The sequence below is a fragment of the Oncorhynchus nerka genome, linkage group LG6 (genome assembly GCF_034236695.1).
Source record: "Oncorhynchus nerka isolate Pitt River linkage group LG6, Oner_Uvic_2.0, whole genome shotgun sequence".
In the NCBI taxonomy this organism is placed as follows: domain Eukaryota; kingdom Metazoa; phylum Chordata; class Actinopteri; order Salmoniformes; family Salmonidae; genus Oncorhynchus; species Oncorhynchus nerka.
In genome coordinates this window covers 29,161,929-29,306,107 of record NC_088401.1, presented here as the reverse complement: position 1 = coordinate 29,306,107, position 144,179 = coordinate 29,161,929, and the positions used below count along the sequence as shown (strand labels likewise).

General features: G+C 42.7%; 8 protein-coding genes across 14 annotated transcripts; 6 read left to right on the top strand and 2 right to left on the bottom strand.

Annotated features, from left to right (window-relative positions):
* The first annotated feature begins 25,614 nt into the window (after positions 1–25,614).
* penkb (proenkephalin b) lies at positions 25,615–28,840 on the top strand. Its single transcript, XM_029662709.2, has 3 exons — positions 25,615–25,808; positions 26,124–26,264; positions 27,748–28,840. Exons 2-3 carry the CDS (start codon positions 26,127–26,129, stop codon positions 28,381–28,383), a joined length of 774 nt encoding a protein of 257 aa, XP_029518569.1. The 5' UTR covers positions 25,615–25,808; positions 26,124–26,126; the 3' UTR covers positions 28,384–28,840.
* Positions 28,841–33,615: 4,775 nt separating this feature from the next.
* sdr16c5b (short chain dehydrogenase/reductase family 16C, member 5b) lies at positions 33,616–43,278 on the top strand. 2 transcript variants are annotated; one of them, XM_029661304.2, is made up of 7 exons: positions 33,616–33,723; positions 34,416–34,756; positions 37,065–37,196; positions 38,357–38,456; positions 38,587–38,731; positions 39,723–39,848; positions 42,328–43,278. In XM_029661304.2, exons 2-7 carry the CDS (start codon positions 34,436–34,438, stop codon positions 42,419–42,421), a joined length of 918 nt encoding a protein of 305 aa, XP_029517164.1. In that variant the 5' UTR covers positions 33,616–33,723; positions 34,416–34,435; the 3' UTR covers positions 42,422–43,278. The 2 variants fall into 2 exon arrangements, with proteins under 2 accessions (XP_029517164.1, XP_029517163.1); XM_029661303.2 differs by lacking the exon at positions 33,616–33,723 and adding an exon at positions 33,898–34,044.
* Positions 43,279–44,596: 1,318 nt separating this feature from the next.
* Positions 44,597–48,245, bottom strand: chchd7 (coiled-coil-helix-coiled-coil-helix domain containing 7). 3 transcript variants are annotated; one of them, XM_029661305.2, is made up of 4 exons: positions 48,123–48,245; positions 47,095–47,162; positions 46,871–46,969; positions 44,597–45,631 (listed from the first exon to the last, which is right to left on the bottom strand). In XM_029661305.2, exons 2-4 carry the CDS (start codon positions 47,146–47,148, stop codon positions 45,527–45,529), a joined length of 258 nt encoding a protein of 85 aa, XP_029517165.1. In that variant the 5' UTR covers positions 47,149–47,162; positions 48,123–48,245; the 3' UTR covers positions 44,597–45,526. The 3 variants fall into 3 exon arrangements, with proteins under 3 accessions (XP_029517165.1, XP_029517168.1, XP_029517167.1); XM_029661308.2 differs by lacking the exon at positions 48,123–48,245 and adding an exon at positions 47,935–48,116; XM_029661307.2 differs by lacking the exon at positions 48,123–48,245 and adding an exon at positions 47,343–47,912.
* Positions 48,246–48,573: 328 nt separating this feature from the next.
* Positions 48,574–61,538, top strand: plag1 (pleiomorphic adenoma gene 1). The gene is given in 4 exon segments (XM_029661302.2): positions 48,574–48,701; positions 53,148–53,510; positions 53,738–54,382; positions 54,384–61,538. Coding segments are annotated over 3 exon segments (1,467 nt in total). The 5' UTR covers positions 48,574–48,701; positions 53,148–53,259; the 3' UTR covers positions 54,955–61,538.
* Positions 61,539–62,011: 473 nt separating this feature from the next.
* Positions 62,012–63,617, top strand: mos (v-mos Moloney murine sarcoma viral oncogene homolog). Its single transcript, XM_029662708.2, has one exon. The coding sequence runs from the start codon at positions 62,107–62,109 to the stop codon at positions 63,112–63,114; it is 1,008 nt and encodes a 335-aa protein (XP_029518568.1). The 5' UTR covers positions 62,012–62,106; the 3' UTR covers positions 63,115–63,617.
* A 753-nt stretch (positions 63,618–64,370) lies between these two features.
* On the top strand, positions 64,371–66,312 carry rps20 (ribosomal protein S20). The gene is made up of 4 exons (XM_029661301.2): positions 64,371–64,479; positions 65,363–65,462; positions 65,656–65,729; positions 66,091–66,312. The coding sequence occupies exons 1-4, from the start codon at positions 64,477–64,479 to the stop codon at positions 66,271–66,273; spliced, it is 360 nt and encodes a 119-aa protein (XP_029517161.1). The 5' UTR covers positions 64,371–64,476; the 3' UTR covers positions 66,274–66,312.
* Positions 66,313–67,467: 1,155 nt separating this feature from the next.
* Positions 67,468–75,006, top strand: zgc:56231 (uncharacterized protein LOC406257 homolog). 4 transcript variants are annotated; one of them, XM_029661299.2, is made up of 19 exons: positions 67,469–67,678; positions 67,756–67,889; positions 68,276–68,386; positions 68,623–68,742; positions 68,885–69,023; positions 69,752–69,936; positions 70,043–70,130; positions 70,240–70,413; positions 70,558–70,669; positions 70,760–70,822; positions 71,592–71,738; positions 71,927–72,092; positions 72,436–72,612; positions 72,752–72,891; positions 73,160–73,325; positions 73,553–73,766; positions 73,888–73,988; positions 74,298–74,417; positions 74,514–75,006. In XM_029661299.2, the coding sequence occupies exons 1-19, from the start codon at positions 67,513–67,515 to the stop codon at positions 74,745–74,747; spliced, it is 2,757 nt and encodes a 918-aa protein (XP_029517159.1). In that variant the 5' UTR covers positions 67,469–67,512; the 3' UTR covers positions 74,748–75,006. The 4 variants fall into 4 exon arrangements, with proteins under 4 accessions (XP_064875550.1, XP_029517159.1, XP_029517157.1 ...); XM_029661297.2 differs by having other exon boundaries at positions 73,885–73,988; XM_065019478.1 differs by lacking the exon at positions 74,514–75,006 and having other exon boundaries at positions 67,468–67,678; positions 73,885–73,988; positions 74,321–74,417.
* Positions 75,007–76,993: 1,987 nt separating this feature from the next.
* Positions 76,994–139,885, bottom strand: LOC115130298 (rho GTPase-activating protein 21). The gene is given in 26 exon segments (XM_029661293.2): positions 76,994–79,854; positions 80,523–80,554; positions 82,752–82,857; positions 82,980–83,021; positions 83,148–83,273; positions 83,396–83,485; positions 83,566–83,639; positions 85,150–85,228; positions 85,401–85,559; positions 85,740–85,882; positions 86,067–86,215; positions 86,337–86,401; positions 86,955–87,254; positions 87,715–87,837; positions 88,734–88,767; positions 90,986–91,079; positions 91,299–91,445; positions 94,739–95,886; positions 95,888–96,753; positions 98,687–98,710; positions 102,721–102,775; positions 103,353–103,431; positions 110,505–110,597; positions 131,246–131,267; positions 134,979–135,170; positions 139,362–139,885. Coding segments are annotated over 26 exon segments (6,225 nt in total). The 5' UTR covers positions 139,671–139,885; the 3' UTR covers positions 76,994–78,180.
* Between the last annotated feature and the right edge of the window lie 4,294 nt (positions 139,886–144,179).

Genomic DNA, 144,179 nt, shown 5'->3' with positions numbered 1-144,179 from the left:
AGTTCATAGACAAATAACAGATTGTTTTCAGGTTACATCTCCCTTCCATTAGGCTCGTCTAATTAGGCCCCTCACTCAGACCACTCCCAGACAGTACTAGCAAAATTCCTACTTGAGAAATTACTCTTTTGTAACAGTACGGTACTTAATTGTTACTCGGAAATTATTTGATATTGAGATTAAAACGGCTGCTTTGGGCCTTTAAAGCATGCTAAACACAGTATTAGATCAGTGTTTCCTAAGCCTTGGTACAAGTACTAACAGAGGGTATATACGCTTTCTCCAGGGGGTACTTAAAGAGCAATCCACAAATTCCCAAATTCAATTCCCTTTCCCATAAAATGCAGTTCCATCCTGTCATTCCCTATATATGGCATTTGCTTCAACTAACACCTCATTTCTCTTCTTTTTCAGTCCATCATCAGTGACTGTCCCACGTTAGGGGGACATGAAGAGAAGAAGATTATAGGATGCCAATGACGTGTATTTTGGAACGATTCGAAGATTTCAAGGGAACAGCATTGTGCCTCTGATAGCTGGGACTGTCTTTCATTATCTGTCATTTGACATTTTATGATTCTAATCATCATTACTGATGTCACTCTTATCAAAAACAGCTCTAGGTTAAAAGAGCTCACCTACGGAGTAATCAGCTCTCATCAGTGTGGGAGGCTGACGGAGAGAGGAAAGAGGAGGGAGAAGGGACACCTGCAGCGCTCCACTGTGGGATCCATATCTACGGGAAATGCATTTCAGCAACCAGAGCGATAGATAAAAAATATATTGGTTGGATAAATGTTGATTTTGGAAAATGTCATGTATCTTTAATCCTTTTTGGCTTATTCTACATGGGTGTTTTCATGTATTTCAACAAAAATTATGAATACCTCTTTTGATATTGGAAACATTGGACAATACAGAGACAAGGCATCATAAGAATATTGAGCAGTTGAGAATGATAGTACCTTTTTTTGTCTAGACTGAAGAATATTCCAAGAAAGCGATGGCTCATCTTTTGCTGGGCAAAGATGAGCTCCATCTCTGATTTAATGTATTTCTGTCTGAGAGGTAGTCTCCATCAGCAGTCAAGGGCATGAGGTAACTGCCTGAGTTCTGTGCTGAGCTCAAAGTTTTAATCAGTTGTAAACTTTGTTGAAACTTAGTCACTGTGGACACAGAGAATTCCAGAATGCACAGTATGCTTTTACAAGATTCTTTCTTTTAAAAATAAATATCTATACACAATATCTATACTTTTCATTGTTATATTGGGGTCAACGCATATGCTAATAGTGTAAAGCAAGTCTACAACTGTCATTTAAGTTTTGTGATAAACACAGCTGTGTTTGAAATGACCAAAATATAATAGTCATGGTCTAACATGTAATGGAAAATGCCTTCCTATCTCTGTCATCTAAAATCGTTGGCATTGATCCAACTATAGAGATGGAAGTAAGGCCTTGGGGGTAGAGTCATTGATCACTATCGGTTAGAGTCATTGATAACTATTATAGCACCACTCACTTTAGCTGACAAATAAAAGTCTTGAGGCATATTAGAACATTTAAAAGGGAGTAAAAGTATTTCATTAGCCATTGGAAAGCCAATCTCAATTTACATTACAGCAAAAATTCTTGCCATTCTCCTTCAACCTTACATCAACGAGCTGTTTTCACCCACAGGACTGCTGCTGACTGGATGTTTTTGGTTTGTTGCACCATTCTCTGTAAACCTCAGGTACTGTTGTGTATGAAAAGCCCAGGAGGCCAGAGGTTTCTGAGATACTGGAACTGGTGTGCCTGGCATCGATGATCGTACTATGCGCAAAGTCGCTTAGGTCATTCGTTTTGCCTATTCTAACATTCAATCGAACAGTAACTGAATGGCTCGATGCCTGATTTATATAGCAACCCACGGCCACGTGACCCATTGTCTGTAGGAGAAACCATTTTTGTGAAAGGGTACCTAATAAACTGGCCACTGAGTGTATATTTCCAAACTTTGAGGTTTGCGGAAGATCTGCAATAAAATGTCAAGGGAATTTTCGATTACATTTACATTTACATTTAAGTCATTTAGCAGACGCTCTTATCCAGAGCGACTTACAAATTGGTGCGTTCACCTTAAGACATCCAGTGGAACAGCCACTTTACAATAGTGCATCGAAATCTTTTAAGGGGGTGAGAAGGATTACTTTATCCTATCCTAGGTATTCCTGAAAGAGGTGGGGTTTCAGGTGTCTCCGGAAGGTGGTGATTGACTCCGCTGTCCTGGCGTCGTGAGGGAGTTTGTTCCACCATTGGGGGGCCAGAGCAGCGAACAGTTTTGACTGGGCTGCGCGGGAACTGTACTTCCTCAGTGGTAGGGAGGCGAGCAGGCCAGAGGTGGATGAACGCAGTGCCCTTGTTTGGGTGTAGGGCCTGATCAGAGCCTGGAGGTACTGAGGTGCCGTTCCCCTCACAGCTCCGTAGGCAAGCACCATGGTCTTGTAGCAGATGCGAGCTTCAACTGGAAGCCAGTGGAGAGAGCGGAGGAGCGGGGTGACGTGAGAGAACTTGGGAAGGTTGAACACCAGACGGGCTGCGGCGTTCTGGATGAGTTGTAGGGGTTTAATGGCACAGGCAGGGAGCCCAGCCAACAGCGAGTTGCAGTAATCCAGACGGGAGATGACAAGTGCCTGGATTAGGACCTGCGCTGCTTCCTGTGTGAGGCAGGGTCGTACTCTGCGGATGTTGTAGAGCATGAACCTACAAGAACGGGCCACCGCCTTGATGTTAGTTGAGAACGACAGGGTGTTGTCCAGGATCATGCCAAGGTTCTTAGCGCTCTGGGAGGAGGACACAATGGAGTTGTCAACCGTGATGGCGATTAACCCGACATATTTAGCATTTACCGTGAATGCAGTCTCGACAAACGCGGGAACATTGCCTTTAAATTTCAATCAAATCAAATCAAATCAAATCAAATTTATTTATATAGCCCTTCGTACATCAGCTGATATCTCAAAGTGCTGTACAGAAACCCAGCCTAAAACCCCAAACAGCAAACAATGCAGGTGTAAAAGCACGGTGGCTAGGAAAAACTCCCTAGAAAGGCCAAAACCTAGGAAGAAACCTAGAGAGGAACCAGGCTATGTGGGGTGGCCAGTCCTCTTCTGGCTGTGCCGGGTAGAGATTATAACAGAACATGACCAAGATGTTCAAATGTTCATAAATGACCAGCATGGTCGAATAATAATAAGGCAGAACAGTTGAAACTGGAGCAGCAGCACAGTCAGGTGGACTGGGGACAGCAAGGAGTCATCATGTCAGGTAGTCCTGGGGCACGGTCCTAGGGCTCAGGTCCTCCGAGAGAGAGAAAGAAAGAGAGAATTAGAGAGAGCATATGTGGGGTGGCCAGTCCTCTTCTGGCTGTGCCGGGTGGAGATTATAACAGAACGTGGCCAAGATGTTCAAATGTTCATAAATGACCAGCATGGTTGAATAATAGTAAGGCAGAACAGTTGAAACTGGAGCAGCAGCATGGCCAGGTGGACTGGGGACTGCAAGGAGTCATCATGTCAGGTAGTCCTGGGACATGGTCCTAGGGCCCAGGCCAGTTGAAACTGGAGCAGCAGCATGGCCAGGTGGACTGGGGACAGCAAGGAGTCATCATGTCAGGTAGTCCTGGGGCATGGTCCTAGGGCTCAGGTCCTCCGAGAGAGAGAAAGAAAGAGAGAAGGAGAGAATTAGAGAACGCACACTTAGATTCACACAGGACACCGAATAGGACAGGAGAAGTACTCCAGATATAACAAACTGACCCTAGCCCCCGACACATAAACTAATGCAGCATAAATACTGGAGGCTGAGACAGGAGGGGTCAGGAGACACTGTGGCCCCATCCGAGGACACCCCGGACAGGGCCAAACAGGAAGGATATAACCCCACCCACTTTGCCAAAGCACAGCCCCCACACCACTAGAGGGATATCTTCAACCACCAACTTACCATCCTGAGACAAGGCCGAGTATAGCCCACAAAGATCTCCGCCACGGCACAACCCAAGGGGGGGCGCCAACCCAGACAGGCCGACCACAACAGTGAATCAACCCACCCAGGTGACGCACCCCCAGGGACGGCATGAGAGAGCCCCAGTAAGCCAGTGACTCAGCCCCGTAACAGGGTAGAGGCAGAGAATCCCAGTGGAAAGAGGGGAATCGGCCAGGCAGAGACAGCAAGGGTGGTTCGTTGCTCCAGAGCCTTTCCGTTCACCTTCCCACTCCTGGGCCAGACTACACTCAATCATATGACCCACTGAAGAGATGAGTCTTCAGTAAAGACTTAAAGGTTGAGACCGAGTTTGCGTCTCTGACATGGGTAGGCAGACCGTTCCATAAAAATGGAGCTCTATAGGAGAAAGCCCTGCCTCCAGCTGTTTGCTTAGAAATTCTAGGGACAATTAGGAGGCCTGCGTCTTGTGACCGTAGCGTACGTGTAGGTATGTACGGCAGGACCAAATCAGAGAGATAGGTAGGAGCAAGCCCATGTAATGCTTTGTAGGTTAGCAGTAAAACCTTGAAATCAGCCCTTGCTTTGACAGGAAGCCAGTGTAGAGAGGCTAGCACTGGAGTAATATGATCAAATTTTTTGGTTCTAGTCAGGATTCTAGCAGCCGTATTCAGCACTAACTGAAGTTTATTTAGTGCTTTATCCGGGTAGCCGGAAAATAGAGCATTGCAGTAGTCTAACCTAGAAGTGACAAACGCATGGATTAATTTTTCTGCATCATTTTTGGACAGAAAGTTTCTGATTTTTGCAATGTTACGTAGATGGAAAAAAGCTGTCCTCGAAATGGTCTTGATATGTTCTTCAAAAGAGAGATCAGGGTCCAGAGTAACGCCGAGGTCCTTCACAGTTTTATTTGAGACGACTGTACACCCATTAAGATTAATTGTCAGATTCAACAGAAGATCTCTTTGTTTCTTGGGACCTAGAACAAGCATCTCTGTTTTGTCCGAGTTTAATAGTAGAAAGTTTGCAGCCATCCACTTCCTTATGTCTGAAACACATGCTTCTAGCGAGGGCAATTTTGGGGCTTCACCATGTTTCATTGAAATGTACAGCTGTGTGTCATCCGCATAGCAGTGAAAGTTAACATTATGTTTTCGAATAACATCCCCAAGAGGTAAAATATATAGTGAAAACAATAGTGGTCCTAAAACAGAACCTTGAGGAACACCGAAATTTACAGTTGATTTGTCAGAGGACAAACCATTCACAGAGACAAACTGATATCTTTCCGACAGATAAGATCTAAACCAGGCCAGAACATGTCCGTGTAGACCAATTTGGGTTTCCAATCTCTCCAAAAGAATGTGGTGATCGATGGTATCAAAAGCAGCACTAAGGTCTAGGAGCACGAGGACAGATGCAGAGCCTCGGTCCGTTGCCATTAAAATGTCATTTACCACCTTCACAAGTGCCGTCTCAGTGCTATGATGGGGTCTAAAACCAGACTGAAGCATTTCGTATACATTGTTTGTCTTCAGGAAGGCAGTGAGTTGCTGCGCAACAGCCTTCTCTAAAATTTTGAGAGGAATGGAAGATTCGATATAGGCCGATAGTTTTTATATTTTCTGGGTCAAGGTTTGGCTTTTTCAAGAGAGGCTTTATTACTGCCACTTTTAGTGAGTTTGGTACACATCCAGTGGATAGAGAGCCGTTTATTATGTTCAACATAGGAGGGCCAAGCACAGGAAGCAGCTCTTTCAGTAGTTTAGTTGGAATAGGGTCCAGTATGCAGCTTGAAGGTTTAGAGGCCATGATTATTTTCATCATTGTGTCAAGAGATATAGTACTAAAAGACTTGAGCGTCTCTCTTGATCCTAGGTCCTGGCAGAGTTGTGCAGACTCAGGACAACTGAGGTTTGGAGGAATACGCAGGTTTAAAGAGGAGTCCGTAATTTGCTTTCTAATAATCATAATCTTTTCCTCAAAGAAGTTCATGAATTTATCACTGCTAAAGTGAAAGTCATCCTCTCTTGGGGAATGCTGCTTTTTAGTTAGCTTTGCGACAGTATCAAAAAGGAATTTCGGATTGTTCTTATTTTCCTCAATTAAGTTGGAAAAATAGGATGATCGAGCAGCAGTAAGGGCTCTTCGGTACTGCACGGTACCGTCCTTCCAAGCTAGTCGGAAGACTTCCAGTTTGGTGTGGCGCCATTTCCGTTCCAATTTTCTGGAAGCTTGCTTCAGAGCTCGGGTATTTTCTGTGTACCAGGGAGCTAGTTTCTTATGAGACATTTTTTTAGTTTTTAGGGGTGCAACTGCATCTAGGGTATTGCGCAAGGTTAAATTGAGATACTCAGTTAGGTGGTTAACGGATTTTTGTCCTCTGGCGTCCTTGGGTAGGCAGAGGGAGTCTGGAAGGGCATCAAGGAATCTTTGTGTTGTCTGTGAATTTATAGCACGACTTTTGATGTTCCTTGGTTGGGGTCTGAGCAGATTATTTGTTGCAATTGCAAACGTAATAAAATGGTGGTCCGATAGTCCAGGATTATGAGGAAAAACATTAAGATCCACAACATTTATTCCATGGGACAAAACTAGGTCCAGCGTATGACTGTGACAGTGAGTGGGTCCAGAGACATGTTGGACAAAACCCACTGAGTCGATGAGTGGGTTTTGGAGTGGGTCTGTGGACTTTTCCATGTGAATATTAAAGTCACCAAAGATTAGAATATTATCTGCAATGACTACAAGGTCCGATAGGAATTCAGGGAACTCAGTGAGAAATGCTGTATATGGCCCAGGAGGCCTGTAAACAGTAGCTATAAAAAGTGATTGAGTAGGCTGCATAGATTTCATGACTAGAAGCTCAAAAGACGAAAACGTCATTTTTTTTTTTGTAAATTGAAATTTGCTATCGTAAATGTTAGCAACACCTCCGCCTTTGCGGGATGCACGGGGGATATGGTCACTAGTGTAGCCAGGAGGTGAGGCCTCATTTAACACAGTAAATTCATCAGGCTTAAGCCATGTTTCAGTCAGGCCAATCACATCAAGATTATGATCAGTGATTAGTTCATTGACTATAATTGCCTTTGAAGTAAGGGATCTAACATTAAGTAGCCCTATTTTGAGAAGTGAGGTATCATGATCTCTTTCAGTAATGACAGGAATGGAGGTGGTCTTTATCCTAGTGAGATTGCTAAGGCGAACACCGCCATGTTTAGTTTTGCCCAACCTAGGTCGAGGCACAGACACGGTCTCAATGGTGATAGCTCAATCGAGCTTGACATTGGATTAATACTGTGAAATTGTGAAAATTATGGAGAAAAAAATAATTTGTATTGTCTCAAAGACCAATACAAACACAGACTAGTACAACTACAGTGATTGAAAAAGAACGGAGAAATGTTACTGCATTTCTCTAGCTGAGCATGGAAAAATCAATGGTTAGCTACTGGTTTAGAATGAATAGGGCCATTGGCATGACGCCCTTTGTGTCTCCACTCTCACCACCCCAACTCCTCCTTCTGTAAAATCACTGTAATGGGATCACATTGGGCCTAATTGCCTCAAATTACCCCCCTTCATCTCTGCCTGCCTCCTCATTTTCCAAAACAAACACAGTCGGTTTAATTATGAGGCTGGTACACAGGTCTAGTAATGACAGGTGGCTTCCCTTTGTTCTCTCCTGCACCAAGATAACCCGCCTTTTAGACCAGCTTTTAGGATGATGTGACAGTCATTTTGGGGAAAACAGAACTTTGAAAACCAGCATTTTAGGGATATGGTAGGACAGTTTTGAGTGGGTACTGGACCAAGTTTTCATTTCTGTAGCACAATCTCTGTAACAGAGACCTTGCAACTATTCCACACTGAAACTGTTCCACCACCAATTCATTCAAATACCAATATTTCCTTCAAACAACATAGGCACAGCTATGGGGAGCATTATGGCTTCCAATTTTGCCTGGCAGACTCAACACACCAAACTAAAACGAAGTCTTATAAACGATGGCAGATCCTGTATAGTGCAAGTGGAGCGTGTTTTGTAGATTTCATGGCCCACAAAACGTTTCCAAATTAAAATAATAGACATTCAAAACTGGCATAATGCCAAGCTGATACCTATATTTGTATGCTAGAAGCTTGGCAAATGGTAGTGGGTAATTCTGGGTTTTGCAGAGTGGTTACTTCACAGGCTAGACAGAAGACTTGAAACGTATAAGGAAGGCAAGCGCGTTAGTCTAAAACCACCACAGGAAATAATCACACTTCTTAATCACTCCATCAGGAAAAAGTCAAACCCATAAAACCATCTTAAAAAAAGCAATAACACTAAGAAATAGACGAGACCCCATTATTTTACCTATAACATACTGTATATGTTTAGCGGGCCAAATTATAGACTACAGTGACTGAAATGGCTATTGCACTGAATTGTATCAAAATACGTCTGAATCCAATCCTGCGAGAACTGTTGAAAGTCGATTGAGAGTGGATTGAAGTGGATAGCAGCCATATTGATGTTGACAAAGAAAATCTGCCCAATCATCCATACTCGTTCTCCTGATTGTAAGGAGGAGAGAATGTTACAGGCGGCAGGGATTGACACAGTGCACCGGGCACACACTGGTTGAATCAACGTTGTTTCTACGTCATTTCAATGAAATGACGTAGAACCAACGTGGAATGGACATTAACACGTCTGTTCCCAGTGGGAGGTTTCATTCAGCAGCCTGTCTTTATGAGCTAGACCAAATGGATCATGACTATGCTATACTCTGACTATGCTGTGATACAAACACCTTTATGGTACTTGATCTTCTTCTTTCTCAGTGCAGTAGCACTTCGCATCTCACACTCGTTTGCTTTGACTTACATGCTGACCATTACTTAGTCAAAGTACACTGAACCAAAACTACGAACGCAACATGTAAAGTGTTGTTCCCATGTTCCATGAGCCGAAATAAAAGATCCCAGAAATGTTCCATACGCACAAAAAGCTTATTTCTCTCACATTTTGGCCACAAATTAGTTTACATCCCTGTTAGTCAGCATTTCTTCTGTGCCAAGATAATCTATCCCTGACAGGTGTGGCATATCAAGAAGCTGATTAAACAGCATGATCATTACACAGATGTACCTTGTGCCGAGGACAATAAAAGGCCACTCTAAAAATGTGCAGTTTTGTCACACAACACCACAGATGTCTCAAGTTTTGAGGGAGTGTGCAATTGGCATGCTGACTGCAGGAATGTCCACCAGAGCTGTTGCCAGAGAATTGAATGTTAATTTCTCTAACATAAGCTCCAACGTCGTTTTAGAGAATTTGGCAGTATGTCCAACCAGCCTCAAAATCTCAGACCACGTGTATGGCGTCGTGTGGGCTAGCAGTTTGCTGATGTCATCGTTGTGAACAGAGTGCCCCGTGGTGGTGGGGTCATGGTATGGGCAGACAACGAACACAATTGGATTTTATCAATGGCAATTTGATACAGCGATACTGTGACGAGATCCTGAGGCCCATTGTGAGGCACCTTTTTTTATTTTATTTTTTAAAGGTATCTGTGACCAACAGATGCATATCTGTATTCCCAGTCATTTGATATCTATAGATTAGGGCCCACTGAATGTATTTAAATTGACTGATTTCCTTATATGAACTGTAAATCAGTCAAATCTTTGAAATTGTTGCATGCTAAGATGATGCAGAAGAGAATGGCTGATGTTTTACATGCCCAAAACCAATTGTGCTATTTTGTTATTTTTTAAAACTTATTTTGTATATAATGTTGCTGCTACCGTCTCTTATGACCAAAAATAACTTCTCGGCATCAGAAAAGGGATTACTCACCACAAACTGGAAGAAGCTTTTTCCTTTAACGAGTCCAACGAGAAAGATATACTGCTCTCCCGGGAACAGGCCCAGATCCCCTTCATTAGCGTGAAGAAAAGACGGAGGAAAAGAGGACGCAGTTCGGGCTGCCATTGTGAGTCCGTAGGCGAGCGAGTAAACTCCCACTGCCATCAATTATATTTGCTAACATGCAATTATTCGAAATTAAAATGGATGACTTACGATTATCCTACCAACGGGACATTAAGAACTGTAATATCTTATGTTTCACCGAGTCGTGGCTGAACGACGACACAGATAATATAGAGATGGACGGATTTTCAAAGCACCGGCAGAAGCTACTTCTGGTAATACGAGGGGTGGGAGTGTGTGTCTTTTTGTCAATAACAACTGGTGCGCAATGTCTAGCATTAAAGAAGTCTCGAGGTATTGCTTGTGTAACGGATGTGAAATGGCTAGCTAGTTAGTGGTGGTGCGCGCTAATAGCATTTCAATCGGTGACATCACTCACTTTGAGACCTTGAAGTAGTGGTTCCCCTTGCTCTGCAAGGGCCGTGGAGTTATGGGTAACGATGCTTCGAGGGTGACTGTTGACGTGTGCAGAGCGTCCCTGGTTGGTGTCCAGGTCGGGGCGAGGAATTTGTTCCGGGATTCATCCAATGGCATTGAGGAGTATACTACCTCAGTCATCGGCTTCCTCAGTAAGTGCATCGACGACGTCGCCCCCATAGTGACTGTATGTACATATCCCAACCAGAAGCCATGGATTACAGGAAACATCCGCATCAAGCTACAGGCTAGAGCTGCCGCTTTCAAGGAGTGGGACTCTAATCCGGATGCCTATAAGAAATCCCACTGTGCCCTCAGACGAACCATCAAACAAGCAAAGTGTCAATACAGGATTAAGATTGAATCCTACTATACTGGCTCTGATGCTTGTCGGATGTGGCAGGGCTTGAAAAGTATTACGGACTACAAAGGGAAACCCAGATTACCAGGATGTGCACTCAAAGCATGCGCGGACCAACTGGCAAGGGTCTTCACTGACATTTTCAACCTCTCCCTGACTGAGTCTGTAATACCTACATGTTTCAAGCAGACCAGATAGTCCCTATGCCCAAGGAAGCGAAGGTAATCTGCCGAAATGATTACCGCCCCGTAGCACTCACGTCAGTAGCCATGAAGTGCATTGAAATGCTGGTCATGGCTCACATCAACAGCACCCTCCCGGATACCCTAAACCCACTCCAATTCGCATACCGCCCCAACAGATCCACAGATGATGCAATCACAATCGCACTCCACACTGCCCTTTCCCACCTGTACAAAAGGAACACCTATGTGAGAATGCTGTTCATTGACTACACCTCAGTGTTCAACACCATAGTGCCCACGAAGCTCATCACTAAGCTAAGGACCCTGGGACTAAACACCACTCTCTGAAACTGGATCCTGGACTTCCTGACAGGCTTCCCCCAGGTGGTAAGGGTAGGCAACAACATGTCTGCCACGCTGATCCTCAACACTGGGGCCCCTCAGGGGTGTGTACTTAGTCCCCATCTGTACTCCCTGTTCACCTACAACTGCGTGGCCAAACACGACTCCAACACCATTAAGTTTGCTGACGACACAACAGCCTATAGGGAGGAGGTCAGAGAACTAGCAGTGTGGTGCCAGGACAACAACCTCTCCTTCAATGTGAGCAAGACAAAGGTGCTGATCGTGGAATACAGAAAAAGGCGGGGCGAACAGGCCCCCATTAACATCAGCGGGGCTGTAGTGGAGCGGGCCGAGAGATTCAAATTCCTTGGTATCCATATCTCCAAAAATCTATCATGGTCCAAACACACCAGGACAGTCGTGAAGAGGGCACAACAAAACGTTTTCCCCCTCAGGAGACTGAAAAGATTTGGCATGGGTCCCCAGATCCTCAAAAAGTTCTACAGGTGCACCATTGAGAGCATCCTGACCGGTTGCATCACCTCCTGGTATGGTAACTGCTCGGCATCTGACCGTAAGGCGCTAAAGAGGGTAGTGCGTACGGCCCAGTACATCACTGGGGCCAAGCTTCCTGACATCCAGGACCTACTGTATATAATAGGCGGTGTCAGAGGTAAGCCCATAAAATTGTCAGAAACTCCAGTCACCCAAGTCATAGACTGTTCTCTCTGCTACCGCACGGTAAGTGGTACCGGAGCGCCAAGTTTAGGACCAGAAGGTTCCTTAACAGCTTCTACCCCCAAACCATAAGACTGCTGACAATTACTCAAATGAATTATCTAGAATTATCTATGCATAGTCACTTCACCCCTATCTACAATTATCTCTAACCTGTACCCTCGCACACTGTCTCGGTACCGATACCCCCTGTATATAGTCTCGTTATTGTTATGTTATTGTGTTACTTTTTATTATTATTTTTACTTTAGTTTATTTGGTAAATATTTTCTTCACTCTTTTTGAACTGGACTCTTGGTTAAGGGCTTTTCACGGTAAGGTCTACACTTGTTGTATTCGGCGAATGTGACAAATAAAGTTTGATTTGATTCAATGTTGTGTTTATGTTTTTATTCAGTATAATTACTCGGCCACCTCAATAACTTGCCCCTCAATATGACACGGATTCAGATAACTAACTCATGGGTGTGGAGATGTCCTCTAATTTCCCATAGGGGATAAAATGTCTCTTGTAGCAGCTTTTCTTGCCAAGGTTTCCATGAACCTGCAGCCCGAGGGTAGTACTGTAACTCAGAAGATTTGTGGGGTGGGCGGGACTGGTCCTCCAAAACTTGTCTGAGGTCTTGCTGACTGCTGTGAGTCTGTTGTGGTCCTGAGTTGGTTCTGTCTTGTCCTGTTATTTCATTCGGTTGGGTAACAGTCCTTCACAACCTCATGTTTTTGACGAGGTTGTTCAACCAGGAAACCATATTAAAGTTGATGCTCTCAGTTGCTGTAATGATCTAGAATAGTGTGCAAATCTATGTTCTCAAGAGGCTTTGTTGAGCCTTTTAAAAATTAAAAAGTATTGTTTCATCCTCTGCCCCATGATCATCTGATAGTGGGTGTGATGTGCTGTCTGTCTCCTCCCAGGCACATCTCTATGATCTTGGTGAAGTTCAGCTTAAAAGAAAACTGGTGTCCACAGTCAACAAATCTGTTTAAAGGAAATCTATCAGAGGCATCCCACTAAAAGTCACATCATCTGCATATTTTATCAGAGCTAAAGCATCTCCATTTCACATTATTCCATTTGTTTATATGGAAAATACTTACAAGACGAGCCTATTGAAATCGCTACCAATCCTGCTGTGTGGCTGAAATGGTGACTTTGTCATCACATAAGTACGATTTCCTACATTATGAACTCAGTGGGGGCATGCCCTGTATTGTGATCCTGAACTATGCAGTTCAGTTTTATTATGAAATAGATCTATGAATTAGGGTTTTTATTATCAGTCTTTATTCCCAGTTGTTCAATATTTTGCAATAAGTTGGTGGGCTATAAAGTAGTTAATATCATGGTGTTGGTGTATCATATAAACATCCATTCATTTAATGTCAAAGTCAGAGATATTCTTAACACATGCATAACTTGGAGTTTTATTTGCAAGTGTTCACACTCAGTATTCCAATTCTATCCTACACTGTTTACCCCCAGTCGGATGTGGATAAATCATTCTACCAAGTGCAATGGCTCTAACCAAGTGGGTGCTTGAAACCCTCTCAAAGTAATGTTGACGTTATTAAAGGATCAGGTTAGAGATGATCAAGTCGTTAAGAGTGGCTTGTGTATGGATACTACACTACTACTGATGTGATTGCTGCATTGTGAAAGGAACCAATAAAAACTCAAAAATAAAAAAAAGTCATTTAGAAAAAGGTCCTGAAACATGGAAATAAAAGTATACATTTATAACACACTTAAAGGGAAACTTCATATTCATCATCTCCAGCCCCACCCCAACGTCAACATATGTGAAAATGGCTGTTTCTATGTTTGTAGTGAAAAGATAGAGGAAGATAAATGTTTCCAGTGACATCATCTGTGTACACTGTGTGATTTTGACCAATTATGCGTAATAATATTTTTTACTACAAAACATAGAAATGTGTAATTTTCTCATATGTTGATTTTGGGGTGGTGCTGGAGATGATGAATATGAAGTATCATTTTTTCCCACCCTTTCTTTTGAGTTAGGCAACCTCATATATGTAAGCAAACAAACAAACAGACAAAACAAACAAACGTAATGTTTTGACTATAAATACTGTTCCCTGAAGGAGGGAAACGAGGTATAAGCGAACTATAGGGGGAGTCGTACTCTTGCGACTTCGATTGAAGAACCAAAATCACGATTGAAGAAGCAAAATCACGCCTAACAAGGCCAATGCAATACGCACCTCGCTGAGGCTCAGATTCATATATTGTCACGCCCTAGCCATAGAGAGGCTTTTATTCTCTATATTGGTTAGGCCAGGGTGTGACTAGAGTGGGCATTCCATGTTCTTTTTTCTATGTTTTTGTATTTCTTTGTTTTTGGCCGGTTATGGTTCTCAATCAGGGACAGCTGTCTATCGTTGTCTCTGATTGGGAACCATACTTTGGTAGCTCTTACCCACATGGGTTTTGTGGGTAGTTGTTTTCTGTATAGTTAGTTTCCTTACAGAACTGTTCGTTTTCCTCTGTTCGTTTTCCTCTTTGTTATTTTTTGTTCTAGTGTTCTGGTTTTAATACAATATCATGAACACGTATCATGCTGCGCTTTGGTCCAGTCATTCACAGGAAGAGGATCGTTACATTTATTCAATTCAGTACCGCTCTTCAACGAGCCCATAACCAGTTGGGCTCAGAAACAGATGATGTAGCTCGATTCCCTCCTTCAGGGAACAGTAGTTATAGTCATAACGTTCCCTCTCAGTTGGTACTCTCGGTACAACACAACTATGGAATTCTGCCCCAAGTCGACCCCAATGGATACCAAATGAAATGGCTCATTGCAGACCACCCAGATCTCCACCCGGCAAGATGTGGTAGTCTGGGTATTGTGCACATAGAGCGCTGCCTAATGACCCTCTCCTGTCCCAGCTGTAAGCTCAATGTGGGCTACACTGGGAGCAGTGACATCTAAGTGATAAAACTTCACAAAGGTGGGTGGTGATGCCATTCTCACTGCAGCACCACAATCCCCAAAAGTCAACCCTTTAAATAACGCCAAAGACGCTGCCAGACCCCTGGGTGAGTGGGCGAGTAGACCGCTAGGTAACCCTTGCTGCTATATGTCAGGGAGTGGGAGAGACGATGCTTAGAGAAGTCCCTGCCATCAGATGGATTAGTAAAACAGACAAAAAACTGGTCACATAACCGGATGTCCCAGGTCCACTCAATGTACGTGCTTAAAGCTTGAACTGGACACAGGGCATGTAACCGCTGTTGCTTCTCAGAAAGAAATGGAGTAGGCGGAAAGGGAAATAGCTCAAAGCTCGAGACCTGTAGGATGCAACATCACCTTAGAGTTGCAAGGGGCAAACTGAGTTTTAACCGAAGGGTGTACGGAAGGGTGTATGGATAACGCACAGAGATCCCCAACACATTAAGCCAAGGCCAAAGCCATGAGCAAGGAGATTTTGTAGGAGAGGATCTTCAGAGCCACAGACACCAGTGATTGAAAAGGGGGCCTCACACAGAGCATCCAAAACCAAAGCTAAATTCCAAGTTGGCGCAATAGGTTTAGAGACCAGTTTGAGGTGTGCACACCCTTTAGGAACCGCACTGCAAGGGCACAACCCAATAGGCATACAATCTCCAATGTGGAGCCACAAAAAACTGGAGGAAATGGGGCAGGGAATGCATAAAGGAGGGTCTGAGGCCACTGGTTCACCAGTGTGTCCGTTCCCAACGGAGCACTCGGGTCCCTCAGATAAAAACAGACGACAATGCACGTTTTCTCGTGATGCGCAAACATCTATGTCGGCCCTACCGAACATTTCCCATATCTGTGAGACCACCCAGGGGTGAAGCCTCCATATCCGGAAGAGAGGGCGCCACCTGGATAGAAGACAGGTATCCGTTGAAGCAACCAGAGACATGCATGTCGCCCAAAGAGAGAGCATGTGCGCACTGCTCCTCAGCAATAGGGAGCGAGCCGAGGTAAGAAGGGGGATCGCTTCATGGACGCCACCACTGACATACTGTTGGTTCTGACCAGCACAAGCCGGCCCGACAAACATGGATACCCGAAGAGACCGGTTAAAACTTCTTTGTGATAGGGGGCTGTATTTTGACGTCCGGATGAAAGGCGTGCCCAAAGTAAACTGCCTGTTACTCAGGCCCAGAAGCTAGGATATGCATATAATTGGTACATTTGGATAGAAAACACTCAAGTTTCTAAAACTGTTAAAATAATGTCTGTGAATATAACAGAACTGAAATGGCAGGTGAAACCCCGAGGACAAACCCCTCCATCTTAAATTGTATCATTTATTTGCGCATTAGGGTACCTAAGGTTTGATTATAAATGTTGATTGACTTGTTTAGATAAGTTTATTGGTAACGTTTGGGATTCATTTTGTATGCATTTTGAAGGAGGGAAAACGAGTGGATTATTGACTGAAGCACGCCAGCTAAACTGAGTTTTTATGGACATAAAGAAGGAGTTTACCGAACAAAAGGACCATTTGTAATGTAACTGGGACCTTTTGAAGTGCCAACAGAAGAAGATCTTCAAAGGTAAGGCATATATTATATCGCTATTTCTGACTTTCGTGTCGCAACTCCCTTGTTGAAAATGATTTGTTATGCATTTTTGTGCTGGGCGCTGTCCTCAGATAATTGCATGATTTGCTTTCGCCATAAAGCCTTTTGAAATCTGACACGGCGGCTGGATTAACAACAAGTTAAGCTTTATTTTGATATATTGCACTTGTGATTTCATGAAAGTGCAATATTTATAGTAATTTAATTTGACGGTGGCGTCCGACTGATCCGCAAGAAGTTAAGGCTGTGAGATGCGTCCAGATGAGTTGTGAGCCCTCAGTGCTGGAAAGGCTTCATCAAAAATAGCCGCAGGGGAACAACTTCTATCACAGAAGCCATCATCCCCAGTAGGCGTAGGCATGGAGAAAATCCCAGGCGGTTCGATCCCAGGCGGTGCCACAACCGGCCATGACAAGGAGTCCCATGGGACGGCGCACAATTGGCCCACAATTGGCCCACCGTTGTCTGAGTTAGGGTAGGGCCAGGGAGGCTTTACTTGGCTCATCGTGCTCTAGTGACTCCTTGTGGTGGGCTGGGCACCTGCCGGCTGACTTTGGTCCTCAGTTGAATGGTGTTTCTTCCGACACATTGGTGCAGCTGGCTTCCGGGTTAAGTTGGCGGGTCATGTTTCGGAGGACACATGACTCGACCTTTGCCTCTCCCGAGCCCGCTGGGGAGTTGCAGCGATGAGACAATATTTTGTAACCTAGCGGGAATGGGACATACAGCTCTGAACAACGGACCCCTTTGGTGGTAACAGACAGCTCATTATGGGGTTCATATAAACTCCAGACTGTGTGTGGGATAATAGCATGGTTTAGTCCAACTCTGCTCATTCCCTAATCTTCGACTACCAACAACCAATCGCATATAGAGCCCATAACCTGTATCACTAGACTCTTTATAGGGACTGGTGAGCTACAGGCCAGAATCAGCAATGTATAGCCTGCATGAAGCCTGGCCCCCTTACAGAAACAAGGGGCTCTGGCAATGGCTGACGTAGTACCCTGTTTGGCCATAACCAAATGTGGGGACACTGTTGTCACAGTAATGTTTTTGTGGAGGGGCGCATTGGCCACTTAGACCCGTGCTAAGGCTCCTCACTCCGGGGGTTACCTGAGCCAAGTGCTCTCTTCCTCAACTCCCTCCAACTGGAATTGGAAATAGGAATGGGGTTGCATTAACGCTGTGGGAAAGCTAGTCAGCTTAAGTTGCTGGAAGTTATGCAGGGGGGTGTCCCCAACGAACCTGGGTGAACCTGGTTGCACTCTCTCTTTGAGTAGCCTCCTGTAACCGGCGGTGGAGTACACAGGAGCCAGGTTGAGCACCGGCAGCTACTGCTTAAACCAAGCCCAGGCAGACAAGACATTTGCTCCGAACCAAGACCCAATCCATTTCTCCGTCCCGTAACTCAGACGAGGGAAGAGGAAGTCACTATCAGAAACGCCATGCCCCCTCAAGAATTATATACGATTGTTAAGAAAACCTGCGCCATGGAATTGGGGAACAGCGCCAGCCGCGGGCAAGGCACTGCACTGCCACCGTCCCCTAATCCCAAGCACAAACTGATTCAAGCGAGGGCAGCCAGAGCACTGAGCAGAGACATACTTAGGCTTGTTGTGTTGTATCTTTTCATTAATTTGGGCATGGTCGTAAACCCAAACCCAGCTTGTTAGCCTTCGTTGTTTCGGTCACGTTAGCCATCTTGCTCATTGCTACAACCAGGGCAAGCAATCCAAAGAATAACTAAGTGGTTTGTGGTTAGGCAACAAAGAGAACAATTAAGAAACTCCAGCACACAATGTCAAGGGGTGAGCACGCTTTACCACAAATGAACAGTTTAGTCAGTGCAACGTCAGATGTTTGTTTTTGGCGTGAATCATTCCTGCTCACATTGAGGTGAAGAGCGGAAGAATTGAAGGAATGGATCCAAAGCTCACGGTTCCATTGTGGCGCGGATTTCATTGACCTTGTCAGGCGTGATTTTAATTTTTCAAATAGGTTGCGAGAGTGCGACTCCCCTTTAGCTGTGTTGTATGGAGAGTACGGACTTAAAAGGAACCACAACCTCTCCAGGAATATCAAACTGATCTATAATTATGGTCATACAATTGGATTCGCTGTTGCTTTCAACCCTGGTGGTCACTGACTCGTGAATAGAGTAAGCAGAGCTCTACTTGAATATTTTTGTGATTTCTGAGGTTGTTTTATGCAGAAAATGAAAACACCGGCAATTGTATGACATGAGAGAGTTCGAGACACTGTGATCATTCAAAGATAAATACTTAGTTGTGGCATTTGATGTACAATGAGCTTGTTCTTTGCTCCTGTACTGAAATACATATTTATGTCTTACAGCCCTATTGTCCTTGCCTAGAAGGAATTGAAGCATGTAGATTAATCTATCTACTCTCTCGTACCGTCATTCAAAGTGTTAACATTAAGGTTATAGTTTGAGTCACTGGAGCCCACATACAATGGAGTTTACATCAATTGCAGTGCATTGTATTGCACACCTTTTAAAATTGCATCTTAAATCAATATGGCATCTGAGTGGTCTATTATTTTCTCAGTGGTTGCTCTGACTGCAGGCTTTACTTCAGATGAGATTGATTTGGCGACATAAATGACTGCTCTATTACTAGAGGCTGGGCCATGTGGCGATGGCACTATCCACTCCGCGAACCACTATCTACCGTCATTGGTCGTTTCAACTCCATCTACCCAAGCACCAAGAAATCAACAAACTTTTAGGGGACCTCTGTGGGCTGTGACGAGACCTCGAGGCTCAAGATGTGCAGCTCAGATGATCCACAGGGATGATTCTATCTATCTATCCTCAGTCTACGTCCTCGTCTCAGTATTCATAGTAAAAAAAATACAGTTTTCAGCATTGATCTACTGAATATACTTTCTTTATCGAGATAAATTGAAGACATGTTTAATTAAAAGGGGCCTGTTTTAGAATTGGAGATTGTGATTGGATGCTGAGATAATAGCTTTTCCCTACAGGAGTACAGTCACTGACATCTACTTCCTGTCTGAGAGGACAGGTCAATATCCCTTATAGCGAAATGGCATGGATTTACTAATATTCATGCTATTACCCATTTTAAATTAGTCTGTGCATCAGTGCTGTTTTGTCATATGTGTCACATTGGGAGATGCTATCTGGGCTGGGATAAAAAAATATTCTGATATGGTCAGACATTCAAGTGAACATTTACAAATCAAATCAAAAGTATTTATATAGCCCTTCGTACATCATCTGATATCTCAAAGTGCTTTACAGAAACCCATTCTAAAACCCCAAACAGCAAGCAGTGCAGGTGTAGAAGCACGGTGGCTAGGAAAAACTCCCTAGAAAGGCCAAAACCTAGGAAGAAACCTTTAGAGAAGAACCAGGCTATGAGGGGTGACCAGTCCTCTTCTGGCTGTGCCGGGTGGAGATTATAACAGAACATGGCCAAAATGTTCATAAATGACCAGCATGGTCAAATAATAATAATTTACACATTGGTAGTTGTCCTATGGGAGATATACCACAGTATAGTCATAGACATAACTGGTTAGGCAAGTATTAAGCTAGACCGTGTTTGAGATGTGCTGAAGTAAAACTTGGTTGTATTTCAACAAATTGAAGGACACTGACGGGATTACAAATTAACCAATGATTTGTAATTGGATAATTCAGTACATCAATTCATTTTAATAGAACATCAACTCTTAATAAATGTGAGTACATGAACGTGATGCACCTTCTTATGGAGTTTGACATTTTACACATACAGCGAAATTTTGCTCCCTCTTTGGATCGTCAAGTATTTCTGTCCCAAAGGGGCTCTTGTACTGCCTGTTGTGTCTCCTCAACAAACACAATAGCAATCTCCCGCTGAGCCAAACAAACTCTGCATTGCGTGAGCAGAATGAATTTGGAAATAGTTATTTCAATCCACCCCACAGGACTGTCTAGGTGGGATGTTGGAAATGTAGGCTGGACCAGGAGCACCTTACTTAGTTTGAAAGTGTGTGTGTGTGTGTGTGTGTGTGTGTGTGTGTGTGTGTGTGTGTGTGTGTAATAATGTTTTATGACTTTGTAAGGCATCACCTATAGAATGTGTATAGAAAGTATTTGCAAACACAGTGTAGTACATTTCCAACATTGTTAGTCCTGCTATTGTTTTTAACATGCTGCGCGATGCTCCTCGGCGGGTTCCATGTAATTTCAATTCCATTAAGTTGAACCAACGCCACTGGCACTGTTTCCCCCTAATGGCGTTTTTTCCTATTTTGTTGCATTACAACCTGTAATTTCAATGCATTTTTATTTCGATTTCATGTAATGGACATACACAAAATAGTCCAACTTTTTGAAAAAAAACTTGTTTCAAAAAATTTGAAAACTAAAAAACGGAAAAGTGGTGCGTGCATATGTACTCACCCCCTTTGCTATGAAGCCCCTAAATAAGATCTGGTGCAACCAATTATCTTCAGAAGTCACATAATTAGTGAAATAAAGTCCACCTGTGTGCAATCTAAGTGCCACTTTATCTGTCACATGATCTCAGTATATATACCCCTGTTCTGAAAGGCCCCAGAGTCTGCAACACCACTAAGCAAGGGGCACCACCAAGCAAGCGGCACTATGAAGACCAAGGAGCTCTCCAAACAGGTCAGGGACAAAGTTGTGGAGAAGTACAGATCAGGGTTGGTTTCTAAAAAAATATCTGAAACTTTGAACATCCACAGATCACCATTAAATCCATTATTAAAAAATGGAAAGAATATGGCACCACAACAAACCTGCCAAGAGAGGGCGCCCACCAAAAGTCATGGACCAGGCAAAGAGGGCATTGTGTAGAGTGCCTTCAGAAAGTATTTACAGCCCTCGACTTTTTCCACATTTTGTTGTTAGCCTAAATTTAAAATGAATACAACAAAATTGGTCACTGGCCTACACTCAATACCCCATAATGTCAAAGTAGAATTATGTTTATTGACTTTTTTTTTTTTTTTTAAAAAGTATTCAGCACCTTTGTTATGGCAAGCCTAAATAAGTTCAGGAGTAAAACCTTGCTTAATAAGTTGCATGGACTCACTCTGTGTGCAATAACAGTGTTTAACATTGTTTTTAAATGACTACCTCATCTATGTATCCCACACATACAATTATCTGTAAGGTCTCTCAGTTGAGCGGTGAAGTTCAAACACAGATTCAACCACAAAGACCAGGAAGATTTTTCAATGCCTCACAAAATAGGGCACCTGTTGGTAGATGGCAAAAAAAAACTACAAATCAGACACTGAATATCCCTTTGAGCATGGTGAAGTTATTAAATGATTACACAGCACCCTCTAGATTGGGTGTAATAAGCACTGAGACAACCAACCTGTGAGACAACCAACCCCAGTCTCCCTTTACTGTACATGTACAAATACTGTAGCCATAATACCTTGCTTTACAAGTCCTTGTAACATTTCTAAGCAAAATGCCAGGTAGACATGGTGATATCTGAACATTTTTTTTACTTGGAAGGCAAAAGGACTGCATGGGCCCTTTTCATAACCATACAAATCAAGTACTGGTTTCAAATTGACTAAAGTGGGGGTGAGTGCAACTCGACATTTAAAAGCATCCCCCCTCTTCATGTGGTGCTTGTTCCATGGCTGTAAATTCTATAAATTCCAAACAGCAATATTGATTTCTTTGCTCCCCTACAGTACATGCCCTAAAGCATTTAGTAGATTTCATAAATAGCTTTTATATTATATCAGCAGGGAATTCAGCAAGGAAAGGAACCCCCACCCCACCCCACCCCACCCCAACGACTTACAACAAAAAAAAAACTATTCTAAAGCCTACTTTGGTAATGTATCAGTTTGAGCCTTGAGTTCTGTTTGTTCAGAGCATAATGGTGATAAGAATTACAATCTACAGTACAGTACATTTGTTTAGTAAGCAGACCGTTGGTGATGCTTTGCATAGAGTGGTTTTGGAAACACTACTACAGCAATCACGATCTTATGCTTCTAAAGCTGCTTTGAAATTGCTTACAGTAGCTTAACGTATGATCTTTTTGGCATGGTTCAGCACTAGCATGCCGAGGTTGCTATTTCGACATCTAATATTGAGTGACAATGTCGAATAGGGAGTTAATGATAATAATAATCATCATAATTATCATCCACATTGGTATACAGTCCCTTCAGAAACTATTCATACCCATTGACTAATTCACACATTTTGTTGTGTTAAAGCCTGAATTCAAAATGGATTAAATAGATAATTTTGCTCACCCATCTACACACAATAACCCATAATGACAGTGCAAATATGTTTTTAGACATTTTTGTAAATTCATTGAAAATTAAATTAAAATGTTTACACATCCCTGAGACAATTCATGTTAGAATCACCATTGGCAGCGATTACACCTGTGAGTCTTTCTGGGTTAGTGTCTAAGAGCTTTGCATACCTGGATTGTACAATATTTTCACATTATTTTTTACAATTATTCTGTTAAGTTGGTTGTTGATCATGCAAGTTGGTTGCTAGACAGCCATTTTCAAGTATTGTCATAGATTTTGAAGCCGATTTAAGTCAAACTGTAAATTGGCCACTCCGGAGCATTCAATTGCCGTCTTGGTAAGCCAATCCTGTGTATATTTAGTCTTGTGTTTAAGGTTATTGTCCTGCTGAAAAGTGAATTTGCAGACTGGACCATGTTTTCCTCCAGGATTTTGTCTGTGCTTAGCTCTATTAAAAAATAATTTCCCCAAAAAACTCCCTAGTCCTTGCCGATGACAAGCATACCCAAAACAGGATGCAGCCACCACCATGCTTGAAAATGGTGGTTTGTCCCCATAGGAGAACCCTTTTTGGTGCTGTGTAGAACCCTTTGCAGAGAACCCTTTTACTTAGGAGGGTTCTTCCATGAAACCTTTATGACCAGTTCTACCAGCCTTTTTAGCCTTTAAAATCGAATTACTTATGCCAATACATTAAATATATCATAAGGTCTTTATTTGAGGGCCTAATTATACCTTAAACAGTGGTGTTAGGAATCTCTTGGTTTACTGGCCACATCAGGCATGTAAGTCACATTATGCTGCCTTGCAAAGTGATGTGTAATTCCTATTGGAATCCAGCCAGAATTAGGCTGTCCAACAAGTGGAATTGTTTATCACTTCCAACCTGTATTCAGAATGACTGACAGGGTAGGGTGGATTGAACACTGAGACTACCTCGATCAAATAAACTGGAGCAACCATCCCAGTAACAGGTGCAATAAATCCAATTACTAACAGATTGGATTATAGAAAACTGTATGTTATTTATCTTCTGTAGCATAACAATCAACCAATCAATGTACATGCAAAAACACAGTCATTACATTAAAACAAACAATTCTGAAAATCTTCCTGCAATAGAGCATGCTGGGAAATATTATATATGGTTCTATGTAGAACCCTTCTTGCCTTCCAAAGAATCCTTCTTCCCTTTCAAATAACCCTTTCTTCCAAAACGGTTCTTAGGTTGTTAAAGGTTCTAGGTAAAACCCTTTGCGTTACAAAGAACCCTAGGGGTTCTTCTGATCAAAACAGTTATTGGTAGAACCCTATCCCTCCCCAAAGAGCCCTTTTGGAACCCTTTTTTCTAAGAGTCTACCAATAGATGCCCTTTTTTGCAAGGCTTTGGAAAACCTCCCTGGTCTTTGTGGTTGAATCTGTGTTTGAAATTCACTACTCGACTGAGGGACCTTACAGATAATTGTGTGTGTGGGGTACAGAGCTGAGGTAGTCATTCAAAAATCATGTTAAACACTATTGCACACAGAGTGAGTCCATGCAACACATTTTCACTCCTGAACTTATTTAGGCTTGCCATAACAAAGGGGTTGAATACTTACTGACTCAAGCCATTTCAGCTTTTCATTATTTATTAATTTGTAGAAATTTGAAAAAGCATTATTCCACTTTGATATTATGGGGTATCGTGTGTAGGCCAGTGACACAAAATCAAAATGTAATCCATTGTACTTGTTGGCTGTAACGCAGCAAAATGTGGAAAAAGTCAAGGGGTGTGAATACTTTCTGAAGGCACTGTAAGTAAGTAGTATAGTTATGTGGAATTTGCATCGTTCCCTGCTGCTGATAGCTAATCCAGGTAACTCATAGGCCCTGACATTTTAGAAAGAGTTGCTTCTGCTGCTCTGTATTGTAAATCGAATCACTAGGCTATGGTGTGGAGAGGTGATTCAGTGAACTTCGTGTCGTGACTTAGTCACTGGTGGCCGATGGCGCAAAAGTAGGCCTAAACAAAGAAAGCTGAGATTCAGCACCACTGATGCAGACAGCGACTGAATCGGGATTCCAAAGTTCAGCACCACATGACAGTGAACACAGCGACCGTCTCAGGTCACTCCAGTGACTCCACGCTGTGAGAATCGCTGGAAATAAATGATCCAGGGGATTAAAGGCCTAAACCTACTCTATGGATATGATGGATGGTTTACATTGACTGAGGCGTAGATCAGTTAGTGGTTAAATACAAAAACAAGTAACTGCCACTTTTGGAAACTAAACTCATGGACTGTGTTTATAAACACAATTATCCATTGATATGGCAATTAAAAAATATCGCCTACTAAACCTGTAGGCCTACAGCATTGTGTAATCTGGCACAACTACATTACATCTATAAACATACAATGCAATATAAGTGGGAGATCCCACTCACCTTGAAAAATATTAGTTCCAGTACTTATCTCCATAAATGTTACTTACCATTATGCTGAGCACCTCACTTGATGTTGTGTGCGTCATTAATTATACGTCAGGAGGAGCTTTCCCTTGACGATGAGGGATCACTTCACTGTTGTTGGCCGGTCTCCTATAGTGCGGCATTTAAGGGGTGTCTGATCGCTCAAGCACGACAGAGAAGTCCGCGCATTTATAACAAGCCCACATTGAAACGTTTCGATGCTCCTATAGTGACTGAAGTGGCAGGGTGCTTTCCCTGCGTTCTCTTCCAAGATTCGAACTCAGAAATTAAAGTGATAAAGTTTGTTTTAGGGCTAAACTAGCCACGCAGTGACTGACTACATCCAACAGTTTTTTTTCTCGATACAACTGCAACAGAAGAACTTGGAACATCAGTATAATTTTTTGAATTAGTAGGAGGCTACACGATAAAACGAGAAAGGTGAGTTAATAATTGTATTTATTTTATTTTATCTCTGAGCCAGAACAGTCTAATGTTGGACTTGTAAGATACTTCCATTAATGTCTCTAATGTGTCCATTCATTTGTCTAATATGTTCATATGCCTAATTTGTTTAGGCTAGTTCATGTCTAATGTCTAACACAACTAGAAGAAGAAGAACAAAACTGATTTGTGTATCAGGCTAATATATTCTGCATTCAGTTTAAATTCATATAAGCCAACATAGTTTAGACGCGCAAACTTCATGATTTGGAAAGCATCGATCATTTAATTGCTCACTCTCTTGTTTCGCAGTCCATGGCGGTATCAATGCGTTCCTTCTGGACGTTGGCTTTAAGCGCGTGCCTTGTGTTGACGGTGAGTGCAGACTGCGGAGCAGACTGCGCATATTGTATTCACCACCTACAACTTCAACAGACAGACATCAACTCTCTCGTAAGTAGGCCTACAACTAAAACACAATATTTTTTTCATTTTCATAACATAACGTTTGTATTAATAGGGAATTACTGAATGTCCTCTCTATCTGCATGCGGGTTTCTCAGAAGCTTTTTCGTAGAGCTGCTTACATTTCCAAGAATTGGCCACCTACCACACAATATATTTTCAAACCATAGATGAATGTACATTACAATCATTCGCTGGTTTTGTGATTAGGCTATTTCCACTGTATTGATCACTTGGAAATTGAATAAATAGACGTATGATTTAATTATGACACCTACAATCTACATGTTAATTGATTAAATGACATGAATTATGGGAATCAGCTGTAAAATTGATTTTGGGTGCAATACACTAACTAGAGCGAGTCAAAAGCAGTAGGCAAGGACTTGAACCACAAACCACCATTGACTATTATTTTATAGCATACAAAGAAATACATTGTTTTGTAAATGCATATTTATTTGCCAAGGGAATCTTGGCATGCCTATAATTATTTTGGAAACAATGCAAGTCTGTTAAGTTAACATTTAGGAAAATGTTGATTTAAAAACAGTATGGCTACTGTAAGTGTACAGAGCAACCTAAATCATATGCTTCATTTTTGTTCAATTATTTGGATCTAAATTGTGCCAAGTATGACATGCAAACCTGCATGATTTCTCAAGACTAACCCTAACCCATTTGAATGGGAGAGTATGGACAGCCTAGTTTGAAATAGTGTACTTTCTATTTTCCACCACTAGATTGCAGTTAAGTGTCATATTTCACATGAATATGGCTCACTTTGACTGACTCTGTAGAAACTAGCATCTGCATTATGTCATAATGTTGTTTTCAATTCACCAAAGTAGAATTATAGGAGATGGGGAATGCCCTCCCCAATCGCCTCCTAAAGCTTTGCCTGAGGCAAAGGAGGAGGTTGATGGTGGAGAGAAGCAATGTCACAGACCATTAGAGATTGAGCTTAATAGATGCTCAGGATTGATTTGCTTCTGCTAAATGTACTAGGTGGAATGGTGGAACACCCAAGGCACTGTGATGTTTGTGTGGAGCCCCCAGCCCCCCAGCCCCCTAACTCCCCAGCCCCCAACTCCCCAGCCCCCCAGCCCCCAGCCCCCCAACTCCCATGACCAATGACACTGTGCTGGGGGATTTAGAGTGACATTTATCACCCAACAGAGAGCACTTAACGTCTGATTGGCTGTGATCATTGGGTATCTCTCCACCAACCGTACTGTAGTTCTACCGCAAACCCGAGCACTGTGCTTTTCAAGTGGATAATGAGATTTATGGGTTATTGGAAAGGAGAACCACAAAGAGACAAAGATTTCAAGGGTGGACAGTTGAAATATTGGATAGGATGATAAACCAGGTTATTTCTCTATGTGATCAAGTTAAATGTAAAGAAAAGAGTTTCAAAACACTGATCATTCTATTGCCTTATGACTTCTGATCTCGATCTCTCCCCCAGACATGTACGTTAGAGTGTGAAGGAGCTCTCAGCCCCAAGAAGTCCTGGGAACTGTGTGAGGATGTCCTGCAGGCTAGAAATTCCGACAGTCCAACAGAGGGAGACAAGGCTACCACAGAGACCTCCAAGCTGGACAACAACGACCCACATCAACTAGTAAAGAAGTATGGCGGCTTCATGAAACGCTACGGGGGATTCATGAAGAAAACAGCAGAACTGTACGGTCCTGAACCCGACGATGTCGACCACGGCAGGGAGATCCTATTCAAACGTTACGGTGGGTTCATGAAGAAGAGTGGCGAGCCAGAAGACACACTGAGTCTGCTCCGGGAACTGGTGAGGAACGTGGATGGCGGCGATGGCGGAGTGGAGAAACGCTACGGAGGCTTTCTGAGGAGCGCCAGACAAAGCTCTGACTTGGAGAACGGTATCCGAGAGCTGCAGAAGCGCTACGGCGGCTTCATGAGGAGGGTGGGCAGGCCCGAGTGGAGGGAGGAGCAGAAACGCTATGGAGGCTTCCTCAACAAGCGAGCCTGGGGGGAGGAAGAGGAGGACGAGATGGAGAAGGAACGAGTCGAGTTGGAAGATGTTCCTGATGTGGTAGAGAAGAGATATGGAGGATTCCTGGGATACTGACCTTCCTAAATACCTGCCACTGCTCAGTCATGTTCTGTTTTCTCGTCTTGCCTGCATTTTTACAGGTTTCTGTATGTGATTGGCTGTAGTAAACATACTGAAGCCTACATGGTTATTTTAGTGGTGTGACATACTGTAGCATTCACTCTCCATCTCTAAGAGACTTCCCTAAGCACTTCTCTGACCTCTGACCTCTGTGTGCAGTAGGCTTTGTGAGACTCACTATTTTGTCATTGTAGTGACTGATGTGCCCAAAATAAAAGCTTCTCAGACTTATCAAACCGAATAAATAGCCTACAGTCAGAATAAGATATTTGCTAGACTGGAATACTTTTTCACACATCTTGCTTTACTGTGGTTAACGGCTGTCGATTTTCTAGATGTATCTATTTATTTCATTTGATTGAAATCCTTGTAACCGCCTGCTTATCTGTATGTAGAATAAATAAATTGCTCTAACTGCAGAATAATGTGTTTGTCATGAATAAATATGTCTTATTACTCTGAATCGATGTCAATTTTTTTACTTAACAGTAAAGATTTAAGGCCAATTTATGTGCTTGTTCCAAAATTCATTTCAAGTAAACATGTCAAATCTATTTGGTTAAAATTCAAAACAAACAATTCAAACAATAAGTAATCAATCCAACGTATGCTAATCAAATCAAAGGAAAAACAAACAACAAAAAATCAAATGCATTCAATCACAAAACCGGTAGCAATAATCAGTCCATCAATTAGTTAGTCAGGGGCAGCAGGTAGCCTAATGGTTAGAGCGTTGGACTAGTAACCAAAATGTTGCAAGATTGAAACCCCGAGCTGACAAGGTAAAAATCTGTCGTTCTGCCCCTGAACAAGGCAGTTAACCCACCCTGTCATAGAAAATAGGAATTTGTTCTTAACTGACTTGCCTAGTTAAAGGTAAAATAAAAAAAATTCAAAAGTCAGTTGTGGTTGACAGTGGCTTTGTGGTGGGGGCTGACAGTTGCTGGATGGAGGTTGTGGTTGGTTGGTGCTGGTGTTGGGACTGGGAAAACCTGTGTTGGTGTTGGGGCTGTGTTGGAAACCAGGGGTTGATGCTGGGACTGGGGACCTGGGAAAAAACTGAACTGGGGCTGCTGCAGTTGCTGGGTTGGGGTCTGTAGAAGGGAGGGAAGACAACCTGAGGAGCAGGCAGACACACAAGTGAGCCCTAAACCCAGAGGTCAATGGTGGTACTTCCCTGTGGCTTGCTAGATCTTTGGTCCTCCCTTTGCGCCTCTTCTGGTGTGGTGATGAAAAGTTCCTGGTTCTGGTCTGGTTCTGTTAGAGGGATAAGTGCAGGAGGGTGGGTCCATCAGCCTGGGTGGGTGTTGGAGGAGGAGCAATGCAGCAGCAGGGCTGCACGCTGGAGGACAGAGGAAACTAACAGGGCCCAGAACCACTTGGCCATGGCACACTCACAAACAGATGGTAGGTGTGTTCAGTGACAGTGCCTCCTTATGGACAGCTCTCTGTATGTACCTTGTGCCATCCATAGTTGGATTCCCTAGTGGGGAGGCAACCATGAAGAGCCGTCTGAGGAAAGTCCTTCTGTTCGGAGTGTGTTGTCAGGGTCATGACGATGGGTTATTGGTGGGGTCCAGGTCTGATCATTTCGTTGCAGGGATGGGGGATATTTCTGGGACGTCTTGATGGTGGCTGCTGATGGTGGCTGTATCATGTTATGGGTATTCTTGTCATCAGCAAGGACTAGGGAGTTTTTTAAATAAAAATAAATGGAATAGAGCTAAGCACAGGCAAAATATTAGAAGAAAACCTGGTTCAGTCTGTTTTGCAACAGACACTGGGAGACAAATTCACCTTTCAGCAGGACAATAACCTAAAATATAAGGCCTAATATACACTGGAGTTCCTTACCAAGATGACATTGAATGTTCCTGAGTGGCCTAGTTACAGTTTTGGCTTTAAACGGCTTGAAAATCTATGGCAAGGCTTGAAAATGGCTGTCTAGCCATGATCAACAACCGATTTGACAGAGCTAGAAGAATTTGAAAAAGAATCCTGTGCAAATATTGTACAATCCTGTAACGCTCAATGAGTGAATAGGTGTGGAGTCAGGCGCAGAGAGCAAAGGATGCGGGAAAAACACGCTTTAATGTCCAAAAATAATCACAGGAACAAAAATAGTATACCAAACCAGGTATAACTACAGAACAAAAATACCCTAATCGTGAAAATACAAGGACTGCGAGAAACCCAAATGAAAACACTAACCACTCTAACACATACAGATGAACAAGGCCGCACAAACAGAAGCGGTCTGAACAAACTTAAATAACCCCACCCTAACAACCAAACAAGGAACAGGTGAAACCAATTAGACAAAACCAAACGAACACAGAACAAAGGATCGGTGGCAGCTAGTAGACCGGCGAGGACGACCGCCGAGCGCCACCCGAACAAGAAGGGGAGTCACCTTCGGTAATATTCGTGACAAATCCAGGTGTGCAAAGCTTTTAGAGATTTACAGAGAAAGACTCACAGCTGCAATTGCTTCCAAAGGGGATTCTAATGTATTAAATGTGAATACGTATGTACATTTCAGTATTTCATTCTTCAATACATTTGCAAAAATGTTTAAAAAAACTGTTTTCACTTTGTCATTACAGGAGATTGTGTGTAGTTGGGAGAGTCTTTACAAATATTTCATCCATTTTGAATTCAGGCTGTAACACAACAAAAATGTGAAATAAATCAAGAGGTACGAACACTTTCTGAAGGCACTGTATATTTGTATCAGAAAATGTATTCTAATTCAACTGTCATAAAATAGTAGTAGAATTGTATATAGTTCAGGCCAGTGAAATACAAATGACAAAATAGGTATTGAAGTATTGAAATACATATATAAAATACATGTAACAGAAATACTGCCCATCGTTGGCACCAGCTACCTGCACTGTAAACCTGCAACAGTTTACTAACCACTGTACTTCCAGTAATGCACTGTAAATTCTAGAAATACAGTATGTTGCTGTAGTTAGGTGTTCCAGTAATATGCTGTAAAAGAACGAGTGACATCACCGATTGAAACGCTACTAGCATGCATCACTAACTAGCTTGCTATTTCACACTGGTTACACACAAACACACAGACACACACACGCATACACAAAGGGTTAGTCATAGCAAGATTAAAAGACAAAGCCCTACTAGGGATGAATACATTGTGTCAACATTTGATGGCAGAACAGATGGCTTCTTCCTCAAATTAGCTGTTTGAGGGATTTGACATGTTCGACTCATATTGTCAAAATTGTAACAATGGAAGTTGAAAGGCAAATGTTTCTTTATTGTTGAGAACTAAAGAAGCCTATTGTTGAGAACTAAAGAAGACAAAGGAGATGATTGTGGACTACAGAAAAAAGAGGACCGTGCACACCCCCATTCTCATCGACAGGGTTGCAGTGGAGCAGGTTGAGAGCTTCAAGTTCCTTGGTGTCCACATCACCAACAAACTAACATTTTCCAAGCACACCAAGACAGCCTTGAAGCGGGCACAACAAAACCAATTCCCCCTCAGGAAACTGAAATGATTTGGCATGGGTCCTCAGATCCTCAAAAGGTTCTACAGCTGCACCATCGAGAGCATCACTGCCTGGTATGGCAACTGCTTGGCTTCCGACCGCAAGGCATTACAGAGGGTAATGCGAACGGCCCAGTACATCACTGGGACCAAGTTTCCTGCCATCCAGGACCTCTATACCAGGCAGTGTTTCTCCCTTCTTTTACACCACTGCTACTCTCTGTTGTTATCATCTATGCATAGTCACTTTAATAACTCTACCTACATGTACATATTACCTCAACTAACCGGTGCCCCCGCACATTGACTCTGTACTGGTACCCCCCTGTATAAAGTCTCACTATTGTTATTTTACTGCTGCTCTTTAATTACTTGTTACTTTTATTTCTTATTCTTATCCATATTTTTTAAAACTGCATTGTTGGTTAGGGGCTCGTAAGTAAGCACTTCACTGTAAGGTCTACTACACCTGTTGTATGTGACTAATAAAATTTGATTTGATTTAACATGATTTTTCATTCATCCAACTTCCATTGTCCTCCAAGAGTTGTGCAGTAGTGGGAATAAATAGTCACGCAACAATCATCAACAAATATTTCATATTTTAAAAACTTAACTATGCAGTATTAGTTAACAGTTTGTAAACTACTTGTAAACACCTTAATGTAAAGTGTTACCGCGGTCCCCCACAACTCCCAAAACCCACTGACCTTGCATATTACCAGCACAGTTGAGTAACCTAAATATCTAGGGCTTGGGAATACAATAGCAAGGTACGGGGAGGCCAGTCCAGCTCAACATGCAATCAATAAATCAATAGATGTTCTCACAAAGAAACCTCAAACTACACACTAGTAAATATTATTGGATAGATGGAAAATAATAAAAAATAAAAAACGGTCAATCTTTATTGTCCCCAAACATGGTCTGGGCTCCTGCTTTATACTAAAAGGACACACTTTGTTCACGCCACTTCGATACAAAGTGATTTTTGTAGCAGGTTAGGAGAATATTTTTATTAACTCTTTTCTTCCATCAGTCTCCTAACCTGCTATGCTCATCTCCTAACCTGCTGCGTAAATTCTCCTAACCTACTACTTGAAATGGCGTGAAAATAGTGTTTCCCTTATACCGCAGTCATAAATGAGATCATCAGCACAAACATCACATTGCTTCCTGTGTCATGATCATTGTCTTGGTTTTAGGATACAAAATCGATCTTAATTGTCGGGGCAGTGAATATAAAAGTACTTGAATTATTCATGTTAATTGATGTAATTAATAATTCAGTTATATTATTAGCTTTAGATGAAGAAAAAACAACTGAAGCTAAGATAGCATATGAAGTCTATATACATAATACTATTCATGAGATTTGATTGATTTAGGATTATTGTCAAAGTAATTTGAATGGTAAAGTGTGTGTGTGAGAGAGAGGTGGACGGGCGATACAATTTTGCAACATGGACTAACATTGGCTACAAGATTGAGTGGACCACGGATTTGAGGTGGACGGTGGACAGCGGTTCCTTTTGACCGTAGATTTTCTAATGCATGAATTATTGTTTGTCGTCAGCACAGGGCATCATCATGGGTTATTTTTTTACCAATGAGTCGCTTGTAGTAAAATCGTCGTCTCCCCACAATGCCTCTTACTAGGTCAAAGTTAATAGGTAGCCGCGACTGGCTTTGCCGATTTGGATACGTTTAGCGCGCAGAACACAGAAAAAGTGTTTGAAGAAAGGGAACCAATATTTAGCCTATAGATTAAGGTAAGCGTATCTTTATATTAAACTGAATGACAACTGATTAAACGGGCCGTTTCTAATATAGGCTACTTCCATCAACTCATCACATAGAGAATGCTGAGCAAATGGTTCATAGGAGACGCGCCCTGCCTGTGTGCGGTTAAAGCCATAGCCTGCCCTACGATATAGAATTGAACTTTGTCTCGAGGTTAACACGGTGTCGGTCCCTACTACCTCATTGTGCAAAGGTCGGAAAAGTAATCCTATAATAGGATAAGCGCTATTATTTTTGTTTACTTTGATGCTCGATATAGGTTTCTAAGACTTGTTCTCGTAAGGAAAGGGGTAAGTTAAACGCTGTGTAGCCATATTTGAAGATATCAACTGAATTAGAAAACGTAGTATTTTGTCGACATGCTATCATCCTTATTAGTGTTCTTATTCTAAGCCGATTCTGACATTGAAGATCGAGGGAAAGAAAACAATCAACATAGCGGGGAAATAAAGCAATCAATTGTAATGTTTTTTACCTTTATTAATTCAGAATGAGGCCTATGGAAACCCATAGGCTAACAACAGACCTGACAATGCTAAATCGTTTTGGGAAAAGAGAGACAGTTGTTTTTCCATTAACCATAATATCAGAATAGATTCTAGCCTATGTATAACGCATATTTTTATTTTTTAACTCAACTTTAATTCATGCGGTTTGATAGGTACTCTACTAATCTTTAAGATGAACTTCGCTCTGGAGACGCTACAGGTGCTGGCCTTGTCCATATATTATAACATGGAGGCACTTGTAAAACTCTTCATCCCTTCGCGGAAGAAGAGCGTTGCGGGAGAAACTATCCTCATCACAGGGGCGGGTAGCGGCATCGGCAGGCTGATGGCGCTTGAGTTCGCCTCCATGGGCGTAACGCTGGTGCTGTGGGACATTAGCCAGGATGGCAACAAGGAAACGGTTCGACTGGTGAAGCAAAAGGGCGCGGCCAGAGTCCACTCATACATCTGTGACTGCAGCAACAAGGCAGAGGTGTACTCAGTGGCTGACCAGGTGGGTTTTATGCCACCTGGTCAGGTATATGGTCTATATACCTGGCCAGGTATGGATGTTATCACCCATGTTCTACCACTTTCCTACAGCAGGTAATAGTTTGAAGGTCTGTATTATTTTTGACAGGCTACAGTACCGTATTTTTCAAAACATACTGTACACTGATCTTCGAAGTTGTAATTTGAGCTGTTGCAAATACACCGCACTGCAAAGCTCCTTCCGGAAAGCATGCAAATGTATTTGAGAGGGAAGATATTTACATAAATAATTGATGTCAGCCCAATGTCTATTATAAGGTACAACAACTCAAAGGGCCTTCATGCTTTGGGAACAAATGTTGAAAGACTCCCACACATTCCATGTCTGCTCTGTTCAGGTCCACCTCATGATTACAGCTCAGATCCCACAATATTCCCATACTGTGATCCAGTGCATAGGTATTGGTTAGATACTGGAGATCACAGTCATACTCTGCTACACTCTCAGGTTATACCTAGAACCTTTAACATCCTAAGAACCGTTTTTGGAAGAAAGGGATCTTTGATGACTCTTTGACGGGCAAGAAAGTTTATACAGTTGTTGGAAGTTTACATACACTTCAGCCAAATACATTTAAACTCAGTTTTTCACAATTCCTGAAATGTAATCCACGTAAAAATGCCCTGTTTTAGGTCAGTTAGGATCACCACTTTATTTTAAGAATGTGACATGTCAGAATAATAGTAGAGAGAATGATCTATTTCAGCTTTTATTTCTTTCATCACATTTCCAGTGGATCAGAAGTTTACATACACTCAATTAGTATTTGGTAGCATTGCCTTTAAATTGTTTAACTTGGATCAAATTTCGGGTAGCCTTCCATAAGCTTCCCACAATAAGTTGGGTGAATTTTGGCCCATTCCTTCTGACAGAGCTGGTGTAACTGAGTCAGGTTTGTAGGCCTTCTTGCTGGCACGCATTTTTTTCAGTTCTGCCCAGAAATGTTCTATGGGATTGAGGTCAGGGCTTTGTGATGGCCACTCCAATACCTTGACTTTGTTGTCATGCACAAATGACTTGTGTCATGCACAAAGTAGATGTTTTAACCGACTTGCCAAAACTATAGTTTGTTAACAAGAAATTTGTGGAGTGGTTGAAAAACGAGTTTTAATGACTCCAGCCTAAGTGTATGTAAACTTCCGACTTCAACTATACATACAAACATATATCATTTTTCCCAGCATGCTCTATTGCAGGGAGATTTTCAGAATAGTTTGTTTTACTGTAATATCTGTGTTTTTGCATGTACATTACTTGGTTGATAAATGTTATGCTACACAAAGATAAATAACATACAGTTTAATATAATCCAATCTGTTAGTAATTGGATGTATTTCATCCGTTAGTGAGATGGTTGTTCCAGTTTGGATGATTGAGTTAGTCTCAATATTCAATCTTCCCTACCTTGGTAGTCATTCTGAATGCAGGTTGCAGGTGATTAACAATTCCACAATTGGTTATCCTAACTCTGGCTGGATTGCAATAGGAATTACAGATCATTTTGCAAACCAGCATAATGTGATTTGCAGGCTGATGTTTCTAGTAAACCAGGAGATTCCTAACACCACTATGTTAGGGTATAATTAGTCCCTCAAATAAAGGCCTTATGATATATGTAATTTATTGTCATAAATAATTACATTTTAAAGTATAATAAGGCTGGTGGAACCATTCATAGATCATTCTAGGAAGAACCCTCCAAAGATAAAATGTTTCTCGGGAGAACCCTTCACAGACGGTTCTAGGAAGAACCATTAGATTATAAAATGGCTCTAGGTAGAACCATATGCAGGGGGTTCTTTGAAGTACTCTACATAGATAGGGCTCCTGAGTGGCACGGTGCTAGAGGCATCACCACAGACCCTGGTTCGATCCTGGGCTGTATCACAACCGGCTGTGATTGGGAGTCCCATAGGGTGGTGCACAATTGGCCCAGCGTTGTCTGGGTTAGGGGAAGATTTGGCCGGAGTAGGCTGTCATTGTAAAATAAGAATTTGTTCTTAACGCACTTGCCTAGTTAAATAAAGCTTATATTAAAAAATATATATTAAAAAAAGAACCCTCTGCAAAGGGTTCTACCCAGCACCAAAAAGGGTTCCCCTATGGGGACAAACCAAAGAACCCTGTGTGGTTCTACTTAGCACCTTTTATTTCTCAGAGATTAGTGGTAATCTGTGTGATCTCTGTGTGGTAGATTTAGGCTCAGTTCCATTTATGTTCTTATCCTGTTACGTCTATACAGCATGCTATATTATGTGTTGATTGCCAGGTGAAAAGGGAAGTGGGAGACGTGACAATCCTGATAAACAATGCAGGCATTGTCACAGGGACGAAGTTCATGAATGCTCCCGACAGCCTGATTGAGAAGTCTATGGAGGTCAACTCCAATGCTCACTTCTGGGTGAGTTGGAATTTTATCATGAACATTTTGTATTTTTCTGCGACATGTCAAATCAAAATCAAATCAAATCTAATTTTATTTGTCAAATGCCTCGTATACAACAGGTGTAGACTAACAGTGAGATGTTTAAGGGTCCTTTTCCAACCATGCAGAGTTAAAGATAAGATATAAGAAATAGAAAATAGAAATAGTGACACGAGGGATAGATACACAGTGAATAATGAAAAACAATAACATGGCTATATACAGCGAGTACCAGTACCGAGTCGATATGCAGGGATACGAGGCTATTGAGGTAGCTATGTACATATTGGTAGGGGTAAAGTGACATAGATAATAGACTGAGCTGTAGCAACAGCGTATGTGGTTTGTGTGTGTGTGTCTGTGTGTGTGTGTGTGTGTGTGTGTGGCGTCAGTATGCGTGTGTGCGCATTTTATGTGTGTGTTGGGGTGTCAGTGTAAGTGTGTGTGAGTGTGTGTGTGGTTATAGACCAGTGTGTGTGCATAGAGTCAGTGCAAGAGAGTTAGTTAAAAAAGGGCCAATGCAGGTAGTCCGGGTAGGGTTAGGGTTGGGAGGCTTGGGCTTGGGTGTTGAAGCTGTTCAGGGTCCTGTTGGTTCGAGACTTGGTGCACTGGTACCGCTTGCCATGCGGTAGCAGAGAGAACAGTCTATGGCTTGGGTGGCTGGAGTCTTTGAAAATATTTTGGGCCTGACACCGCCTGGTAAAGAGGTCCTGGATGGCACGGCGCTTGGCCCAGCGATGTACTGTGCCGTACTCACCACCCTCTGTAGCACCTTGCGGAATGGGTGCCTTGCAGTTGCCCTACCAAGCGGTGATGCAGCCAGTCAGATGCTCTTGAATGTTTTGCGGATCTGCAGTGCCATCTTTTCAAGTCTAAGAGTAAAACAGTAGCATAGGGAATGATAGATGGCCTAAGCCCGCAGGATGTGCCAGACCAGCCTATGGAAATAACGCTAAACGTAACACAACATGCTCATATCAATATAGGTGTAAGATAAACATAAAATAAAAAAATACTTAGACAAGGAGAGACAAAGAACATGTTCAAATATCAGTGCGCATGGGGTATTTTTTATTATATGCGTAGTATGTCGCCAGCAAAGTAATTCTCAACCATGATCATCTGTTTTCCCCCAGACTTACAAGGCGTTTCTCCCTGCAATGATAGCCAGTAACCATGGTCACCTGGTGAGCATCGCAAGCTCTGCTGGACTGATTGGAGTCAACGGCCTGGCAGGTTAGATATACTCATCTCACTCACTACCCCTCTAAAGTGGGATATAAATATTTTACCCAACATCACATAGTGTGAGTGTGAACACTCAGAGTAATGCATTCCCATTCCTCTAATCTCTGTCTGTGCTCAGATTACTGTGCCAGTAAGTTTGCGGCTGTGGGCTTTGCTGAGTCTGTGGCACTGGAGCTGCTAGCGACAAAGAAAAACGGAGTGAAGACCACTATCGTGTGTCCCTTCTTTATTAACACGGGGATGTTTGACGGCGCTGTCACCAAGTGGGTCCACCGTTTTGACATACACACACATACCCAGAACACATTTTGCTACCATAAGCTCTGTTAGAGGAAGTGCTGCGACTGTAGACACAATATGGAAATATGTACAATGTTGCACTGCGCTATGTGTAGTAGCAGTGTGTAGCTAAGCAATAAAATGCTTGCTCTGCTTCACTTTGCTAGGAGGTGAAATTCTACTTTGTAACTGTCTTGAGCAGTAAATGTATATGATTTAGACCAGGGAGTGGAAATACAATTAATGGCAGTATACCCTGGTGTGTAGATGACCTTCAATTATTGTCTAGGCCGGGGCAACCTCGCCCTACTAGTTATGTGACACCACCATAGATGCCAGCTCTACCTGGAGTGCCTAGGGCCATGTCCTTAGATGTCGCTAGTGATCAAGGCCGTTTGAGTGGCGCGCCCGCATGTGTGCGTGCGTGTGTGCGTGTGTGTGTGTGTGTGTGTGATGTCAGAATGAGTTACAAAATTGGGCCCTTCCATTTTCTCACTTTATTATTCATGCTGTTTGGTTCAGCTTTTTACTGGCCACAGAGCAGAGCAATGCCTACCACATCCTGTTACTCAGACACACACACACACACACTGTCAAATTTCTGAACAAAAATCAGGAACCAATCACGATGAGATTTGAATGAGATTGTGATGTTGAAAGTCCCCACACAAAAGTCCTGTTTTTATCAAGATGCTTCAATGGTTTTTATTTGTTCTCCAAAGTTTATGGGTTTTATGTCTTTTAAGGAACAGACTGAAGGCAGAAACTGATTACAAAGTACAACGTTCATCGTGGCATAACATTTTGAAGGATTTGAAGTGAAATGTAAAAGGGGCTTAGACAATCATTGTTGAAGGCGTCAGTGCATGCAGTGTGTTTTTAGATGTAGATTCACACTAGAGAGTGCCAGCCCATTACTTTGAACTGTTGATCAGTGAGAGAAATGATTTGTTTGGTTTTGGGTGCTTCCTGCAGATGGCCCATTCTCATGCCCATCCTGGAACCTGACTATGTGGCCAAAATGATCGTCCGTGCTATCCAAACTGACCAAGTGTACCTGTATATGCCTCGGATCCTCTACCTCATCCTCGCCCTCAAGAAGTAAGAACTGTACCAAACACTATGCAGGATTTACTAAATGGACCCCCGGGCCCTAGCCGCTACCTCCCCAGTCCCAGTTGTCTCTTAGGTTTAGATGTATTCAAACAGGTTTTTTATATCTTTGTTTATACAACCACAGCAGTCACGTGTCAAAAAATGCAGCATCTACCTGTGGAGGGGGTCTACCTGCTACTAGTACCCAAAAGCATTCTGCATTTTTGTTCGACTACTGGGGTAAAACAGATACATTCCATTCTACTTGAAATATACTAATTGAGGACTCATAAAGAAAAGGGAAGGGAAAGGGGGAATAGCCAGTCAGTTGTACAACTGAATGCATTCAACTGAAATGTGTCTTAAAAGTGTATTTATTTGTATTTATTAAGGCATTATTATGATCCACCCAACACTGACTTTCAAACCTTTGTACTCAGCAATGACCTAGATTGTTGACACAACAAAAATGTATGGAGAGGACGCAACAGATAAAACTGTTGACACTCTGGACTGAGAACAGTGGTGTAGTGAAGGGTAAACTCACGCTAACGCAGTTCACCGCACCTTTTTTATTTTGGCAAGCGGATACCCAACTTTTGCGCCAAAAAATGCATTGAAAGTGTAGGGAGCGTTACTTTACTCACCGGGCTCAATTCAACCAAATCCACATTGCAGTATTTTTTACATCAAAATAAAAACATGGTGGTTAAATAAAACAGCAGAATGGTTTAGGGACCTATGTGTGCGCAGAAGCGGGAGTTGGGTCAATAAAGCCATTGCGTGCATAAACATTGTTGTTTGTCCCTCAACTGGACAGACACCAAGCAGATTGATCCGGTACGAATGCAGATGAGCAAGCCTGCATTGTGTCAAATGGTGTGGGGGATATAAGCAAAAGTGCAAATACTTCCATCACAGGGACTGAGATTGAGAGTGGAGTGAGAGAGACTGAGAGTGGAGTGAGAGAGATTGAGAGCTGGAACACGTTGTTTGTGGTGGTGCTTGTCTAAACACTAGAGATTGCTCTAGAGATCTGAGTGATTAATGCAGGCCTGCCACAGAGGATACTTGACCTGACAGCTGCCTAGGTGGAAAGGTGCATGTGTAAACAAAGAGTGGAGAGAGGAGGTTGCGTGAGAGACTGAGTCGAAGGCGGTTAGCGGGCACAAAACGCACACGCAAACACACAAATAAGTGCACACACGCTTACAGTACACTCGACCGCACGCACATGCAACTTTCTTACATGTACACGAACTCGCATACATCCACCCATGTGTACTTATTTCACACAATCGACATGAACACGCTCGCAGAAACAAGGTGACATACAACACACGGTTACATGTCAAAATAACTGTCTATGTACCTCTAGCCATTATGTCATGTTTATTCAGTGTTTAAGGATGTGCTACGAATGCTTTGGATAGTAGTTCATGCTAATCATTCATATCAAACACTATAAACACAGGCATTGGTTTCAGAGGCGGTAGGGAAAGGTCATAACACGTGAGTGATTACAACACAGCCTAGACAGGAACTGAGAATGTAGACAGACATTTTCTCTACCGCAGACTGCTTCTCTGCTGTTACATTGGGACAGAGTTGAACTTTTTAGTGGGACTATGACCCCATTGCAAGAGGGGAATAATATTTCAACACACACCCCCACACACACTTGCTACTCTGAGCTCACTGTTTTATCTAAGGATTCACTGACATGAATTCTAAACTGCATCTGGGCCCTTCAGTACCTTCACACAGGCGTAAAACTCCCACTCTTAATGGTGAATTTTTAAAGAAATCCTATTGCTAATTACCTACTGCAACTAATTTAATGAAAATGTATTCCTTGAATTTGATTGAAGTGCCAAAAATGCATAAATTGGATAGATGATTAACTCACAAAAGAACCTGGATTCTAAGGTGGACATTTAGTCAGTTGGGCTTTAGCTGGGAAGCCCTCCATGAATGAGAGCACCTCAGAAAGAGAGAGAGGGAGATAGGAGAGAAAGAGAGATAGCAAGATAGGAAAGAGAAGGAGAGAGAGAGAGATATGACTCACCTCCTGTTCCTCATGTATCAATTGTAATCAAGCTCTACTTCCGTATGGAAATCTGTATGGAAATCTGCACACTACCACAAAGCCTTTGATGGTTCCTATTGTAATTTTTTCCAAAAAATGATTGTAAAAGTTAATGTGGTGCATGATCATATGGAGTCACTAGCATTTATGTCAGTCATAAAGGCATTTTATTTTTGATTATTGATGTTTGAAGTGCAGCCGTTCTTCACAGAATGGCTTTACTGCACATATACATGACGTACAGTATATGTACATGACTATTCAATTATTTTGTTCAGTATTTATTGGGTTTTGTGCGTTTGGAGAAGAAAAAAAATAGGTCAATAATTTACAGCTGCTGTGAAGTAGAATAAATAACCCCTGTCTCTTTTTATCACGTGTGTTCTCTTCTCACAGCATTTTGCCCACTAAGTTGGGGCTCCTCTTGGGAGACTACATGGGGGCATTCAATTTCATGGATGCATTCAAAGGCCATGGGAAAAAGGACTGAAGCATTCAATAAGTGCTCAGGAGGGGAGGATCTCAATCCATTTCCTGCATGAAGTGCTGCAGTTTTACAACCCTTTGTGAATCTAGACTACATTTTAATAAGCTTTTCTGACTTTTATAATGGAAGTAATATGCATGTCCTACATATCAGTGCCTAACTGCCTATACATGTACATTCACTGTAGAATTGAATTGTTAGTGCACAAATAATTATCGCCTATGAAGGATGTTTTAAAGAGCCATTGGCAGTATACAGAGATGATGCACTCGTATGAAACTATGGTTACTAATTCTACCATATATGTTGTTACCTCTTGTTTTACTACTGTGTGGGAATACCGTATGAAGTAAATGTCTGTCATTTTACGTCCAATGAGATTTCTCTCCTGAGTCACTTGAAAGGTATTCATTTACAAAAGCTACTGCTTTAAAGTGGTTGTTGAATGATATCTTGCTTTTATGTATTTTAATCGAAGTATATGCATCGTTAGCCTTAATTATATTATAGTCTTATTATGTAGCTTGTTCAAAAGTATCCGCATCAAAAATGTAGTTGGGATATATATTGCCATGGCAATAAAGCTGCTAAGAAACTTTAATAATTTAATAATATGCCAAAGTATACTTTAAAGGTTGCTGATGTTTCAACTCGTTATGTGATAGTATGAAATTATGGACATATAATCATTATTCATTTACAGGTGCAGCCATGGTTATCTTTTCAGATAATCCCAATCGTATATCATGTCTTAATGATTGACCATGTATGCCTAATATATTAATCTTTGCTTGCTGGAAAGTTAAATGTTTGGAAAGCTTTACAACTGTCTGATCGCATAATAAAATACATAACATACATGGTTTATCTTCTTTATGCCATTGACTAAAAGTAGGACATCTGTTCAAAGTAATAGATTGGCACAGAGTAAGAGACGTTCTTTGCTTGATTGCTTGTTTGATAATGAGTGCAACTCTTAATCGGTATTCTGAGAGCCACAATGTTGTAGTGCACATCTGCTGTGTGCAAGGGATTGTTGATTATAGGCATCATCTCAACATTTGCATGGAAAAACACACTCTATGAATCTGCAGATCTGGTGGATCCTCACAGTCTGACCGTGGTCAGTCGCCATTAAAACATTTAACAACCCTACTTATCATTCACCGATTCGAGGGGAAAACAACATTGCTGTAGACCTCAATAGCCAGATTTGAGGAAGCAGGGTAATGTGTGGGTGGCTCCGTCAGTAAAGCAACAGCACCACCTTGTGTAAATGGCTCTGAAACACTAATGCGAAACAATAGCACTGGCATACAACCGACACTACATGACATGATACAAATGTGTCGAAATACAATACAACTGAAGCTTTTCAAATGTGTTTTATTGTATCAAGTCATAGGCTATTACCTTACATAATGCATGCACTTGAAACAAGCAGTACAAAGTGAAGTATTTTCACCAATTAACCTGGTCCCAGATCTGCATGTGCCCTCACGAGTATGTGATTCAAAATACTAGCCAACTGAGATTCCAAGGGGTTTGGCTAACTGCATATACTGTATGTGATGGTGTAAACACTGCGGCAGCATGGATTATTGAATCAGAATATGACCCACTTTACTCCTGGCACTCATGTATTTAAACCTGCCCAACAGAGTCGACCTTTACATTGCAAGACTGTTTAGCATAACAGCGAATCAGATGTTGGCCAAAGCACATTTGGGACTCCCGAGTGGCGTAGCGGTCTAAGGCACTGCATCTCGGTGCTAGAGGCATCACTACAGACCCTGTTTTTAATTCCAGGCTGTATCATAACCGGCTGTGATTGGGAGTCCCATAGGGCGGCGCACAATTGGCCCAGCATCGTACGTATTAGGGTTTAGCTGGGTAGGCCGTTATTGTAAATAATAATTTGTTCTTAACTGACTTGCCTAGTTAAATAAATAAAAAACCATACAGATCTGCGATCAGGCTTGGTGCCAATGTTATGGTTTTTCTCAATCGTGTACAAGCAATTTTTGGATCCGTGTTGAAACGTGTCATTAGTCGGTCAGCAGCGATCAAATGCATGTACTAACTTTATGATCATTTTCTTGTCTTTGTACCTGACTTGCATATCATATACCACCTTTTGCAAAACTTTAAATACAAATGTCATCAGCGAATACAAAATGAATTGTAGTCTTTATTTCAGAATATTAAAACAAAATGTTCACCCGAAGAGAAATACGTTAACTGTTTCCGGCAATGAGTAAATACTACTGCACGGAATTCTAATTCAATCCCATCAGTGTCATACCATGTACAATATCGAGAAATCTCTAAGTAATGGGGACTCGTATGATTTTGTACAATATTGCTGACATTCAGAGTGAAGTTGGGTTCCAAGTAAATCATCTCCAACATGGTCACCTTCCATTATAGAGCTTGTGTGGATTGAGGCTATACGTTCATATCAGTGGTGTTCCGCCATTGTATTCACCTTATTTCCTATTATGTATAGCAATGGAGTCTCCAAAACTATGAGCAACCCAGCCTATGCATTGAATACAAGGACAGATTGTGAACCGATGAATGAATCCTGCACACAATGCTTATTTTAAAAACAAAAAATGCTTTTACGCGATTGTGAAAAAGTACACCAAATAAAATAATTTTACAAACACAGATTCAGTTTATTTTCAGTGATGCTGGCAAGGCTTGCAAATAAAGGTGAGTAAGTCCATAGTCTTTCCAGTTCTTTCTTTAAAGATTATTAAAAACATTTGATTCATGAAGGCAACTTGAAGTGCTTTTCCATATAGCTCCACTCATACTAACCAGCTATGCACATTCATTGCCAGATTACAGCATTAGTCATACTGTAGTGATTTGATCATTGATATCGGTACTTGACAGGTTTCAACGCCACCATCAACCTTTAGTGGCTAGCAGCACACAGTGCCGCAGAGGCACCTCTTGGGGCACGGTCAGCATCATAATGGTGAGGTGTGTGGAGGAGCTCTCAGACCTTCATAAAGAAGGTGTCTGACCAAGAGCTTTACTGGAAAGTATGGTCTACACCCCACTCCAGTGTTTCCTTCTACTGGTCTTGCCACTGCCTCAATAGGGCTTGCCTCCAATGGCAGCTAGAATCTCCTGGCGCTCCTCAGCAGTGGGCATGTCAGGCTTCACGCCGTCTCGTCTCCTATTCACCATGAGGTTGTGCTGAAAAAAAGAACAGAAAACATCCAATTTGTAAGTCGCTCTGGATAAGAGCGTCTGCTAAATGACTTAAATGTAAATTGGAATCACGTCAATTTAAGTCCATAGGCCCTGTGATACGCACTGATTCGGGACTGTTAGGGGCGGCACGCAGCCTAGCGTTTAAGAGTTCAAATCCCAACTGATTAAAAAAATATAAAAAAATGGGTGCCTGATGTTTTGCCCTTGAACAAGTCACCTAACCCCTTACAATTGCTTCAAGGGCGCGGGGGGTGTGAACATAAGAGTATTTCCAATCTCTGAAAGTTAATAGACAATGAAGTACATATTATAATGCAGATGGATAGATGAACAAAACCAGAACATTACCAATAATTTTGTAGGGCAGCTCCGTGCAAATGGCTACATTCCCAAGACTCCAATGTGGGTGTCCTGGAACACAGCCACTGCAAATCCCCATCTCAACCCAGTTGACGTAGACAGAGGCTCGTTAAGGGGTGGGCTCTTGCCTTAGACCGCTGCGCCACTCGGGAGGCATTGCATCACAGTGCTAGAGGAGTCACCACAGATCAGGGTTTGATCCCGGGCTGTATCACAACCGACTGATCAGGAGTCCCATAGGGTAGTGCACAATTGGCCCAGCGTCTTCCGGGTTAGGTGATGGTTTGGCCGGAGGGTCTTTACTTGGCTCATTACGCTCTAGTGACTCCTTGTGGCGGGCCAGGCGCCTGCAGGCTGACCTCTAATCAGCTGAACAGTGTTTCCTTCGACACATTAGTGCGGCTGGCTTCCGGGTTAAGCGGGCGGATGTTAAGAACTGCGGTTTGGCAGGTCACGTCTTGGAGGACGCATGACTCAACCGTCGCCTCCCGAGGCCTTTGGGGAGTTGCAACGATGAGACAAGATCGAAATTGGGGGTAAACTTTAAGGAAAAAAGAAGTGGCCTCTTCAGCAGGTGCTAATCAATTAAGCTGATTCCATAGTTTAAAGACTGGCACAGAATAACTCAACAGGGGGCGAGCTTTGAATGCAGTGAGTCATTCTGCTAGTCCTTCCAATTTTAGTTTGAGGTGATTTGAGTATGTTTTAATATTAAACATTGCCTTCGGACAACCTGTAAATTTAAAATTTTCATCTTTGCCTCATGTTGGCCTACATGCAATACTTAATATCTATTTGAGATCTCTCACTGCATTAGGCACATTAGATTGGCATTCATGGATTGCGCCAATGCATACTCACCCAGTATTTTCTGCAGTTTTTGTATCTCAGAAAATATGCAGAACACATGTTCTTATCATAGTTATTGGCATCCAAACATTTCTGAGAACCATCACTTTCCTGGAAAAGAGTAAAGTCATGTGGTTCAATTTGATAGAAATTACATTAACATTCAAACCAGTATAGATCTCAAATGTAGTAGGCATAATCTCATTCAAACATGTAGCCTGCATACTAATACATACTTCAATGCATGGGTTTATATCTTTACTTCGAAGCTTGCGCACGTTTTTGTCCATTTCTTGCTGCGTCGCTGAAAAACAAACATGTGCAATACATTGAAGTCGATACATTGTGTCGTGCAATTAAACAATTTATATGATCACGGTTGGCTACAATAAAACATACAAGGTCAGGGATGGACCCATTGACCTATGTATTCTCAAGTGCGGCAACAATGACTAGATAAATATCAGGTACAAAAAAAAGTTACCATAATTTCAGGAACAGCAAACTCATAGCTGCACTTTATAACGTTGTTGCTCGAGCTACATGGATGAACGTCAGAGAAGGCGAAGCGAGAGCGTTTACGGCGCTCAAAATCTGTCCAAGAAATAAGACCACGAAGTATTTTTTTTTGTATGAGAGTCGGTGACGAATTTGTTAAACAAAAAAATGTAATCGCTCATTTCCTACTTGAGGTTTATTTGATGTGATATAAGTTATGTACTGGTTATGTTGTTACGAATGCACTGACAGTGGACGCACGTGGCATTTTGGCAAAAAAAAAAAACTTTAAATCGGAGTTGTGCCTGTTCACAAGCATATCTGCCCTCTAATTGGCTGGAATGGTCCCACCTGATCTCGCCTACCTTCCATCTTCGTGGAAATATTTCCATTGTTAGTGCCATCACTCGACTATCTTGTCAATATAATAGATCATCTTTGTCATTGACCTTCGAATGAGTGAGCTACCTACTGCAACTATAGCAGCTAACTAATAAAACATTAAGCCCGCAAGAGGGCTAACGACGCTTTCTGCTAACCGATGTCACAAAAGCGACACTGCAAAGGCAAAAGGTTACCTCAAAAGTTGTGCCTGACTCTCCCCAAAGATGTATGATAGTGCCGCAGCTAGCGTAGCTCTAGCTAGCCAGCCAGGAAGTCGAATTGTTTGATAATGATATTTTCACGCGACAGCGAAACTTTCGCAAATCACTGCGCTTCGACTTTGGTCAAATCTACATGACTGCCCACCGTGTTCCGCACTTACTTTTCTTGATGTTATGTGGAAATCTTGGTTGAATACTTGTGCATCTATTCCCTCATGTCAGTTCGAACGTCATTTAATAACATCGCACTACGATGTTCATGACGTCTGCAACAAACTGACAGCAAAACTGACCAACAGGACAAAATACAGAAACGACGACAGGGTACTTTTCAGTAAACTGACAGGTCGATACGCCAATAGGACGGTTCTAATGACATTCTTAGTCCACCTATTGTTATAAATAAAACCAAAATGAAGTCAATGCGATTGACAGTATCACTAGCGAGTCCGAAAATTGAACTTTATTAAAAGGGACAAACAATGACACTGAAATATAAAAGTGACAAGACGTTACACAAATCAAAAATAAGAGGTGGGAGGGATATTGAGTAGGCGTGGCCAAAATGTATGTTTGGTTGCATCGCAGCGCATACACAATGGCTGCTGGAAAGAGGGGAAAGCAAACAATTTTCAGGCCCGCCGCGTCTAGCAAAAAATATGAGAAAAAAATTATAAAAAATTCGGAAAATAGTTGAAAGTCAAGAAAAACTCCGTAGAAAGGATGTTAAGGCTCCTGGGGTGAGTTTGGCGTAATTTAAGTAAATTGTTACGGAGTTCTTGAATTAAAATATCGGGGTTATTCAAATTATGAGAGAGGGGTGAGCTAGGGAAAAAAGTTTGTGTTAATCAGCACCCAGTTTGGGACCTCAGAGGAAACCAAAGGAAGACAGAAATATTAAGAAAATTTAAATAAATTGTGTCATTAGCGCTAGGCATGTCACGTTGCGTAATAGTGAATGTCAACAACCATGGAAAACAGTTGAGTTGAGAAAAGTTAAGAAAAGTTTAGCAATTTTGTTTCGTTTACGTTTTTCCTGAATATAATAACAACAGTGCTGCGAGGACAGCCGACGGGAACACACGCGCACTTAAATATATCAAAATTATTTAGAAATGCATGCTGTGCGCATACTGTTTTTATTTTTACTCACATGAAGGCTACACCAGAAAACACTGTAAACATGCCCTTATCGATAGAAGCATTTTGCCGAAACTTGAAAATACGCAATTTAATATGTGAATTGTGATTTTATTATCTCTGTATTATGTCATGTTTTCATCAAGAATGTAGGCCCTATAGACAGAACACGTATTTTACTAAAATCAGAGATGACAGTGCAACTTTGGGTTAGTTTAAATAGACAAGTATCGAAGAGAAGAAGTTGCTTGTCAATACCATAAACAACCAAAATGGAGGGAGAACTGCGGGCAAACTAATTAGGCGATGCTAAACATTTGCTTATGCATGTGTTCATGTCCGTCTATTTTGTACAGAGAGTTATACTAAGTTTAACAACATGCATTGGATGATGTTACAAGCTGCTGCTATGTTACATCAAAATCACGTCCCATTGACTTTGATGCGATTAATTAAAATGTTTATATTTGCAGGTTGCTTATATTATCAAATTCAGATTGGACATGATGATCAGTAGCATTGCATGTATGATGCACTGATATAGTAGGCTATCTGTTTTTTTGTGTCGTGTATAAAGCTATTCCCAGGTTATTGTTAGCCATAGCATTGAGCCCCTGCTATCTGACTGGTGCTGCTCATGGCTATAGGACGCACGAGGAGCCTATAGCAACATGGCAGAACCTCTACAAGTGAACTCGAGATGGGTTCACACTGCTGTTTGGCTTAGGTTTTACAGTCATGTAGGCTATTGGCCGTTTTGAGGAGGTTTCTCTTGAATGTCACAATTGCGCTATGGATTTCCTATTGTGCATGTTCAGCCAATATGTCGATGTTGTCTCCTATGTCATAACTATTTGGCTTATATGGTGAATAGCCAGATGCAAAACATTTTGAAGTGTGTGCTTTGCCCTCCTAAATTGGTTTTCACATGGTGACAAGTTTTGCATCTTAAAGAGAAAGTCTTTCCCCTGCCTTCTCCTCGTTTTATATTTTTTTGACCGGGTTCGATTGGCATTTACATGACTGTAAACATGTCAGATGCAGCCGTTAAAAAAAAAAAAAAAAACTTTAAATGAAATGCTAAATATATATTGTTACGTAATGTCACTGAAGTCTGTGCAAATCACTGCATTCTTATAATCTGAGTTAGGCTAACTGTGGTCCACATATTTGGCTATTCATAATGTAATAACTTGACTATATGCATTCATTTTGGGGTGCATTATATTGTATTACAGATAAAACTTTTGTTTGTTTTATATATTTTAATAAAGTTTTTATTCTAGAAGCATTTGCACCAGAAGATGTTGAGGGAAAAAAGTAACTTTGTTTCTATAACATTTTTAATGTGAAATGTATCTAAATAAGATGAATCTGTTGCATTAAAACACTTGTTTGTTGCATTGAAACACAGCAACTTTTTTATGTCTTAGATTTGGGGATAATACTAGTTTTTGATTAGATCTTATAAAACTGTACAGTTACATTAAACAAATTAGGTTACATTTTATTATTGGTATAAGGTCGAATGGAATCAACAATTGAAGAGTTTCATTCTAAACTGCTACATAGCAATTTTCAGAAATGTTGGTTAAAGTGGCTTTTATTGTGTAACTAAATCGAAGAGATTGGTGTGTTTTTTCATTATCTAATCATGGCATAGGGTTGTTCAATGACAGACATGTTTTTTTTCTTCTCAAATCTATCACTTGATGGTTTCTTTTCAGAGAGACAAATAGTCATGTTTGTTTGCAAAATGCCAAATATCCGCCTCACTCTCAGAGAAATAGGTAGTAGCCTACTGCAAGGTTTTTCAGTCAAATGTAACAAATAACTATTTTTTTAGTAACGAACTGAAGAAATGATACTTTTGTGATGTCAATATTAAAAAATATATGATAATTCAATACAGTAATATGATATCTCTATGTAAAACATTTACATTTGACATTTTAGTCATTTAGCAGATGCTTTTATGCAGAGCGACTTACAGTAAGTGCATTCATCTTAAGATAGCTAGGTGAGACAACCACACATCACAGTCGAATATACAGGATATGAACATCCCATTCCAGCTCAACAATGGATATTTAGCGTTTTGCCCAAAACATAAAACATCTTCATAAACATCTCAAATCTATTATACAAAATCTGAGATCAGTAATATTTTACACACACATGGAGGTACCCATAAGCAATCATTTCTGATGAAAAAACAAAAATATGACAAAATTGGTGGATATAGCATTTTGGAAATAAATGATTAAATTGGCTTTAAAGTTGTAATATTCATAGAGCATTTGATATACTTTATATCTTTACATTATTGATGTAGTGTCTTTTTCATCTGTTCACATCAGAAGACAACAACAAAAATCACATTTTAATTGACCTATTCTAGTAATCCAGGCTCTTTTGGAATGAGTGTCTTTTTCAAGGCAGATGGCCTCTGGTATTGTCTAGGTTTTATGTAAAATGTCAAACATTGGCTCATGTTTGAATTTGGAGTACTCCAATGGGGCTATAGCTGAAATGCTCACCAATGTAAGGTGTATCAAATACAATTGGATGATGTATTTTCAGATGTTTTTTCTGTGTATGAATATCCAGAGAATAGTGTCAGAGATACAGTCATTCTGTTACCAAACGTTGCATCTGCACTGTTCCTCAAGTAAATGTGGAAATTGTTCAAATAAGTCCTTGTGCATAGAGATGTATGGTTCATTTAACTTTGCAATCATTGGGTTTTGTTTGATATACATTTTAAAGTGTCACTCTGCTACAGTGGAATTGCCCGTATCTAACATAAATGATCGAATATATGTCTATAAAGTAATGTTGTTAGACAGTTAGTGAGACGGTTGAGAAAGAGACAAAACGTTTGTTTTAATGTTGCATTAAGAACAATGTTTTGTCTTAATGAGAAGCATGGTCATGTTGAGATGATTTGCAGTTTTAAAATCAATCCAGACATCAATGTGTAAACCCTGTTGAAATTCTAAATACCTGATTTGTAACTGCTTTCATTTGTCAGTTTATAGAATTGTGCATTGTGAATACAGATCACTAGAAATGGTTTTGATAATCAGTAGATCAGAAAGTGTTTTTTTATTTTTATTTCGTAACATTTGAAAGAATAAGGTTAACGGCCAGAAAATCTCAATTTTTTAAAATAGCATTATGATACATGTTTTTGTGACTACGTGTATCGCAACCAAATCACTTTTCAGTATGATTTGCTCACCTTATCATTCATTGTGTAAGGCTGCTCAGACTGTTGTCCAAACGAAGATGGTTTAATGTGCCGCCTCGAGAGTTTTTAAGCAAAGCTCCAGAGTGGTAGGCTTACAAGGCCTTTACCATACATATAGCTTCAGAAAAATCCCTTTCACACAACACGACCTATGTATTGTAATAGCGTAGAGCAAGAAAAAAAGGAACAAAGCATTAGCTCTATCTAAAGACATAACTATCGAGCTATGGATGCCTGCCTTAACACGCCTGAGCTTGGCATTAATAACCCCCTTCAATAATTGTGTACATTACAAAACATGTAGGCTCTCCCCATATTCTTTAATGGGAGCTCCTGTGCACTTCCTTTACACCCTGTTTCCTGCACACTTCCCTTCTCGGCTTGCATCGAGAGTCGAGACTAGCTGCTCCGGGATGATCCAGCTTGAGAGGACATGGGTAATTAGCCATGCGGGTTTGGCAGAAGCTGCGCTCCTGTTGTTGCGGGAATGTTACACTGGAGGTCTTTTGAATCAGGTCCCGATAGTGGAGAAATATAGGATCAAGAAAGATTGAATGCCATATTTAAACACAATGGCCTTATTACTTTTTTTTCTATGACTGGATTTGATCTGGATTTTCAATCTCATAAATGTAACCTATGAATGGCCCGTACAATACTGGTCTATAATACAACTTATAAATGTATTCTCCTACTTGTAGAATGATATGGAATTGCAGTAGAACTCTTCTTACGCTTTTGAATGAGAACATGAACCTTTTTCCCTCCCCCTCTCCCTCGCACACATCTTCAGGTGCCTGAGTCCTGGCGGTGTTGAGCAAATAAAACTGGAGAGAGAACAAGCGTCGTTGACAGTAGGTGGGCACCGCGTCCTTGTCCAACCAGCCGCGCTGCCCTAGGGTGCCATGGCCACGGGAACCCAGGGGCACTTAGACCACGTTCCGGATAAAGCCAGGCTCGCGGCGGCCACAGGGAGGCGCAAGAGAGCGGAGGGGGGCAAGCCCAGGAAGAACTTCCCCTGTCAGCTGTGCGAGAAGGCTTTCAACAGCGTGGAGAAGCTAAAGGTGCACTCCTACTCACACACAGGAGAGAGACCGTACCGGTGCTCCCATCAGGACTGCACCAAGGCCTTTGTCTCCAAATACAAGCTGCAACGGTAACAGAACAAGCTCCTGTTATCTTCTAGTAGGCCATACTGTATTCATATGTACAACACTTACTGTAATATGTAGTTGTTATCTTTAGTAGTCTGTCATTGTATACATTCATGTATTATTTAAGTTTTAAAATCACACGTATGTGTCCTGACTAGCATGCCTACATAAGTACTAAGAGTTATTGCTGTAATATAAAATGTTGCTGGATTGTCATCTGTGTTCAAAGGCATATGGCGACACACTCGTCAGAGAAAACCCACAAGTGTACGTACTGTGAGAAAATGTTCCACCGCAAGGATCACTTGAAGAACCACCTGCACACTCACGACCCCAACAAGGAGGCCTTCGCCTGCCAGGAGTGCGGCAAGAGCTACAACACCAAGCTGGGCTTCAAGCGTCACCTGGCCCTTCATGCGGCCAACAGTGGAGACCTCACCTGCCAGGTGTGCCTTCAGCCGTTCGCCAGCACCGGCCTTCTCCTGGAGCACCTTAAGACCCACGCCGGCAAGTCCTCGGGCGGCACCAAAGAGAAGAAGCATCGGTGCGAGCACTGTGAGCGCCGCTTCTACACACGCAAGGACGTGCGCCGCCACATGGTGGTGCACACAGGCCGCAAGGACTTCCTGTGCCAGTACTGCGCCCAGCGCTTTGGCAGGAAGGACCACCTAACGCGCCACATGAAGAAGAGCCACGCCCGTGAGCTGCTGAGGGTCAAGACGGAGCCGGCCGATTCGCTGGACTCACCCTTTTCCTGCGGGCTAGCCGGAGGTGTCAAGGGCGAGCTGGCCACCATGTCGACGCCACACAGGCAGCTCCAGCTCAACCTGTACGGTGGCCCTCTGCTGCCACAGCACCACTGCCCCACCATGCCCCCTGGACACAGAGCCCAACCCCCCACACCCCTTCCCCCTAAAGTACCAGCTGGGCTCTAATCTTACCTCATACTCCGTCTCCACTCTGGAGAGGGAGCAACATCTAAAGGGAGAACTGGAGACATATCTGATGGAACTGCAGAGCGGCATGCCGTCCTCCTCGGCCGAGGGGGCTCAGCTATCCTCCGCCTCCAAACTGGAGTTAGACTCCCAGGTGGGCTCGTTGGATGAGACCTCGTCTGACGAGGCATCTCTGTCCAAAATCTCGGGGGCAGCGGGCGAGTCGCTGGCTTCCTCCTCATTGCTCGATTTCTCACAGCTCTTCAACTTCCTGCCCTTGAACAGCCCTCCTTATGGGCACCAGGTGACAGCCGGTGGGGGTCTAGGCGGGGTCTCCTTTCCGCCAGAGGAGGTACTGTCTCTCGTCCAGCTTCCGCCCCAGCCCCTGGATTCTCATGAGGTGACAGGGAGCGGGGAGGATGTAAGCCCCCTCCACAGCCTCTCCTCCTCCTACACCTCTAACCTGAGCACAACCACCACACTGCCCCGCTTTCACCAGGCCTTCCAGTGACACAACACAACACACACATGCACACACACTTACACACGTACAGTAAACACACACAGGCTGATAAAAAATTATATTCTGCAAATTATTATTTTCATGCCAACACATTTTTGAACATGTCTGCACAAAACTACGACGTAATAGCACTTCTGTTCAAAAGTTACGGGATTCTACACATACAGATACAGTATATTAGATGTATGGGTGTGTATCAGCACTGACATATACCACATACACAAGTCGTTTGGCTCAACCACATAGCTCAAGCCATGGGATAATGGTTGACATTTCATGTGGTTCGTGTCAACAATACTATATCTTCACCGCCCTTGCAAATTCACCACTATAATGTTCATGACCAACACAGTCCATTTTAGTTCAAACAACAATTAAACATAACTAGAGTTTTGGAGTTTTACATAGAGGAATTTATTTAGGAATGTGATTGCAGTGTTGTATTTCTACCAATCTATATTCTTAACCCCCTTTGCCTTGGAGTAGATTGAACCTAGTATGTCGATTTAACCATATTTTCATATAGAACTTTGTACTTTTGTGTGATGTTGAATGTCCTCACCGCTAACCATTTAAAAAAAAATGTCTTTATCTCTTTGTTTTGTTTTAAGATTTATAGCCAATGCAATCATATGTTTTTAGACATAAGGTACTGAAATGCTCCTTGTGGAATGTAGTGTGAGAATCATCCCTGTTCCCCATCAAAACCAAAGTCCACCAAATATCGACTGAGTTGCCAGGCAGAATAGTGTCATGGTATCGCTGATGGTTGTAAATGTTGCTGCTGCCTAGTAGTTCCCCTATAGGCCGATGGGATAACTCAGCTATAGATAGACTAAGTTGTTCGTCCTCATTTCATTTGATTTCATATAAAAGGGACAAGATAATATACAATTGTTATGGCAAGAATGTAATCGTAGGCCTGATTCCATTTCGGCCCCTAGCCCTTCGCTGCTTCATACCCCTTGGTCAAAATTGCTAAAGGACCGAAATGGAACCAGACAGTAGAAACAACATTAAAGCACTGCCACATAACTAGGGTCAATTTTGTCTTTCCTCATTCTACCGGTTTTAGTACCGGATATGAGGTTAGAAATAGTTTGGGGAGCTTTAACTCAATCATTGCCTGGCTACCCAAACACCTAGCTCCAGTCAAACGCTATTGGCCTGAGCACCTCCCCGTCGGTTTCTAGAACGCAAACTTATTCTAACTGTTCTGATTGTCCCAGAAACGGATGGGATGGGCCAGAGCCAGAACACACGTGAGTAAAGCGGCGTTTCGAAAATTGGTCATTGGCTTTGATACTCTGATTGGTTAAAGATGATCCAATTGCTGATGATATTGTTTCGTACAACAGCCCTCATTTTGTCACCACAAACAACTTCAACGATGGCAGTCTCAGACTGAAGTATGTAGCGAACATAGAGCAGCGGAAGAATTCCGTTTGAGTCGTCAGGCAAACCATGCATCAAATCAAGGATAATGTTAGCAATATTCAATCTGCAGGAAACAGTGTAGTAGAACCACCAGTTGCAAAGAGAAATATGTCCATTGTGCAGTTTGAAAAGCTAGATGGGTATCTTTAAACAGGTATCTGGACACTTTGTATGAGTATGCTAAGGTTTGTGTGAGCCTAGGGCTAGTATGTGATTGCAGAGGAGAGGACTCTCACGCAGAAAATCTGGGAGGCTGTGTAGAGTGGTCAGAACCGAACTGCCTGTTACAACTCATCATAGGTGGTGCGATGGATTTGTCATGTCTGAATGTGTGAATGGGAGATTTGTGCCTCACACATGCAGACATTCAGAGTAGTGAATGCAAAAGCACTTTTAATGTAATATGTGACACATTGTTCCTTCACTCAGAGCAAAGGGATGTCCCAACTTTACATTTCAAGTCAATATCCAGTAATCCAAGATTATCTTCTAGGCCCATAATACAATTACAATATTTTGGTTTTTATTTTATTTATTTTATTTTGTGTTTTTTTTATTAACAGGTAAATACAATATTACAGCCAGCCAGATTCCTCTTGTTATACTATTCACAAAGAAGGAACCCTCTCAAATATAAGTATACTGACCAATGGCAACCAGCATATCAGCTCAGTACAGAAAATGCTTCTCTACAAATGCTGAGACAGAAACACAGCTACTTTAGCTTACCAGTCCCTGAAGTAGCCCCTTAGCGCCAATTTAAACAGTTGTTTTGACATTGTATGTAAAGTTTAGATAAAGTACTGTATTCTACACCTCTGCGTGATATGAACTTGGCTGGAGTTCATACTTGGCCGCCACGGTTGAAGAGTGTTCATGAAGGATTTGGTTTTTAGTGTCTCTAAATGATCTTGTCAATTTTGTACGATGTGTTGTATAGTGCTGTATGATATAGAAACTAGAGGAAAATCCCAGCAATGATGAAATATGGATGACTGGTCGGTCTGGTCTGGTCAAAAAGTGACATTCCCAGAATTGTCTCTGAGCGAGATGCTGTAACACTGTGCTGAGAGACACTGACCCTGCTGCTGTCAAACAGTTCCTGAACAACTACAGTACAAGTCAAAAGTTTGGGCACACCTACTCATTCAAGGGTTTTTCTTTATTTTCACAATTTTCTACATTGTAGAATAATGGTGAAGACATCAAAACTATGAAATAATACATATAGAATCATGTAGTAAGCAAAAAAGTGTTAAACATATCAAAATATATTTTATATTTGAGTTTCTTCAAAGTAGCCACCCTTTGCCTTGATGACAGCTTTGCACACTCTTGGCATTCTCTCAACCAGCTCCATGAGGTAGTCACCAGGAATGCTTTTCCAACAGTCTTGAAGGACTTCCCCATATGCTGATCACTTGTTGTCTGTGTTCCAACTCATTCCAAACCATCTCAATTGGGTTGCGGTTGGGTGATTGTGGAGGCCAGGTCATCTGATGCAGCACTCCATCGCTCTCCTTCTTGGTCAAATAGCCCTTACACAGCCTGGAGATGTGTTTGGTCATTGTCCTGTTGAAAAACAAATTATTGTCCCACTAAGTGCAAACCAGATGGGATGGCGTATCGCTGCAGAATGCTGTAGTAGTCGGGCTCGTTAAGTGTGCCTTGAATTCTAAACAAATATCCGACAGTGTCACCAGCAAAGCACCATCACACCTCTTCCATGCTTCACGGTGGGAACTACACATGTGGAGATCATCCGTTCACCTACTCTGCGTCTCACAAAGACACGGGGGTAACTCAAATGAACTTATCCTCTGCATTAGTGGTAACTCTGGGTCTTTCTTTCCTGTGGCCGTCCTCATGAGAGCCAGTTTCATCATAGCGTTTGATGGTTTTTGCGACTGCACTTGAAGAAATGTTCAAAGTTCTTGAAATGTTCCGGATTGACTGACCTTCATGCCTTAAAGTAAGGATGCACTGTCGTTTCTCTTTGCTTATTTGAACTTTTCTTGCAATAATATGGACTTGGTCTTTTACCAAATAGGGCTATCTTCTGTACACCACCCCTACCTTGTCACAACACAACTAATTGGCTCAAATGCATTAAAAAGGAAGGAAATTCCACAAATGAACTTTTAACAAGGCCCACCTGTTAATGGAAATGCATTCCAGGTGACTACCTCATGGAGCTGGTTGAGAGAATGCCAAGAGTGTGCAAAGCTGTCATCAAGGCAAAGGGTGGCTACTGAAGAATATAAAATATATATTGATTTGTTTAACACTTTTTTGGTTACTACATTTTTCCATATGTGTTATTTCATAGTTTTGATGTCTTCACTATTATTCTACAATGTAAAAAATAGTAGAAATTAAGAAAAACCCTTGAATGAGTAGGTGTGTCAACTTTTGACTGGTACTGTATGTAAGATGAAACGGCTTAGGTCACTGCCAGAATAATGTCAGTCTTTAGGAACTTGTGTACTTGGCACTGTGTGCTTGTGGATGTATGTGTGCATGTGCATCTGTAAATCTAAACGCCTATGTTTCTGCTTTGTTCAGTGATAGTGTATGGAAGATGTTTTCAGTTACAACCTAGATCTTAGTAGCCAGATCAAGTCAATCCCATCATCGAAGGAATGACATTGATACCCCTGGGATGTAACGCTATGATGATATAGGTTTGGCTTCAGGTAAAAGTCAACCTTTGACCTTAATGGATATCTAATACAGTATTTTTTTTGTTACCCTCGTTCGAGACGTGCCATTTATAGGTGTCTTTGCCTCACTCAAAGGGAGATGAGGACCTCACAGACACCTTTCAACCACGTTCATTTCAGTACAGCAGGGCCGATTACATGCAAGGGTGCAAATGTGCCTATAGCGTTCTGACCAATAGCAGCAATGTACTGCATATCCATTGGAATGAATCAAGTTTTTACTATTTAATTCTCTAATGTAAACCATAATCAGTTTTATAAATAGATCCCATTGAAATAATTATATATTATATTAAAAACATTAGTGGGGGAACTGTTTTGATATATTTCTACTAAATCTTTAATGCTCACGTAGACCAACTCTGTAAGTTCATGTAACCTATGGGAGTGGATATTAATTTGCTTGATTATAATGACTGAAAAAGTACAGTAGCTGGGCTGTTCATTTACAGTAAGGTCCACTTTAGGTTGCCACTTCAGCTTTATCTCCAACTTGTATGTTTCAAAAAAAGACTATGCTCAGTTTGGACTGTATATCACAACCTTTCAAATTGTGTGAATAAACAATTGGTATACAGTATTTACTTAGCTCATGCATTTAGACTGCAGTGTTTTCCCTTGGCGCAAAAAAAATGTGCAACCTCACATTGTTTTACTCTGTTAAAAATAACCAATAAGGCAAAAAACGTATTTGAATCCTCCATGTTCCTTAAACATTTCTCAAATGAAAAGAATATCACTTTAGTTAGGGCCACGGGATGTCATTGAAAGGGGAAGCTGAATGCCTGTGTAATGTTTTCAAGTGTTATGGGGTTGAGTGCTATCAATGTATCTTGAAGGTTTGTGGTTTTACATCAAATGTTTGGTAAGCCTCTATATAGGGCAGATTCTTCTATAATCGTAGCACTTTTGGAAAATGTTATGCCTTTGTTTCCTCCAGTACTTTTTTTTCTTGTTTAAAATACCTTTATTACAAAGTATAGATGTCATATTTAGCTCTTTAGAAAAAGTTAACGTGTAAATACAATATTAAATGTTTTATTTTTTACAGGTACAATTTTTACAGTGTTTTACTATCATTAAGTGTCATTTGCTTTACTTGCACAAATGTTCTGTGTGTCTCATTGAGGGATCTATCTGTCGGATAGTAAAGACTCTATTTTCACATCATTGCTGCCATTTCAAATATGCCACATTTCTTACCATCTATATCTATGCTGGCAATTTGTTTGACTTTTAACCCTTGATAAAGTATTCAGAGAGCTAGTGTATGTAGCTATCCCAGTATTTACACTTAATAAACACACTTGGTTGCCTTAAACATTATTTTTTAATTGACAGGTTTGACTAAATGTATTGGAGTAACTTATAAGGCTCAAGTGCTTGGGGACACTGATATTTTCATATACTTTTTTATCCCCAATATTTTACACTTTTATTGTTCCCTGATGGATGACTCCGTATCTGGTTGGAGGGGTTTCTTCAGTGAGAGACACAGACCTTTAGCAATTCATGTCAACCTTCATTATAAGCTTCAGTGGTGCCAGTGAACCATGTTGAATGTGTATGTAAGAAACACTGCAATATTGCAATATTTTGGTATTGGATCAAGCTGCTAATGGATACTTCTAAAGCTCCTTAAGGTGCTACAGACCTCTTTTCTAGTTCTTTGTTTTGTTTTTACAAAAATATAAAATTGAGTTGTATGGTTGGCATGTGTGTGCCTGGTTGTTTTCATATACATATATTTTTTTGTACTGTGACTATTTGTGGCCTTGTATGGACTTGCCTGTAATGTCACATGCTTCTCTCCTTCACTTTGTATGGCGGTGTGATGGGGGAACCTTTGTCATCCTGGCGATTGACATGAAAGGGCTTGGGAGAGTGTTCACTTGTTGCCTCAGTATAAAATCAGGCTGAGATTACCTTGGTGAAGATGATGATGAAGAAGATAATGACTCCACGATAGGGGACAATTTTTTAAAAGGACTAGTAGTACTTATAGCGAGGGATTTGTTCAGAGGCAAACTGCATTCCAGCCATGTTGGTTTTGTTGTTCATTGCAATGCCATCCTGTGAGAATGGACTCATGTTGCTAATCATGTATATTTTACTTAAAATCTATTTTACAAACTACTGTTGTACTTGTATAAATATAGGCAAAATAATTCATATATTTGTGTATAAGTTGTGTAAAATAGAAATTAACGCTGCAGCTTTTTATAAATTTTCTAACATTGACATCATCCAAAGAGACAGATTATTTATTATCTGGCTGAGTAACCTGATTTGTTTTCATACTACCTTGCTGCTATGAGAGAGAAGAGCTGCAGTCTTCAACTCCACTGTTATTACACAGTGTAATGAAAGCTCAATAAACATAAAAGAAGGATTCATGCAAAAAGTCCACAATTGTTGGTGCATTTTTTAAGTGTGTGTCAGTATGTGTGTAAAATGAGTGCTGAAATGTTGTTTTATATAGTGAAACAAGTGCATGAGAATTGTCCTGGAGTTTGAATTATTTCCTCTTATTTTATCATATTTTAATTGACTTTCTTGGTCATATTCAAGGTCTTCAAGACAAAAATCAAATATAATTAATACATTTTACTCTAAGATAAGCCTATGCATATTGAACCAATTTGTGCTTTTGGCCACTGGTTCTGTTAGATGTGCAGATCAACAAAGAAGGTTACTGACAAAAAAATATATTCATCCAATGACATTTTTACGTGCAGCACTTGATTTCTATCATATACAGTGCTCAATGAATGACATTTAATGAGAGCAAGATTTACCTATTCAAACATGATTGAAGTCTCTCCCACAAAAAACGTGACTGTGACTTTAAATCAGAGGCAAATCCTCATTAGGGCTACCTCTTGGTCCAGCAATCAACTGATCTAATGACAGCTGTGTGAATAGACAGGCAACACGCGCAATCTCTCGTTTTACAGCAAGCGCACTAGGTGGTTCGAACATGCCATCCCCAATTCCCCTGACACGCTTGTTGCCTAAAGACCTTTATCCATCTCTAGATTTTGGAGCTTGCAGCAGTCCACTGGCAAAGTATTCCAACGATTCCACCCTACGAATTCCAACTCAACGGTTCCATGGGAAGGTCGCAACCAGGTTATGGTCATCCACCATTGATTGGAAGGAACTGCAATCCATGCAGCCCATCGGATCTGGGGGGTTTGGGTCCGTTTACAGAAGTGTGTACTTTGGGGAGACTGTCGCTGTCAAAAAAGTGAAGAAATGCGTCAAGAATAAACTCGCCTCCAGGCAAAGTTTTTGGGCTGAGCTAAATGCAGCTCACTTACGCCATAAGAACATTGTGCGAATTATAGCAGCTACCACGTGTATACCGGAGAATTTAGAAAACGGGGACAACATTGGCACAATAGTGATGGAATACGCAGGTGAACGAACTCTCCACCAGGTCATCTACGGTTGCGCAGAGACGCTCGAAGTGGACAGGTGGATTACGTTTTCCAAAAACATTGCGCATGGTCTTCAGTTCTTGCATTCTCATGGTATTGTTCATTTGGATATCAAACCTGCCAATGTATTGGTTTCGCGGGAGGATGTGTGTAAGATTGTTGACTTTGGCTGTTCACTGAAATTGGAGCTCGGGGGGGATCGGCCCAGCCCCCAAATGAGTCTTGGCGGGGGCACTTACACCCACCGAGCGCCTGAGCTGTTGAAGGGGGGAGACGTGTCTCCAAAATCCGACATCTACTCCCTTGGCATCACTATTTGGCAAATGATCACCAGAGAGCAGCCCTATACAGGCGACAGGCAATATGTTTTATACGCAGTAGTTGCATACGATTTACGCCCGTCGGTCACTGATGAGTCCTTCAAGTCACACCATGGGGACCTTTGCCGATCCATTGTGTCCAAGTGCTGGAGCGGTGAGCCAAGCTGGAGACCAAGCGCTCAAGATGTCATCACAGATCTGGACAAGATTCGGTCCGAACATTAACTTTTTTATTTGTAATTTTCAAGCCAGCCTATTCATGGTATGATCCGTCAGTTGTGTCCATAAATTTTTACACATTTTAAAATTTACGCACAGCTTTTACGCACAGCCAGTTATAGACTCCCATATTGTCTTACGGAATTTAAGTGAATTGTGAAAGGCAAGCCCCAAATGGGACACCACAGATTAGTTTGATGCTGCCATTGTTCTGCCAATTCTGCTTAAGTGTATTTATAACACATGCTACCTAATCTACTCATGTTTTAAACGCAGAACCTCTTGAACGATTTACATTTCTGATACTGAAGTTGGTTTTGCTCTGTGGACTAGATTGTTTTACTTGTTTACTTGATTTATAAAGGATTTAATAATGTTTCAATGTCAAATAAATGTTAATGTCAGCAGCAGTCTGTGCATGTAACACACTTGAAATGTATGTAAAGTTTAGATATTTGAGATTTCATTAAACGTCCTTGATTCGTACTGGAATGGTGTTTCTAGTATTGTACTAGCATTAGAGTGGGATGACTTCTACAGCATCAACAGAAACAGCTTAATTAACCTGTTTTGCTCATGTTGAAATCATTTGTTTGGTAATTGTGTGTTTAGGCTGACACTTAGAAACTAACTGATCTATGGCCTAACCTTCAACAAAATGTATACAATGGGTGTGTCATGTCTCAGAAGAAAATTGAACCATTTGTATTTTCATAAGGGAAAAAAATATCAACATTGCTGCACATTTACCTAATTTTAGGCTATGAAATTGCTAGTTGAAGGTGGTTAAAACATCAGCACATAAAAAGCAACAACAGCCCTACATAGCAGGCAGCAACACAGGCAATAATCACATATCAGACAAGGCAGAAGAGTTTACCCATGTTGGCCACAGCACCATACTCTACACAACAGAGAAACTACCGGCTTCTTCAGGTGGAAGGTAGAAAGCTAGGTCCCTTGGAAAAACGGATTGATTTTATTTGAAACAAACAAAAATACACAGTACACAACTTTACAGGGATAAACACAAAGTCAATTATTTCATTACATAGAAACAGACATGACATTACTTCGTAGAAAACTCGGATAATAAAGTATCTGGTATATTCAAGTCTTCAAGGGAGTAGAGGAGGACGGGTGCCCTTTCGAAATATTCGAACGGGTCCTTTAGGGGTGATTTGGTTCAGATACGCCTCCTTGGTGTTCAGGCTATTCTATTGGCACAAAGGTCACGTGGTGCCCGGACGTAGTGTGTATATATACGGAAGCAGGCCTCTCTCAATCCCTTTCGCGAAGAACTGACGTTCCTGACTCACCGCTGTTCGCTTGGAACTTACGAATAAGTCGGTCAGGAATATAAAGAACATGGTAACATTTTATATCTTCAACTATACGCAAACATCTTCATATAGCTAGCTCGCAATGCGGAGACTGTAAATAGATGATCAGTATGTTAACGTTGGTCGCTCTGAATCCGGGCAGTTGCACGTGTAGTTGCTAGCTAACTAGCCAGTGAAGATGGCTGGGTAGGTAGCTATTCATTTTGGATGGCTTTCTGCCAATTTAATGGGTCGAATCAGATAACGTTGAACTAGTTCTGAGTTGTCTTAATGTGACGAGGTATAGTTGGGTCGTTTCTAAATGAGTCGAGTAACTGAAGTATGACCCAATTCCTGATTTTTGGCTTTACCTTGTTGGCTAACTAACGAACTGACGTTAGCTTATTAGCCAACAGGACATTTCCCTCCCTTTCATTATTGCTTCCCCATATGCCAAACAGCATGACACGAATGCGTGGCTAACGTACTTTAAAGCCTTAAGATGTAGTAACCATCTACACTTGACACACAACCACGACAATGTAGCTGTAAGTTAATATTTCAGTGAACGTTAGAATCAATAACTAACTAATACTATGGTGTTAGTCTTTGCATTTTAAATTGGCCATTGAAACAGCAGGGTCTATCACGGATGCTGCAGTTGCTGAAATTCTTTCATCGCGCGCTTCATTTCTGGAGCTTGGGTTGAGAACCGTCAGAATAGGCTACAATACATGCGTTCATTACTTCAACACCAATGGCTATGAGGATAAACACTTGCTATGACATAGCTTTAAGCTATGACAAATTCTGATTCATAATACGCTATTCTGAGCCATGACGACACATTTTAAGCACAACTTAGTTGCCCTCTTTTGTAAAAAAAAAATATATATTTTTTTACATGCGTGATTCTTTCCTTGCACCTGTAGGCGTTCAAGGACACCGGTAAAGCCCCTGTTGAGGCTGAGGTTGCCATCCATCGCATCCGTATCACCCTCACCAGCCGCAATGTCAAGTCTCTGGAAAAGGGTACCTTCACTTTAAATACCTTAACTTTGTCAACTTTGGCTATGAGGATAAATTATTGATATGACATAGCTGATGCTATGATACATTCTGATTCATAATACGCTATTCTGAGCTATGTGCACCCATTGATGGCATGTTGAAGTGCATGTCGACACCTTTATTTGACATGCAGCCCTTTTACTTATGTTCTTAGTGTGTGCAGACCTTATCCGTGGAGCTAAGGAGAAGAACCTCAAGGTGAAGGGTCCAGTCCGTATGCCCACCAAGGTATGTACACCAGATATATACAACGGTCCTTCCCGCATCCTTGACAGCCTGGGACTCCCATCTGTGGTCTACCCTGGGTCTCTATTGAGGTGATGCCAAATCAACGACCCTTCGCTTTCTGCCCACTCCCCAGTGGTGGCTCTGATTGAATAGGGGACGACATTACAATAAAAAACGATCACTAAGGCTAAGTAAGCCGAGGGGAAATGGTAGTTTGTTTTCTACCAGGTGGCATTAGGCTCCGGGGAATGGTGTTCAAGTTATGCCGTTGTGTTAACTTGGTCAAAATACTGATTGACACTTCACCTCACCATTTGATGGGTAGTATCCTGTGTTATTTTGTTTTCTCATCTCCTTTCAGACTCTGCGCATCACCACCAGAAAGACACCCTGTGGAGAAGGCTCCAAGACCTGGGATCGTTTCCAGATGCGGATCCACAAGCGTTTGATCGACCTCCACAGTCCCTCTGAGATTGTCAAGCAGATCACCTCAATCAGCATTGAGCCTGGTGTAGAGGTTGAGGTCACCATCGCTGATGCATAAGCTGTTTTGTACCCCATGCAATAAAAGCTTCAAACATTATTGCGTGGATATTGTGGCTCATTAAATGTTGAGGGATATTAAATGTTGTAGGGGTTACAGGTACTACCTATGAGTGATGCTTTTATTGGTAAATTTATTCTATGAAATTGGCTGTCAATATAGGACTATTTTAGAAACCCTTACAATCTTTCCCTTTGCTGAGCCTGGTGTGGGCTTGCAGTACAGGATGTTTGTCAACGGTGAAGACTAAGACCACTGAATGGTTATGGTGTTTACTCAAATTTGTTTGTTGGAACTAGTAAACCTTGAAAGGCTACCACGGATGAAAGAGGAATCTGTAATGGGTTGGTCATTGTGTTCCTTTCCCACCTGTAAGTAAAATATTTTTGCAATACAAGGTCTGTTCAACTGAACATGTGGAATTTATTTTAAGGTGAGGATGGGAGAGGAATCAAGAATACAAGTACATCTCAATAGCTAAGTGTCATGTGAAAATAAGCTAGTATGTCAGCTGGGCAGTTGCTTTCAACTGCACTTATTGTCTAACCAGAAAAGGAATTTTGAACTAGTTTAACCTGTGTGCCACATGGTGACTGGATTAAGTCTCGCATGCTGTAGACAAGGCATGCCTTGTATAGTCTATGTAGTGTGAATGAAATTATGGATTTGAAGCCCCCCACCCATGACACATGAAGATGGCTGAAAGGCATGGATAGGTGTTTAGTGTGGCTGACATTCTACATAGCCTATCAGAGGGCAAGGTGGATCTAGTACCATGCTAACTCAATGGATTTTGACTAATTATAAATCTGTTCTTCAGGGATACAGGTTCCCTTTCTGCTGATAACTGGGTGTGAATTCCGCTCAGGCATTTTATTATATGCCAGCTACGTTGGGTTCGCTTAAACCAAACCAATCCTTTAAAACCCCCGTGCAGACAAAATCCTGTTTTTTTCATGTGTCACATTGTACAACATCTGATTGAATGAACACAAAGTGTAAAAAAAAAAATACAAGCGCTGGTTGAAAATAAAATCTAGACAGAACCCTCTCAGCAGGTTTGAATGGGTGGAAATTTTGGCTTCCCTAATGACATCACCAATTGGGGAATGGACCTATAACTAGTAGGTAGGGGCCAATTTGAGATTGTGCAAACCTTCTGAAAAGTGATTGGTTAACCCAGGATTACACCTGTTCTCAATTAAGTACTGATTTTAACCTGAAGTTGTTTGGTTTTATATGGAGTTTCTTCGCTTACTGATATTGGAAATTCTGACTGCATATTGTCTTGTGTTTAGGTTCATATACAATACTTTTATTTATTTATCAACATTTGTTGGAGAGCATTTTTCTTTAATCGTTAACAAGCAATCTATTTCATTCAACACTATGGCTTCCTCCGGTCGTAAGTAAACCGTGAAATACAGCAAAACTATTGGTTCTCACATACGTTTGAATCCTTAACATCTGTTTCTTGCTTAGACATGACAACAATCATTGATTTGACCCATGATGGCACAGTACTTGATGCAATGGAATCTACATGCAATGATCTCCATGCATGTAATCCCCATCGAGATGTGCTCTCAGAACTCTCCTCTATTGCTTCTACGCAGGTACTCCCAAGGTTTTTAATTTTTTTTTTTTTACATGTCACTTTATTTAGGCAAGTCAGTTAAGAACAAATTCTTATTAACGACGGACTACCTGGATAACGGTGGTGTGCCACCCTATGGGACTCCCAATCACGGCCTGGATTGGAACCAAGGACCGCAGTGCTGCCTCTTGCACTGAGATGCAGTGTCAAAGATTGCTGCTCCACTTGGGAGCCTGATAAAGTTCTGATAATGTTACGATGGCCTATTGACTGACAGTTTGAGTAATTTGTAGAATGGCTCCCTATATAGTGCACTACTTTTGACCACTTCGTAGAGAATAGGGTTCTATTAAGGATGCAACACATGATTGTATTGACTTAACGGATGTTTTTCCCCCTGGCCAGAGTGAGGTGTTGGACACTGCAGAACAGCAGCAGCAGAAACACCAGCATTTGAGGGTCTACTTAAGGGTGAGGCCCTTTTCCAAGGATGAGATCTCCAGCAATGAGGACCAGGTATGTGGCAATGGGGCTGTTGGGGGAAAAAAAATAATTAAAAAAAATGCTGATCCTAATCTAAACAGTAATATTTTAGAGTATATGGTCAGGTTTCAAATGTACCATATATCATTGTCTTGACTCCGGGTTTTTATTAAAAGTTTAGGAATTATTTGAAGGTCCCGTTTCCTAATGTCCTGTAAACAATCTTCCCTGATCCACACCTCTCCCACAATCTTCTTGTCTCTCTGCAGGGTTGTGTGGTTCTTGAGAATGCCAGGACCGTAATGTTGCATGCGCCCAAAGGCTCTGCTACCATGAAGAGCAGTGAGAAGGGCGTTGGCCAGGCGATACACACATTCTCATTCTCTCAGGTTTGGCTAACATATGTGATTAATGCCTTGTTGAGGAACAATTAGGTGGTTCCTGATCCTGACTGTAAGTCGCTCTGGATATGAGTGCCTCCTAAATGACTAAAATGTAATGTTCTTGGTCTCATGTTTTAATTTCACTCAGATCTTTGGGCCCGAGACGAAGCAGGCAGATCTCTTCGAAGGCACCATCAAAAGCCAAGTTCACGATTATCTGGAAGGGAAGAATGCTCTAGTCTTCAGCTATGGTGTGACCAATGCAGGCAAGACCCACACAATTCAAGGTAAGTCCTCTAGTAAGTAACCTCCCTGCTCAGAGTAATCTTCCTGCTAATTATGCCGCCCAACTTCTGTTTGGAAAGGATCTGCTTTGTGGGGGGGTGTTTCTTGCATTTGGTATGTTGGAGGACAAGGGAGAGAGACTCACACTTAACACAGAATTTTTGCCCCATATCCCATTTGACAGACTATGTCTTTATCCTTGAGTTTACCTGATTAAACCAATTATGTTTATTCTATGTGTTGGCCAATTGGAGGCTTTGAAGCCACCCAATGCAATACTGGTGGTACTCAGAAGCAGTCCTCCATAGGAATGAATGGGATTCTACAGCATTTCAATGAAATGTTTCAAGCACAAAATTGTGTATCTTAGTATTTTTTTGTAGTGGGGACCATAGCATTAGTAAGTACTCCACAAAAAGATAAGGAATGTTTATTTTTTATGAATGTGTTTTTTATGAATGTGATTTAAAAATATGCATTAAGGTGTCTGTAATAGAAAATACTTGTCAAATGACTGTAGACATTAATACATTTCTATAGCTTACAAAAGTCTTTACAATAGAGTACCACAATGGCTGTGCAGTGGCTTCAATACATCGCCCCCTCTCGGTCATCCAGGGTTTCTACACTTTGGTTGAAACCTATGCAGCTGGCTGTGACTGATACTAGTCAATGAAGGAGTGGCTGCAAGGGACAGACTTTCTGTATTTTTTTTGTTGCTATGTTGCAGGATCCCAGAAAGACCCTGGTATTCTCCCCCAGGCGTTGGATGTCATCTTCAGACACATCAAAGGGAGACAGTATGAGAACATGGATCTGAAGCCGTACCTCGGTAGTGACGCTCAGTACCTAGGGCCTGACCAGGTCCAACAGGAACGAAACACCAAAGCAGCTATATTTGCTCTACTCAAAGAGGTGAACACGGACACATAATGTGGAGTAGCCTAATTAGTTGATGGGTCATGTGAAGTTGTTGTCTTACGGTTTTATTTGTTACCCTGATCTCTTAACCCCCACATAGGAAAATGAACCCCAACGTGTCAGTGGAGTTTCATCCCACTCTTCCTCTACTGGAAGCCTCTCTTTCTCAGTCTCCTACGATAACACAGGTACATCACATCTGTAAGCCCATCTCTGTTCATGTCAAACATCTGGATTCTGGACTGGCTATTGATAGAAATGCCATAACGGGATCATTTGTGGTTCTCTGCATCCTAGTTGAGTTTGTGGCTGTGTCTGGGGACCGCAGCCAGTTCGCCCTGTGGGTGTCCTTCTACGAGATCTACAACGAGAGCGTGTATGACCTGCTGCAGGCGTCACTCACCTCCAAGACACAGAGACGCACAGCCCTCCGTGTGTGTGAGGACAGTGCGGGAAACTCGTATGTCAGAGGTGTGTGTGTGTGTGTGTGTGTGGGAGGCAGTGGGATGATGTGGGCACTTTGTTTCAATGGGCACAAGTTCCCTTACGTTTTATTCAATGGTTGCTTTGCTCATGTAGTATTGAAATGGACTTAATCCTATTTTCCCTTTTCAGATCTAAAGTGGATCAATGTTCACAACTCTGAGGAGGCATGCAAAATTCTCAGAGTTGGAAATAAAAACCGAAGTGCTGCTTCCACTAAGATGAACCATTCATCAAGCAGAAGGCATGTTCAGTCACATTTGATTTATACTCTATGTGGATTGCTGAGATGCATAAAATAATTGTCATCTTTACGTTTTTCCCCTTGTCACAGCCACAGCATATTTACCATCAAATTACTGAGAATTGAAGGAACTGAGGTTCAGACTATGTCAGAGTGAGTAACTTTCATCCATATTCTACCTGGTGTTAGGTTCTAAACGGAGTAAAAACTCAAACAAAGTTTATTCACCCACAGGGTCAAACGGCTGCAAAGAAATGTTTCCACAAGCACATATATTTATAACTTCCTACTAGGAGTTGCCTCCGTGCACAGCTAGCTAGCCAACAGATCTGTTGCTACTCAAACTTCATTGGTTCCTCTCACAATTGTAGTCTTGGCCCCGCCTCCTACTAGAAACTTTGTGGGCATGTTCCTCCTCACGTCATCTGACCTGACCTTGAGCTGAATTCCTCACTCCTCCCTAATCTACGGCTCTCCTACCGTATCAGTGACTACAAGCAGACTGTTGCCCTTTGCCTGCCTCCATAGGCTCAACTGATTTTAACTTTGCATACATATTTTAAAGTAATCAATGTTTTAATATGGTAACATGAATACGTGTGTTTCAAGCTAGAATCCAACACTGGCAAACAATGCTTGTTTCTCTACGTGCTTAAACACAATCCAACCAATTGTTTGTTCACCTAACTGCAGTTACCAGAAATCGACTCCTCCGTTAAAATCCTTCATTTGTCAGCTTCATTATTTGAGTAAATTCACAACAGTTTTTAGGATGAATTACAATGCTGTGCTGCAACTTGCTCAAGAGTCCACGCTTTGTCCCAAGTCTGAATAAGCTGCATGACCATAGAGCCATGTGACACCACCCCATCCTTGCAACATCTCCTACTCCGATGTGATTTATTTTCTTTTTCCACCCCAGACTCTCTCTCTGTGACCTGGCTGGCTCGGAAAGATGCGGAAAGACGAAGACTTTTGGGGAGAGGCTGAAGGAAGCGGGTAACATCAACAACTCTCTGCTCATCCTGGGGAAATGCATCGCTGCTCTGCGCAGCAATCAGAGTGACAGGTACAGAACAAGTAGTACTGCCATTGATTACCAGAATGACTTATTAAAAACCACTGCTACAAAACCACCTTGACAAATTTGACCAAATGCTAGGTAAAAAAAAAGGATGTTTTCAAACCCTGAATGAAACTGATTGGAAAGCTGATATTTAAACTCAAGAGTTGTCATCCTTTCCTCCCCTCTATCAGGATGAAGAACTGCTATATTCCCTTCAGGGAGAGCAAACTGACCCGTCTCTTCCAGTCCATCTTCTGTGGGAAGGGCCGAGCGTCCATGATTGTGAACATCAATCAGTGTGCTTCCACATATGACGAAACTCTCCATGTCATGAAGTTTTCTGCCATCGCTAAGCAGGTTGGTCTCTCGCCCACCCTGTCCACATTCTACTCCATCTCGGTTTAGAGTTGACTCTAAATTTCTCACGGGTTGAAAAATGTAGTGTTCAGTTGCAATGCCCTTAATCACCTTATAGGTGTCATGGTCAAATTCCATTTTTTGAAATGTCTAGCCACAAAGTGTACTTGTTCACCCTCCCGCATTGATAAGGATTAGTGTGAGAATTATGGTAGGGGGAGTAAATGAGTACGACACCCTAAACTGGAAGTACTGGAAGTGTGTTCTAAATGGCACCCTATTCCCTATATAGTGCACTGTTTGGCCAGAGCCCTATGGGTACTAATCACCTTTGTTGTCCTAGGTGGTCCAGCTGATCCCAACAAAGTGTCTAGAGTCTCTGACCCCACGGCTGGTGGGGTGCGATGGGAAGCCTCTACTGAAGAACGGGGTCATCGATGACCAGGCTCTAGAGAACTACCTGTCTGAAGAAGAGCTGCTGGATGAGGATGAAGCAGACATGTCCATTTTACCCCAGGAGGTATTTTCCATCCAAACGGTCTAAAAGATTTTGCCAGTGTTCTGCGATTTCTGATTTTATTTCATAGGGATGGATGCAATATGTTAATTTACAGAATCAATGGTGTCTGATTACTTTATGAACTGCTGCTCTCTTCTAGGATCTCATGAATGTGATCGAGAATCTCAGGGCCAAGCTCCTGGCTGAGCGACGGAAGAACTTGGTCCAGGAGATTGACATCCGCAAGGAGATGGGAGACGCCATGCTGCAGCAACTCATGGAGAGCGAAGAACTCAGGAAGTGAGTGTTCCCTGAGCGTTACATGGGGCACAATCACGCCTTCCCCCTTTCCGCTATATTATTGTTCTCATGCAATACCCATGGCAGTGCTACACGTGGATGGGGTGCATTCCTGCGCCATATAGTATGCAATTCATTTAAGATCTAATGACTAGCATTTTGTGTAGTTTTCACTTAATTGTACAATTCCACTGTTTGTGCATTTGTCCATACCCATAAACTGTTCTCCAAATGATCTTCTAAAAGGATGGTGTTAATGTTTCTCTAGTCGTCAGGTGGCTGAGCTGAAGGAGAGCTACCAGGAGAAGCTGGAGAACACATTTGAGATGTACAAGGATGCCCTAAAGGACCATGCCTACCAGAGGGCCCTGGAGCGCATAGAGGATGATTACGTACCCCTTGAGGAGTTTATCGCTGAGCAGGAGAAAGTAGAGGTACTAGAGACTCACTTTAGGTGATCGACAAGGTCCTGCCACAACCACCTGATCAAATTGTCAGATATGAATTCTGTCAATTCAGGGTCAGATCTGCCGAGTGTTTGCGCCCATTTTCATTTTCCCGCTGAGTGGAAATCGTTCTCTATGGTTTATTTCCTCTGGGAAGTAAAAAACCTAGTAGTTGTTGGAAAGGTTTGGTAAATATGGACTCATAACCCCTATAGGCACTAGAACAGAAGCTGTCTGAGATGGAACGGAAGCTGTCTAAGATGGAGCACAAGCTGTCAGGTTCCACAGTGAGTTCATCTATGGTTCCAACCAGAGAGAACTCCAGCCAGACACAGAGCATCTCACAACCACCACCTGTAGCTATGCAGGAAGGGTTAACGGGCCAGTACACAATCTCCCTCGGTGTTGATTCTATTTCATTAACAAATGGTAAATCTGATTGTACAGTAAGCCTATTCTATACCTTAAACTACAAATAACTGTGCACAATAAGCCTATATTAATAATTAGCCATTCCTTTAAATTGATATCTACCTATTGATTTCAGAAGTCTCAGCAGGGGATGTCCTCACAGCTGTTTCCAAAGACACAGAGCAAAGCAAACTCCTTTTGAAAGAGAGTGCAATGGAGAAACTCTGTGAGCAGAAAGAGGTAAGGAAACCTAGCCTGAAGGCGCAACTTTTAGTCGGTGTTTCTATAAGGGAAAGGGGTGTAATGCATTTTGAAACGCAAGTGTTGGAACACAAACCTGGCATTTTTTTATTTAACTAGGCAAGTCAGTTAAGAACAAATTCTTATTTTCAACTCAGTTCCTAGGCTGTCATTAACTGCCTGTTCAGGGGCAGAATGACAGATTTGTACCTTGTCAGCTCAGGGGATTTGAACTTGAAACCTTCCGGTTACTAGTCCAACGCTCTAACCACTAGGCTACCCTACCGCATGTCTCTTGTTTATTTCCAGCTGATTGTGTCTTTGCAAAAAAGGATTGCCGTTCTGAATGATGCACTACATGAGGCCGGAGAGCGCTTCTTTGACAAAACGGTAGAAATGGAAACTTTACATAAGAAGCTAGCTGACCAGGTAAAGACTACATGAACCTGTGTGTATGTACAAATTAAGCCTAGTTTGTCAGTGTTCACTTAAGAACCTGATGTGCAGTGTCATCTCTGTTTTCAGGCACAGGATCTGGAGAGTATAGGTAAGGGCAATCTGGAGAAGGACAAAGAACTGGCATTGTTAAAAGAAGAGCTGGCCAAGCTATCCCAGAAGTCCCCTGTCCAGTCCAAGCCCAAGCGGGGTTTCATGGCCAACATTAGGGAATCTGTGACTTCGCCACGAACAAGCACCATTGCCAGGACACTGAGGAAATCTGTCCGGACCACACCCTTGCTGAAAAGGCCCTTCCATTAACTACCGTCCTCCCCCACGTTTTAAAAATGTTAAGGGCTCTATTCAAACACTATTGCTGAAGTGTTACAGATTGTGTGAAATAAATTAATTTCCAATTGCTTTGACATGCAGCGTTTATGGTGAGTGCGGTCTCTGCAATTTGGGAACATTTCCATTTCAATCACAATTTAATGCTGAACTTCAGCGATGTGGATTGAATAGAGCCCTTAGTTCTGTTTTTTTCTTCTTTAAACTCTTAAATAAAATTCTACTGACTATTCATGATCTGTTTCATTGGGAGACCATATCTGAAAGAATATGACCATTTTTATATGGCTTTCAAGTGTAATTTTAACTTCTCACGGAATGTACATTGCAGCTCTTTTGCTATGTTGGAAGTTGTTTCGTCAGTGGTGTGAACTGGACATCACGTTGACATTCAGGTGCCATACAAATGGTCTTTATTCAAAAGTTCTCTTCATCCAGTACCTTTGGTCCAGGGCCTTGCACAGACCTTTGTGCTTAAACTTAACAGGTACCCCAATTTTCTTTTTTCCAGACTCGTTGAGCAATTACAAGGGGGGGGAGCAGCACAATCTAATGAGTGAAGTATTTTGCACAACTACTTTGAACTGAAATAAATGCTGCACCTTAATGACCAACACAATTCCAGTCAAAATAGAGCCACACAGCTAGTCTGTATGGCTATAACTATCAAACAGAGGGATGGTTCCAGTTTCTTTCCCACAAGGAATTTTAGAAACACTTAATGTTTTGTGTAGGCTGGCATGATAACATGTAAATCTCTCGGACAAGGGGACTTCTTTCTATCAAAGAAATTCCACAAATTAACTTAAAGCACTCCTGTTAATTGAAATGCATTCCAGGTGACTACCTCTAATGCCAAAAGTGAGCAAAGGGTGTCTTAACCCCCCCCCCCAAAAAAAAAGTGAACTACTTGATTCCACATTTTATTTCATAGTTTGTCTTTGCTATTCTACAACGTAATAAAATAAACCCTGGAATGGGAGGTGTAAACTTTTGACTCGTACTGTATATAGGTTTATAGCTCTGACTTCATTAGATATGTACCTCAATTTTGTTGGAGTGAAAGTAGATTTAGTTGAGCAAAAAAACGTTTTGTGAGAATTACAGGAGGGGCATTTACCCCGAAGTTAACCTATACAGTGCCTTAAGTATTTACATCCTGAATTGACAATGTATTAAGTGTTCTCACCCATCTACAACCAATACCCCATAATGACAGTGAAAACGTTTAATACAACTGTTGTGGTTACCATATCTGGCAACTGAGTTAGGAAGGAGATACCATTCAAAGTGTAATTAACCACCATACTCAATGTCTGCTTTTTATTTTATTGCCCTTTGCGAGGCTTTGGCATACCTCCCTGGTCTGTGTTTGAAATTCACTGCCCAACTGAGGGACCGTACAGATGTCTGTACTCAACATGTTTTTTGAATGACTATTGTTGCACACAGTGATTCCATGTGACTTGAGTAAAAATTTGCTTACTTAGGCTTGACATGACAAAGGGATAGAATACTTGACTCAAGACACTTCAGCTTTTCATTTGTCAAAAAACAATTCCACTTTGCAGGATATTGTGTGCAGGCCAGTGACAAAGAAATCTTCATTTAATACATTTTAAATTCAGGCTGTAACACAATGTGGATAAAGTCAAAAGGGTGTGAATACTTTAAAAACCACCAGGGAGACTGGAAGGGCAAATGATCTGGTAGAGCCCCATCTGTGCACATGCCGGCTTTGTGGTGGTTGAGGTTGGACTGCAATACTGACGAAACACAGCAGCTGCTAATGCCATACTAATTGCTCCTTAGTTGACTCCTTGAGTAGCAAGCTCAAGGCTCATACTACTTTTCATCACTTGCAATATTAGAAATATCAGCGAAGCTCCCCCAAACAAATCATATTAGCCAGCACTTCACTTTTCACCATCTATATCAGTGGACCATTTAATGGCTCGATTCAACCCATAGCGCTGTAGCGAGATCTAAACTCAAAGGTTATTTCTGATTGAGCCGACATACTGTGAATGCAGTTGCCACGAACACAGGAACATTTCCTTTAAATGTATATTGCGCTGTAGCACAGGTCTTCAGCGCCACAGATGAAATTAGCCCAAATCAACTGATCTAATCTAAACATTAAAGGTTGCACGTGATAGTGCTCCATTGGCTCTCCTTTGCAAATCAGGAAAACTAAGTCTCAAGAAAAACAACCTGGACAGATGAAAATAGTGATTTATTTCCAGTGTTTCTTGAGGGTGTTGCACCCTTGTTTCGCTGCACACAGGCAAGATATTCACTGTCCAGGAAGCATTGTTTCATGCAGTTCTCAGAGATGAACATTTCTCCATAAGTAACCATGCTTTTTTTACTGCACTTGAAAAATACAAAGAAAAAAAAATATATACATGAAATATATACATTGAATTATGAACTTAATATGTAAAATTCACATGTAGCGAATAAAAAAAGCGAGGACCCAAAAAAACAAGACTGGAATGCCTTGGAAATGGAAGCTTGGATTTTTGCACGATGTTACTTTTTTAAAACAGTAAAATAGTGTATCTGTGATACAATTAAGTAATTAAACAAAATATTGTGTTTACAAGTGTGGAATAAAACATGGCACCCAATCTATTCACAGAAATCAATTCAAGAGGCACTTTTTCTTTAATGAAGAATCAAACATTACTAAAGATTTGAAAAAATGTGGACTTGAATTGTACAGAGGGTTCAGTTTAGCAACTGTACCAAGCATCTATCATACATTGCACTACATTAGACTTATTTGATTAAAAACAACTATAATTCTGTCCCTCAAGCAAATATCTGTCTGCTATGATGCACTGTAAAAAATAACTTCCCCACAGTACACAGCACAGAAAGCAGCCCTCGGAAATATGAGCATACAGATGAGAAACAATTTCTAACAAGCAACTGTGTTAGTCAACATAATTAAGAATATACATTGAAAATATCTACCTCTTGTAGAATTAGATATGTATTCCTTAGTAATACTCAAGTTAATGCACCACAGTCCAGGCTTTCACGTCCCATTGATTTGTGTGCTGTCGATCACACAAAACCACCTATGAATGTTCTTGTCACATTCTTCTATGACTGGGGTTTGAGCACAAGGATGGAAGTGAATTTTTTTCATGTCTGTCCCAGTATAAGACACCAAGTCAACTAAAGCGATTACACATGAAAAAACCTTATCTTCACTCCAGTTACATTTCTTATGAGCCTATACACATATGTACAGTAGATATATAAAATATATATTTTGTGAAAAAAAAAAAGAAAAGTGCAGTAACCCTTGCTAAGGTATCTAAATACATACGTAAACCCGTTCTCTCTTTCTCTCATGCACTCACTCTCGTACACTCAACACACCCTTGCTGTTTCATAGATACTGATAGAATCGCGAGCGGACAACTTGTGCTCCTGATAGTTTGTGTGGGTGCGCGTCGTCAGCCGCCAGGTTGAGGCTGGCTTTGTTTCTGCCTTGCGGCCCACCTCCGTTCACTTGCTCCCCCACCATGGGCTGAAGGCATGGGGAGCCAGAGGGAGAGGGTCTCTCTGGAGTGGTACCCTGGGCTTGTGCCCTGTTTCCCTCGGGGACAACTTTGGGTGGGCTGTCCATGCTGAACTCTGACACTCCGGCCCGACAGCGCTCGCGGGCAATCCAGTCCCGAATGGAGAAGTCCTGAGAGGAGCACTTTGGCTTGAGGCGGTCCATGGCTGACAGCTCAGCCGCCTGGTCCACCCCGCCTTGCTCCCTCCAGTCGTTGATGACGGCCAGTTCTGCAAAGTCCCGCTGGCCCCCCATGGTGTGCCTACGACGGATGTTTTTCTTCTTGCTGCGCGTCTCCGGGGAAGACTGGCTCTTCTGGGCACCCAGGCCAAACATGTCATCAGCAGATGTGCGCAGACGGAACTTGAGCCTTTCTGTGATATTGAGGCGCAAGGCAGGCTCGGGAGGGCGCTCCGACTCACTGCGGGAGGAAGAGTTGAGGCTGCTGGTAGACTGCCCCTTCTTCATCACCTCCAAGACACGAGACAGTCGTGTTGACTCCGACCTGCCCTCGACACGTTCCCCGCTGCCAGTCCCACCCTCTACTGATGACTCGCTATCTGTCTTCTGTCGCAGGGACCGCCTCCTGGAGAGTGTGTCACACTCAATCAGCCTGTGGGAGGGAAAGAGGCGACGGGGTTCCAGTTTAGGAGTCGTCTTCCCGTCAGCTGCTGCAGGATCAGGCTTTTCTGGCCCATGCCCAGTCTGGTTCGGCACTAAGACAGGCATGATTTGGACATTGCCGCCTCCCGTAGCAAACACAGGGAAGTCGCTTTCGCTGTCAGTCTCCATGGGCCGGCCTTCACTGATAAGCTCGCTGCGCTCGTCATCTGCCTCGTCCCCACCCTGAACCTCTGGACTGAGTGCGCTAGAGTCTGCTGCAGTCAGGAAGGTGATGGACGAGGTGGTGGAATAGTCCGAGGTGATGGAGCTCACCTCTGCCCCAGCTGACGCCCCAGCCACCGATAGATCAGGAGCAGCAGCCCCTGACACCCACTTCTTAGGTCGTGCCCTAGGCATGGAAGCCCCAGAGCTCATGGTGCCCAGATCAGAAGTGGGCTCATCCAGATGGGACGGGGTGTCCGAAAAAGAGGGCTTTCCAAGCTGAGCTGTGTGGTAACTGAGTCTGGGGGAGCCAGAGTTTTTGAGTGAGGGGGCAGGTGAGGACTGCCTTGACAAGGGCTTTTCCCTTAAAAAGAAAGAGTTCCTGTGCTCCTTTTTGCCTTTGGGCGTGAGCTCAATACCTCTTCCATTCTCCTCTCCTGTTTTTGCTTGCTCTTTTGCTTCAGGGCTGACACTGATCCCTTGCTCCACCTCCAGGCCTCTGTGATTCTGCTTCTGGCCAGGGAGCTCCTTCTTAGGGAACACTGAGTCTATGTCATCATCAGAGCTGCTAAGCTGCGGCTTGTCCTTGGGCTTCTTTCTTTTGCGGTTGGCTGCAGCAAAGATCGAGGAGACCAGGTGCTCGCGGCTGCACTGGTCCTTCCCGGACCCCCAGGAACCCTATAGAGAGGGAGAGAAACAAGTCAGAACTTGTACCACAGAAACCCCCCTTGCGAGAACAACACACAGAAAAACCCTCTAACCCCTGCCTGAGTTCTTGGCCAACCAGTACTGCACCTGTTCCTCTGAAAATGCCACAAACCAAAAGGGTGGACAGAGAGTAGGAACATTAGTGACAGGAGGACAACTACAACTGAACCATGCAAGCCTTTCAGCAACAACAGAAGCAGTAACAGCAGCGCACTAAAGCAGCCCCAGCAAGGGAAGCTTGATGTTCTGCATGAACTCATGTGTTCTGAGTCAAAGCTGAGAGAAGCAGCCAGATGACAGCAGTGCAGTAATGATAAGCACCAGTTCCTGCATTGTCTATGGTGTGAGTGATCATTTTGTTGAAGACAAATGTCCAAGAAAGGATCGGACAGACTTGTGAAGTTAGGACCCAACATAGTTTGATATTTGACATGAAAGGCTGTGTTTATACTGTTGCTTGTTTGTTTTGTTAGTGTTCAGTATTCACAGACGAAACTCCACCTGGCCTACTGTCACACATGTGGGAATCAGTGCTTTGATCTAGCCTGGTGATCTGACCTTTGTTCTGCTCACCAACCAATTATTTCCTCCCTACACTACATTAAGCTGGAGAGAGCAGACACTGGGCACACACTCACCTTCGATTTAGCAGAGTCACTAGTGGGTGAATCTGTAAGAAACAGGGAGAGGAGAGAGGAACATGTTAGATTATCCATCAATTATTCAAAACAATATGTGGGACAACCAGACAAGACAACATCCACGAGAGTGCAATATGAAAAAGCCAGTGAGAGAGAGAAGAAACAGAGAGAATCATGACGAGGGTAGTAAACACAGATAAGACACTGTGCTTGATGTCGAGAACCTGGCAGGTAAGTGGACAGAAGGATGACAGAAACATGAGGTGGTAAGCCATGCAGTGAGCACTATGTTACACTCAGATCCACATCCACCCGGGTGGGGTGTTATTTCATGGAAACAGAAACCTCAGTACATGCAAAACTGAAAGTCATTCTGGATAAAAGATAAGTAGCAATGAGCACAGAAGATGCTAGGGTCAAGTAAGTCCTTACAACTTTTCTAAAACAATAATACCCAAATCTATCAGGATACTGAGTGAAACTGTGGTAATGGCAAAAAATATCCAAGGTGCATTTCACAACAGCAGGCCAATGAGACAATGAAATATGTAATATGCCATGTAGGAAGTCAATGGATTCCCTCTGTATGGTCTACGCTATATAGCAAACCAAAGCCTCCAATTACTGATCAAAAGAGCTCTAGCACAATCTCTTGTTTTTGCCTGAATTGATGGTCAAATGACAAACCTAGCACATCTGACTAGTGATGAATGTTACTTCATTGAGGAGACTTTAACATGTATTTACTCTTGTATTACCATAATAACTATTGACTCAAACAAATAGGATTATGGTTCTAAGAAAGAGTAGTGTAATGATGTGTGAAAAGTCTTATGGCTTCAGTTAGAAGCTAACAAAAAGAGAGTATATTCAGTCTAGTTGAGCCGAGAGGGGGATGGACTGAATGAAAAGTACGGCGGCATATATTGCCATGACAACAGTGAAGACAACCATGGAATGAACCATGAGGCTAAGACATGAGAGGGGGGTCACAGAGGGGCTAGCTATGAACAGAGAGGACACTACATGAAAAAGAATGCCAGCGAGGAAAAGATTTATCCAATGCTGCCTAGTTGATCTTGTATTGATCTTTGACTGACTATATATATATTTTTTTACATAGCCAAGCCCCCCTACACACCCCTTGAAAACAGATGGTGGCACAGTATGCAAGTGCACATTGACTGGGTAGGTAGAAACCTGGGGACCATACCATGCTATCTCTCCTGTTGCGAGAAGCTTGCGAGACAGTGAGGAGAGACAGTGGAGAGCCTTTCAGACAGTATCACCGGTCTGTGTTAGGTATACTCAGATACAAAACGGACACCACCGGATGTCCAGTACCATATGGCCGCTGCTCTGCTTCCCTTTCACATTTTCTTTGTCAAACGGTTTCATCATGTTTTTCTTACGACGGTTTTCTCGAGCTTACAAGAAACGAGGGTTTCTGCAGACCAGACAGCTACACTGGGGGCAACAATCCTCCTTCTTCCTACAGTTCCAGCTGTCCATCACGGACATTAGAGAGGCCATCAGTGACATCATGGTGTGATAGACTCCTCCCACCTGGCCTGTGTCAAGATCAGTATGTGTGAATGCTGGGAAATCCTTTAGGACACCCGACAGAGCGGCACTAGAGACAGAGGGATCAGAGTTCACCTGTTGCTTTTTTTTCTCGTGTAGTCTTTGGGAGAGAACATGCCGTGTTAGTGTAACAGTAGGCAGGATTAATCACAGGAGGAGAGGAAAAACCGACAGCCCAGTGGAGTTTGAATAAAAACACTAAAGATGGAGGGATTGTAAAAGAAAGTTAAAGAACCTCATTTTGAGGCAAAGAAATTTTGCTTAAAATTGGAAACCAAGGAAGGAAAATCTAAAAGAAAGCTAAATGTACAGATCAGAAAAATTATTTTGCCCCTTCTCCTTTGCGTCATGGAAAAGAGTCAAGAATAATTTGCCCTCGCAAACCAACACAGTCTTTTTGAGTCATGACGAGGCATGGACATTTCGCACTTATGGTACAGCAAATGAGGCAAAGAAGGATCTCTTAGGAAGAAAGCAGCACTATCCATCAACACTCGACACCAGACAATTACGCTGAACCTCGCACGCTCCTAGACTAAAAGACATTGGTCTCACCAGCGACAGACACAGTGGTTAACAGGGAAAAGTAGTAAAAGGTTGACCCACCACCACAGAGTCGGTCTGGTCCAGGGAACACGTTACCTGAGACTTCCCCCTGCGTGGAGGCCGTGCGGCCGATGTTGTTGAGCAGGTGGTCGATGTTGGGCACAGGCTGAGACTCCACCGCATTCTCATATCGGGACAATGTCTGAAACGAACAGTCAGGCAACAGGGTGAACACTCTACAAGTTTAATTAAAAAAAATAATCATAGCAAATAGGGCAGGAATAACAGAAGTCGCATTGAGGGCAGCAATGTGCCTGTACCCACCACTGGCTCCCCATTGCCTTCCTCTGTGAAAAACCAGTTGTACTAGAAGGGAGCAAAAGAAAGGGAGCTTTATCTTTAGGGGATTCACAATCACTTTTTGGTTTGATATGCAGATTATGCACAAACAGTCCACTTGTGTCTGCAATTAAGGTGTTAAGTGGGACTCACATGCTGAATGAGAGTCTCTACGATCTTGTACTGGTCGGGCATGTGGGTGACCATGTGGGTCATGTTGTCCTCTGAAGTGCGCACCAGAGTGGGACCAAACACGATGGCCAGGTTCCTAGGTTCCATCTAACACACAGGATAGTTAGGAACACACACGCACGCTTTACACATACCCTCACTACATCACAGGTTCTCTAAGTTGAAAGTGAGGACTGCCAGCCACTATTCAAGATGGAAATTTACAATACCTTATTTTTATCAGAGTTGTCAGCCACTGTTTTCAGATGAGCCGAGAGGAACTTGAGGGTCTCATAGTGATGATCTGGCAACTCGTGAAGCTGCAGTGAGAAGTAGGTTAAGTATAAGTCACCATGCAATAATGTCAGTTAAATTCACAATGAATGTCACATGAACCCACCATCCTCTTCAACAATTTCAGTCTTTCCACTGGGTCCACTGTCCTGTTGGCCTCTATGAAGTCCGCATACTTCTCTACAGGGCATAAATGAAACGGACGTTGGTTTTTTACAGAAGACGACAAAGGGTTTTGGTGTTATGAAAGTGAACACTAAACAGAATGTAATTTAAGTGTAGGTTTCACACTCAGCCACTAGGTGGCATAGTGACCCCTTAATCAGTCCTGGGGACCCCAAGGGGTGCACTACACAGCTGATTCAAATAATCAAAGCTTGATGAGTTCATTATTTGAATCAGCTGTGTAAAGACCCTTGGGGTCCCCAGGACCAAGTTTGGGAAACATTCCCTTTTTGGACACTGTGTTAACAACCCTCCAGGCAAGCTTCAATGCCATACAACTCTCCTTCCGTGGCCTCCAATTGCTCTTAAATACAAGTAAAACTAAATGCATGCTCTTCAACCGATCGCTACCTGCACCTACCCGCCTGTCCAACATCACTACTCTGGACGGCTCTGACTTAGAATACGTGGACAACTACAAATACTTAGGTGTCTGGTTAGACTGTAAACTCTCCTTCCAGACCCATATCAAACATCTCCAATCCAAAGTTAAATCTAGAATTGGCTTCCTATTTCGCAACAAAGCATCCTTCACTCATGCTGCCAAACATACCCTTGTAAAATTGACCATCCTACCAATCCTCGACTTTGGCGATGTCATTTACAAAATAGCCTCCAATACCCTACTCAACAAATTGGATGCAGTCTATCACAGTGCAATCCGTTTTGTCACCAAAGCCCCATATACTACCCACCATTGCGACCTGTACGCTCTCGTTGGCTGGCCTCGCTTCATACTCGTCGCCAAACCCACTGGCTCCATGTCATCTACAAGACCCTGCTAGGTAAAGTCCCCCTTATCTCAGCTCGCTGGTCACCATAGCATCTCCCACCTGTAGCACACGCTCCAGCAGGTATATCTCTCTAGTCACCCCCAAAACCAATTCTTTCTTTGGCCGCCTCTCCTTCCAGTTCTCTGCTGCCAATGACTGGAACGAACTACAAAAATCTCTTAAATTGGAAACACTTATCTCCCTCACTAGCTTTAAGCACCAACTGTCAGAGCATCTTACAGATTACTGCACCTGTACATAGCCCACCTATAATTTAGCCCAAACAACTACCTCTTTCCCAACTGTATTTAATTTATTTATTTATTTTGCTCCTTTGCACCCCATTATTTTTATTTCTACTTTGCACATTCTTCCATTGCAAAACTACCATTCCAGTGTTTTACTTGCTATATTGTATTTACTTTGCCACCATGGCCTTTTTTGCCTTTACCTCCCTTCTCACCTAATTTGCTCACATTGTATATAGACTTGTTTTTTTTACTGTATTATTGACTGTATGTTTGTTTTACTCCATGTGTAACTCTGTGTTGTTGTATGTGTCGAACTGCTTTGCTTTATCTTGGCCAGGTCGCAATTGTAAATGAGAACTTGTTCTCAACTTGCTTACCTGGTTAAATAAAGGTGAAATAAATAAATAAAAAAAATTGGTGGGACTACTTGAATATTCTTACCGTTGGTGAACAAAGGCTCTGGAAGTTTCCGGAAAAAGGATTTAAGTAAACTGCTGATCACATTCAGATCCCTCCATTTCTGTCAAAGGCAGGTAAAAAAAAGGAAAGGGACTTTAGACGAGATAAGAAAAGATGGAAAAGCTGAGGGAAGAGAGGAGTGACAAAAAGAGAGCCTATATAAAGAGGATGGGCCAAAGACAACTGGAGAGAGGGAGTGAAAGTGGCATCATGTGCTGGGTTGAGTCACTCACGTCATCCTGGATGTCAATGTCGTTCATGCCTTTGTTGTTGAGCTCCTCCTGCATGTTGGAGATGGCTGCGTTGTTCCCTGGGACTCTGTAGATCCCCGTGTACTCCAGCCCCCTCTCCTCCACTAGGTTACAGCACACCTCCACAATGAGGGGAACAAACTACACCACACACACACACACACACGGACTCATCAATTACCGTGGCAGCACCCTCAGAAAGGTGTGTGACAGTGTTGAGAAGGAACTTCCTTATAAACCATTCCAATAAACATGAATGAAACAATGAACAAAAAGAGGAGATGGAGAGAATACGTAGTGTAGGTGTGAGTTGAATCTCACCCTGTTGGTGACAGCTGGGGGGCAGTCGTCCAGCCTCACCCCGAAAGTGATGCCTGGAGAAGGCTTCCTCTCAAAGGGCTTCCTCATCAGCCCTGGGATACCTTTCCTCCACGTCCCCTTGTCCTTGGGTGGACTGGTGTCGTCTGAAGGGTTAACACACAAAACATGAGGAGAGTCTCACACGAGCACCAACACACACTGTACAGTATATATGGAGCAAAAAGCAATGGAATATTCAACGCCATTCTCAAAATCAAACAAGACCTTCACAATACTCAAGTAAATGAGTTGAGAGCGAAGCGAACATTTGAATCCTCTGGCTCTTACCTTTGTGCATGTTTTTCCTCTCCTGCTCTGCTTTGGGTAAGTGTGGACTCAGAGATTTGGTCTCCCCCTTCCCTCCTAGTAGCGTCTGTCTGATGCTCAGCGACTGGCGTGACGGTTTGGGCGACGGTTCGTTCTTACTGCCTGTCGGGCTGGGTCATACACAAACAAAACATTTTGATGTCTGACGTCCAATAGGAGCCGTCCACACAGGTCTCAATCTCCCTCTGTACTGCAGAGACTTCCTCCCTCTCTGTGGTCCGCCCTGCTTACCTCATCAACGTGTTGTACTCCTTGATCTTTCGGCTGATGAGGTCACGGCTGGTAAAGGCTGCGTTCTAAGACATGAAAAAAGGCAGAAGACAGCAGAAAATGTTAACTCATCAGATGCAATATGACTCCCCTCCCCTTTGCATAACCCACTTCTATCAGTTGGCATAGGTAAAGCCAAAGAAATATACAATAGTACTATACATTTACATTTAAGTCATTTAGCAGACGCTCTTATCCAGAGCGACTTACAAATTGGGTGTAATAGTGGTCTTAAATGGAGGGGAAAGAAGACCTTCCCTTCTAATAGAGGGGAGGTAAGTCCGGTGGTAAAGTTAGCCTATTTTAAGGTAGACCAGGGACGGGTCATGTGTGTTTATTTATTATGTGACCTAGGACCTGTAGCCAATCACTGTTAGCTGATCCTTATCAAGGGAGGGTTAGTGACAAAGTATACTTGATCTACATTTGTGTAATTAATGAATTATTGGCCATCCATGAGGTTGACCTTGTGTTTTCTACCAACACAGAAAGGGTTTGATATCACTTTGCCACACATTTCTGTCAATCCTGGAGAACTTGATAGGAATTAATCTCCTGTATGGTGTGTGTGTGTTTCACCTCCTCGTCCAGGTTGCTGTTCTCCTGTATGACTCTGATCCAGGCCAGCATATCTTCTCTGTCCTCTGCCTGGAACAGGTACTCACAGTCCGACGTGGTCAGCCGCAGCACGTTCTTGCGTTTCGTGTCGCTGTAGGAGATGTCAATCAGACAGGCCTTGATGCTGATTGGCTGTGGCTCGTCCTCCACCTGGGAGTTGGCATGAGACTGTCCCTCCTTTTTGTCCTTATATAGGCAGAGGAAGTGTCCTCGCAGCACTGCGTACATCTGTTTCCAGGGGCGCATTCCCCCACCAACACGCTGCAGAGAGAGAGAGGAAAGGCACAAACAATGATATTACTTAACGACAAGTATGAGAAACACATAAAACAGCAGTGAGGTAGACAGGCACTGAGAAAGACATGGTCCTCTCTTATAATTTGACACTGGCATTGCAAATTAAGTATCTCCACATCCTTGATGCATCTCATCTAAAATGGTTCTCCAAGGAAGTATGGAGCTGTCATCGTGTCCAGTGTAACCCACTAGAGGGAGGAGTCATTTCATCAAGGAAGACATGACAGAGTCAGGAATCTCAAACACATTTAGGTCAAAGCCAAACTGGTCTGACAAGTGCAATGCACACAAAAACCAACATTACTATACTAAATATCTACCAGAGGAACAGGATTACCCACCACTCTTTCTAAACCATGTCACAGATATAACTGACTGTCTTGACCCCTTTGTGTGTGGAGTGTGGATAGCACTGTACACACACCTTACTCTTGTCCGTGTTGATCTGTCGGAAGTGGAGCATGCCCTCCTTGGAAGCATCACTGAAGATATCTGATGAGGAATCTCTCCTGGATCCGGAATCTTCTGAAGACCTGTCCACCGTCGCCTTTAACACAACAAACACATGAGTTACCTCTACAATCTCATACATACACAATACTGCAACATGGTGTACAGTGCTTGGCTTTGTAAGCTGCTAATCAGTCTGCCTCTGGGGCCAGTCAGTCTGCCTCTGGGGCCAGTCAGTCTGCCTCTGGGGCCAGTCAGTCTGCCTCTGGGGCCAGTCAGTCTGCCTCTGGGGCCAGTCAGTCTGCCTCTGGGGCCAGTCAGTCTGCCTCTGGGGCCAGTCAGCAAGTTGGATAATGAGGACGGATCATGTGGACTCCCTCCAATGAACAGTTTGCTGATTGGATGACCCTTGCCTGACTTCTATTATACGGCCCCAGAATCCGACATTATGCTCCATTCCAGTGAGCAGACAGACAGAAATAGCGAGGTTGGCATCCAGGCTGGGTCTTTAGAGCTCATTTGGTTTTATAGTCTCACTCATTATCCATTTTACAACCGCTACTGACTAACATCAATGCTAGCGGTTCAGAGGAGTGACTATCTTCAGGCTGTGAACCTTTGGGCAGGATATGCAGGTAAAACAAACTATAATGATGCAGTTGAGTCTGATAGCCAGTAGGCACATCATTTCTGTGGAAAGTGACCAGAGGGTTTTGTCCAAACTCCCCATTACAGTTTGTTGTTATGTGGGTTGATATTGGGTAATACTTTATCTGGATAGTCTGTAGAGCATCTACAGATGTACTATCAGTAACATTTCAACTAACTATCTACTAACCCTAGCTCCAACCCTAACCCTTATTCTTAACCCAAGTGTATCCTTAGCAAGCAGTTGTTGATAGTATGACCTGCTGTAGAGCATCTACAAATGGAAAATCTGGACTATCCAAGTGTAACCTAATATTGATATTACTGTGTTGAGGTTGGACTCACCTTCCTAAGGCCCTTTAGACCAGGTATTTGCCTCCTAGAAGGAACATAGAAATATGAAAATAGAAAGATTAATCACAAGTTAGTCTAACGAAATTGACTAAAATGTACAGTGCCTATAGAAATTATACACCCCCTTCACATTTTGTTGCGTTCAAAGTGGGATTTAAATAGATTTAATTGCTATTTTTTGTCATTGACCTACACAAAATACTCCATAGTGTCAAAGTGAAAAGAAAATGACAATTTCTTTCTCAAAATTAATTTTTTATAACAAAAATATTGTCTTTGCATAACTATTCACCCCTAAGCCTACATTTGTTCAGAAGTACATTTCGGCTTAACAAATCACATAAGTTATATTTGAAAGATTTTACTGAGTTACAGTTCATATAAGGAAATCAGTCAATTGAAATAAATTCATTAGGCCCTAATCTATGGATTTCACATGACTGAAAATACAGATATGCATCTGTTGGTCACAGATCCCTTTAAAAAAAAGGTAGGGGCGTGGGTCAGAAAACCAGTCAGTTTCTGGTGTGACCACCATTTGCCTCATGCAGCGCGACACATCTCCTTCACATAGAGTTGATCAGGCTGTCGATTGTGGCCCGTGGAATGTTGTCCCACTCCTTTTCATTGGCTGTGCGAAGTTTATGGATATTGGGGGGGAACTGGAACACGCTGTCGTACACGTCGATCCAGAGCATCCCAAACAGGATCAATGGGTGACATATCTGGTGAGTATGCAGGCCATTTTCAGCTTCCAGGAATTGTGTACAGATCCTGGCGACATGGGGCCGTGCATTATCATGCTGAAACATGAGGTGAGGCGGTGGACGATTGGTACGACAAAGGCCTCAGGATCTTGTCACGGTATCTCTGTGCATTCAAATTGCCATCAATAAAATTCGTTGTCCATGGCTTATGCCCGCCAATACCATAACCCCACCGCCACCATGGGGTACTCTGTTCACAACATTGACTTAAGCAAACTGATCGCCCACACAACCCCATACACATGGTCTACGGTTGTGAGGCCAGTTGGATGTACTACCAAATTCTTTGTAACGACAGATGCGGCTTATAGTGGAGAAATTAACATTACATGCTCTGGCAACAGCTCTGGTAAACATTCCTGCGGTCAGCATGCCAATTGCATGCTCACTCAAAGTTTGAGACATCTGTGGTATTGTGTTGTGTGACAAAACTGCACATCTAATAGTGGCCTTTTACTGTCTCCAGCACAAGGTACACCTGTGTAATGATCATGCTGTTTAATCAGCTTCTTGATATGCCACACTGGGATATTTTATTTCAGTTCATGAAACATTCCAGGACAGGAATGAAACTGCTTAGGGATGTCACTATGAAGACATTGTTGATTTTAAAACAGCTACTGAGTTCAAAGGCTGTGATGGGAGAAAACTGAGGAAGGATCATCAACAATGTAGTGACTCGGCAAAGAAATACACTTTTTGGCCTAAATGCAAAGCCTTATGTTTGGGGCAAATCCAACACAACACATGCCTCCTTATTTTCAAGCATTGTGGTGACTGCATCATGGTATGGGTTATGCTTGACATAGGCAAAGACTGGGGAGTTTTCAAGACGAAAAGAAACGGGATGGAGCTAAGCACAGGCAAAATCCTAGAGGACAACCTGCTTCAGTCTGTTTTACACCAGACACTGCGAGAGGAATTCCCCTTTCAGCAAGACAATAACCTACAACACAAAGCCAAATCAACACTGGAGTTGCTTACCAAGACAGTGAATGTTCCTGAGTGGCCAAGTTACAATTTTTGACTTAAATCTGCTTGAAATTCTACGACAAGACTTGAATATAACTGTCTAGTCATGATTCCCAACACCTCGAACAGAAGAATTTTGAAAAGAAAAAACGGGCAAATATTGCACAATACAGGTGTGCAAAGCTCTTATGAGACTTACCCAAGAAGACTCACAGCTGTATTCGCTGCCAAAGGTGATTCTAACATGTATTGACTCAGGTGGGTGAATACTAATCTAATAATGGTATATTAGGGTTTTATTTTTCATTCATTTTTACCAAATGTTAGAATTCTTCTCGCACTGACAGAGTATTTTGTGTAGATCGTTGACAATTACATTAAAACATGTTAAAAATGTTTTTTAAATCTCCCTTTATTTTCTTCACAATATATTTTGTTTCAAGGGGGGTGTACACTATACATAACATTGCACTGGCCCACCGTTTCAGACCAAATTACACTCACCCTTCCCTGTAGTTATCCAGACCTTCATCGTAGGATTTGGACCTCTCCGTTTTGGTACCAGAATCCGATTCAATCGCTGTGAGTCGAAGAGAATCTTTCAAAATAAAAGCCAAATGATTATCAAACAAGAAATAAGCCAAAGAACAAACTTTTAATAGGAATGTCCTAGCTCAAGGCTGTAGGTGTCCTAAGCTTGTTTGTGGATCAAGTATTCAAATTCAGCCATCAACTCATTCTAACACACTATTCTTAAAGCATGCATATCGTTGCTGACAGTACCTGCACAGTTAGTTAAAAAAGGGGGTAACCTTACCGTGGTCATGTGACCGCTGTCGTCGAATAAGAGGAGATGGAGAGGTAGGGCTGGGTGGTATGGTGGTGACGATTGGAGTAACAGATATTACAGCTGAAGCGGGAATGTGACTGGTGTCATGATCAATACTTGGACTGGAAGGCTCATCTGGAAACGAAGTGAGGAAAACCAAAGTTAAACAAGGGGGGACACTATTCCTGTTCTACATTATAAATCAAGTAGAAGTAGGCTGTCTGATACTTGACATCACTCTAATTAACTCTACTGTGGCACAAAGACAGTCAAGTATTAGTGCTCAGGACTGAGTGAAACTCATTCTGAACCAGTCTACGCTATCTCCGTTTGAGGCTAATTTACAGACGGCAATAAAACACAAATGCCCTGATGGCGAAATATAGGCATACACAGCTAAACACAAGTCTGGTTATGAGATAACATGACACATTCAGAGACAGCCAGGCTTATTCATGGGGCCAGCATGGCCACTAGAGATAACCCAGTCCCCACACCTGCCACAATCAACAAACACACAGGAAGGGAAAGTGAGCTGCCGTTTCATCACCGTTGTCAGTCTGATCAGGTAAGCAGATATAACCAAGGTGCAGGCTACACCCAGGCAAGTCATAACGTTACAGAGTACAGTGAGTAACCCTGCCTTTGCCAAACTGTCCCAGGCACCAGGTGACGCAAGGTACAGGATGGAAGTGTCTGGCAATGATAAGGAGAGTGCCAGGAATACTAGCAGGGCACACAGAAATGTATCACTACCAAAAGCATTTAATTAAAATGCATTTGTACATTTACATCATTTAGCAGACGTTCTTATCCAGAGCGACAGAGGCAGATTTAGGGTTAAGAGCCTTGCTCAAGGGCACAGACAGATTTTTTCACTTAGTTGGTTTGGGCATTCGAACCAAAGACCTTTCCGTTACTGGCCCAATGCTCTTAACCGCTAGGCTACCTGCTGTCAAAAACAAAGTGCTTCACAGATGTATCTGTATCATCCGTATAATATTCTTGTATAACTCTCTGTTAACTGGTTCAACCCAAACCAGAGTACAATCAGCCAAATATTTTGTGTGTCAGCCAAATATTTTATTAGAAGGAAAATAAAACATAAACCTGAGTAATGCGAAAGCTTACATTCCTATGTGTGCCTAAGCAAAACATTTCACATTTAATAGCGCACATTAACATGAAACATCTGACCTGTTTCTTCGGCTGCAGAGATTGTTACAGTGAAATTCCCCAACATAACCTCACAGATCGTTCCCATGATACGGCTGCCAAATCGGGACAGATGTTCCCTATTTCATGTGTTTGTGAAAACAGCAACAAACAGCGTTGTTCGACACATGTACTTGAAACGCCTTGCGTTGTCAGTTCAAGCCATCAAGTTTAAAATGGAACAGCTGTCGAAATGTAAGACTACCCAAAACAGAGCATTACGGCTGTGAGTGATGGAGCAAACATTGTTGCTCAGCTAATACTATACATTATAAACTGGGTGGTTCGAGCTGAAGGCTGATTGGCTCAAAGTCATGGTATATCAGACCACGGGTATAGCAAAACATTTCTTTTTAATGCTATAATTACGTTGGTAACCAGTTTATAATAGCAACAAGGCACCTCGGGGGTTTGTGGTATATGGTCAATATACCACGGCTAAGGGCGGTATCCAGGCACTCCGCATTGCGTTGTGCGTAACAGCCTTTCGCCGTGGTATATTGACCATATACCCCACCCCCACGGGCCTTATTGCTTAAATATAGCATGCAACCGCTACACAGGTGGGCTGCTGATTTATGCATGAGGCAGACCGAAGCTTATGAGGTGCTGTGAGTGTTTGATTGTGTCTAGGTGTGTGTGGGAGAGAGTATGTAAAGGAGGTGTGTGTGTGTGTGTGTAAGAGGATATTATTAACCCATGTGGGCTGGTGTCTGAGTAAAAGGTGCCCTGATTGGTGGATGATGGCTCATGTCATGTCAATGAAACCATTAAAACTATTGGCACGTAAACCCAGAGCACATCAAATCTAGCTTAAAAAACACCACCATCAAATACATGATAATAAGTCTACCACAAAAACACCATCAAATACATGATAATAAGTCTACCACAAAAACACCATCAAATACATGATAATAAGTCTACCAAAAAAACACACCATCAAATACATGATAATAAGTCTACCACAAAAACACCATCAAATACATGATAATAAGTCTACCAAAAAAACACACCATCAAATACATGATAATAAGTCTACCAAAAAAACACACCATCAAATACATGATAATAAGTCTACCACAAAAACACCATCAAATACATGATAATAAGTCTACCAAAAAAACACACCATCAAATACATGATAATAAGTCTGGGGATAAAAAATGGGGATATACTTAGCTGACTGACAATTTCAACATATCTGCTAAATGAAATGGTAATGTATCAATACTAATAATATCAAAAATAAAAATGGAATGCACGTTATTCAATTTCCCCATTTCAGATACTTGTCCTGCCCTGACCAAGCATTATGACATACCTCAACAACAAATCTAGCTCTGTTCAAACAGCCAATAAACCCCTGCCACCAAAAGCTATTGTAGCCCAACTACATCTATCAATACGTACATTGGTCATATACTCTATCCAAACTCTTTCACTGTATAGCACCAAGGAAACCATTTTTTTACATCGTAAAGAAGTTGCACTAGAGCGATAACTGACAACTCACCATATTAGCTATGTTGACATTGAGAGATGCAGGTTGGTATCTCTTGGCATGGAAGCAGTGCTGCAGAGTAGTCACTAACTGGCACAGCCACAAAGTCATTCAATATTATTTTTAACTTAACCCTAACCACACTGCTAACCCTAATGCCTTACACTAACCTTAAATTAAGACAAAAAAGCTCATTGTTTCATTTTTTCTAAATATTATTGCCAAATTTTGACCTTGCAGCTGGCCTATCTAGAAGAAAATGCTCAGTTCTGCCTCCAGGGCAAGATTCATGACAAACATTGACCTGCTTGAGTGATGTTGAGGACATTTCTGACAGCAGCTAGTCTGAGCATCAGGACTTTTACTGCATGACAATTTCCACCTGCTAAGACTTGAGGGCAGAAACTGATAACATCAAAACCCTTGTATAACCTCCCCACCCAAGAGATATTACATGCTCTACCAGGCACATTAAGCGAATCAGTCTACACACGCCCACACAAAACATATTCTCCCTCGCTCTCCTCAAGCAAGCCGAAACCAGAGCAACAGGAACTCCTGATACTAAGAGTTACAGTGCGTTATAAATGTGTTACCTAATTAAAGTTGATGCTTGACACACACCCCTTCCCAGGACTTTATCTCTATGTAAGGAGTTGCTATGGTAATAAAGGAGTTGAGAGAGTGAGAACAGAAATGTGTTCCTTACCGATGAAGGGGATGGAGTCGAGTGAGTCGTCCAGGTTGCTGGCGCACGAGGCCTTGTGCTGCTCTCCCAGCCTTCTCATGGTCACGTCTCGCTGAACGTCGTTGGATAGCCAGCCCCCCGATCCCCTCTTAGCTGCTAGAGTCCCCACCTCTATTGGAGTCTCCAAGTCGGTGTCGTTTACAGCCAGGATGTAGGAGGGGTGACGGATGGGCTGGGGTCCCGAGTTCTTATCCCTTCTCAGGACCACCACTGTGGCGTCCGGCCCTTCTACACCCTCCAACGGCCTCCCGCTAGTCCGCACCAGGGCGGGGACCTTTGACCTGAGGGTCACAGTACTGTTAACAGTGGAGGAGGAAGTGGAGGTAGAGGAGGAGGTGGCCTGCTGTCTCTGAACAGGGACTTTGGAGGGGCCGGAGCAGGAGGAGGACCTGGCACCCAGCCCCACATCCCTCCCGCTCTCCTCTCTCAGGCTGTCTGCCCGCCCCCGGAGCTGTAGCTGCTGCAGGGGCGAGGAAGAGTAGCCCAGGTGGTTACCCACCACCATGGCTCTTTGGTCTTTGAGCAGGTCCATAGCACTGCTGTTACTGGGGCCCCGGGTAGAAGGTAAGGAGAGTGGCGATGGGTCCGAGGTGGAGTTTTTAACAGGCAACCGCGAGGGCCTACTGAGGGCTGTCTGTGCAAGGCTGTCTGTCCTAGAGGGGAGCAACGGCTCCGTCGTACCTTTAGTGAACATCGGGGCAGCGATGGGCATACCTGTAAGGCTGGTCCTGTGAGGCTGGGGTAGTTGTTTCAGCACTGCCCCGTGTCTGCTGGCTTTGGCCTCCTCACCCCTGTATAGTAGCAGGCTATCCTCCAGCTCTGCCCTGCTGTACCCTCCCACTCCCCTCTCTGTAGATACCATTGCCGCTGGCTCGCCCTGCCGGCCCAGGTAGTCGCAAGAGCGTGCCCGGGGCTTGGCCACTCCCATGACGGCTGAGGAGGGTAGGGCATCCTGGGAGGCACTCCGGGGCCAGTCCCTGGGCATGGCTGTCCTCTCGGGCCCTCCCCCACCTAGCCTCTCCTGGGAGGCACTGCGCAGTGGAGCCACAGTGGCCCCCTGGTAGGATCCCCGATCGTGGGACGTGCTCCTGCATCTAATCTGGGACCCCCAGGCCTTGGGAGGAGGCACTGGCACTGGGAGGACCAGGCTGCAGTGCGTAAGCGGCGTTGGGGTTGGCCGCCGCCCGCAGGCTGTCTAGACGCTCCTGGATGGTGCGGCAGCCATAGGTGTGCAGCCGCTTGGCGTCGATGTAGTCCTTGTAGGTGGTGTAGTTGCGCCAGTCGATGTTCTGGTGAGGTGAGATGGACGTGGCAGGAGAGGAGGGTGAGGGGATGTAGTGGTTGGGCGTGGTGGGGGAGGGTAAGGTGTCGGCCACCGTGGTTCGCGGGGAAGGGGTGAGGTGGTGTTTGTCAGGGTAGATTGGGGAAGTTCTAGAGCCAGAGGGGGAGAAGACTGAGGACTCTGTGGGCCGGGTGGGGATGGGGGTATATTGTAGTTGTGAACCTCCAGGGGGGCCAGGGGTCACAAGGATTCTAGGCCTGGTTGAGAGGCCCAGGGGACTTCCGAAACGGTTCTCGTCGGTCCTATGGCTGGGGCCAGCCCGAGACACACAACGGGGCCCCCGATCCGGTACTGGGTCAGGCGGCACCACCACTGTCCTCACACTCTCGTTGCACACACAAACCACCGTCTGGGTTTTAGGGGACTGCGGGGGAGGAGAAGGGGGGACAGTGATCTCCAACCGGTAGCCCATGTCTGTGTGGCCTGCCGTGGAGGTACCCTGTCTCCCTGCCCCTGCCTGGGCCGGCCTGCCGCTCCGGGAGGCCTGTGTGGAGGGGGATAGGTCCTGTGCCTGGGCCATCCCTGGGGCTTTAGGCTCTATCCTCGGGTAGCATATGGGAGGAGGCTCCGGGATGTGTAGGGCGTTTCCGCTGTATGCCTCGTTCCCTTTGAGGTATGCATCTTGGGAATAGGCCTGCAAGAGATTATGGGACATTATGTCTCTTCAACTGTATAGGACACAAATAGGTCACACAAAACCTTTGTAGTGTGCCATTGCACCAAACTGACGTGATCCTCTGGGTACTGCTTAAGTTTTCCGCTATGCCCATAAAGAAACAGCCACGCTACAGCACAATGACCAGAAAAAAAGCGTTTGATGAATGACAAAGAAAAACATGACCCATATACTCCTCAAAATTATTTTGTAAGGACGATCAATTTCAGTACACAGTAAATGACAGATAAACAATTGAACACACAGACTGTATGTACATGTTATAAAAACCATCAAAGACATTTGACTAAAAGATAACACAGTATTGCTCTCTTGGCCAAAGTCGACAACCAGCCCTTCCCCACCCCGGCAGTGTCTGAATCCTGAAGAGACACTGGGAGCGTGTGTTTGGGTCAGATGACCTCTTCCAATGGAAAGTGCTGGAAAAAAGAACAGATATGTCCAAGAGAGAGCAAAAAAGGGGAGAGTGAGAGGGAAAAAAAGCAGGCCCGACGCCAGGGCCCAGAATAAAGCCTGGTAAAGAGCTGGATTTCAATCTACTAAAAGTCTTCAGTTCAGAGATGTGTATTGACTCAGGTATTTAATGTATCTCCCCATCCTTGTAGTGCGAGAATTCACTGAATGGAAAGCAAGAGCTGGACTTTAAATCGACGAGTGCTCTATCTGTGGTGTCGGGTTACGTTTATACAGTGACTGCTGGCCCCGCCCCTAACTCTAGATTTGCATAAGTCAAGTGATGTTGTCAAACTATTTTACTGGTCATCTGTAGCTCAGCTGGTAGATCAAGGCGCTTTGGTGCTTGCTACGCCAGGATAGTGGGTTTGATTACTGGGACCATTCATACTTAAAATGTATGCATGCATGACTAAGTTGCTTTGGATAAAAGTGTCTGATAAATGGCATATTTTATATTATTACTGACTCAATGCTTAACAAGCTTCTCTCTCTGATGTGAGCAGAGAGTGGGAGACAGGAATTTGAATGGGGAAACAACAACACCTTTCCTGTCAATATTTAGCATGCTCTAAAAACAGGGGTTCTCCAACTTCGTGAGACCCCTTTTGTAATAGAAAATTCACCAGGGACCCCCCCATAATCAGAGCATAACTCGAGTGAGACAAAAATAGGACACAAGGAGTTTTACTATGACTTCTATGACGAACCAAGTCTCTCGGGTCCTGGGAAGAACATTTTACGGGCCTGCCTCTTGGCATCGAAGAGAACACGTTGCAGTTGAAGCTAATTGCAATTCTACAGATTTTGTCACGTGGAAGAGTTTTTTAGTTCTTTTTAGTTGTTATTTTTCCCATGAGGCAGAGCAAGAACTTTGCAGTTCTAGAGTTAAAATGACAGCGAATCTATGTAAACAAAATAACTAGGGGGAATACAAAAAGTATTTAGTTGAAAAAAAGAGAAGATAATTGGTTGATAGTACTGTTGATAGCAATATCCCTGTGAGCCTCCTCGGCCCATGTTGCCCAGGGTTAAGAACATAAATTGCAGGTAAATAATATTATACCCTCAACTTATTCCACGGATCAATTGGCCAAAATGTGTTTAATCTGTTGTTAGTAATAATCATTAATACAAATTAAATATTGTTTTTATATTTTGACATCTGGCCGCAGACCCCACTTTGAGAACCCCAGCTCTAAAACACACTTCAAAATACAGTATAACAATTCAAAAAGGCACAAGGTTCTATGGAGACAATTCAAAATTAGGTAGAGATGACAGTTTTAGCTAAGGGAAGGCAAAAACATTACGCTTATTGACAAATCATTACACTGTTGATACCAGCTTTAAAAAAGGACTGAAACCACATTCACACATGGGAAGAAATGACATACAAAAAAAGAAAAACAAGGAGTTAGTAAGATTCCCTTCTTACCAGAGCAGTGATATCCCTGGAAAACTGCCAGCCGACAGGTTAGAGGCAGACAAGAGGAGAGAAGAAGGAGAGGGGAGAAAGAGGAGTAAAGATGTGCAATAGAGAAACAGAGGCTGGAGCTGTCATGGCTACGGTCGCCGTGTGAATGCACCACAGAAAGGCAGAGGGCAAGAGAAGAGCAGTGAAAAAAGACGACGGGAGCAGGAACAGATAGGAGGAAAGTCACAGTCACGTTTGAGCTGCCACCTGCTTGTCCCTCTGCCACCTGAGGGCTGCCTCTCACCCACATAACTGCCTCCTCTCACCAACACTGCCTGATAGTAGTCATAAACCAGGGGTAATCTAACTGTCTACCGCTGTTCACTAGCTGCCTCTACCTTGGTATCCCTCTCTTACAGTGGTTATAAAAAAGTCACCACCCCCTTTCAAAATGTTCATCTTTTGTTGCCTTACAGCCTGAAATGAAAACACTTCAAATCAGACTTTTTCCAGCTTTATTTACACAGTAAATCAAATAAAAAACTGAAAATGTATTAAAAGTAAAATTACACTATTTGGATAAGTTAGAATTGCAATTGCAAACTTGCTGAGGTATAACCAACCATCCTCCAGATCACAAATCCATTTCTAACACTAATTGCTGTGTATTGCCCGTTTTATTTACTGAGAATAACCTCAGGCTTCAATAGTGCTCCGATACATTCCTAAATGTCAAAAGATGTTTGTGTGGCTTTGGCAAGCTGTGGCCTAGCCATCTAGCTATGTGTGGAATTTAGCATCACACTAGGGGCTGGAGTCAGTTCAGTTCCTTACTCCAGATGAGAGAACCAGTGGAAGTGAATAACAGGATGTGACTGTGGTTGTGGGGTGGTGTGGTCTGGCATAGCGTTATCGTCTGCTGGGCTCTGGACCCTGACGGGTGGCGTTGGTTTGCTGTGCAGATCACTGAGCCGGGCAGGAATATGGGTAGGTGGAGCGAGGGGCCCTGGCAGACTGGCACCACAGAGGCTCTCGTCCTCTGGTCCTTAAAGCTCTCTGTCCTCTTTCTCTTTTCTATCACTCTTTCGTTCCACGCTACTTGGCTCATCCTTCACTTTCACTCCGCAGTTCTTTCCATCTGGGCCACTACTACTCAGCCCTTTTCCTGCACACACACAAACACACTTTCAAGCCTACAGCCAATACTCTTCACCTGCTGTCAACAGCCCACCGCTGGTCAGTAATCCATGAGAAATGGACTGGAGTTTGAGCTAACCTGAGGGACAGTGCAGGAAAACCTTAATGTTCAAAACAGTACTGAGTGAACGATCAAATCAATCAAATGTATTTATAAAGCCCTTTTTACATCGTCAGCAGCAGTTACAAAGTGCTTATACAGACATCCAGCCAAAAATGATGACTCCTCTTCCCTCTGTCCATGGCAGGGAGTCTGTTAGATGCTAAGCCCTGCACCGAGAGCCCAGTGCACGGTGTGGTGTCTATTTATGGGGAGGAAATGCTCCGAGTGCCGTTAACCCAAAGGGGACAGCAGTATTATGGGAGTGAATATTATAGGATGCTACATTTCTCTTAGATCTAACATCCTGTTTAGGGGGTTCTGGTACAGGACATTATCACTTATTTTCAAATCGATCTGTGGACACCGCAGATTGGAATGGCTTAAGCAATAGCCCTGGTTCCCACGGACACAGTAGTATATTTTTCTGAGCCTGTGTGATGTAGGATGTGAAATCTGAAACCACTTGAAGCTGGGATGTCCCTCCTACCATTTAATTCACCCTTCCGACTGTCCAACTCCTGCCTGAATCCTACTTCATAGCCACTGACAAAGCACAAGCCTGCAATCCTTACATCATATATCACTGTAGCACATTCTGAGATCGATTTATAGCCTCTCGAGTGGGGCAGTGGACTAAAGCACTGCATCGCAGTTGCTAGAGATCCTGGTTCGAGTCCAGGCACTGTGGCAGCCGGCCGCGACCGGGAAACCCATGGGGGGTGCACAATTGGTCCAGCGTCGTCCGGGTTAGGGGAGGGTTTGGCCGGCAGGGATGTCCTTGTCCCATATCGCTCTAGTGACTCCTGTGGCGGGCCAGGCGCATGCACGCTGACACGGTCGCCAGGTGTACAGCGTTTCCTCTGACACATTGGTGTGGCTGTCTTTCCGGGTGAAACGGGCATTGTGTCAAGAAGCAGTGCGGCTTGGTTGGGTCGTGTTTCGGTGGATGCATTGGCTCTCGACCTTCGACTCAAGTCTGTACGGGAGTTGCAGCGACGAGACAAGACTAACTACCAATTGGAAACCACGAAATTGGGAGAAAAAGGGGTAAAGTTTTTTTTTAAATCAAGTTTTTAAAAGAGCTCGATTTATAGCCTTTCATCAAAAACAATTCAGATTTTAAACAAAAAAACATTAACGAGATTAAAGGTGAGTTCCAAACGTGTTCAGGAAGCCAAGCTAGAGCTCTGTGAGACGTTCACAGTGATGGAGGCAGACAGATGATTTATTTCAGCTTTTATTTCTTTCATCACATTCCCAGAAGGTCAGAAGTTTACATACACTCAATTAGTATTGGGGAGTTTCCTTTAAATTGCTTAACTTGGGTCAAATGGTTTTCAGTTCTGCCCACCAATTTTCTCAGGGCTTTGTGATGGCCACGCCAATACCTTGACTTTGTTGTCCTTAAGCCATTTTGCTACAACTTTGGAAGTATGCTTGGTGTCATTGTCCATTTGGAAGACCCATTGGCGACCAAGCTTTAACTTCCTGACTGATGTCTTGAGATGTTGCTTCAACATATCCACATAATTTTCCTACCTCATGATGCCATCTATTTTGTGAAGTGTACCAGTCCTTCCTGAAGCAAAGCACCCCCACAACATGTTGCCGCCACACCCGTGCTTCACGGTTGGGATGGTGTTCTTCGGATTGCAAGGATTCCCATTTTTCCTCCAAACATAACTATGGTCTTTATGGCCAAACAGTTATATTTTTGTTTCATCAGACCAGAGGACATTTCTTCAAAAAGTACAATATTTGTCCCCATGTGCAGTTGCAAACCGTAGTCTGGCTTTTTTATGGCGGTTTTGGAGCAGTGGCTTCTTCCTTGCTGAGCGGCCTTTCAGGTTATGTCGATATAGGACTCGTTTTACTGTGGATATAGATACTTTTGTACCCGTTTCCTCCAGCATCTTCACATGGTCCTTTGCTGTTGTTCTGAGATTGATTTGCACTTTTCCCACCAAAGTACGTACATCTCTAGGAAACAGAACGCGTCTCCTTCCTGAGCGGTATGACAGCTGCGTGATCTCATGGTGTTTATACTTGCGTACTATTGTTTGTACAGATGAACATGGTACCTTCAGGCGTTTGGAAATTGCCCCCAAGCATGAACCAGACTTGTGGGAGGTCTACAATTATTTTTCTGGCATCTTGGCTGATTTCTTTTGATTTTCCCATGATGTCAAGCAAGGAGGCACTGAGTTTGAAGGTATGCCTTGAAATAAATCCACAGGTACACCTCCGATTGACTCAAATGATGTCAATTAGTCTATCAGAAGCTTCTAAAGCCATGACATCATTTTCTGGAATTTTCCAAGCTGTTTAGTGGCACAGTCAACTTAGTGTATGTAAACTTCTGACACACTGGAATTGTGATAGTGAATTATAAGTGAAATAATCTGTCTGTAAACAATTATTGTAAAAATGACTTGTATCATACACAAAGGAGATGTCTTGCAAAACTTGCCAAAACTATAGTTTGTTAATTAACAAGAAATTAATTTGTGGAGTGGTTGAAAAACTAGTTTTAATGACTCCAACCTAAGTGTATGTACATTTCCGAGGATATGGGAACAACTACCTTCTGAGAAAAAGTACAAAGTAACTACCCATCCCACTTTAGGCAAAAACAATGATCAATTCATGATTCCCATAAACCTTCACAAGTGACTTCAATTCTCTAGTCAACAATAATCAAGGAAGATACTTAAGCACAAAGTTAGGAGAACGGTCTTAAATTAATTGTACTTACCAACTGCAAAATGTCCTCATCTTTTGGCATCACACATAGTTCCAACGAGGTGTCGCTGTGAGAGGGACAAAAGTAGTAGAGATTCCGCTTATGAGTTGGAGCAGTAGTGTGCACAATCAACATAGTTCATGTAACAACTAAACCTTTTTTTGCATAGTTTAGACTTAGCTTTAACGTATGTTCATGAGTAGGAGGGTAAAGGTTTAGTAACATTGGGAACTGACAGTTATATATGCCATGGGCGCATGGATTGCTCAACAATGTCTGTGTGCCAATTTCCAAGGAATGTTAAATGGGTAGAGCAACATTTGAAAAAGTGCCTGGAGAAACTGCATTTCAGTGACACCACATAGCACCCTTTGAATTTCCAGAGAAGGAAACGGTTTATGTTTCATTTAAAATATTTAGTTTGAATGATTAGAATAACAAAAAGCTGTTCATTTTTACTTAATCTAATCTCGATAGCACCGAAACGAGACAAGGTTTCTGAAATGTGCATAGCCTTAAATACTTTAATAAGGCACTTCCTGGTAAGGTTTCCTGCAACCTATTAGCATTGTTTCAAAATAACCCCCCTTCTTCATGTAAAACTCCATGAGAGTGATGTGTAAGAGAAGCAGGCAGTCCCTTACCTGTTCTGTATCAAAGCGATCACTTGGGAGTACGTCTTTCCAATGATACTTTCTCTGTTCACCTTTACAATCCGGTCCCCTGAAGGGAAGAGAATTCACATTGAAAACACATTGAATGTGTCTCCAATGGACATGTAGCATATGAAAAAAAAAACACAATCATTGACAGTGGATGGTTGCAACGCCATATGACAATTTTAAAATGTGATGCTGTGTGCCCAATAATCCCTCATTTTGGGTAAGGATGTAGCTCTCAGTACTGTATCATTTCCCCTCACACAGATAAGACTGTGTTGGGATCAAAGGGGAATAGTGACACGGCATAAATGTGTTTATAGTCAACCCTACTGTACACGTTGCCTATGTCCCAAATTAAAATGACACCCTATACTCTATATATAGCGCACCCCCATAGGGCTCTGGTCAGAAGTAGTGCACTTTATAGGGAATAGGGTGCCATTGAGGACGCAGGGCTTTTCATTCAAGTTTTCAGGAAGAGGATATCTACAGGAAGCTGGTTAGAGGGAGTTATGGACAGAGTAGAGCTAATTGTGGGGAAACCAGTGCACTCCCCTTTCCCAGGAAAGTGGCTATTCAGTAGTAAAAGAGAAAGCTAGGCTGTGTGTCTGTGCTAGGGTTGAATAACGGAAACCGGGATACCAAGATCAGCCACCCAGAACCACTCCCTTTTCTCAGTAAAAATAACTGTGAGAAACCAATAAATTATAATAAATAATTCCCATGAACAGCACGACGTGAAATAGAACTGTTAAACTATATGCAATGTCTAAATCTGGCTTCTCTACGGGACACAGCCTACCCTCTGCTATCTGCATGATCAATCATCAATGCTCAGGGTGGGGACAGATAGCGCATCTCAGTATGGAGGACAGTTCACAATGAGTGTACACTACACAAACGTATGTGGACACCCCTTCAAATGAGTGGATTCGGCAATTTCAGCCACACGATTGCTGACAGGTGTATAAAATAGAGCATACAGCCATACACTCTCCATAGACAAAACGGTGGCAGTAGAATGGCCTGTACTGCCACCTTTCCAACAAGTCAGTTCGTCAAATTTCTGCCCTGCTAGAACTGCTCCGGTCAACTGCAAGTACTGTTATTATGAAGTGGAAACGTCTCGGAGCAACAACGGCTCAGCTGCGAAGTGGTAGGCCACACAAGTTCACAGAATGGGACTGCCGAGTGCTGAAGCGCGTAGCACATCAAACTCGTCTATGCCAACTGTAAAGTTTGGTGGAGGAATAAGGTGAATGCACCAATTTGTAAGTCGCTCTGGATAAGAGCGTCTGCTAAATGACTTAAATGTAAATGTAAATGAATAACGGTCTGGGGCTGTTTTTCATGGTTCGGGCTAGGTTTCAGTGAAGGACAATCTTAACGCTACAGCATACAATGACATTCTAAAAGACTCTGTGCTTCCAACTTTGTGGGGAAAGCCCTTTCCTGTTTCAGCATAACAATGCCCTCATGCATAAAGCGAGGTTCAAACAGAAATGGTTTGCCGAGATCGGTGTGGAATAACTTGACTGGCCTGCACAGAGCCCTGACCTCAACCACGCTGAACACCTATAGGGTGAATTGGAACACCCCACGGTGGGTCAGGCCTAATCGTCCAACATCAGAGTTAACAAATAACAAAACAATATATACAGTGGGGCAAAAAAGTATTTAGTCAGCCACCAATTGTGCAAGTTCTCCCACTTAAAAAGATGAGGCCTGTAATTTATCATAGGTACACTTCAACTATGACAGACAAAATGAGAAAAACAAATCCAGAAAATCACATTGTAGGATTTTGTATGAATTTATTTGCAAATTATGGTGGAAAATAAGTATTTGGTCAATAACAAAAGTGTTTCAATACTTTGTTATATACCCTTTGTTGGCAATAACAGAGGTCAAACATGTTCTGTAATTCTTCACAAGGTTTTCACACACTGTTGCTGGTATTTTGGCCCATTCCTCCATGCAGATCTCCTCTAGAGCAGTGATGTTTTGGGGCTGTTGCTGGGCAACACAGACTTTCAACTCCCTCCAAAGATTTTCTATGGGGTTGACATCTGGAGACTGGCTAGGCCACTCCAGGACCTTGAAATGCTTCTTACGAAGCCACTCCTTCATTGCCCAGGCGGTGTGTTTGGGATCATTGTCATGCTGAAAGACCCAGCCACGTTTCATCTTCAATGCCCTTGCTGATGGAAGGAGGTTTTCACTCGAAATCTCACGATACATGGCCCCATTCATTCTTTCCTTTACACGGATCAGTCGTCCTGGTCCCTTTGCAGAAAAACAGCCCCAAAGTATGATGTTTCCACCCCCATGCTTCACAGTAGGTATGGTGTTCTTTGGATGCAACTCAGCATTCTTTGTCCTCCAAACACGATGAGTTGAGTTTTTAACCAAAAAGTTATATTTTGGTTTCATCTGACCATATGACATTCTCCCAATCTTCTTCTGGATCATCCAAATGCTCTCTAGCAAACTTTAGACGGGCCTGGACATGTACTGGCTTAAGCAGGGGGACACGTCTGGCACTGCAGGATTTGAGTCCCTGGCGGCGTAGTGTGTTACTGATGGTAGGCTTTGTTACTTTGGTCCCAGCTCTCTGCAGGTCATTCACTAGGTCCCCCCGTGTGGTTCTGGGATTTTTGCTCACCGTTCTTGTGATCATTTTGACCCCACGGGGTGAGATCTTGCGTGGAGCCCCAGATCGAGGGAGATTATCAGTGGTCTTTTATGTCTTCCATTTCCTAATAATTGCTCCCACAGTTGATTTCTTCAAACCAAGCTACTTACCTATTGCAGATTCAGTCTTCCCAGCCTGGTGCAGGTCTACAATTTTGTTTCTGGTGTCCTTTGACAGCTCTTTGGTCTTGGCCATAGTGGAGTTTGGAGTGTGACTGTTTAAGGTTGTGGACAGGTGTCTTTTATACTGATAACAAGTTCAAACAGGTACCATTAATACAGGTAACGAGTGGAGGACAGAGGAGCCTCTTTAAAAAGAAGTTACAGGTCTGTGTGAGCCAGAAATCTTGCTTGTTTGTAGGTGACCAAATACTTACTTTCCACCATAATTTGCAAATAAATTCATTAAAAATCCTACAATGTGATTTTTTTTCTCATTTTGTCTGTCATAGTTGAAGTGTACCTATGATGGAAATTACAGGCCTCTCATCTTTTTGAGTGGGAGAACTTGCACAATTGGTGGCTGACTAAATACTTTTTTGCCCCACTGTACTTATTTTATTAACAAATTCACGTGTGAAAAAGTCACTCAATAACTGGTTGTGCCACCTTTAACTGCAATGACTGCAACCAAATTGTTTTTATTTTACCTTTATTTAACCAGGCAAGTCCGTTAAGAACAAATTCTTATTTTCAATGACAGCCTAGGAACAGTGGGTAGCATTTCCCCTCACACAACTGCCTTGTTCAGGGGCAGAACGACAGATTTGTACCTTGTCAGCTCGGGGATTCAAACTTGTAACCTTTCGGTTTCTAGTCCAATGATCTAACCACTCGGCTACCATGCCGCCCCAAAAGCTTCCTGTAGTTGTTGATCAGTCTCTCACATCTCTGTGGAGGAATTTTGGCTGACTCTTGCATGCAGAACTGCTTTAACTCAGCGACATTTGTGGGTTTTCAAGCATGAACTGCTTGTTTCAAGTCCTTCCGCAACATCTCAATTGGGATTAAGTCTGGACTTGCCTAGGCCATTCCAAAATGTCAAATTGGTTACTTTTTAACCATTTTCATGTAGAGTTGATTGTGTGTTTTCGTTCATTGTCTTGCTGCATGGCCCAGCTGCACTTCAGCTCACAGACAGATGACCTGACATTCTCCTGTAGAATGATCTGATTCAGAGCAGAATTCATGGTTTCTTCTATTAAGGAAAGTTGTCCAGGTCCTGAGGCAGCAAATCATCAAACTACCACCACCATGCTTGACCTTTGGTATGAGGTTCTTACTGTCGAATGCAGGTTTTCGCCAGACATAACAGGACCCGTCTCATCCAAAAAGTTGACTGAAGTTTGCCAAAAAGCACCTTGGAAGCACCTGGATGATCATCGAGACCTCTTGGAAGAATGTTCTATGGACAGATGAGTAAAAAGTATACCTTTTTGGATGACATGGGTCGCATTATGATTGGCGAACCACACACACAACCAGTCAATCTTCGTGAAGAGAAGTGATAGCCGCCTGCATCTTATTCTAGTCCTATATTATTCAAACATGTCATTACAATGATGAAGATAAGGACAACAAAACATTTAATTGACCTGTTGAAGGAAGGAATGAAGAAACAATAGAGGAGGAGGAGGTAGGCTAATACGCACATGGCACAACAGGATAAATATTATGAAAGGTACAGTGGCAAGAAAAAGTGTGTGTACCCTTTGGAAATACCTGGAATTCTGAATAAATTGGTCATAATAATGATCTGATCTTCATCTAGTTCACAACAATTGACAAACACAGTCTCGTTAAACTAATAAACAGTGTGTAAACAGTGCAGAGTGGAAAAAGTATGTGAACCTTTGGATTTAATAACTGGTTGACCCTCCTTTGGTAGCAATAACCTCAACCAAACATTTTCTGTAGTTGCGGATCAGACCTGCACAACGGTCAGGAGGACTTTTGGACCGTTCCTCTTTACAAAACTGTTTCAGTTCAGCAATATTCTTGGGCTGTCTGGTGTGAACTGCTCTCTAGGTCATGCCACAGCATCTGGGCCACTCCAGAAGGCGTATTTTTCTTCTGTCTTCTGTTGAAGCCATTCTGTTGTTGATTTACTTCGGTGTTTTGGGTCATTGTCCTGTTGCATTACCCAACTTATGTTGAGCTTCAATTGGCGGACAGATAGCCTAACATTCTCCTGCAAAAGGTCTTGATAAACTTGGGAAAACATTTCTCTGTCGATGATAGCAAGCTGTTCAGGCCCTGAGGGAGCTAAGCAGCCCCAAACCATGATGCTCCCTCCACCATACTTTACAGTTGGGATGATGTTGAAGTGCTGTACCTTTTTTTTCTCCACACATAGTGTTGCGTGTTCCTTCCAAACAACTCAATTGTAGTTTCATCTGTCCACAGAATATTTTACCAGTAGCACTGTGGAACATCCAGGTGCACTTTTGCAAACTTCAGACGTGTGGTCTTTTTGGACAGCAGTGGCTTCTTCTATTGTGTCCTCCCACGAACACCATTCTTGTTTAGTGTTTTACGTATCTTAGACTCGTCAACAGAGATGTTAGCATGTTCCAGAGATTTATGTAAGTTTTTAGCTGACACTATAGGATTCTTCTTAACCTCATTGAGCATTCTGCACTGTGCTCTTGGTGTTATCTTTGCAGGATAGCCACTCATAGGGAGAATAGCAACAGTGCTGAACTTTCTCCATATATATATAACATTTGTCTTACCGTGGACTGATGAACATCAAGGCTTTTAGAGATACTTTTGTAACCATTTCCAGCTTGATGCAAAGTCAACAATTCTTAATCTAAGGTCTTCTGAGATATCTTTTGTTCGAGGCATGGTTCACATCAGGCAATGCTTCTTGAGAATAGCAAACTCAAATTTTGTGAATGTTTTTAGCTTTTTGAGAAGTCATTAGCCTAGGGGTTCACATACGTTTTCCAACCTACACTGTGAATGGTTAAATTATGTATTCAATATAGACATGAAAAATACAATAATTAGTGTGTTATTAGTTTAAGCACACTATGTTTGTCTATTGTGTGACTTAGATGAAGATCAGATCAAATTTGATAACCAATTTATGCAGAAATCCAGGTAATACCAAAGGGTTCACATACCTTTTCTTGCCACTGTATATATGTGTCAGCCTACTAATTATACAAATGTAAAATATTATATTTTAAAATCAAATTCACTAGCCTATAACTGGAACGTTGTAGGTCGCATGTTCTGCACCAGCATGGCATGTTCTCGCCAACCTTCATGGTTCGAATGAGGTCCGAATTCTAATCCATATAATACAGTATAATACAAAACAGTCCACACATTCTAAAAGATTAGGCTATTGGAGCTCGTTTAATTTATTACCCAAGAGAGCATAGCGACATCTAATGTCCTCAATGATTTTCTGTTGTGCATAATGTGCGGTAGCCTATATTTTTATTTATTTATTATTTGACCTTTATTTAACTAGGCAAGTCAGTTAAGAACAAATTCTTATTTTCAATGACGGCCTAGGAACAGTGGGTTAACTGCCTGTTCAGGGGCAGAACGACAGATTTGTACAAGCTGGGGGATTTGTACTTGCAACCTTTTGGTTACTTGTCCAACGCGCTTACCACTAGTCTAACCTGCCGCCCCATATCATAGGCTATGTATTGGATAACGGCTTGGGATCATAAAATGGCTTTAATATAGGGCTCATAAAATGTCCTTATTTGTATGGCTCATCAGGCTTAGGTAGCATCAGGCTTGATTGTTCATGTTGATCAAAGCTCTAATCAAATCCAGATATATTTATACGTTTTAGAATGACACTTCCAGTTTCGGCAGGAAATACCAGGTTACCAGGAAGTAATTTATTCTTGGATGGAACATTTGTAAAAATACCTTGAAAATATTAAACCCTAGTCTGTACCACTTTACCGTTCCTGCCATGTAGGCAACCAACAGCACTGAGAGTACAGTGGCATTGCATGCGTATATGGTGACCACATTCTCTGATTTGGCTTTAATTAAATTAGATGACAAGACAAATCTTTGTTTTGACAACAAGCAATTGATATAGAAGTGAATGTGGTCTTGAGAATCCACAAGCGTCAGGGAAAAGTATCTATATTGTGTTGTCAAATCAGGGGCAGCAGGTAGTCTAGCGGTTAAAAGCGTTGGGCCAGTAACCGAAAGGTCAGCAAGGTGGAAAAATCTGCCCCTTGAGCAAGGCAGTTAACCCCCAACAATAACTGCTCCCCAGGCGCCTATGATGTGGATGTCGATTAAGGCAGCCCCCCACACCTCTCTGATTTAGAGGGGTTGGGTTGAATGCGGAAGACACATTTCGGTTAAATGCATTCATTTGTGCAACTGACTAGGTATCCCACTTCCCTTTCCCAAATCAGTGGCACTAAACATGAGTCATGCTGTTGTTACCTGTACAGAGTCCAGCTCCGTGGGCAGGGCCTCCCTCCTTCACTTGCTTGACGAAGATGGTGTCCATTGGCTCCAGCCTGTTCCTCTGTCTCCCTGGAAACGGAAAAAGCGCACCGGGGGTCAGGTGCCATGGTGCAGAGCCAAGGGACTATCACTACTAGGATTAGAGCTAGCTACATCACTAGCATTACAGCTTGCTGGCACTTTCAAATGTTAGCATAGGTACACATCTAACATATGAAAACATGGTCTAGGGAGGGAGAAAGTGTTCTAATTTAAAGAAGAGGGAGAGCTCTCTTTTCAGATGAACACAGCAGGGTTTACTCAGCTGGAACCACACACTGCCAAGAGGCCAGACAAGACAGCAGTGTTTCTACACACCATTGAAAAGTTTGTTTATCTGAATAAATTGCACGCCTCTATCTAAATAAATAAATAAATACAAAATAAATAAAAAAGTTGCAACATCTGCATCATAACACATTAACATAGGCTTCTCAACACAGACCCCTACTTTTAGTGTTCAGCGTCCCAAATAATGGGGTGAACCCTGAATTGCGCTTAAGGCAAATTTGAACTTAAAATAGTTAATGCATGACTAAGTCAACATTTTACATAAATGCCTCAAGGTTAGCATTCATCCCTCTACCCATAGCAGGGATCATCAACTAGATTCAGTCGCGCGCCAATTTTTTCTTGAGCAGAAGGTCGGCGGGCCTGGAACATAATTGCAAATGAACAGCAAGAAGCCCAAACAGATATGTTTACTAATGATTATAAGTAATTGTTTTACTAACTTTGTCTATTAAACTTTCTATATCTCCTCTTTCCAACAGTCATGTGATGCCTGAACAGCTCATACCTAGATGCACAGGGGTGTAGAGCACTATAGGCTTTTGCACTTCAGTAAAAAAAATATTAAAAAAATAAACCTCAGTCATTCTATAATTTCAAATCCAAAGTGCTGGAGTACAGAGTCAAAACAACCCAAAAAATGGATCGCTGTCCCAATGCTTTTGAAGCCCGCTGTATAGGACTGATACCGGATGACATACCTAGTTTAAAATTATGTCCATCTGATAGTTCCAGTAATAAAGTTGTCGATGACGCATGACTTTGTGCTTGGCTAGCAACTGGAAATGGGGGTTACGCCTAGTAACCAAAGAATGACATGGCTCCAACGCAAGGGGAGTAACCAACGACCTTGCGTCACCTACACACAATACCCAATAATGTGAAGGCGGAATTACGTTTTTAGAAATGTTAACAACTTAAAATTGAAAAGCTGAAATGCCTGGAGTCAAATCAGTATTCAACACATGTTTAGTCATTTAGCAGAAGCTCTTATCCAGACTTACAGTAAGTGGTAGGTGCATTCATTTTTCATACGTTTACCCCCGTGGGAATCGAACCTAGCGTTGCAAGCGCCATGCTCTACCAACTGAGCCACACCGGACCTTTGTTAATGCAACCCCTTTGTTACAGCACGCCTAAATAAGTTCAGCAGTAAAAATGTGCTGAACAAGTCACATAATAATTGGCATGGATGCAATAATAGTGTTAACCATGATTTTTGAATGACTCCCTCATCTCTGTACCCTGGTTTCTCAAATGATTGCCTCGCCTGGTTTACCAACTACTTCTCTGATAAGAGTTCAGTGTGTCAAATCGGAGGGCCTGTTGTCTGGACCTCTGACAGTGTCTATGGGTGTGCCACAGGGTTAAATTCTCGGGCCGACTCTCTTTTCTGTATACATCAATGATGTTGCTCTTGCTGCTGGTAATTCTCTGATCCACCTCTACGCAGACGACACCATTCTGTATACTTCTGGGCCCTCCTTGGACACTGTGTTAACTAACCTCCAGACGAGCTTCAATGCCAGACGAGCTTAAACGCAAGTAAAACTAAATGCATGCTTTTCAATCGATCGCTGCTCGCCCGTCCAGCATCACTACTCTGGACGGCTCTGACTTAGAATACGTGGACAACTACAAATACCTGGGTGTCTGGTTAGACTGTAAACTCTCCTTCCAGACTCACATTAAGCATCTCCAATCCAAAATTAAATCTATAATCGGCTTCCTATATCTCAACAAAGCATTCTTCACTCATGCTGCCAAACATACCCTCGTAAAACTGACCATCCTACCGATCCTCGACTTCGGTGATGTCATCTATAAAATAGCCTCCAACACTCTACTCAACAAACTGAATGCAGTCTATCACAGTGCTATCCGTTTTGTCACCAAAGCCCCATACACTAGCCACCATTGCGACCTGTACGCTCTCATTGGTTGGCCCTCGCTTCATACTCGTCGCCAAACCCACTGGCTCCAGGTTATCTACAAGTCTCTGCTAGGTAAAGCCCCACCTTATCTCAGCTCACTGGTCACCGTAGCAGCACCCACTCGTAGCACGCACTCCAGCAGGTATATCTCACTGGTCACCCCCAAAGCCAATTCCTCCGTTGGTCGTCTTTCCTTCCAGTTCTCTGCTGCCCATGACTGGAACGAATTGCAAAAATCTCTGAAGCTGGAGATTCACATCTCCCTCACTAGCTTTATGCACCAGCTGTCAGAGCAGCTTACAGATCACTGCACCTGTACTTAGCCGATCTGTAAACAGCCCATCTATCTACCTACCTCATCCCCATACTGGTATTTATTTATTTATTTTGCTCCTTTACACCCCAGTATCTCTACCTGCACATTCATCTTCTGCCGATCTACCATTCCAGTGTTTAATAGCTATATTGTAATTACTTCGCCACCATGGCCTATTTATTTCCTTAACTTACCGCATTTGCACTCACTGTATATAGACTTTTTGTTTTATTTTGTTCTACTGTATTATTGACTGTATGTTTTATTTATTCCATGTGTAACTGTTGTTGTATGTGTCGAATTGCTACGCTTTATCTTGGCCAGTTCGCAGTTGCAAATGAGAACTTGTTCGCAACTAGCCTACCTGTTTAAATAAAGGTGAAATAAAAATAAATAAATAAAAACACATACAATTATCTGTAAGGCCCCTCAGTTGTGATGAGAATTTCAAAACAAATCAACCACAAAGACCAGGGAGGTTTTCCAATGCCTTGGAAAGGGCACCTATTGGTCGACGGGTGAGAATAGTACAAGCAGACATTGAATATCCCTTTGAGCATGGTGAAGTTATTAATTACACTTTGTATGGTGTATCAATACACCCAGTCACTACAAAGATACAGACGTCCTTCCTAACTCAGTTACCGGAGTGAGGAAGGAAACAACTCAGCGATTTCACAATGAGGCAAATGGTGACTTTAAAACAGAGATTTTAATGGCTGAGATGGGAGAAAACGAAGGATGGATCAACATTGTAGTTACTCCACAATACTAACCGAAATGACAGAGTGAAAAGAAAGGCGCCTGTACAGAATACAAGTATTCCAAAACATGCATCCTGCGTGCAATAAGACACTAAAGTAAACCTGCAACAAAACATTTTTGGGATTGGGGCAAATCCAACACAACACTGAGTACCACTTCATATTTTCAGGCATGGTGGTGGCTGCATCAAGTTATGAGTATGCTTGTCACTGGTAAGGACTAGGAAGTTTTTTTTTAGGATACAAATAAATGTAATAGAGCCAGGCACAGGCAAAATTCTAGAGGAACACCTGGTTCAGTCTGTTTTCCAACAGACACTGGGAGACAAATCCAGCAGGACATAACCTAAAAAAACAAGGCAAAATATACACTGGAGTTGCTTACCAAGACGACGTTGAACATTACTGAGTGACCTAGTTACATTTTTGACTCAAATCAGCTTTAAAATCTATGGTAAGAAATGAAAATGGCTGTCTAGCAATGATCAACAACCAACTTGACAGAGTTTGAATTGTAAAAAGAATAAAATGTACAAATATTTTACAATCCAAGTGTGCCAAGCTCATAGAGACTTAACCAAAAAGATTCACAGCTGTAATCACTGCCAAAGGTAACATGTATTGACTCAGGGGTGTGAATACTTATGTAAATGAGACATGTTTTCACTTTGACATTATGGGGTATTGTGTGTAGATGTGTGAGAAAAAAAAAACATTTAATCAATTTTGAAATCAGACTGCAACAACAAAACGTGGAATAAGTCAAGGGGTATGAATACTTTTTGAAGGCACCTCACAAGCACCACTGTGTTTGTGTGTGTGAAAAGGGGAGGGTGTCACCATAGAGTGTAAGGAAGTGTGTGGGGGTGGTAATGTATTCCTGTGTGTCTATTTGTTTGTCTGAGTGGGTGAGACAAGAGATCGAGGGAGATTTTCTCAAATGTCAGGTGAATTGAGACGCTGCCGGTCAAATGTCCGGTGACACATTTTCATGACGGAAACCCTGGCCGGTGGGTGCGTGAGTCCCTGGGCTGTGTGCCACGCTGTCAGTTTAAACATTGTACTCTGGACAGGCTGTGGAGACGAGGCAGCTGGAGCTTTGTCTTCTTTAAAAATATCTTTATTACAAGTGTCAGAACCAAAAGGAGAAGGCAAGCACAACTCTGTAAACAACTCTGTAAATCTCCACAAACAGTCAGCTTCTGACCTAAACATCTCTCTGAACAACATATCCCTGATTCTCACTATTAGTATGGACAGACACGCTGACAGAATTCTGGAAGACCCACATGTGGAGAGACATGCAAATACAAAGTGTCTCGCATAATCGTGTGCCACTTCAGGAAAGTTATGCATTTTGCTGCCCTAAACTCCCTCTTGTGGTGGAAAATACTATGTCAGAGGATGAATGCTTCTGATGAGTGAAGAAATGCTCTGAATAATACATTTTAAAAAATCAGCCCAAACTGATCTTATAGATCTACTCCATTGGTGTTGAATTGTCTATTTATTTTGCCAAAGCCTTTGCCTACAACAAATTAACACTATCCTGGTGTATTTATGGCAGCCCTATAGCATATATGCAGTATATGCCTATGGAACCTACAGTACAATGGCAGAAATGACCAAGGTGAGCACAAAACAGACTAAACCTAACCTGCAATGTGACAATTTGTGCATGTTATCCTGTTTTAACTACAAATTGATTTCCACCATAAGAGAAAGACACCTTTATTCCAGCAGATGGCACTAGAGGGCATACAATGAGGAACAAAGTCATTGCTCAATGTTACTTACATGATGAGAGCAGTAGTAATCCAAGGGCAAAACGGCATTACCCTTCACCTTCATGCTATTTCACTATTTAACACTTTCAAAATGGGTGACAAGTGTGTCGTCCTAATTTGTCTGAAGGATACCATGGAATCCCAGTTCCAAATGACAAGGCTACACTGCTACTTCCATTTTAATGGAAAATGGTTGCAAGTGTCGAAAAAAAGGGTATGACTGTTTATCTAATTTAAATCTTATTTAATATCTAAAAGTTGAATAAAAACTGACTGACAATACTGCTTAAAAAAGAAATATTCACAGAGGACACAAACGCCTCTCTTGCCGAGAGAGAAACCCAAAAGCCTGCTCTTCCCTGTTCCATCAAGAGAAACCTCTCCTCATCCCAATCCAACATCAATCCGACAACGTTCAGATTCGACTGTACAAATTGGATTCTGGAGTTTCCAGCCCTGCAGCTGGATAAGCGAGATTAAAAATCAGGAAATCAACAGCTTTGGATATTTTTAAAGTCCCTATCCTACTAAAGTGGAATGACAGTTGAGATTGATGAAATAGGACAACGTTACATATTTGACCTTTTTAATTCGCAGACAGCTGTTGGCTGGAAAAGGATCAATCTTTTTTTAATATTTTTTTTACTTCGATATAAATATTGCTACAGCCAGATGTAAATAGAAGAATCAGATGTGTTCCATCGAGCAGACCAATAGGCTTTTAGCTGTAGCGATACAGTATGAGGCTTTCCCTTCAAGCTACTACTTGAACAACTAATACAGTTGTTGAAGCATTCTACTAGAGGTCAATGTAGGAGAGGTCGAGTCAAAGAGCAGTGGGCTGGATTCGAACCCATGCTGAATATGACATAATATATGTTTTGCGGGGTCAGTACGGCTCCAACTGCTGGACAACAGGCCACAAACTTCTTTTAAGTCAAATAATCCATCATAACATGTTATTTTGAACATAATAAAAAGGATAACCTTGCATAAGGCTTTTGCAGTATGTGCTAACATCCTAACCTGGTGGAGGTCTCTCTTGCGCTCTCTCTATAGAGTACGGTTTTCCAGGCAGCGCTTGTCTGCAGTGTAACGCTGCAGCCTGGGCTTCAGCGTTTTGGTTTGGCTGGGCTTCAGCGCTGCGTCAGCTGGTTTGGCTGCGGTCCCTGCATGCGCAGCTGGGCCTGGTTGTGTGGGCTGGCTCCATCACTCTCCCGTTGTTTTGGGTTAGATAATGTTATTCTACAGAGGGGCTGGGAGCAGCGCCCGCCGCCTGCCTGCATTAGCCCGGACAGAATGCAACAAACCCTCTAATATTTTATTTCCCTCTTTCTCTTGCACGTAGTTACATGGGGCACAATGCACACAAACAATCACATGTGGATGTACGCGCACTCATGCCTCCTCTTCCTCTCTCACGCCCCCTTGTTCTGTCTCTCTATCCCTCTTGCTTGTAGAGGGACAGGCCTCTGCCTGCCAACACTTCAAAAACAACTGACAGAGAGGACTGTGTGTGTAGATGGTAATCTGTGACTCTTGTACAACAGGAATGATAAAAATAGGAGGCGCATGATCTCTAGTCTCCATATAAACACTAATTGATTCTGCCCCAACCCATGGTGTGCAAAAGTCTGGGAAATAGATTATTATTGGTATATGATCAATGCCTATCAAACTGCTTTCAGCCACAATGCATCTACTTTTAATAACCAATCAGGTTTAATGTTCAAAGAAGATGAGTATCATGAAAATCTTCAACCCATCGTAACCAAAAGGTTTTTCCAGTACATAACGGAGACATCAATTAATTGAGTAAAATCCTGTGAGTCAGTTGATGGATTCAGAGAGTATTTATACCCTTGACTTATTCCACATGTTGTTGTGTTACAGCCTGAATTCAAAATGGATAAAAATAAATAATATTCTCCCTCTCACCCATCTGCACAAAATATCCCATAATGACAAAGTGAAAAGCATGTTCTTTGCACATTTATTGAAAATGAAAAACAAATCTCATCTACACAATACTTTGTAGAAGCACCTTGGTGATTACAGCGGAGTCATATTGGGTATGTCTATCAGCATTGCACATCTGCATTTAGGGATTCCGCCCCCCATTCTTCCTTGCAGATTTTCTACAAATTTGTATGAGTACCACTTCAGTGTGGTGGCAACACCCCTGGCCCCCATGACGGCACACGTGCGACACCTACACTGCTCAAATCATAGGCTAATAACGATGTTGGTAGAAGACTGCCTTAGTACGAATGGTACTTGATAATTGGCTACTTTTCAGTACCTAACTAGCAGTATTTGTCATTCAACGACACGTTTTCATGCACATTTTTCACTTGAGAAATACTGCAAACATCTTATTTAGATGTACAATTGCGCAACAAAGACCTCCTCTGCAAAAATATCCTAATTAATTAAAAGATTTCTTGAGTTAACTTAGATTAATTGTGACAATTTTTTTACATAATTGTTTACTTTTACCCCCTTTTCGTGGTATCCAATTGGTAGTTAGTCGTCTCGTCGCTGCAACTCCCGTACCGACTCGGGAGAGGCGAAGGTCGAGAGCCATGCATCCTCCGAAACACGACCCAACCAAGCCGCACTGCTTCTTGACACAACGCCCGCTTAACCCGGAAGCCAGCCACACCAATGTGTTGGAGGAAACACAGTACACCTGGCGACCGTGTCAGCATGCATGTGCCGGGCCTGCCACAGGAGTCACTAGAGCACGATGGGACAAGGACATCCCTGCCGGCTAAATCCTCCCCTAACCCGGACCTCTGGCAGTCTCTACAAAATTCTGTATCTATCTGGCCCTTCTTTAGACACTGTGCTAACAAACCTGCAAACGAGCTTCAATGCCATACAACACTCCTTCTGTGGCCTCCAACTGCTTTTAAATGTTAGTAAAACTAAGTGCATGCTTTTCAACCGATTGCTGCCCGCACCCTCCCGTCCGACTAGCATCACTACTCTGGGCGGTTCTGACCTAGAATATGTGGACAATTACAAATACCTATGTGTCTGGTTAGACTGTAAACTCTCCTTCCAGACTCACATTAAGCATCTCCAATCCAAAATGACATCTAGAATCGGCTTCCTATTTCACAACAAAGCCTCCTTCAGTCATGCCGCCAAACATACCCTCGTAAAACTGACTATCCTACCGATCCTTAACTTCGGCAATGTAATTTACAAAATAGCCTCCAACGCTCTACACAGCAAACTGGATGTAGTCGATCATAGTGCCATCCGTTTTATCACCAAAGCCCCATATACTACCCACCACTGTGACCTGTATGCTCCTGTTGGCTGGCCCTCACTACATATCCGTCGACAAACCCACTGGCTCCAGGTCATCTATAAGTCTTTGCTAGGTAAAGCCCCTCCTCATCTCAGCTCACTGGTCACCATAGCAACACCTACCCGTAGCACACGCTCCAGCAGGTACATTGCACTAGGGATCATTCCTAAAGCCAACACTACCTTTGGTAGCCTTTTCTCTGCTGCCAATGACTGGAATGAATTGCAAACATCTCTGCAGCTCGAGTCTCATATCTCCCTCCCTAACTTTAAGCATCAGCTGTCTGAGCAGCTTACCGATCACTGTACCTGTACACAGCCAATCTGTAAATAGCACACCCAACTACCTCATCCCCATATTATGACTCTTGCTCTTTTGCACCCCAGTATCTCCTTGCACATTCATCATCTGCACATCTATCACTCCGGTATTAATGCTAAATTGTCATTATTCTCACCTCTAGGGCCTATTTATTGCCTACCTCCCTACTCTTCTATATTTGCACACACTGTACATGTATATTTTTCTATTTTTATTTTATGTTATTGACTGTACGTTTGTTTTTGTGTAACTGTGTTGTTTTGTCGCACTACTTAGTTTTTATCTTGGCCAGGTCGCAGTTGTAAATGAGAACTTGTTCTCAACTGGCCTACCTGGTTGAATAAAATAAACCCGGGCGACGCTGGGCCAATTGTGCTCCGCCCCTTGGGTATCCCGGTTGCGGCCGGCTGCGACAGAGCCTGGACTCGAACCAGGAAGTCTAGTGGCACAGCAAGCAACCGCGATGCAGTGCCTTAGACCACTGCACCACTTGGGAATTCCTAACTGTGACTATTTTAAGGAAGTTAACTTTTGCTATAGCGTCTCAAGACGGACAAACAGCACTATTGCAGTTTTTTCTCATTTTCCAAGCAAAGGGATTTTAAGGGAGTATGCAAGCACAGATGTTCACTTTACCTAGGAGAGTTCTACTAGGAGCAAACTGTATTTTCCAGAAAACAGCGGTAATTATATATATATATATAATAAATATTTTTTATTTTTTTATTTAACATTTATCTACGCAAGTCAGTTAAGAACAAGTTCTTATTATAATGACGTCCTAAAGGAGAACAGTGGGTTAACTATCTTGTTAGCTCGGGGATTTGATCCAGCAACCCAAAAAGGGTAGGGAAAATGGAGAAAGAACTACTTTCAAATAAAGTCCTCCGTTATGTGCTTGACGAACATACCATTTTGGAAAATGTATTTGGAAAATAGTTCGTTCAACATTTTCCCTAACCTTTTTCCTCACACATCAGTGGTATATCAACGGACGAAGTGGAGAGCTGCCATTGGCTCAGAGTTTACTCACAAAAGTGAATCTGGAATTTACCAAGCAAACTCTGCTGGCTCTATAGGAACAACCCCTGGGGAGGACGATATGTCCAAGAAACGTAGCATCCAGGACACTAGGGTGGAAGTGTGTGAGAAGTCTTCTGTTGCTCTAAGGCAGTGATCACCAACCGGTCGACCACAAAATAGTCGATCTTCAAGGCATTGCTAGTCGACCACCATTTCTGGAGAAAAGCCAATGATAAAGCCTTGTACTCCAATTATTTCCTTATATTCGTCTTGCGCTGTTGGTATTAGGTGTACTTGATTCAAAAGCCTTGCGCACCGGGTAGGCAAAGTGTATGAAAGGACAAACTCGGCCTACACGGAGGACCAGGACAGCCAAATAAAGTGCTCCTATTGCGCTGGCAAATCGGATAGCTCAAATCACTGTGCCTAAAGCTTCCATGACCAGACCCCACAGCAAAGTTTGATTCTAGCCCACGTGAGATTTCATAACTTTTAAAACCATGACCAGAGAGAGAGACGGTCAAAGAATACAGCAGAGAGCTGCTGTTTTTATGAGCGAGTTCATGTTTAAGTTTTTATTCAGCACTGTCACTGTTTTTATATTTTTTTTAAAATTACAACACAAAACATGTTTCTCCCTACTTCCACTCGCGCTACTACCAGCACAGCAGCTGCAACAAATGAGTAGCCATTAGCCAAGTGTATCGATAGACCTGCATTTTCATTATTAGCAGCTCATCGTGTCGATTTTAATATCAAGGAATATGACATTTTCTCTGGTAATAGGAACAACATGAATTTGTGCACGAGGCATCAATAATGTGGTGTGACTCCAGTTTCGCCATCAGGTGGAAGACCCCCGTCTCTGGTCAGTCTCACCGGAGCAAAGGAGAGAGCAGGGACCGTGAGAGGGACCGTGAGGGACCCCCCCCCCCCCCTTAGAGTTTTGAAATATATGGCCTGAGAAGAACAATGTCGTCAGGCCTAGCATAGCCAATATGTTGTGATAATGTACTACGCCTACTGCACAAACCGCATTCTGACAGAACAGTTTTAATTAGGTTAATGTTGCATAGGCTTCCATTTTTGAAGTCATGTTAAAAATAAAACATTTTTTAAAGGGCGGTAGACCTTGGCTTGCTTTTTTGACTCCGAAAGTTGATCTTGACCCAATAAAAGGTTGGTGACCACTGCTTTAAGGGAAGAGTTAGCTGGATGGAACTTCGCTAAGGAAGGTTGGGGTTTTAAAGCCCACCAGAGAATATTGGGGAATTCTACTTGCTTGTACTATTGCTCCCTCTGCAATCTTTATGGAGGCCGACCAAAATCTGCCAAAAACGAAATAAAAATTGGACATCTCCCGTGAAGACTTTCACACAGAACAAAAAGACAAATATTTTAACAGATGTAGATTTTTATGTTTCTGGAGCGCTTTTTCGTCCCCGAAGTACCACAGCTTCACAAGCATAATACAATATATCTCATGTGTATAGTCCTCTTCAACAGCTAAGTAAAATACACAGCCAGAGAGAAAAAGACTGAACTGGGGGGGGGGGGGGGGCTAGAGAGAGGAAACGAGTTAGGAGACTATTTGAAATAACAGCCGTTCGATATGTATACAATCCTTGTGAAAAGCAACAAACAGACATCAACACTTCTAAACACAATTCCACAAACACACACACACTTCCCGTCTGTGTGTTTAGATTGGGTTGAGATTCCTCGATCCCAAGCAGCCAGGCAGGCAGTGTGTGTGTGTGGTGTGTGTGTGTGTGCGAGCGCGTTCCTGGGGTTTGAAGGGGTTCCAGCGGCAACACCCAGATAGTCAACATGGGGTGAGGCGAGCGGAGCAGGCCCCCTCTATCCAAACAGCAACTGCCTCATCACACACTGGCCCAAAGTCAAGCAAATAAACTCCACGGCTGCTCTGGAGGGAATATGGGACCGCATGACACAGACTAAAAGGGCTGTCTAGGGCTGAACGAGGAAAAACTGTGGATGGATCTCAATACCTTAAAGTGTTTTTCCTGCCTGTGTCCAATCTAATACACTTAGCTGCTGATCTGAAAGAGCAATATAGTGCGACGCTACCAGTAGATAGACGGAGGAGAAATACATCATACTGAAGTACTGAGGATGAAACCAAACAAGAATATCACCACTTCATACTGCGGTCCAGCCGATCTTAGAGAAAGCTTGTGGGAGGAAAGCTGAGAGGGAGAGTCTTGCAAAACCGAGTCTTACATGAATCTTGCAGGAGAAATCTAAACTGTTACAGAACAGGACTCAACGTGACTACCATTTACGAGCGTGGTATGAAACATAGGAGGATTTACAGGACCCGGACCAAGGGGGCATTAGGGGCTCTCCAGGCAGGAGGGAACATTATTCATCTTCTATTGCGGAGTGATGAATGGTAGATGCATATGTGGGTGCACACGCATTGAAACAGACACACAATACCCCTAAGGATTTCCTGATGTCACTGTGGGGGCTCTGTGTGTTTTATGTTTCGGGCCCCGTGCCGAGCCTGCGGAATGCGACACGGAGATGGCCAACAAGATGCTTACAGGAATTCTCTTCGCTGCTCAAATTCCCTTTTGTAAGACCGGAATCTGCCTGCTCATGAGCGGACTGTTCCCTCCCTCTCTGCTCTGATAATCACTTCACTTGTCCAGTCATACAATAACCAGGGGTTGTAACCAAAATTATTTTCCAATCGTTTCATTCTGAGCAGAAACACACTTTGTTGCATTCCATTCCACTGTTCCGACCGGCAAGTACAGGTTTATAAGGTTCCCTTTTTAATTGTTATTTTACCCCTTTTCTTCCTAATTTCGTGATATCCAATTGGTAGAATCGAACCCGGGTCTGTAGTGACGCATCTTGCACTGCGATGCAATGATTTAGAACGCTGTGCCACTTGGGAGATTCTGTTCCTTTTTAACCAGTAAATTCAACCGTTTTTAAAAATTTTACATTTAGCTCATTAAGTTACTTCACCAATAAGTGGGGACAGAGCAGGCAAGTTAGTTGTTTACATGCGTGACAGACAGACAAGTGTAGTCTATGGAACAAGATGCAACTGAAATTTTGCCGGTGGGTAGAGTGAGCAGTAATGTAAAGTACTAAGGTAAAAATACTTTAAAGTACTACTTTAGTAGTTTTTTGGGGTATCTGTACTTTATTTATATTTTTGGCAACTTTTACTCTACTATATTCCTAAGTAAAATAATGTACTTTTTACTCCATACATTTTTCCTGAAACTCAAAAGTATTCGTTACATTTCAAATGCTTAGGAGGACAGGAAAATGGGTCCAATTCACACACTTATCAGGATAATATCCCTGGTCATCCCTACTGCCTGTGACCTGGCAACTCACTAAACACAAATGCTTCGTTTGTAAACTATGTATTGGAGTCTGCCCCTGGCTATCCGTAAATAGACATTTTTAAAAAGAAAGTTGTGGCGTCTGGTTTGCTTAGTATAAGGAATTTAAGCATATTTTACCAATTACATTTGAAGTATATTTAAGACCAAATATTTTAGGACTTTTACTCAAGTAGTATTTTACTGGGTGACTTTCACTTTTACTTGAGTCATTTTCTATTAAGGTATCTTTACTTTTACTCAAGTATGACATATGGGTACTTGTTCTACCAGAGAGAAGATTGACGCTTAAAGTAGAACTGACAGCGTTTGAACTACTTTGCAGTCATGAAACAGACAATCATAATAGTCAAAAGTATCATATTCCCAGTTTATGCTTCAAAACCAACTTCATAAAGGGGTTTTAAAAACCGGTCATATTTGACCAAACATTCCATGACGTACAGTAAGGCATTGTTGTTGACAGAATAGATGGATGCAGTTCAATGCATGATTAATAGAATTCACCAATACATTTCTTGGTTGTCCCAAAAATATTGCCATCAGGTTGTAAATCACAGCTGGCCTGGTACATTGTGTGCGTTTGTAAATTCACTCTGGCTATCTACTTCAATTTCAGAGCACTCTCGTCTGAGTGTGCCAGAGCGTAGCAGAAATGATTAATTTACTAACGCGCAACACCCGCTGAATATGAGCGGTGTCAGTAAACATTGACAAAAAAAAGTTATTCAATTGTTGGCAGCAGCACAGTTAGTCACTAACACTCTAGACAACATGAAAACAGCCTAACCAGCTCTCCTAGGGCTAGTAAAATGGTTAGAGTGACGTGTTCTCTCATTTGTGTTAGTGTGCGCTCTGAATTTATTAACAGAATCTGACAACACTCTGAATTTATGAACGACCCAGACTGCACACTGGAGGCAATTTACAAATGCACCCATTGTTTGCTGCCTCCACCCATTCGGGATGCACTGTTTCCGTTTCAATGACTCAATATTTTGAACCAAAACGGGCAACTGTAACTAACGCCGGGAATGTCAACACAATCAAACTAGCAAGGACAATGATCACAAGCCAGTCATAACGTGGTTAAAAGGCTAGCGTACATCTGTCAAACACAAGGCCAGCGGGCCGAATAGGACACACAAGCCAGTCATAACGTGGTTAAAAGGCTAGCGTACATCTGTCAAACACAAGGCCAGCGGGCCGAATAGGACACACAAGCCAGTCATAACGTGGTTAAAAGGCTAGCGTACATCTGTCAAACACAAGGCCAGCGGGCCGAATAGGACACACAAGCCAGTCATAACGTGGTTAAAAGGCTAGCGTACATCTGTCAAACACAAGGCCAGTGGGCCGAATAGGACACACAAGCGAGTATAGATGAGTCAAGAGTTTAGTCATATACTTTATGAAATTACATCCTGATGCGCTCGCATCTGAATTCAACTTCAGTTACAGTGCTTTTGTGTGTCCCGTTATAGAGCGCAGCAAGAGGGAAAGTGTAGAGACTCATGCTATACAGTCCTAGCTGGACTACTAAAATGTTGCAGTCTGCCTTCGGTTTTAAAAACTTGACAACGAATATACAAAAAACAAAACACCATGCAAAGGAGAAACATGTAGGCCTATTACAGCAACATTTGAGCAGTAGCCTAGGTTGGCTACTCAACTGCAATACCTTTTGAGTACAAAATACAGCAATGCTGCATTCAGCCACAAAACATTTAAAACAGGTTTGAAGTTGAAATGTTACAACAAACCTATGTTTTTGAGTAGTACACAGCGTTGTACGAGATCTTCAGTTTCTTGGCAATTTCTCGCATGGAATAGCCTTAATTTCTCAGAACAAGAATAGACTGACAAGTTTCAGAAGAAAGGTATTTGTTTCTGGCCATATTGAGCCTGTAATTGAACCCACAAATTAGTCTAAAGGCGGCCAATATCCCCGGTCATCCCTACTACTTATTGCTTTTTGTATCAGAACAACAGTTTTCAGCTGTGCTAACATAACTGCAAAAGCGTTTCTAATGATCAATTAGCCTTATAAAATTAGGAACTTGGATTAGTTAACACAACGTGCCATTGGAACACAGGAGTGATGGTTGCTGATAATGGGTCTCTGTACGCCTATGAGGATATTCCGTTAAAAATAAGCCGTTTCCAGCTACAATAGTCATTTACATCATTAACAATGTCTACACTGTATTTCTGATCACAATTGCTTTTATTTCAAAAACAAGGACATTTGTAAGTGACCCCAAACTTTTGAATGGTAGTGTACGTAAGTGGACTTTATAAAAAGGGACTTATTATTATCAATAAAACATGTTGGTATTTTACCCCCTTTTTTCCCTCCCCAATTTTGATCTTGTCTCATCGCTGCAACTCCCCAACGGGCTAGGAAGGTGAAGGATGAGTCATGCGTCCTCCAAAACATGACCCGCCAAACCTCGCTTCTTAACCTCGCTTCTGCAGGCAGACACGAATATATTTCTGAAGGACAGATTGAGGGCTTTGCATAGGCGATTTGTTGAATTTTTTGGAGGGACATAAAATAACAAAGTTATTTATGTTCCAGGCATTTTGTTCCAGTTCCTATGCTTTAAAATAACAGTTCTGTTCCGGGACAGTATAGATCCCTTTCGTTCCTGGTTCCGTTTGTGTTCCTTGAAAAATGAAACAGTTCCAACCCCTGATCATAACTATCCTCTGGATCATAACTTGGATCATTATCAAGAACAAGAAAAACAGATCACTCCCAGGTCATGAAATATGTTCTGTACTCAATACATGAAATAGTGATATTGGTAATGTACTACAAAAAAATGAAAACAAAATCTATAAAAGGTTGATGCAGTCAGTGAAGGAGTTGCATTTCCACTGCAGCATAGAAGGGCACAGTATTAATGCTGGCGATCGCACCTTCAGTACTATAAGCCTAAACAACCTTTATGGTAGAGTAGAGGAACGTTACTTGTAACTAATGGTAGCAGTCAGTGTGCAGCACTCCAATCAAAAGCGCAACATAAACAATGATTGATATCTTTATATGGATGAGCAGCCTGTGACGTGTGCGTGAGTGTTGCTGATTTAGTTTGTGTGTGCTGTATGTATGTATGTGTGTACACTGCGCAATAAAATGTGTGTGTATACTCTGCACAGTCGTGTATTTCCAGGAGCTGCAGATCAGATGGGACTCTGCATCCCCGCTGTCACGCTACAGCGCTCCCAGACATGGGGGGGAGGACCGGATGCACTGTGGGATAGGGAGGACTTGCCAAGCTCACGCACTATACAAAGCTACAACACTGACAAGCATACTGCAGAAAAGAGCTTCAACCTGCAGCTTTATAGACTGCAGCTGCTATTGATCTCTGTCTATCTAGCTCAAATGCAGACTCAAGCCATCACAGTATATTTAAGAAGTAAGGCCCAAGGGGGTGCGGTACAGTGCATTCGGAAAGTATTCAGACCCCTTCATCTTTTTCCACATTTCACTGAGTTACAGCCCGATTCTAAAATGTATTAAATAGTTATTAAAATTAAATATTAAATTGACATAAGTACTCAGACCCTCTACTCAGTTGTTGAAGCACCTTTGGCAGCAAATACAGTCTTGAGTCTTCCAGGGTATGACGCTACAAGCTTGGCACACCTGTATTTGGGGAGTTTCTCCCATTCTTCGATGTAGAGCCTCTCAAGCTCTGTCAGGTTGGATGGGGAGCGTTGCTGAACAGCTATTTTCAGGTCACTCCAGAGATGGTTGATCGGTTCAAGTCCGGGAAACTCAAGGACATTCAGAGGCTTGTCATGAAGCCACTCCTGTATTGTCTTGGCTGTGTGCTTAGGGTCGTTGTCCTGTTGGAAAGTGAACCTTCGCCCTAACGGAGGTCCTGAGCAGGTTTTCATCAAGGATCTCCCTGTACCTTGCTCAGTTCATCTTTCCTTCGAGCTTGACTAGTCTCCCAGTCCCTACCGCTGAAAAACATTCCCACAGCGGGCACTACCATTCTTCATCATAGGGATGGTATTGGCCAGGTGATGAGCAGCATCTGGTTTCCTCCAGACATGAGGCTTGGCATTCAGGCCAAAGAGTTCAATCTTGGTTTCATCAGACCAGAGAATCTTGACCTTTAGGTGCCTTTTGGCAAATTCAAAGCGGGCCGTCATGTGCCTTTTACTGAGGCGTGGCTTTCGTCTGGACACAACCATATAGGCCTGATTGGTGGAGTCCTGCAGAGATGGAAGAACCTCCCAGAAGGACAACCATCTCCACAGAAGAACTCTGGAGCTCTGTCAAAATGACCATTGTGTACTTGGTTACCTCCCTGACCGAGGCCCTTCACCCCCGATTGCTCCGTTTGGGCGGGAGGCCAGCTATAGGAAAATTCTTGGTGGTTCCAAATTTCTTCCATTCCAGAACGATGAAGGCCACTGTGTTCAAGGATGATCAATGGAAACAGGATGCACCTGAACTCAATTTCGAGTCTCATGGCAAAGGATCTGAAAACTTACATAAATAAGGCATTTCTACTTTATTTATTTTTAAAATGGGCAACATTTTCTTTATCATTATGGGGTATTGTGTGTAGATGAGGAAAAATATTAATTTAATCCATTTTAGAATAAGTCTGTAACGTAACAAGGGCTGCCTGAATACAGCCCTTAAGCTGGGTGGACACGACATGACTTTAAAAATCCTAACATGGTCGAGTCTCTCACATTAAACGACCGTCTTCCCTGAAGTTTTGTTGTGTTGCCAACGTAGTGGTGCGCACACTAAACATTGTGACACAGATGGGAGGGGGTCACACACTACAAGATTCTTAACTTGGTCATGAGGATTCTCTATACCACACTGTCTGGTGGAAACAAGGCGATTAGATTGTAAAGTAGCTACGAGCTGTGGCTCAAAGCAGCCTCAAAACATTCAGTCAGACATTCACACTCGCCATACAGAGTTGAAACATCTAGCTGGCATTTTTTACTGAATAACAGTGCTTGTGAACTTCAGAGCTGTACGATTTGACACCATCTTTGGTTAAATGTAAGTACAAACACATACTAGTAGTAGTGATCGCTCCTGCTGGAGAGTCTACACCTTCTGGACGATGTGAAACAACTTCATTATCTCACTGGCATCTTCTCTGGCGAGCTCTCATTGGATATTGCTGATCACCATTCTCAAAACTTGTCGTTGCACATCTCACACAAGAGCATTTCCGATTTTGTGGCAATAAAATAAAAAATAAAAAATAATGGGACACCTGGGCCTGCTCAAAGACGAGATGGTAGCCATTAGATTGCGTCTTTGACTCGCTCACATTAAATGTGCGTCGGTGACAGCTGTGCACCCGGAGTAGGCAATGACATGGGGATTTTTTCTCTGATATCAAATACTTATCTGGGACAGCTAAATCGTGGCCAAAATGGTGTAGTGTACCCCCAGCTTTAGCCGTGGTATATTGGCCACATATTGCTACACTGCTCAAAAAAATAGAGGGAACACTTAAACAACACAATGTAACTCCAAGTCAATCACACTTCTGTGAAATCAAACTGTCCACTTAGGAAGCAACACTGATTGACAATACATTTCACATGCTGTTGTGCAAATGGAATAGACAACAGGTGGAAATTATAGGCAATTAGCAAGATACCCTCAATAAAGGAGTGGTTCTGCAGGTGGTGACCACAGACCACTTCTCAGTTCCTATGCTTCCTGGCTGATGTTTTGGTCACTTTTGAATGCTGGCAGTGCTTTCACTCTAGTGGTAGCATGAGACGGAGTCTACAACCCACACAAGTGGCTCAGGTAGTGCAGCTCATCCAGGACGTTTGGCATTTGCCAGAGAACACCAAGATTGGCAAATTTGCCACTGGTGCCCTTCACAGATGAAAGCAGGTTCACACTGAGCACGTGACAGAGTTTGGAGACGCCGTGAAGAACGTTCTGCAACATCCTCCAGCATGACCGGTTTGGCGGTGGGTCAGTCATGGTGTGGGGTGGCATTTCTTTGGGGGGCCGCACAGCCCTCCATGTGCTCGCCAGAGGTAGCCTGGCTGCCATTAGGTACCGAGATGAGATCCTCAGACCCCTTGTGAGACCATATGCTGGTGCGGTTGGCCCTGGGTTCCTCCTAATGCAAGACAATGCTAGACCTCATGTGGCTGGAGTGTGTCAGCAGTTCCTGCGAGAGGAAGGCATTGATGCTATGGACTGGCCCGCCCGTTCCCCAGACCTGAATCCAATTGAGCACAAGTTGCAACCACAGACTGTCCAGGAGTTGGCGGATGCTTTAGTCCAGGTCTGGGAGGAGATCCCTCAGGAGACCATCCGCCACCTCATCAGGAGCATGCCCAGGCGTTGTAGGGAGGTCATACAGGCACGCGAAGGCCACACACACTACTGAGCCTTATTTTGACTTGTTTTAAGGACATTACATCAAAGTTGGATCAGCCTGTAGTGTGGTTTTCAACTTTAATTTTGAGTGTGACTCCAAATCCAGACCTCCATGGGTTGATAAATTTGATTTCCATTGATAATTTGTGTGTGATTTTGTTGTCAGCACATTCAACTATGTAAAGAAAAAAGTATTTAAAAATAATATTTCATTCATTCAGATCTAGGATGTGTTATTTTAGCGTTCCCTTTATTTTTTTGATCAGTGTATTATAAATTGGTTACCAATGTAATTAGAACAGTTAAATAAATGGTCATACCCGTGGTATACGGTCTGATATACCACAACTTTTAGCCAATCAGTATTCAAGGCTCGAACCACTGGGTTTATAATCATATTTAACCGCTATAAAGAATACTGTTCAACGAAGATACAGACCATTGGGAAAGCTGATTGACGGATCACATTTGGTTATAAACTACTTGATCAATCAAAATTCCTACTTGATACTGGTTATTTTCTATGCTGAATTGGTTCACCACTGATTCACTTGAAGAAGTGAAGGTTAAACAAGCATTAAGATGATTTTCTACTTCCTTTTAATCTGATTCCTCTTGTCGTGACATTTAAGGAGTTAAAGGGAGAGTGAATCACAGTACACTGGCCCTACTACATCAATTGCAGGTTTCAATCTAGCTTGAGAGATCTGCTGTTATCACGCCACTGAGTACTAGGAATGTGATCTCACTGCAATTCTCAGAGTGCACTACACTAGAGGAGTAACCAAACACCTGTCTAGGATTGGTCAGGAGCCAGAGTGAGTGGTGCAGTGGCTGCTGGAGTCTTTCTCCTGTGTAAGAGCAGGGCGTGACTCACTCGTTGATACAGTGAGAGACAAAGTGCATTCAAGAGTGCAGTGTTTTGTCACGTTGCAAAATGCTGTTGTTGAATGGGAAGGTTTATCTGAATGGTTTGTGAGTGACCATGTGCAACACTGAAGAGATGAAGCTTGCTTGCTGATCAGTGACTATCAGTCTTCTTTTATAGATGTTCTATTCAAAGTCTGGAGGGAGTAGAGTTACAAATTCAACAAGAACTTGATATACATGCTGTCCACTTACCTCGACTGCCATTGTCTTCATCCTAGAAGAGAGAAAAGATAGTCAGACATTTTTTGCATTCACATTTTATCTGGGGTTTTCCTCAATGAAGATAACAGTGATTGAGTGTTGTACTCTGGAAGAAAATAGAAAATTGCTTTCACTGTCATTAAACAAGACTAATTGACATAAGTCACAATATGCAACATTAAAGTAGATTCAAACAAACGTGACAAGGGACGAAGGCGGAGTTCTTCTACGTGTCGCCGTCACTGAAAATGTTGATTAGAAAAACCTACTTTAGATTTGTTTGTTTTTATCTGTATCCTTCAAGCTTAAATACTTCATTTCCTTCAAGTGCGGGTTCAAAACACCCACATGAGTGTTCTAATCCCGTAACCCTGCAGCAACACATATGTTCTCCACATATTCTTTAAGACTCCAGAGTTTCCCTTGGCAATCCTATAAGACAGGCTGACCTTCTTCAAGTTAACCCAGTTTCAGAAAGACTGGGACTGCGATTACTCAAGAGCTCCAAAAAGTAATTACAATACATGATAGGTGCGGAAGGTAGCCTAGAGGTTAAGAGCGTTGGGCCAGTAACCGAAAGGTTGCTAGATCGAATCCCTGAGCTGACAAGGTAAAAATCTGCCGTTCTGCCCCTGAACAAGGCAGTTAACCCACTGTTCCTAGGCAGTTAACCCACTGTTCCTAGTTAGTCATTGTAAATTAAGAATTTGCCTAGTTAAATCAAATGTAATCATGTCATCTCGGATGGAATTCTGAGAATTTCATAAAGATCAAATTTCTACAAAGATACAGGGTTTATTTTATGTTAGCAAAGGCTTTGTCTAAAATGACCCTGAAATTGACATTTTAATTTGAGTATTTCCCAGAAGCTCTTATCTGCATCTTACTGTAAGAAGGGAATTAGAAAGTCTCAGCGAAAAGCTGAACAAGACTTGGCCTTGCCAGCTCTGCCAACTCGAATGCCATTTCTGGGAGCATTAGAAATGGGAATTACGACCACGTGGCAACTGTTACTGATGGAGCCATATTGCTTTTTATTTCTTAATGCACTGAGAACCAATAAACTCTCAATGAAGTTTCAGTTTTTCCAGATAAGAGTTGAAATGTCATTACACAGAAACACAAAGCAACCCAATTCTACTTGAAAGAAGAAAATAGGCCAACACAGTACAGTGCCACAAGGGAGGGCCTTTGCACCGGTACGGCTGGATACAACTCTGCAGCATCTAGGCGGAGTGCTTCAGCTTTGAATTTAAATGGCAGTGCCATAGCAAAATCCAAACGGACAGAGAATAAGTGCTCTGTCTAAGATCTCTTTTAACACAGTGAAAAGAGGGTCAAAATACACTTGCAAACGTAAACACAAAACACTTCTACAAATGTATTGATGTTAGAAAAATCCCAAATGGAGACAGGTGGTTGGCTAACGACAACAGTAAATCCCTTGAAAAAAAAAAAAATGTCTTGAAACAATCAGATGGAGGCATCGGAAGCACTATCCCACTAGAAGAGGTTGAGTATTTCACTATTTACTGAAAACTGTGGAATGGCGGCCCATTAAGACAGGAACTGCTGGGACAGCAGGATTAAATGCATGGAGCAGCATAATGTTGATGTTATTCAGTTGGTGTTTCTGGCTCCCTTCCCAGGTAAGATGACACTACAACTGAGATTACACTACAAAACACTGTTGTACACTACCAGATATTGGTGAATTTCAGTGTTGTAGGAAACTGACAACTGTAACCCATAGTCTTCCTCTACAAATTGATCAATATCAGTTGATGATTAATATTATAGAAATATGGTTGAGTGTAAGTAGTACAGTATTATTGGTCTATGAATTGTATGTGCAGGGCTCCCTTGTGAAAGAGACCCTGGTCTCAATGGTGACTCCCTGTTTAAATAAAGGTCAAATATAAAACATATAGAGTTTATACACTACATGGCCAAAAGTATGGACACCTGCTCGGCGAACATCTCATTCCAAAACCATGAAAAACTGCCCCAGACTGTTATTACTCCTCCATCAATAGCACTATGCATTGGGGCAGGTAGCGTTCTCCTGGCATCCGCCAAACCCAGGTTGGTCTGTCGGACTGCCAGATTGTGAAGAGAGTCCAATGTCGGCGAGCTTTACACCACTCTAACAAACGTTTGGCATTATGTGTGTGTGGCTGCTCAGCCATGGAAACCCTTCTCATGATGTTCGCGAAGACCAGTTATAGTGGCTGACGTTGCTTCCAGAGGCAGGTAGCCTGGCGGGTAGGAGCGTTGGGTCAGTAACTGAAAGGTTGCTGGATCAAATCCCCAAGCTGACAAGGTAAAACTCTGTTGTTCTGCCCATGAGCAAGGCAGTTAACCCACTGTTCCCTGGGTGCCGAAGATGTGGATGTCAATTAAGGCAGCCCTCCGTACCTCTCAGATTCAGAGGGGTTGGGTTAAATGAGGAAGACATTTCAGTTGAATGCATTCAGTTGTACAACTGACTAGGTATCCCCCTTTCCCAGTTGGGAACTCAGTAGTGAGTGGTGCAACTGAGGACAGATAATTTTTTTACGTGCTTCATCACTCGCCTTCATCACTCTGGCTGGGCCACTCAAGGACATTCAGAGAAGTGTCCTGAAGCCACTCCTGCAATGTCTCAGCTGTGTGCTTAGGGTCGTCCTGTTGGAAGGTGATCCTTTGCCCCAGTCTGAGGTCCTGAGTTCTCTGGAGCAGGTTTTCAATAAGGATCTCTGTACTTTATTCTATTCATCTTTCCTCCGATCCTGACTAGTCTCCCAGTCCCTGCCACTGAAAAACATCCCCACAGCATGATACTTCCACCACCGTGCTTCACCGTAGGGACGGTGCCAGGTTTCCTCCAGACATGACACTTGGCATTCAGGCCATAGAGTTCAATCTTGGTTTCATCAGACCAGATAATCTTGTTTCACATGGTCAGAGTCCTTTAGCTTTTGGCTAACTCCAAGCGGGATAATGTGGCTTTCGTCTGGCCAACCTATCATAAAGGCCTGATTGGTGGAGTGCTGCAGAGATGGTTGTCCTTCTGGAAGGTTCTCCCATCTTTACAGAGGAACTCTGGAGCTCTGCCAGAGTGACCATCGGGTTCTTGGTCACCTCCCTAACCGAGGCCCTTCTTCCCTGATTTCTCAGGGTGACCAGCTCTAGGAAGACCCTTGGTCGTTCAAAACTTCTTCCATTTAAGAATGATGGAGGCCACTGTGTTGTTGGGTACCTTCAACGCTGCAGACATTTGTTGGTACCCTCCCCCAGATCTGTGCCTCTACACAATCCTGTCTATGAGCTCTACGGACAATTCCTTCGACCTCATGGCTTGGGTTTTGCTGACATGCACTGTCAACTGTGGGACCTTATATAGACAGATGTGAGCCTTTTCAAATCATGTCCAAATCAAGTGGTCTCCAATCAAGATGTAGAAACATCTCAAGGATGATCAATGAAAACAGGATGCACCTGAGCTAAAGTTCAAGGTATCCGTTTTTCATTTTTTATACATTTGAAAAAAATGTCTGAAAACCCATTTTCTCTTTGTCATTATTGGGTATTGTGTAGATTGGTGAGGATGTTTTATTTATTTTTTTATCCATTTTAAAATAAGGCTATAACATAAAATGTGGAAAAAGTCATGTTTCTGAATACTTTCCAAATGCACTGTATGTTCACTAAGGTTGCTTGAGTGCGGTCATGATGTTCTCACCTTGAGGGAAGAGTGGACGGCTGACTCTGGCGGGTAGACGATGAAGTGGCGCAGCGTGAAGCCGAAGCCCTGCGAAGTGCGCTGCAGCCGGAGTGTCTTGGGGCCCGGCCAGGAGAAGGGCTCCTCTTCCACTCCAACCGGGGATCCCGTCGCAGATGCCACGCTCTGGTCACTCCCATCCTTCTGTTTAGCCTGAGAGAAACAGAGAGGGGGAGAGATAGACTTTTAATGTGGTTATTGTTACCTTTGAGATAATCCACTCAATGTAGGACAGGTAGATTCACACGTTTTCCTCTTACATACCTCTGTTAATGTAAAGTAAGCTCATTACTGATTCAGTTACAGAAGAAAACATTATCTGGAAGTGGCCTTAGACTACCCTTTTCCTCTATTATCATCCTAGAGGGAAAAGGTGTTTTGAATGGTTTGAAACCGTGAAGGATGCAGCAGAAAGACAAAGCCTCCTTAACTCATGCTAGAAAACATACCCTCGTAAAACTGACTATCCTACCGATCCCGCAAACTGGATGTAGTCCATCATAGTGCCATCCATTATGTCATCAAAGCCCCATATACTACCCACCACTGTGACCTGTATGCTCTCGTTGGCTGGCCCTCGCTACAGTACATATTCGTCGGCAAACCCACTGGCTCCAGGTCATCTATAAGTCTTTGCTAGGTAAAGCCCCGCCTTATCTCAGCTCACTGGTCACCATAGCAGCACCCACCCATAGCACACGCTCCAGCAGGTATATTTCACGGGTCACCCCCAAAGCCAACACTTCTTTTGGCCGCCTTTCCTTCCAGTTCTCTGCTTGCACATCATCATCATCTGCACATCGATCACTCCAGTGTTAATGCTAAATTGTAATTCATTTGCCTCTATGGCCTATTTATTGCCTTACCTCCCTACATTTGCACACAATGTGCATAGATTTTTCTATTGTGTTACTGACTGTACGTTTGTTTATGTGTTAACTGTGTTGTTTGTGTCGCACTACTTTGCTTTATCTTGGCCAGGTTGCAGTTGTAAATGAGAACTTGTTCTCAACTGGCCTACCTGGTTAAATAAAGGTGAAATAAAAAATTTAAAAAAGAAGGAGAAATGGCAACACTGTCAGACATGACCTCAGCAGCACACCCATAATATTTAGACTTAAGGGCGTGGTCAGATAGGAGAACATGAACAAGTCCAGTGTCATTCCGGTCTCCCAATGGGAGACCTTCAGTAGTGATGACAATCAATCTTAACAGTACAGTCTTCAGATTCACAAGGCCACAATTTACAAGTGATGAGAACATGGCATCAAATCCCCATTACATCTTGTACCAGGCTACTCTCAATGTGCTCCTTGTCACTGAAGACAGTCAAGAAGCTTTATTTCAAACAAAGAGTGCTCTGTTTTCGGAGATAAAACAGCAGCCAATGGCTACACATTTATCTTGTTCTCTCACCTTGTTTATCTGACAGAGTGAGAGTTCATTTGGCTAAATCAAGCGGAGTTACGTGAAATGGAATAAGATTCAGTTTGTTGACATGGCTACGGTTCGACCGAGCGCTCAGGAAGGTAAGAAAGTAAACAAAAGAGTTCATTCAGGGACAGGGAGGACAGGAGTTTTAAAGGAGGCCTGGGTAAGACCAAAATGTAATAAATATTCCAACTTTGATCAATTATACACACAAAATGTAAAATATACAGTATGTCAATCGTTTCTCCAAAGGGCTATTCTATGGATTATAATTTGTGTAAATCCCCCAAAATCAAGGTATTTTATGGCCTAGGTTTTGTGAGGAATTACTTGTATACTTTGTGTTCAGTGCTTTCATCAGAGAGCGGCTAAGCCTATTCCAATTGAATTCAAGGTAGGCGAATACATCACACCTTGACGCAACAAGAGATTGGCGCTGGCTGGGTTGAAGAGCAGTGAAATGCCATTTTGTATAATGATAAACTTGTGAATGCTGTTGAGTGCGAGACAGAGTTCCAACATCCAGGAACACTGAAAAGGCTCAGATCCTGCTCAACACACTTTCGTTTATTTTCTCATAAAAGAGCCGGTTGTCAGATCCATTAAGGCTACGTGCCACAGCTCCGTCCGCAACAAATCATTTGTACACTGTTGTAGATGGAACTAAGCCGTTTACACGAAACAGGGATTTCCACCAGTCTCAAACATATCTCATGGCAACGGTAACCACAGAGAAAACAGTGATTCACCCTCTTCTTATAAGAGACACTCTTTTCCTGAACATGACGTCACACAGACAGACACACAACCTACACTGTAATCTATCCTCCCTGGTATGCATCACAGGCATGTACAACACCACATAAAGAATCCCCTGACCTTATCACATAAATTCCAAAAAGCGCTACAGTATTTCACAACCCAAAGTCAACGAGAAAGCCACACGGTGTCCTCCTGCCTGCCTCTCGTATACTGTCTGAACCGTAAGACTTATGTCAGATTCATTATCAAACTGATGGTTCGCTCAGCCCACACCGCCACAGGGTGTGCGTTAGTGGTTGCCATTGACAGCACCGCAGTGACTACGGGCCAACCATGGGCCTGCCAAACAGTCCTCGCTGCAACCTCAGCCCAGCTTTCTCCACGGGTTATGAGCAGAGGTTGTTTTTTCCTTCTTCTCCAGTGCGAAAACACTGCCTCCTCTTTCTTTAAGCTTTCCCCTCTCTCTGTCCTCCCTTACGCTCTCCCCACCACACCTCTCTGTGTGTGTGTGTGTGTGTGTGTGTGTGTGTGTGTGTGTGTGTGTGTGTGTGTGTGTGTTTGTGTGTGTGTGTGTGTACAGCAGATGTAGGAGCCTCAAGAGAATGGGCTGGGCCTGTATAACTGTGGGCCTGGTGAGATCACTACGACCCCGCAGCTCTGCATAGAAACACTTGCGGGGACACACACACACCAACACACACTTGTTTTTCTATCCTCATGGGGACCTAACATTTATTTCCATTCAAAATCCTATTTTCCCTAAACCCCAACCTTAAATGTAACCTTAAAGCTTAACCCTAATTCTAACCTTAAACCCTGAGCTTAAAATAGCCTTTGAGAATATTCCTTGTTTTACTATCCTTGTGGGGACTTTAGGGGATTTCAGGTCCCCATAACAATAGAAGAACAAGGACATTCCCACACACACTTTTCCATCTCTATATTTAACATGTTGAATTATTGAAAAGAAGAGGAGGCAACCATGCAGAACAGGGAGCAGGACTGTGGCTGGCACTGCAGTCATAGTGAAAGAAGCAATGAGGATTAGCTAACCCTCAAACAACTAAATCGGACTAATTCCAAAGTTCTTTGCACGTAGCTTTACAGACCTTGCTGACTGCCATTTTGAGTGAAGAGGGTAGGATTGGGGAACACATGAGGTATTATAGCATCCCACCACACCCTGAAAAAAGTGTCACTCGGGACTAGTTGGCTAAGAACTCCCCTCCATATCAGACACAGTCATGTGAGGCATCTACACTGGCTTTTCCCATCAGCACAGGTTCAAAACTGTCAACACCTCCGCTTTGGAATCCCTCTCGGCTGCACCAATCAGCAACAGCCATTAAATATAGATTTGAATATGATGTCGGAAAATAGCCTATAGCTACTTGCCATGTGGTTGCTGTGCATTTGTATGTCAGATGTGTAGTTGTGGGTCCAATACCTGTCGACTCAGTCTCTCCTCACAGTCCTCCTAGGCCATAGTGAGTCACTCTGGTGTGGTTAGCTTAATGGCTTCCCCTCTGACCACAGGCCATTGCAACTACACAAGACATTATTCACATCATAGGAAAATATAGTGTTGCTCTCCCTTGCCCAAAACAATAACTGAATTATTCCAACGAATGACAATAATAATAATAATAATACAAATTTAAATCTGAAATAAATAAGTACTGTAAGTACTGAAATGCTTTGAGTACAGATCCAAAAATAAATCCATGGCGCATTGATAACAACTGGTGGAAATACAGCTATTATCTCCTAAATATATCGCTGTCCTTTCAGTCTTTCAGAATTGACCATCGGAAGCATTACAAAAGACCGGTCAGTGAAACAGTACTACACTGCCACTGGAGCAAGGGAAGAGGCACGCGACATTCCTGAGACAACACACTGTGTTGCCCCCCCCCCCCTCACAAATCCTTACTATATTACACAATACGCTTAGCTGCAAGCCACTGATACTGCCTGGGCACATATTTCAGCACAGGTCAATGTATTACAACTCAATAACGCACTGCCAACGGCTCTCTACTAAAATACCTACTATTTGCTTCCAACACAGGATTTGTGATCAATCTCTTTATGCAATCCGAAAGGCATTAGGGTGAACTCGAAAAGTCCTCCGAAAGCTTGGCGCCTTACCCTGGAACGAACACAGTTCCTCCTGGATGCTTCTTGGAGTCTGCCCCAGGACACTCTCCTGTCTGTTTCCCCCCTGAGGCCTAGCTCCACGTCCCCCCAGTAAGCCTGCGCTAGCAGCTGGAACCACAGGCAGTAGGGCTCCGACAGGCAGCATTCTAAACCGGCCAGACGAGCCCAGGGACAGTCCCCCGTCGAAGGAGAGCAGTCCACCTCTACATCCAGCAGATCCACCAGGTCAGGGCAATCCTTCAGGGGCACCGTAGTCACACAGCTCCCGGCGGAGACGCCCCCGTTCCTCTGGGCCAGCATGGCATAGCCAGCAATATGCCTTTATATCCGTCAAAGAAAAAGAAGGAAGCCAGGCAGTGGAGCTCTCCTCTTCTGCTCCGAGATGGTCTCACTAGCGTCTCAGTCTTTGTTACTCTGAGTTTCTTTTTTACTTCCCCCTGTTCCCTCTCTCGCCAGGTCTGTTCTCAGTGTTGGGAAGCTGGGCTGTTCCTCTGCTTCCCACAGCCACATGATGTTTCCACTCAGCGGAGAGTGTTGCAGAGCTGGGGCAGACTGACGCACCAGCACATCCACCCACCTCACACTCTCTCATAAGCACACACACACACACACACACATCTGGCTGGGCGGCCAGATGAGTTCTCTTTTAACCCTCCCTTCTCCTCTCGCACTCTTTTTCACCTGATTCTAAAAGGCCATTTGGACACAATGTTTAAAAGCATGCCCTTTCCACACAAACATAGTGCTCATATGACAGTACAGAGACACTTTCAATCTATCTATATCGTCTCTTAAGTCAGTGCCTTTCTCCAAAGGCTGTGTGCTTATTCCATCGTCTTTACAAGCTATTTTCACACCCCATACAAACCCGTTTTCCCTTCATCTTTGCCCAGTGGGATTACATAAGAGGAGAGCCGGGTGCCGTGCGGACACTTTTTTAATGGGTTATGGTAAACAAACCCACAGGAGGGCTTGACAAAGGCTTTATCTTAAGTGCAGTGTGATGGATAGGACAGACTCTGCCTGTGTTCGTGCTTAGCAAAGCACTCTGATTGGGGGACAAATAGTTCAATATTTAATCAGATTTGGAATCAGGTGATGTCGAAGAAATGGAACTCTGCTCCAAAAGGAAAAGCAATAGCAGTCATCTTAGACAACTCTCACTGCTTGTCAAGTGAATCTGGGGAATTTTTCACATTGTCATTAGGTGAGAAAATGAGTAACACCTCTGAAAAAGGGTACTTCACATGAAACTAAAACAAAAATGGCAGATCAAAATTGCCAGTCTATCAGCCGGTCAGATAAGTGTTCATATTTTGAGTCGGACTTATTTAAAGCAGTCTTTCTAATCTACTATTCCAGCAGCGACCAAGAAAAGAACAGGAAACCAGTGATGGAATGTTCCCTCCAACCACACATTGCTGATGACCATCTTATTACCACATTCATTCCACTGAATATAGCCTGCACCATTCGAGGCGTCCATGTTATGCAAGTAAGCTGGACGAAAGCTTGTTAAAGACTGACTGGATGCAAGTCTCGTCTCAAGTGCCACCAACACAAGACAAGTCGAGGGGGAAATCCTTTACTGTGAATGGTTTGTGTTTACATCAGCTTTGCATTATAGTGGAACATTACGGGCCTGGCCACATCATGCCAAACAGATTGTTTATCTAAAGCAATGAGTTGGATAGTTTTATGGGTTTTGCTACCACAATCTTCATATGAAAATGTTTCTTGCATCCATTTATGTCAAATTATAAGAATTTTGCCAGAGTGTGAGAGTAAAATGCATCCCCTTAGACAGGAATTTGATTCAGTGGCATGTGGAGTCTCACACACACGAAACACGACTGCATGGGACTACTTTTACAGTTGCCATGGCGATAAACAGGGCCACAACAGTCAGCCATTGGGACAGGGATTTTTCCCCTGGCCACTGCATGTGAAACCAGCCATTCAGAGACGTAGGGTACAGGACAAAACTCAGTGGAGAGGTGTGTGGTATTTACTGAACCTGGCCTTCATCCATCTAACTTCCTCCAGCCTGCTTTGAAAATGCTGAACAAAACAGTTATAGCCTAGGGCCTATTCTTAACATAGAGCCACAATATACCGGAACATGCATGCCATAGATCAACGTGCAAACGTAGCAACTACATTTTGAAAAGCAGGAGTGGTGTAATGTTCTAATCCTTTGTTTTGCTTTTTGTTTGGTTGACTTTGTGTGGATATAGGTTGTGTTTTAATGCCTTGGCTCATTGAGCGCTAGCCTGGATAACCAAAGGAGTTGGCATGACAGCACAAACCGATCTGGGTCCAGGCTAGTTGAGTGCAGTAGTATTGATACTATTCAGGTCATCCTCTCGGGAAGCTGTAGAGCAACGAGAGAGATGTGTAGACGTGCCTTTCACTGATTCTCAGACTTGCTTTCATAGGTCACTAACGCACATGTCCAAACAATACCCTTCAAAGCCATGATACCAAACAGACCCTAAGACACAGAAGAGTGAACATGGCCTGGGGCAATGCAGGTGCTCCCTTCCACAAAACAGATCCACTCCCTCAGGTATTTACCTGTACGAGCCTAATGCTTTAGAATCCTCCCATAACATCTAGTCCTACTCATTTCAGACAGAAGACATGGTATAACTTTAGGTTGATATGACCCGCTTTCAAAACAGACCCTTATTTACCACTTTCTTGCAGGTCTACCTCCTTTTATACATCAATTTGCAACTGGACATTTTACACAGTAGCCCTTTCTGATATAAACAAAAGACGGTATACGGAAGATGGTATGGTAAAAAAGTTGGATTTTTGTCTGTATATGAAAAGGGGTAATAATACAAATCTAAAAGGTGCAGACAATTGGAATGCCAACTGAGGTGCCTCAGAAAAGGGCTCAACATCGTGCAGTATTTAATTTCCACTTTCACACCAACAATCTTCAAAATTAGGCTTTATTTATTGCAAAAAACACACAATGAAGAAGACTACTGACTGATGTACCGGGGTCTCAGTAGTTGGGCATACAAACAGGTGCCTGTCCGCACTAGAACTATCAAACTGACATGGCTATTAACACCATCTCATAGGAGCTTTTTCATTATTTATGGGACCATGGGAGAACAGAAAAATAGTAGTGCTGTCAATTTCCACAAAAAACAACGAGTCTGCTTTGCTTTGGACCAGCCCACAAAATGAACTCCAAGTGTAGCCACAGTCTCCCATGAAATTCTAACTATTGGTACGAAAGATTCTCTTCTCACTCACTGACCAGAGAAGCAGGGATCAGGGTTGTTTGTTTTATAACTTATAATAGGTCTTTACACATAGGGCTGCTGTCATTTCCCTGTTCCGTCCTACCCCACTCTCTCGCTCCGGACCCTTCATACTACAGCTGTGAGTGAAGTGTGAGTCCCCCTGCCAACAGCTCTGCCAATGGCCTTGTGGGTTCACGCAACATCACACCATGGGCCAAGGGAAATACCAGACTAGTGTTGGAGGGGAAAAGACAAGGATGTAAAAAAGGGGTTTTAGTTGTTGTTATGAGTTCTCCCCCCATTGTGGGTTTGTAAACTGAAACCAAATCAGTGGTGTGATAAAAATCAAGAGAAGCCCGGCCAATTTGTGGATTTGGAGTGGTTGCAGGCGGTCAGGAAAAGAGGGCCAAAAGAAAGTTGCTAAAATGAGTTCCATTTCTGATGACTGAAATATTCAGTTTTGGCAAGTGAAGAATGTTATGCTGTTTTCAAATGAAACCCAATACCTTGCTCTTGTTAAAGCTATAAGAATTGATTTGTCTGTGCAGCCTATTACCATCGGCTGTAGCAAGTGCAGAGAATAACCAAATAACCATCTTAGGTGTTGAGTGGTTGCAACTTCTTTCCGATGTTGAAATGTAAACATCCTCTCAAACCATCTAGCTGGAATACAAATATTTATTAGCCGATTATCTGGAGGTTTGATGTGCAACAAACGGAATGAGGTCAGTGTTCAAAAACATAGGGAACAATAAAGCTAAATCGGGGCTCAAGAACAAAAACTATTAATTTGAGAAGGGGTCGGAGGGGTGGAGAGAAGAAAAGAAGAATCTGCAGGAGGATTAGGGTCTATTCAACAGAGCTTTTCAAGACTCCTTGTGGGAAGGGAGATTTAATCTAGACATGCTGCATCTGGGCTCCATGAGGTATGGCTTACTGTAACAAAGGAGGAGCTAATGAGGGCCAAGGAACAGCCTGCCCTCAAAACACACCCACAGCCCCAAAAGCCTTCATACAGCCCTAGGGGGGCACTAGGGGGCATTGGCCCCACAATAAAATGTCCAACCTGGCATCCCAGGAGAAAGATCTGCTGATATTGTTGCCAGATTTTGTTTTGTTGTAAGGCCAAGATAAGCGTCCAAGTCTGCTTGATCTTAGGGGGTATTGGCGGAGTAAGGTACTTTATATGGGGATATAATTTATCAGTCATATGCCAGGGCTGGGAGTGTGCATTACAGGCTACTTGGAAAGACTACTTTCCTCAAAAGGAGCAGGGAGAGGGATCTAGCTGGGACTAGTCAGAGAGAGACCTGGTCTGAGCTGTTTGTAAATGAGAATGTTGCTAATTATCTGCTTATGTAAGGAGAAACAGTAGTGGTAGGCACGTCTATAAAAACTCACAAATGGCACTTCGGCAATCCAGGTTCTCCTTCTTCTGGTGTTTACGATAAAAAACAATTTGGTGGCAAGTGATACTAAAAATATACTGATGAAAAGTCCAAAATGTTCAGAAAATGTATATTTATAAAAATTTAAAATAAAA

Coding starts and splice junctions, on each gene's coding strand:
- chchd7 (XM_029661305.2), bottom strand. CDS start 47,148: ATGGACAAAAACGTGCGCAAGCTTCGAAGTAAAGATATAAACCCATGC. Junction 46,970..47,094: donor ATATAAACCCATGCATTGAA/GTATGTATTAGT, acceptor ACTCTTTTCCAG/GAAAGTGATGGTTCTCAGAA. Junction 45,632..46,870: donor AAAACTGCAGAAAATACTGG/GTGAGTATGCAT, acceptor TCTTTTTTTCAG/CACAACCTCATGGTGAATAG.
- zgc:56231 (XM_029661297.2), top strand. CDS start 67,513: ATGGAGTTTCTTCGCTTACTGATATTGGAAATTCTGACTGCATATTGT. Junction 71,739..71,926: donor CGCAGCAATCAGAGTGACAG/GTACAGAACAAG, acceptor CCCCTCTATCAG/GATGAAGAACTGCTATATTC. Junction 73,989..74,297: donor AACTCTGTGAGCAGAAAGAG/GTAAGGAAACCT, acceptor GTTTATTTCCAG/CTGATTGTGTCTTTGCAAAA.
- sdr16c5b (XM_029661304.2), top strand. CDS start 34,436: ATGAACTTCGCTCTGGAGACGCTACAGGTGCTGGCCTTGTCCATATAT. Junction 34,757..37,064: donor TGTACTCAGTGGCTGACCAG/GTGGGTTTTATG, acceptor GTTGATTGCCAG/GTGAAAAGGGAAGTGGGAGA. Junction 39,849..42,327: donor CTCATCCTCGCCCTCAAGAA/GTAAGAACTGTA, acceptor CTCTTCTCACAG/CATTTTGCCCACTAAGTTGG.
- mos (XM_029662708.2), top strand. CDS start 62,107: ATGCCATCCCCAATTCCCCTGACACGCTTGTTGCCTAAAGACCTTTAT.
- penkb (XM_029662709.2), top strand. CDS start 26,127: ATGGCGGTATCAATGCGTTCCTTCTGGACGTTGGCTTTAAGCGCGTGC. Junction 26,265..27,747: donor AGACAGACATCAACTCTCTC/GTAAGTAGGCCT, acceptor TCTCTCCCCCAG/ACATGTACGTTAGAGTGTGA.
- rps20 (XM_029661301.2), top strand. Junction 65,463..65,655: donor TGTCAAGTCTCTGGAAAAGG/GTACCTTCACTT, acceptor TTATGTTCTTAG/TGTGTGCAGACCTTATCCGT. Junction 65,730..66,090: donor CAGTCCGTATGCCCACCAAG/GTATGTACACCA, acceptor ATCTCCTTTCAG/ACTCTGCGCATCACCACCAG.